At 36.6% G+C, this 136,026-nt stretch overlaps 22 protein-coding genes and 1 long non-coding RNA gene across 42 annotated transcripts in view; 13 read left to right on the top strand and 10 right to left on the bottom strand.

Moving 5' to 3' along the window:
- LOC109718960 (protein arginine N-methyltransferase PRMT10) lies at window positions 680-4,371 on the bottom strand. Of its 2 annotated transcripts, none has more exons than XM_020245466.1 (8): window positions 4,039-4,371; window positions 3,798-3,990; window positions 3,584-3,689; window positions 2,967-3,156; window positions 2,516-2,701; window positions 2,124-2,207; window positions 1,517-1,723; window positions 680-1,113 (listed from the first exon to the last, which is right to left on the bottom strand). In XM_020245466.1, exons 1-7 carry the CDS (start codon window positions 4,264-4,266, stop codon window positions 1,547-1,549), a joined length of 1,164 nt encoding a protein of 387 aa, XP_020101055.1. In that variant the 5' UTR covers window positions 4,267-4,371; the 3' UTR covers window positions 680-1,113; window positions 1,517-1,546. The 2 variants fall into 2 exon arrangements, with proteins under 2 accessions (XP_020101055.1, XP_020101057.1); XM_020245468.1 differs by having other exon boundaries at window positions 2,516-2,668.
- LOC109718076 (acyl-protein thioesterase 2-like) lies at window positions 6,563-10,936 on the top strand. Of its 2 annotated transcripts, none has more exons than XM_020244090.1 (10): window positions 6,563-6,677; window positions 7,472-7,551; window positions 7,691-7,805; window positions 8,876-8,912; window positions 9,122-9,191; window positions 9,372-9,476; window positions 9,859-10,009; window positions 10,102-10,184; window positions 10,299-10,392; window positions 10,486-10,936. In XM_020244090.1, the coding sequence occupies exons 2-10, from the start codon at window positions 7,521-7,523 to the stop codon at window positions 10,571-10,573; spliced, it is 774 nt and encodes a 257-aa protein (XP_020099679.1). In that variant the 5' UTR covers window positions 6,563-6,677; window positions 7,472-7,520; the 3' UTR covers window positions 10,574-10,936. The 2 variants fall into 2 exon arrangements, with proteins under 2 accessions (XP_020099679.1, XP_020099680.1); XM_020244091.1 differs by lacking the exon at window positions 6,563-6,677 and adding an exon at window positions 6,760-6,859.
- On the top strand, window positions 14,552-18,088 carry LOC109718435 (protein kinase PINOID 2-like). Its single transcript, XM_020244679.1, is given in 4 exon segments — window positions 14,552-14,675; window positions 16,016-16,485; window positions 16,488-17,082; window positions 17,289-18,088. Coding segments are annotated over 4 exon segments (1,566 nt in total). The 3' UTR covers window positions 17,666-18,088.
- LOC109718694 (zinc finger Ran-binding domain-containing protein 2-like) lies at window positions 25,711-29,797 on the top strand. Its single transcript, XM_020245061.1, has 4 exons — window positions 25,711-25,804; window positions 25,930-26,150; window positions 29,456-29,526; window positions 29,641-29,797. The coding sequence occupies exons 2-4, from the start codon at window positions 25,945-25,947 to the stop codon at window positions 29,658-29,660; spliced, it is 297 nt and encodes a 98-aa protein (XP_020100650.1). The 5' UTR covers window positions 25,711-25,804; window positions 25,930-25,944; the 3' UTR covers window positions 29,661-29,797.
- Window positions 30,574-35,733, top strand: LOC109718583 (nudix hydrolase 19, chloroplastic). Its single transcript, XM_020244877.1, has 7 exons — window positions 30,574-31,277; window positions 31,501-31,641; window positions 31,804-31,908; window positions 32,361-32,460; window positions 32,769-32,861; window positions 33,121-33,386; window positions 34,968-35,733. Exons 1-7 carry the CDS (start codon window positions 30,783-30,785, stop codon window positions 35,385-35,387), a joined length of 1,620 nt encoding a protein of 539 aa, XP_020100466.1. The 5' UTR covers window positions 30,574-30,782; the 3' UTR covers window positions 35,388-35,733.
- On the top strand, window positions 39,105-41,461 carry LOC109717934 (uncharacterized protein At2g34160-like). Its single transcript, XM_020243898.1, has 5 exons — window positions 39,105-39,309; window positions 39,711-39,759; window positions 40,711-40,773; window positions 40,907-40,971; window positions 41,102-41,461. The coding sequence occupies exons 1-5, from the start codon at window positions 39,193-39,195 to the stop codon at window positions 41,195-41,197; spliced, it is 390 nt and encodes a 129-aa protein (XP_020099487.1). The 5' UTR covers window positions 39,105-39,192; the 3' UTR covers window positions 41,198-41,461.
- LOC109718434 (polygalacturonase-like) lies at window positions 41,562-45,606 on the bottom strand. Its single transcript, XM_020244678.1, has 9 exons — window positions 45,595-45,606; window positions 45,234-45,353; window positions 43,974-44,105; window positions 43,598-43,691; window positions 42,960-43,127; window positions 42,630-42,711; window positions 42,272-42,380; window positions 42,056-42,169; window positions 41,562-41,931 (listed from the first exon to the last, which is right to left on the bottom strand). The coding sequence occupies exons 1-9, from the start codon at window positions 45,604-45,606 to the stop codon at window positions 41,704-41,706; spliced, it is 1,059 nt and encodes a 352-aa protein (XP_020100267.1). The 3' UTR covers window positions 41,562-41,703.
- Window positions 46,885-47,747, bottom strand: LOC109718825. Its single transcript, XM_020245245.1, has one exon. The coding sequence runs from the start codon at window positions 47,742-47,744 to the stop codon at window positions 47,148-47,150; it is 597 nt and encodes a 198-aa protein (XP_020100834.1). The 5' UTR covers window positions 47,745-47,747; the 3' UTR covers window positions 46,885-47,147.
- On the top strand, window positions 52,637-55,932 carry LOC109718396 (EIN3-binding F-box protein 1-like). Its single transcript, XM_020244626.1, has 3 exons — window positions 52,637-52,876; window positions 53,479-53,931; window positions 54,173-55,932. The coding sequence occupies exons 1-3, from the start codon at window positions 52,855-52,857 to the stop codon at window positions 55,600-55,602; spliced, it is 1,905 nt and encodes a 634-aa protein (XP_020100215.1). The 5' UTR covers window positions 52,637-52,854; the 3' UTR covers window positions 55,603-55,932.
- On the top strand, window positions 59,239-60,011 carry LOC109718929. Its single transcript, XR_002218560.1, has 2 exons — window positions 59,239-59,292; window positions 59,619-60,011. It is a non-coding gene; the product is annotated as an uncharacterized LOC109718929 (long non-coding RNA).
- On the top strand, window positions 60,346-63,057 carry LOC109718928. Its single transcript, XM_020245422.1, has 2 exons — window positions 60,346-60,626; window positions 61,414-63,057. Exons 1-2 carry the CDS (start codon window positions 60,395-60,397, stop codon window positions 61,557-61,559), a joined length of 378 nt encoding a protein of 125 aa, XP_020101011.1. The 5' UTR covers window positions 60,346-60,394; the 3' UTR covers window positions 61,560-63,057.
- LOC109718927 lies at window positions 67,354-68,917 on the top strand. The gene is made up of 3 exons (XM_020245421.1): window positions 67,354-68,160; window positions 68,269-68,441; window positions 68,605-68,917. Exons 1-3 carry the CDS (start codon window positions 67,690-67,692, stop codon window positions 68,735-68,737), a joined length of 777 nt encoding a protein of 258 aa, XP_020101010.1. The 5' UTR covers window positions 67,354-67,689; the 3' UTR covers window positions 68,738-68,917.
- On the bottom strand, window positions 69,187-73,608 carry LOC109718925 (putative L-ascorbate peroxidase 6). 8 transcript variants are annotated; one of them, XM_020245415.1, is made up of 12 exons: window positions 73,190-73,608; window positions 72,214-72,319; window positions 71,864-71,991; window positions 71,674-71,744; window positions 71,498-71,540; window positions 71,297-71,416; window positions 71,053-71,128; window positions 70,532-70,645; window positions 70,122-70,188; window positions 69,902-70,004; window positions 69,604-69,655; window positions 69,187-69,388 (listed from the first exon to the last, which is right to left on the bottom strand). In XM_020245415.1, exons 1-9 carry the CDS (start codon window positions 73,416-73,418, stop codon window positions 70,140-70,142), a joined length of 936 nt encoding a protein of 311 aa, XP_020101004.1. In that variant the 5' UTR covers window positions 73,419-73,608; the 3' UTR covers window positions 69,187-69,388; window positions 69,604-69,655; window positions 69,902-70,004; window positions 70,122-70,139. The 8 variants fall into 8 exon arrangements, with proteins under 8 accessions (XP_020101004.1, XP_020101006.1, XP_020101001.1 ...); XM_020245417.1 differs by having other exon boundaries at window positions 71,053-71,136; window positions 71,320-71,416; window positions 73,190-73,605; XM_020245412.1 differs by having other exon boundaries at window positions 70,532-70,653; window positions 72,214-72,307; window positions 73,190-73,605.
- Window positions 74,288-75,883, bottom strand: LOC109718926 (probable pyridoxal 5'-phosphate synthase subunit PDX1). Its single transcript, XM_020245419.1, has 2 exons — window positions 75,092-75,883; window positions 74,288-74,992 (listed from the first exon to the last, which is right to left on the bottom strand). The coding sequence occupies exons 1-2, from the start codon at window positions 75,485-75,487 to the stop codon at window positions 74,426-74,428; spliced, it is 963 nt and encodes a 320-aa protein (XP_020101008.1). The 5' UTR covers window positions 75,488-75,883; the 3' UTR covers window positions 74,288-74,425.
- LOC109718854 (GDSL esterase/lipase CPRD49) lies at window positions 77,522-81,712 on the bottom strand. The gene is made up of 6 exons (XM_020245300.1): window positions 81,377-81,712; window positions 80,116-80,193; window positions 79,234-79,374; window positions 79,074-79,150; window positions 78,827-78,976; window positions 77,522-78,164 (listed from the first exon to the last, which is right to left on the bottom strand). The coding sequence occupies exons 1-6, from the start codon at window positions 81,671-81,673 to the stop codon at window positions 77,951-77,953; spliced, it is 957 nt and encodes a 318-aa protein (XP_020100889.1). The 5' UTR covers window positions 81,674-81,712; the 3' UTR covers window positions 77,522-77,950.
- LOC109718360 (protein N-methyltransferase NNT1) lies at window positions 89,291-93,349 on the top strand. The gene is made up of 7 exons (XM_020244556.1): window positions 89,291-89,421; window positions 89,522-89,577; window positions 90,526-90,659; window positions 91,364-91,506; window positions 92,207-92,278; window positions 92,363-92,482; window positions 92,738-93,349. The coding sequence occupies exons 1-7, from the start codon at window positions 89,358-89,360 to the stop codon at window positions 92,899-92,901; spliced, it is 753 nt and encodes a 250-aa protein (XP_020100145.1). The 5' UTR covers window positions 89,291-89,357; the 3' UTR covers window positions 92,902-93,349.
- LOC109718361 (high mobility group B protein 1) lies at window positions 93,854-97,396 on the bottom strand. The gene is made up of 8 exons (XM_020244557.1): window positions 97,242-97,396; window positions 96,271-96,357; window positions 95,497-95,625; window positions 95,325-95,382; window positions 95,185-95,229; window positions 95,027-95,107; window positions 94,827-94,910; window positions 93,854-94,103 (listed from the first exon to the last, which is right to left on the bottom strand). Exons 2-8 carry the CDS (start codon window positions 96,339-96,341, stop codon window positions 94,077-94,079), a joined length of 495 nt encoding a protein of 164 aa, XP_020100146.1. The 5' UTR covers window positions 96,342-96,357; window positions 97,242-97,396; the 3' UTR covers window positions 93,854-94,076.
- Window positions 100,006-114,420, top strand: LOC109718408 (RNA polymerase II C-terminal domain phosphatase-like 2). Of its 8 annotated transcripts, XR_002218459.1 has the most exons (17): window positions 100,006-100,477; window positions 100,559-101,032; window positions 101,869-102,079; window positions 102,877-103,034; window positions 103,130-103,200; window positions 103,275-103,380; window positions 103,481-103,570; window positions 104,059-104,116; window positions 105,745-105,878; window positions 105,959-106,012; window positions 106,715-106,811; window positions 107,278-107,495; window positions 107,593-107,673; window positions 107,785-107,850; window positions 108,340-108,412; window positions 110,784-110,924; window positions 114,299-114,420. XR_002218459.1 is itself a non-coding variant. In XM_020244642.1 (16 exons), exons 1-15 carry the CDS (start codon window positions 100,211-100,213, stop codon window positions 108,391-108,393), a joined length of 2,139 nt encoding a protein of 712 aa, XP_020100231.1. In that variant the 5' UTR covers window positions 100,006-100,210; the 3' UTR covers window positions 108,394-108,412; window positions 110,784-111,262. The 8 variants fall into 8 exon arrangements, 2 of the variants coding, with proteins under 2 accessions (XP_020100231.1, XP_020100232.1); XR_002218461.1 differs by lacking the exon at window positions 114,299-114,420 and having other exon boundaries at window positions 107,593-107,656; window positions 110,784-111,262; XR_002218462.1 differs by lacking the exon at window positions 114,299-114,420 and having other exon boundaries at window positions 107,593-107,656; window positions 108,327-108,412; window positions 110,784-111,262.
- LOC109718409 lies at window positions 111,423-114,795 on the bottom strand. Its single transcript, XM_020244645.1, has 5 exons — window positions 114,368-114,795; window positions 113,285-113,324; window positions 113,030-113,190; window positions 112,527-112,943; window positions 111,423-112,032 (listed from the first exon to the last, which is right to left on the bottom strand). The coding sequence occupies exons 1-5, from the start codon at window positions 114,668-114,670 to the stop codon at window positions 111,727-111,729; spliced, it is 1,227 nt and encodes a 408-aa protein (XP_020100234.1). The 5' UTR covers window positions 114,671-114,795; the 3' UTR covers window positions 111,423-111,726.
- LOC109718410 (pleckstrin homology domain-containing protein 1-like) lies at window positions 118,214-119,304 on the bottom strand. The gene has a single exon (XM_020244646.1). It carries the CDS (start codon window positions 119,269-119,271, stop codon window positions 118,564-118,566), a length of 708 nt encoding a protein of 235 aa, XP_020100235.1. The 5' UTR covers window positions 119,272-119,304; the 3' UTR covers window positions 118,214-118,563.
- LOC109718736 (GDP-mannose transporter GONST1-like) lies at window positions 120,449-124,572 on the top strand. The gene is made up of 10 exons (XM_020245125.1): window positions 120,449-120,583; window positions 120,917-121,123; window positions 121,346-121,547; window positions 122,301-122,440; window positions 122,634-122,763; window positions 122,984-123,082; window positions 123,162-123,316; window positions 123,651-123,767; window positions 124,024-124,121; window positions 124,232-124,572. Exons 2-10 carry the CDS (start codon window positions 120,927-120,929, stop codon window positions 124,273-124,275), a joined length of 1,182 nt encoding a protein of 393 aa, XP_020100714.1. The 5' UTR covers window positions 120,449-120,583; window positions 120,917-120,926; the 3' UTR covers window positions 124,276-124,572.
- LOC109718064 (phosphomethylpyrimidine synthase, chloroplastic) lies at window positions 124,907-130,525 on the bottom strand. 3 transcript variants are annotated; one of them, XR_002218359.1, is made up of 9 exons: window positions 130,440-130,525; window positions 129,243-129,561; window positions 129,019-129,146; window positions 128,446-128,802; window positions 127,862-128,331; window positions 126,660-127,336; window positions 126,368-126,462; window positions 125,211-126,070; window positions 124,907-125,108 (listed from the first exon to the last, which is right to left on the bottom strand). XR_002218359.1 is itself a non-coding variant. In XM_020244066.1 (7 exons), exons 2-6 carry the CDS (start codon window positions 129,548-129,550, stop codon window positions 126,662-126,664), a joined length of 1,938 nt encoding a protein of 645 aa, XP_020099655.1. In that variant the 5' UTR covers window positions 129,551-129,561; window positions 130,440-130,525; the 3' UTR covers window positions 126,234-126,462; window positions 126,660-126,661. The 3 variants fall into 3 exon arrangements, 1 of the variants encoding a protein (XP_020099655.1); XR_002218360.1 differs by having other exon boundaries at window positions 124,912-126,070; window positions 126,372-126,462; XM_020244066.1 differs by lacking the exons at window positions 124,907-125,108; window positions 125,211-126,070 and having other exon boundaries at window positions 126,234-126,462.
- LOC109718537 (beta-glucosidase BoGH3B-like) overlaps window positions 132,848-136,026 on the top strand; it is a 5,497-nt gene continuing 2,318 nt past the window's right edge. The window contains exons 1-6 of one of the 2 annotated variants that reach the window (XM_020244802.1): window positions 132,848-133,550; window positions 134,051-134,141; window positions 134,228-134,373; window positions 134,978-135,221; window positions 135,733-135,837; window positions 135,914-136,026. The exon at window positions 135,914-136,026 is cut by the window's right edge and continues 70 nt beyond it. In XM_020244802.1, the coding sequence (XP_020100391.1) occupies window positions 133,165-133,550; window positions 134,051-134,141; window positions 134,228-134,373; window positions 134,978-135,221; window positions 135,733-135,837; window positions 135,914-136,026 (1,085 nt within the window). In that variant the 5' untranslated portion in view covers window positions 132,848-133,164. Of the gene's footprint in view, window positions 133,551-134,050; window positions 134,142-134,227; window positions 134,374-134,977; window positions 135,222-135,732; window positions 135,838-135,913 lie in introns of those variants that run through there. The other variant, XM_020244803.1, reaches the window with a different exon arrangement.

Genomic DNA, 136,026 nt, shown 5'->3' with positions numbered 1-136,026 from the left:
TAGAAAATAAATTTTATGATTTTACGATATCATTTGCCTAGTGAACGAAGGGGCTCAAAATCAACGGCTGAAAATAAAAATCTTACAAAATATAATAATATGATATTAAAATTTTAAATCAAAAATATTGATCTTATTTTATATAGTATAAAGAATTTTCTATCAAAATTTCACGCGATTTGGATATTTCTACACCGTTAAACTTGCAAACGACGGCCATTGAAATTTGCTGATTTTGAGCCTATTCGATCACTAGGCAAATGGTATCGAAAAATAATAAAATTTATTTTCTATGTACTCCAAATACTCTAGATCAAGTTTAACAGAGCCGATCGACGATTCGAAAGTCGCAACATCGAAAACGAGCTGGAAGTACGGAAGACTCCGTGCTTCCGATAGCATAGTAGCCTCACTCTCTATATATATATATATATATATATATATAGTAAAATCAGACTACTATACTATTCTGAATAGTACCAAGCGCTCGATACTATCAAATTTTTATTAGATCATATTATTCAACCAATTACCCACTAAACTCTAAAAGACCACTATCATTCTAAACGTATATTCTTTCTTCTAGGAGCCAAAAACCTAATAACACAAAAACACTATTAATAATATAGTACCTAATTCTATACAGTAAATTAAGCAAAAAATTTGTATTCGCAAAAGCTGCAGCAGGAAGCTTAAATAAGATTAGATGAATGTGAAATTATTTCTACAGAAATATAACTGTCGAATGGATTCTAACTGAAAAAAGTAGCAGGCTTCTGTCAAAAACAGTTTTATAAGACTTACCTGAAAGTCTTTTACTTTTTCAACCATGAATTGCTTTGAATAAAACACTCGACAAAAGAAACAAGTGAATACACAGGTCATAGAAACTCCGACCACTACAAAAGCTTTTAAGCCTCAAAAGCTCCATAAAAACACGTCCTGTGACGTAGATCGGAATCGCGTCCAATGAAGAAAACTCATACCACTTCACCATTGTCTGCACGGGATCGACGTTGCCGACATTCCGAGAACAAATTGTTTTCTAATAGAAGAGAATAGTACACAAACCGACCAAATCACTTGGGAGTTGAGACTTGAGAGTTCCTGAGCCTGCCGCCAAGCAACAAATGTAATTAAGCAGCAGTTAAAAAAACAATTGGAAGTTCAGAATTGAAAAAACTATCAGCATTATTAGCAACTCAGTAAATGATCAAAAGCATGTGATAACAATATCGACATTTGAGGAACCTATATTTCTCGTGCGTGCATGTTCCCGTGCACGTGTGAGTGCGGGCATGCGTGCGCGTGCGTGTGCGTGTGCGTGTGCGTGTGCGTGAGAGAGAGAGAGAGAGAGAGAGAGAGAGAGAGCAAACAGATAACACTAGAAGGTAGGCATCAATCAGAGATCAAAAATTAGCAATTGAATTTTAAATCTGCAGCTTTGTGGCCATGTTTACACATAATATTAGTGAATTGTGATCGCGAAATAGTATGAAAGATTGCTTAAGCATACCATTCTTGCTCTGATGAATTTAGCTTCTTTCTACTCAATGAAAACCTTGGAAGTGACAGGCGAGAGCCGCTTGCCAGATGACTGCTCCAATTCACAGGTGAATTCGACATTCATCAACCGATGATTTTCCTTGGATCGGCTCATTGTGAAGGACATGATAATTTTATCCCCTTCATTAGCTCTAATAGGAGGATGCAGCAAAAATACCTGCTCAAAATTTAACCAAAAAAAAGGGTAAAATGTCAACTCTTCTAGAATATGCAGGCAAACACAGGTATTTCTTGTACAATTATTGGTAATCTAAAGCAAGAACGTTCTTATTCTTTTATTTAGGAGCTTCAATTTGATATAAAAAGAATAGGCAGTTACTGACCAAATATAAAAACCCAAAGGAGAAAAAAAAAAAGCCCAGCTTCCACTTCTGCTGCAGTTAGAAGCTGTTTGTAGGGATTACAGCCGAAGAAAAGCTAGTAACATTTTTTTCGAACAAGTCTACTGAAACAGTACTTCCAAGAAATCTTTTGCGAAGCCAAACAGGCCCGAAACTCCAACAAAATCCCATGTAATGGAAAAATGATGTTATAGTTTATATGCCTGGAAATCTCACCTGCTGACCCCAATGAGTCCCGAAATCCTCACTCGGAGCAGTAGTCAACTCAATTTCATGCATCGCTGGGTTCTGCGTGCTACCCTACAAGAAAGATGTCAATACATAAGAACGATACATATCTCTGCAAAAGCTGAAGTTTCATATACACCCAGAGAAAAAGAATTGACATCTCCCAAACAACAAAAACACACCACCCCAACCCCCTCTTTAAAATAAAAAACAATCCAAACCAACTTCCCTTGCATAAATGTGATGTCTTTCCAACTTAAGATAGGGGTAGATCCAAGGGCATATACGAGAAGTCACATGTTACAGGAGCATATGTTTGAATAGATGTTTTTCCATGCATGTCAGAAGAAATTTCTGTAAATATAACTGGTAAAACTTACTCGGAAATGAACATCAAACCACCCAGCGAATGCGGACACTCTTGCCCTGTCCATAATAATAGGCATGGTGACCTGTGCCATAACACTGCGGATTTCATCTACTGTAGCTGTTAAACAATCGATTTCTTTAATAACAGCAGCAGTTCCTACAATCTGATTTGGATGAACGTTACTCCACATTGATGTCTAGGAAGTACAGAACAATTACAGAGGATTAGTAACAAGCGAAAACAAAATCGGACTATATTGATGATTACAGCTTCTGGCAGTCAAAATCAACAGAACATAAATGTATAGAAGTATTTTTTTTATATAAAAGCACATGCTCATACGCATGTTTTCCACATGAATTCCCAATTGGCTGTTATTGTTCAGTGTAAAGCATAAAGCAATATAAAGCAACAGGGAAATATACGTTTTTACATATTGTAGAAAGAGGTCTAATATTTACCTTCAAATAGTATTTTTCATGTTCTGCACGGTAGGCCTTTGTCAGAGCATTCATATTGACACCATAATGAGCTTCGGTCTCGTCAACAAAGTTATGCCACTCATTCATCTCACGTTCAAAATCATCGATTTTCTGATCGCCCAGACCAGATCTTATAGGTGCGACCCACATCCGAGCATGACTAGGATACCTGCATTAACAAAACTAGGTCAGATGATGAGTTGCACCTCCACTAGAAGTAATTTCCAATAAAGGTAAAACAGGAAAAAGTATGGCGTGAACTAAAATTTTTAGAACTAAATTAAGAACATACTGTCATAGATTAACTCCCAGCGCCACAGAATGTAAAACTAGAATGTTCATTGCAATATATTTCTGTCCAATATCGATAGTACCCTGAATAATGACAGTTACTACGCATTTGTATTTTGTAATAACATTTTCCTGTAAAGATGACCTTATTTACCTGTAGATGATGCTATTATCATCTTCTGCTTTTTTTTCTTGTAATTTACCTTTGAAGAGTGTTCCAACAATGTCTCACAGTGAACAAGCAAAGAATCAAACTTAAAAGCAGTAAATCGAAAGAAAAGGAAAGAAAATTATCACACACATACATTGCTCCATCCGGTCTCAGCCATCGGTCGCGAGCACATATCACCGAATCAAACATCGACTCCCTCAAGAGAAAATAACCCATCCACTCCGATATTATAACATCAACTGCAATGCAATCAATCCCCACGGCCACAAATCAAAATACCATACTTCGAGTAAATAAAGCAAAAAGGGAGATGAATTTGACACATATTTACATATCACTGCACTAGCCTTTCTCCGGCAAAGTGACCTCCTCCATCGACCCCTCGATCACCTCGACGACATCGTCCACGCCGTTCGCCTTCGCGAGCTCCCGCGCGTGCTCGGCCATCTTCGTGGCCTCCACCGCGTACACCTTCCTCGCCCCGGCTTGCGCGCTCCAAATTGCGAGAATGCCACTCCCCGTGCCCACATCCAGCACGACCTTTCGCACCAATCCCACCAAATTAAACCGTCGGATTGCCCTAGGTACCTTGTTGCGGAAGTGGTGCTTGTTGCGGAACACGGCGTTGTAGTAGGCGTCCATGCGGACGCGGTCGCAGAGCATCTCCTTCTGGTGGTAGAGGTAGGCGTAGGTGCAGAAGTAGTTGGCGAAGTCGACGCCCTTGTCGACGCCGGCGGCGGCGGCGGCGGCGGCGGAGGAGGAGGAAGACCTGCTCGGAGGAGCATCGGCGCCGCTCCCGTTCTCCTGAGTCGCCATTAATGGTGGTGTCCGAGGGAGGAGGAAGGAGAAAGGGGGCGGGAACGGGGTTGAAGGAGAGACGTTGGGTTTTGGGGGTTTCCAATCTAGGGCATGAGTTGTAGATCTGCGGCGGGAATAGCATTGTCTTTGAGATTCGTGATGCCTTGTATATAAATTTGGTCCATGTTTAGATTTAATTATTATATTGGTCCCGACCTAATTGGTTTATTTTGGACCGAGTTGGGCTTTAATTGTATTCTTTATTGTAGATTTGGGCTGGGTCCAAGATGGGAAAAGAAAACAATATGTCCCGGGCCTAAAGTTAGGCTCGCTTTTAAGTTTGAACCCACACTCAGCTCGGGTTTTGCTCAGATCGACAGTGGGTGAGCCGGTGAGGTAGGGATCATTTCCCCTTTTTTTTTTAACTTTTCTGGATTGTAAATCATTTTGAATCGACGAGTTAATCTTTCAAACTTTTAATTTTTACTATCTAATATTTTAGTTTGTTTGATATGAGTTAGTTAACAACACTTTAATTTTAAAATTTAAACTAATTTTTTATTTAAATAAATTTATAATTATGAAAATTATTTGAACTATATTAATAAAGCTTATGAAAATAAGCGACACATTTAAATTTCGAAATTAAAGTATTAAAGGGCTAAATAGTATAATTAAAATTTTGAAAGATTGAGTTGCCAACTCAAAATAATTTATATTTCATGTAAGTTCGGTACGTTTTTCTACACGGTTGCTCAGTAAATTACTTTAAACAGCTGGTACAACATGGTTTTGCAGCGCACAATTGAATTCACCGTAACTTGACGTGCATTTTCATGGTGGTTCGACATGCAACCGGAGTTTAGCATGGCCTCGCATCTGACTCGAACTAGAGCTTTTAGACACAAAACATATGGTGGCACCGATTTCAGGGTAATACTGCGAACTTGGGTCTCGGATACCAACTATCAGGTTCTTTGCCACTTGTTATAGAAACAGTCGGTATCATAGCTATTATGTTATGCGTCGGATATATGGATACAGATAGGAATTCAACAAGTATAAATAGTTTACAGATATACGAACGCACCAGATGATACCGCAAATTACTCTTCGAAAGTGAAAAGATCGGAATCCAAGCTCAACTTAAAATTTTGAGAACGAAAGTAAAATTTGAAACTACTACGTAAGTTTAATTCGCAATTTGCGTTACGAGGTGTGTTGTCACATATGACCCGGCAAGTTACGAGGTGTGTTGTCACATATGACCCAGGGAATAATATTGGCTCCTGTAAGAGAGCAGTGTGGGCCTTAATTTGCTCCACTAGGATCTGCTACCCTGCCTAGGATCCACGTGGGTCTCACGTGATCATCTTCCACCTTTCCATGTCTCCACCTCCCAAGTTTCCACACCCTCATGATGATGATCATAGAGGCTCCTCTCCTTCTCCATTTTCATTATTGATATATTTTTGTGGAAATGTATTGAAATGTCCCCCTCAACTTTATTTCTCTTTGTCCAAGTTCGAATCCTAGTTGATTCACATTTACAGCTAAGTTTATTTCTAAATGAAATAATCGAGGCGGGTAGCGTGCTACTTATCTCTCAAAAAAAAATTATTTCTCTTTGGTACATTATACATAACTTGTTTTTACTATAAATTATTATGAATCGTTTATTCAATCTTTCAAAATTTTGATCTTATTATTCAATTTTTTCAGTTGTTCGATCTGTGAGTCAGTCGATAGTACTTTAACTTCAAACTGTGGAGATAAATGATTTATTAAAAATTGAAAGTCAAAATATCAAATGATTCATAGGTCAGATAAATTCTGTATTTCTTTACATTTTTCTAAACTAAATAAACAAAAAGTTTTATCAAACTTATTAATTTTACACAGAGACAAAATTGAAATAATTGATGCCTAATGGTTAGAATAACAACTCAAATTTTCAAAAGTTAGAAGTTGAGAAAAGTCTCAATCAGCATAACATGTAGTTGAGAAGCCTCCATATGTATTGAAAATATTATAGTCAATTGATATAAAATTCGGGACAATTTTAAATATAACTCTTTAAAACTTGAAAATATTACAGATGCTCCTTCAAAATCAAAATTATCATTCGCACCTTTCCATACATACAAATCTATCACTTACATCCCTCCAAACATATGTATATATTGCTTTGATAAAAGTAATTTAAATCAAAGTACCTAAAAATTGAGGATTTCAAAGAAAAAAGGAAAAAGTTCAGGGGCGTATTTAAAAATTAGAGTTTGGTTGAGGGGTCTACAAATTAACATCTTTCACCCTCGTGTTGTGCTTAAAAGAAAAAAAAAGGGAAACAATTCGCACTTCTCAAGCACCGACCAATACACTTATTCAGGGGGAGAGAAAAGAGCATTTACTTTTTCTGTCAATCGTAGGTTCGTACCCTCAAAACCCACTTCAAATCCCCCTCCTTTTTAATTATTTATTGCACAAAGTTTGCACCTTGATGTTAATTATTCCTTCTTTTTACCTATTTATGTTTTGTGCTGCTATACTGTTACTGCTTCAAAGTTCAAACCTTGTTCTGGGTTCTAAAAAGCCATCCAAATAAGTTGATGTAGAAGCATTTTACTCCTGTTTAATGATTAATTGCATAAAGCTTGCAACTTGTTGTTGATTATACCTTCTTTTTACCAGTTTATTGTATATGTTGCTATTATTTCTGCTGCAAAGTTTAATCCTTGTTTTGGGTTATAAGAAGCCATTCAAATAAGTTGATGTGGAAGCATTTTATTCCTGTTTAATGATTACTTGCATAAAGTTCGCAACTTGTTGTTGATTATACCTTCCTTTTACCATTTCTGCTTCAAAGTTCAAACCTTGTTTTGGGTTCTTAAAAACCAAGCAAAAAAACAAAAAAAAAGTTAATGTTGAAGCATTGATTCCTGTAACAAGCAAACCCAATCCCTTTATTTTCCTTTTCATTTCTTTTCCTTTCCTTATTTGTGTTTGTATAGGCTCATTTGGTGATGCATGTTGGTCTATGACCTTCTCATAGATTCTGTTACCTCAAATACAAAAGCTTCATTTTTTTTCTCTGTCTCTATCTCTTTTCCTTTCTGGGTTTTGTTAGTCTTGCTATGTTTAATGGGTTCTTATTCTTATTCTTATTCTATACTCTGTATATCGGTATAAGTAGAGAGGTCAAATGGGCGCTTCTTTATTGCAGCGAAACCTGGTCCTAGTCATTGCAAGGGTTGCTTTTTGGTGAAGTTGAGATGAACTATGGGAGCAGCTCAGTTGCTTCTGGTTTGATTATTGTTTCTTTGTTCCGTTTATTTTTGCCATTTTATTTGTTTATTTTTGCCATTTTATTTGTAGTAGTCCTCTTTGATATGTTTTTTTTTTTTTAGTGATCTAGTGTTTTTGCTTACATGAATAATTATAGGTGGTAGGGGTTCTACAAGGTCTTTTGAATATGGGAGGACCCATGTAGTGAGGCCAAAAGGGAGGCATCTAGCCACAATAGTGTGGCTTCATGGACTAGGTGATAATGGAGCAAGGTATCTCTCTTTCTCTCTCTCCTGATTGGATGATGACAGTGACTTTTATGCCTTTTTGAGGGCTTGATAGATGCTGAATCATTTATTTTGCTTCTTGTTAGAGCCACATACTTTTGTAATGAAGTTGTCCTGTGGATCGATATGAATCCTATGCTCTGTACTTTGATGAGACATAAATTTTCATGTTTCGGGTAACTTAGTTGTGTAAGTCCCTTTTTTTCCTGAAAAAATTCACAATTTGAATGCTGATTTTTTTTTCACGTTAGCTATTTTTCAGTGGATATGGGTTGTTTGAGTGAACGCCCAATACAACTTTCTAGCTTTCTTTTTGATTGGATCGGTCTTTTTTACCTTTGTATTGTTATTCTTGTATTTGTGAGCAATGATTTCTATTCTATTATTCTCGCCAAAAGTACAGTTGAATGTTGTAACAACTGAAACGTGATTATGCCACGTAAAATCTGGAAAAAAAAAGGAGTTGCATCTACAATCCAGTTTTCTGAACTACTTAAACATCTCAAACACCAAGCGCTTTCTGAAAGGCCGGTATAGAACTATTTGAACATCTCAACTTTCAGAAGGTTCAGCAGGCCTAAACAAGTCCTAAGATTTGTTATAGCGGTATGGATATTTGAACTACCAGCATGCTGTACATCAAGTCTTTGCCAGTTAATTTGGCTTCGATTCTTCATCTTGCTCTAGCCATAGTGATTTCTAAAGTTCCATGTTGTATATGCGTCGGACAATTTTCCTTTGTAACACAATCAATGTAATACTGCTTTTATAAACTATAATTCCTTCACTTTCAGGAATTCTAAGCTTTACCATTTCCTTTGTCAGGCTAAGATTTCATGACGATGACTATTTCCTGTTATGTTATACAAATACCTATAGAAAATTCATTGGACTCTCCAATGAGATACAGAGTCTTATTTATTATTTAGCTATACATTTCTTTCTGTAGATTGTTCGGTGCTGTCTTTTTCTTCATCTTTAATCTTGAATGTTGTTAATAGCAAAATACTACCTGATATGTTTTTCGCCTGGTCGACACTGCTTTATATCTGCAGCTGGTCTCAACTGTTGGAAACTCTTCCTCTTCCCAATGTAAGATTGAAACTCTTGCAACTTAATAGTGAGATTTGTTCATTTGCTTACTCTACTGATCATTATTTGCTAGTTTTTTTTTTTTCTTTTTTCTTTTTTTTTGGTCCTCTGAGAAACGTATGTTACTATAACTTCAGCTAGTTTTCCTTCTTTTTTTTTTTTCCTTTGTTTTCTTGTGTGACCTTTGTAGCTTAATTTTGCTTATGCAGATTAAATGGATATGCCCAACTTCCCCTACACAGCCTGTATCAGTGTTCGGCGGATTCCCCACCAATGCATGTAAGTTCGCTGCACTACCATTACATGAACCTCTTTCATTTAGATCATAGTTTGCTGGATGATCCACTTCCAAAGTTGAATGCTTTATGTGAAGCTGTAGATAGTATCCTGCAACGCCGGTGCTTTGTTTCAATGATATTTAAAATTCCCTTTCTCTACTTCTTTCCCCTTGTGTTCTAGGGTTTGATGTTGGAGATCTTTCAGAGGATGGCATTAATGATGTTGAGGGAATGGATGCTTCAGCTGCGCATGTTGCTAACCTCTTATCAACTGAGCCTGCTGATAGTATGTTTCCACAAAGATAAAAAGAACTACTTGCTCGTGTACTTTTACTTATGGCTTATGAGTTACATAATCTGTTCATACTACTACTTTTGGTCCCAAATTCGATCTCTCTAGGAGGTTTGCATCTCTTCTCGAAGACCCACAAAATATCACGAGTTTTAAATAGAGTTTTTTTCACTTTCTTATCTGATGATTGTATATGTTGCTAAGCACTTCTCTTGGCCCATGATCAACTTAGTTTCTCTATATTGATCATTCCGTTTTGTTAAAAGAAATCCAATATATTAGGTATTTTCTGCATGAATTTGTGGAATTTGAATGCCCTAAATTCTCTGCAGGTATCGTGTTAACAAATTATAGTTTCTTTTGATTAAAATTTCAGTCAAACTCGGTGTTGGCGGCTTCAGTATGGGCGGTGCTATTGCACTTTACTCTGCAACGTGTTTCGCACTCGGAAAATATGGAAATGGCAATCTATACCCTGTTAACCTAAGTGCGGTTGTCGCTCTAAGCGGTTGGCTTCCATGCGCCAGGTACCATCCTACCATGGCTAAGCACAAATTCTTCTCTTCGATGCAACATCTCTATTTTTGGTGCGTCGTAATGAAAAATTCGTTGGTTTTAGGATGCTGAAGAGTAAGCTGGAAAGCTCTCAAGAGGCTATGAGACGGGCTTCCTCCGTGCCGCTTTTGCTTTGCCATGGAAGAGGTATATCTCCTATTATTAGACGTGCAACCGGAGTAGGATTTTATACCGACATCTCTACTTTTCTGAAAAGCATCTTAAGTTCAAATAGCATAATATTTGATTATCTAAATACAGCTGATGATGTTGTGCTCTACAAGCATGGGGAGAGATCTGCTGAAATTTTGAGATCAGTTGGGTTTTCAAATCTGACATTCAAATCGTATAATTGGTAACAGTAACTCCTCGCTAAACTACGTTTTCTCTTCGTTTCTTTTCCGGTCGTGGAAGTAATTATCAACCCCTATGTAATAAACCCGTGCAGGATCGGACACCACACAATCCCTCAGGAGTTGGAGCAACTCTGCAAATGGCTTACTGCAATGCTGGGAACTGACGGATCCAACTCGTGATCAGCAATCGACTAAAAATTTTGGGCTTCACCATGAAATGGCGATCGAATAATCACCCTAGCTAGGTGCAATGAATTGCTTAATATGTGGTTAAATAGTAGATGTTGGTGTGGGTATACAATAGTTGGATCGGTTCTTCTGGTGCTGTCGCCTTTTCGATCGATACTCTCATTTCTGAAAATTTAGCAGCTCAGTGTCTCGGGTTTGTTGTATTCATATATAATCCGTGTTTCCTTTGAAGAATTATGCGTCGGAGCTTTGCGGTAAGTGGTTTTGTATCTTAATAAATGAGTTGTGGCTTAATAATTTATCTCGTGAAGTGACAAATGTACTATATTAAGCCCACATATATGTGTTTTATAACTGCTCTCTTTGCACACTGAATCTGTCAGTAATTTTACTACATTTCCATTCATCTAAGAGAGTTATTCATGCTCCATAACCATAGGATTTTAAAATGAGATATTTTTATTTTACTTTATTTTTATTCAATAAAACATTGGTACAAATAAGCCATTCTCCTTTATTATCTTGTTTTATCTGAATGTTGACATGATTGTATGAATTGAACTTTTTCAGCCAACCACAAGAACTTTTTGTACTGGATTCTTTTAAAAAATATTTATTGGATTGAGTGTGTGTGTGTGTGTGTGTGTGTGTGGTGTGTGTGTGTATCTATATACAAAATTATGTTGCAGTGAACATTCTTCTATTATTCTTGGCCTATTTCGTGGTCCTTCCAAAGATTGTAGAACTGTCGACATGTGGGGCTACTGTTATGACATTAAAATTGACAATTATTTTAATCCATGCTTGTTTTATTTGTCGGATTTTCGGATTAGCTTTTCTACTCGAGAAGCAACGGTAACAGATGTTTAGCAAATAAAAAGACGCAAGTTAAACTAGAATATCCGTGTATTATTTATGAAAAACAGAAGTTCTAATTTGAAAGTTTTATATGTAGTTACAGCTAAACGCCGTAAAGGCAAGGATAGTGAGAAAGTTAGGATTTTTGAGTTGCTTTTACTTAAACATCCACACTCATTTCATCTTTCCACTCATCTTTGAAAGAGCCAAATGGTTTCAAAAGTTTAAGTTATTAGAGAATTACAGTATAATTTTCTATACTTAGTACTTTCTATGCACGTAGCCACCGTAGGATCTGAAATCATATAAAACAGCTATTTTTCTACAAAAACTTAAGTACGCGTATCACTTCTTCAGTGCAAATTTTCACAGAAACTAAAATTGCATATTAATTGTGGTAAAACTGAAAGGGTGATTTTGCATGCCTACCCAGTAACAACACAAATAATTCATATCACAGACAAATTAAAACCAACTATATTCTTATTGTGGTCACAGGAAAATTTTCATTTTACATTTTCCTTTTTTTTTTTTTTTTTTTTTTTTTCCTTAAAAAACCCACAAAACTCACAAAAAAAAGAGCTAAATTACAAAAAACTTTTTTTGTCTTTTTATGGTTGTTGTTGTGGGAGCAGAGCCTGCATGAAGGCATGGGTGTTTGGGTTTCCCAACATGCTTTGCTTCTCTCACCCACTGCAGCCCTGCAGCCCTGCAGCCCTGCTTGTTTTGTAACCCAAAAGGCTGATGATAAGATCCCTCAGATGCTAGAGAGAGAGAGAGAGAGAGAGAGAGCAGGGACTAAAAAATAATACCTGAAGAAGAAGAGGGGGTCCAGAGGAAATTAATTAAGAGCCATGTATCATGTACGATCCCTTATTACAGATTCTGAGTTTCACAGCATCCACCAACATAAAAGTATGAGAAAAGGAAGATGCAGAGATCATTACATTGTTTACCAATGGTTTCTGTAGTTGAAAGGGAGTATGACTAGCTTTATTTCATGGCCCATCTCTGGAACCGTGACCGTCTGTTTGAGTCGGCTGGAGCTTCTACAAAAGTGTTGCCGTAAGCAAAATGAACTATTTGACAAAGCGCTGGTAGTATATGTTGATGCTAAAGTTTTTTTTTCTTTTTGAGAGAGAGAAAGATAGCACGCTACTAGTTTTATTCATTTTAGCGGATGAATTCAGTTATAGAGGTTGAGGCAATGCAGTCTCGGAAAATATTGAAGGCATCCAAAACAAAAAAAACAAATAAAAACTAAAATAAAAAATTACAGAAAATTGATACTTGTACTTCTTACTCAAAACCAAGGCATTAAAAGCTGCAAAACTAAGTTCATTCTCTACTCATGTTCCGTATTCGTCTAATAGTTAAAAAAAGGTCAAATGATTGGCTCCTAAAATAATAATATTTTTTTCCGCCATATCATCCACTAACAGATTACGACTCTGGTTAGATCCCATATTGACGCTAAAGTTCTCTCAATAATTTGTTGCTTTTGCTTTATTGCTTTATTGCTTAGCAACTTAATTGACCTTTTTATCAGAAGTAGAAGCGTAATATTTGCTTGTGTACAAATGTTTGACCGTTAATTTAAAACTATACATATTAAGTGCTACATGGGTCAGTGATGCTTTTGTAATACAATTACATCCAAACCCTCAATTTTCTCCTGAGTTCACGAAATGTCTTATTAGAAAAACATGCTAACAATTTTTATGTTAAAATTTCACACTTTTCTTTATTATGTAAGCTTTAGTTTTATATTAGAGAACCTATGTTTTGTAAGTTAATTTGAACGTTTTTTTTTCAGAAAAAAATTTATGATTGTAGCTAAAAGTAAGAACAAATTTAAGACATATTTGGTTCATCAATTTTAGACCATAAAATTAGAATAGAATTTTATTGATTCCAATAATTATTATTCGTTTTACAAAATCGAATTTTCATTCTCATTTCATTTTGAAATGGGAATGATCTAATACATTTATGGCTCAATCCGATTTTGACTCCCGGATTAGCCTGTTTCTAGTTAAACCCCTCAAAACCCTCTGTTACAAATACTTTTTCCTCATCTTCCTTCATCACTCTCCTTTTTTTTTAACTAAAACTCTTTATTACCAACCATTCTCAGAGCAAGTGGCCGGCAAATGATTCGATGGTTGGTATTCGAGACCCTAATTGATTCATATTTTCCAGCTAATATAAGTTTATTTCTAAATGAAATAAACGAAGAAGGTAGCGTGTTATCTATCTCTCTCAAAAAAAAAACTAAAACTAAAACTCCCTATTAAAATTCTAAATATTCATTTCGATTTTCATTTTATTTCATAATAATAAATTCAAGTATTTGTGAATAACTCGTCGTTCCATTTTTTATTCTAACGTAATTCAAAATCTTTTTCGAGCACCAGTAAGAGAGGTGATGCCACGTGGCAGATAGGTGGGTTCACATGTCCCCCACTGTGACCCAGTAAAAAGCACCTCAAAGAAAATGAGAGGGGAGGAGAGAGGGAAAAGAGAAAAAGAGAAGCATCTCATTTGGTGTGTGGGGGTGAGGTGGGGATTTTGCTTTTAATTAATGTGGCACGGGTAGTGCATGCTCATGCATCTCTCTCCTCCCCCACCCCCTCCTTATAAGGCCTTTAACACTGTCACACACCAACATGTTGTCTTTTGTTAACTCATGTGACCAACTAATTAAGTTTAGCACCTCTATATATATCTAGTTAGTTTAGTTTACCTACCTACAATATTGTTATCCACACTTGCAATTAGGGGTGGCGATTTGGGTTGGTGGGTCGTATTCGTATGCGTGTTCGATAATCAAATTACCCCCGTCTTCGTATGATTTAACTTGGGTTAAACAGATTTGTGTTTTCCAATCGCGTTTGTGACGGATAATTTATGCGTCATAGAAATTTTCAGCATGCTGTGAATGTTTCATAAGTTAGATGTATATCGAACACAATGTTCAATGCCAAAATTTAGATGTTGTTCATGAGTGGATGCTAATTTTGACTTAGCTTTGTTAATTATTTCTTTTAGATAATTAAACATTCGAAAAATGTTGAATCAAAAAAAAAAAAAGAAGAAAACTCTTTGAACATGAGAGAGGGGGCTTTAGTTGGGGGTTATGTGATTTTGTTCATTCTCTCTTTATTGGATGTTCAAAAGCCCTCACGTAATAATGATGATCTCACAATGGAAAAAGTAGATTGTGAAGCTAAAGGTGAAAAACATGACCTTCTACCTGTCATTTTTTTTAATAAAAAAAAGGAAAAAAAAAACAAAAAGTTAATAAGCAACGTACGCATGCATTATCATTTCGTAGTTAAAATTCCTTTACCATAACAAACCTATTTGGAGAACAAAAATACCAACAAAAATACCTATATTAACAATTGACACCCATTTGGAGAACAAAAATACCACTAAAAGTTAAAATTTTCGGCTGGCTCGTGGTGAGACGGAAGGTACTAACGAAGGACAATCTTTTGAAAAGGGGCTGGTCGGGTGTGGACACTTGTGTTCTCTGCCTGGATGAATAAGAGACTGTGGACCATTTTTTCTCAAACTGTTATATTTCACAAGCGCTACTAACCTGCCTACTGCCAAACAAACGGGGCCTAGGGGCTTGTCGGTCAGTTGACGATTTATGGAGGGAATGCAGCTTTAAGCAGGAGCTATATGGAGAAAGGAGTCAGCAATCTTGGTCGCTACTTGGTGAGCTCTTTGGCTAGAATGGAATAGGCGAATCTTCGACAACAGAAAGCGGTCGACGAAGCAGGTGCTGGCGGAAGTACGCGCTCAATACAGCATGTGGGAATCCTTCTGTAATTAATTTTTTCTTTTGTTTTTTTTCCGGTTCAGTTCAGTGGAAGTCTAGTTGCTTCCCACAATTGCTAAATTCACCTTTTTTATGAATGAAGCGGTAGCATGCTACTTTCTCGCAAAAAAAACAATTGAGCCCACAACAACCGGTATATTAACAGAGCGATTTTCAGGACGGCACAAACCGACCCAACAGCCGGTATTTATAAGATTAAGCATTTGACGGACCTATAGAGGAACTTAGTCTAGCGGAGTGATTGATCAATGATCGAACCTTTTTTTTTTTTTCACCCCTCGTCGAGGCCTTATTGCCTCACCCATGTAGCTTAATTTACTTATTTTCTGAATGAAGCAGGTAGCGCTCTACCTTTCTCTCAAAAAAAATAAATAATTGAGCACACAAGCTCATATATAGTTTTAAAGGCCTATATTTTTTTTATATTTTTTTTACGTCAAGTAAAATATTTGGCAGCTTCAAAAATAAAAACTCTCACATGCTGAATAAAATTTTTATAAAGATCATGCCGGTAGTGCTGAGATAGTCAAATATACCGTCCATCATATGATTTGATGATCGCGGCAGGAATATAGTTCTGATAAAATTCTATTCGAGTTCGACACTTCTAAAATCATTTACTAATACAATTACTTAAAATTTAGTTTATCAAACAGTATAAGTATATAGTATTGTTATACTGTACAGTAACACTACTCTGAACTGGGCTATTCTTATTTAAGAGCACCCACCAAGCACACTAAAGCCCCCACCTCCACTCCCTCACTCCTGCTGCTACTGCTACTACTACTACTGCTCTTTCTACTATATTTATTTATGGCGGGCCGCCGGAGGCCGCGACGCCGACTCCGACTGCTTGAGCAGCAGCAGCCGCCGCTCCTCCGCCTTCACTGCAGTGGGCTCGAGCTCCCGGCGCAGCTACGTCGACAGCACAACCACGACGACGACGACGACCGACCTCTCCCTCTCCTCCTCCGCCTCCTCCGTCTCCTCCTACGCCACGCCGCACAAGCCGCACAAGGCGAGCCAGGCCGAGTGGGAGTCCATCCGCCGCGCGCGCGCTGCCGCGGGCGCCCTCAGCCTCGACCACTTCCGCCTCCTCCGCCGCCTCGGCACCGGCGACCTCGGCAGCGTCTACCTGTGCCAGCTCCGCCCCTGCGCCGCCGCCGCGTGTCTCTACGCCATGAAGGTGATAAATTAACCGAGCGCAGATTCTACGTGGCGGAGACGCTGTTGGCGTTGGAGTACCTGCACATGATGGGCGTGGTCTACCGAGATCTAAAGCCGGAGAACGTCCTGATCCGATCCGACGGTCACATCATGCTCTCCGACTTCGACCTCTCCCTCAAGTGCCACGTCACCCCAAAGCTCCTCAAGCAAAGGAACGTCGACCCCAGAAGCGCTTCTACTACTACTACTACTACTGCTACTACTGCTACAACAACTACTGCAGCAGCGCCATCCTGCGTTAGCTCCCCCATGCAGCCCGTGCTCTCCTGCTTCTACAGCGGCGTTTCCAAGTGCAGCGCCCAAAAAGCGCTTCGGACGCCGCCGCCGAGGGCGGGGGACGCATACGGCAGTGGCGGTGACGACGACGACGACGACGACGACGATGGGGTGGTGGAGACGGAGCTCGTGGCGGAGCCCGTGGCGGCGCGGTCCAAGTCGTTCGTCGGCACCCACGAATACCTGGCGCCGGAGGTGATCTCCGGCCACGGCAGCGCCGTCGACTGGTGGACGCTCGGCGTCTTCCTCTACGAGATGATATACGGGAGGACACCCTTCAAAGGTAGTAACCGTTTTTCTCTAAAAACTTAAAACACGTACAAATAATGTTCTGATATTTCTATCATGGAGTTTAATTAATTAAAGATTTTAACATTTATCAATGTTTTGTTAGCTCAAAAACAAAAACAAACACGATCACATAATGAAGGTTAAAAAAGAAAAGAAAAGAAAAGAGACAACAGTGTTTTAATATTTTATATTCGACAGGTGAGAACAACGAGAAGACGCTGATCAACATAATGAAGCAACCACTCCGCTTTCCGAAGATAAACACGACGAACGCGAAGGATTTGGAAGATGAATCAAGGGCCCAGGATCTGATAAGCAGGCTCTTGGTGAAGAACCCAAAGAGGAGGATTGGGAGCCTGAAGGGGTCAGTGGAGATCAAGAGGCATGGTTTCTTTAAGGGTGTGAACTGGGCTCTCATCAGGTCAGTGAAGCCCCCTGAGGTGCCCAGATCAGATAATATGATCATCAGGAGATCAGGGAGAAGCAACTGCAAAGCCCCAGTTCCAGTTCAAAAGCTCACCAAGAAAGAGAGGGATGAGCCCTACCACATCCCTCAATACATTGATTACTTCTAAAACAAGTGCTTAATTAATTAACTAACTAGCTAGCTTGTTTTGTACATATCTGAGAAGCTTAATTAATCAATTGTTGGGCATTTTTGACAAGAAAGAACAAATTCGCTTGTTTTTTTCTCTTTTTTTTCCTATTTTGTAGCTTCGATCCACTTAAATTTTTTCTTCTGCTTCTTCGTCGATAAAAAAAGATTTATGCTCGAAGTAGCAATGGCGACTACGAAAAAGTGGATCGGAATTACAAAATTTATGAAATGGTGGATTTTTATTTTTATTTTTATTTTTATTTTTATTTTTATTTTTTTGCAAAAGCGCAAAACTTGATTGCGAGTGGTTCATCAAAGAGTCATGTAATGTAATCTGCATGTATAGGATTGGTTGATTGCTGTTCACTAATCCACTAATGGGAAGGAAAAGGAATTAAGGACCAAAATTAACTTTGTTACATTATCTTTGCGCATTTTTGTATCTATATTTACTACGTACAAATCATATACTATAAATTTGGTCATTCTTAATCAATTCATCGTGATTTGATTCAATACATGCTATATATCTGTATATTTATGATGTAGGTACTTTTTGTGATCTATATTTACTGACTCATCTCATTATATTATTATTATTATTATTTTTAACTAAAAGTTTAATAGAATTTTATCATTTTTTGGATTCAAAATGTGTGAGATATACTGCTCTACATGGGCAGTATAAGTTGCATTTTCAAATATATATGTGTCTGTCGCTTCACTATTAACTTTATGTTAGTTTGATAACATGTTTTTTAACTCTTCTTCTTCTTTTCTTTTTTTTTTTTCGTACAGTCTAAGGTTTTTTCCTTTATCAGATTTTGACTGCAAAAAAGGTCGTATCTCAAATCTGTAAGTCTAAATCACAACATTGTGTTGATAGTCTAAAGAAATATCCTTGAAAGAAGACAAATTTTAATTTATTCATGCATGAGGTAGGTCTAAAGCATGTTGTCGGATAAAAAGGACCCACAGATTTTTTTTTTAAAAAAAAGAGATTTTTTTTTTACTAGATACATATCAAGTAGTGTAAAAAATATAAAGTTCAAAGTGTAAATGGATGCAAATAAATTAGATCAAATAGCTTGAAGGGAAACTATATACAGAGAAGAGAAGTTATATTTTGTAGAAAAAATTTTATATTCTATGCATATATAAGATTAAATGAAAAAAAGATATATAAGGCTCATTTACCTGATGGGAAAGGATAACAATATATGAACAAATTAAAGCTCCAAAATGCATCTTTTACTTCACCTATATATGCATCACATGCGAACTAGCTACTACAATCCATCCCCTGTGGACAACAATTCTCTTTTGCTATTAATTAAGTTCTCAACATATTTATATTTATATATTGTGTAGTTGTTGGTCAAAAACAATAGCAACAAATTTGTTGGTAGTAATAGCAATAATGTGTTCACAGAGATGGCATCATAATTAGTTTGTTGATTCAAAAGGATATGATGTGGTCGAGAAAGAGCAAACCCAACCAATGACAAATAATTTCTCACTGTTTTTTTTTAAAAAAAAACCAAAAAACTTTTAATATGAAATGATCTTTTCATCTTGCAAATTAACAGACACCGTTAAGTAATCGTCTACTCTAAAAATTTAAACTGGTAAAAAACAATATTTTTAGTATTTAATATTGAACATATACTTAAAATTTAATGGGTAAAATAAAGAGACAAAAGTACTAAGTTATAACTTATAACGACGTTGTTCCTAATGAAAATAATAAAAAAATTGATGGTTGATACTCGAAGTCATAAGTTTGAAATCTAATTATTTTATATTTTCGATAAATTTATTTTTTAAAATAATAAACGAGACGAAACTCTCTCTACTTTGTTGTTACTGTAGCTAGTGGGAGCTCTCAATGGCATTGCAGAGGCACGCGCAGTCGGTCCCATCATCTCTCCTCACCAACTTTACTGCCACCCCAAATGTCGAGTTAAGCGAATTACCTGCAGCTAATGGACTTGGATCAATATTGTTGATGTAGGATGCAGTGTGGTTCCATGAAGTGCCGTCAAAGTAATATTAATTATTGCGAGAAACTATATTAGAATAATTTCGGTCGTTTTCTTCTACAGTAGTGGTTTTAAACTTTCTGAAAAGTTGTTCTTACTTTACTGTAGAAGTTTTAGATCTTTTTTCAAATTGTTAATTTCTCTACTAAAATATATAAATATTTTACTTAAATCGACGTGACAAATTGCATGTTATTAGTTCTCTAAGTTACGATAATTATTATTTTATTCCTTTAAAATAAATATTAATTATATATATGGCATTGATTGAAAGAAATATTATAGCAAGATGTAACGGCCCTAGCTAGTCACACCACCTACAACTTATAATTAGCCAAAAGTTAGGTTATATAGAAACAGAACAAAAAGGAGCTTGACACATCTTACGCATACGTAATTTAATGTGGAATTAATAGGGCATTTATTATCGACCATTGGATTTGCCGGATGAATAGTGTCCCCCTGATAAGGGCAATGGTGCATGGTTCCATTATTTATTCCAGGTCCTTTTTTCAGCTACTGTTGAACATTGCTACATGTCATCTCATTCCTATCTCAATTATGTTCATGTCTAAGTGCGCGGGCCATGTATTTGGGTTTAGATATATAGGACCCGTTCGTATCCTTGAAGTTTTGGAACCATACACGCGCTAAAACAATGCTTGTTTGCTAGGTCATTGTAATCAAAAACCTCTTAAAATCAGTGTTCACGCCCGTCTTTAACAATAGGATATCAGAGGAGGCTTAGGACGATTGTCTGTAATACCATATTACTTAAAAGGCTTGATGTGATGGAAAATAATTCAAAAATAGTCTTGAGAAAGAGAGAGAGAGAGAGTCAAAATTCAGCGGCTTAGGAGTTACGACCGTCTGTAATATCATGTTGCTCAAAAAGATTGATCTGATAAGAATTAATTCTGAAATGATCTTGAGATAGAAAGATATTCTAATTGAAGACAAGATGATTTGTCCATGTGATGTACCAAACTTGATTTGGGGCTCAAATGCTAATGACCTATCATGGGCTGCGGCAAACTATTTGGATGTAACATTTGTGAATCATGTGAAGAATCCATAAGATATGAGTGCAAATCAGTTGAAATGATGAAACTCTATTGCACCTCATTTTACTTTCTATTTTTTTAATTATTTTTTTTATTTAATTTTTTGAAAGTTGCATTCACTTGTTCTTGATCATGGGCTTCACTTGGTTGCTCGAATTTCATGAATAATTCATTAATAAGTGCCCATGAATGATGATGAAAGAAGCCCAAGTTGCTAAACATTGTGGCATCATGAGACTACATGAATCCATCAACCAAGATGATCATTACATGAGCTGGAAATTTCAGAGGGGCACACAAACATGTCTCCTTCTTGGTATTGGCATGGGTTTAATTAATTTTAATTTCCCCTTCAACATATCCTATTGGTTCACATATTCAAGCATTTGTTTTACAGTATATTTTAGGTTAAAATATATATATGTCATGCAAATATAGGTGGAATCAAAGCAGGAGATGCATTAGGATTACAAGTCCAATGATAGATATATTAACTTAACCTTTTTCTTTATTGATTACTTTCTTTTGCTAACAAAGAGTATCATGGCCAAAGACATATACACACTATTATGGACCATGAAAAGAATAAAATCATCCAAGCTTTTGGTGGCCTTGTATGATCAGGTCTAAATCATACTGTTTACAAAAAGAATAAAATCATTCAAGCTTTAGAGTACAACTATTGTTTTACAAAAATGACTTCAATTTATCTAAAAACTGCTTCTTAGAATTTCTTCTTTTCATTTTTTGCGTTTTGGTTATATTGCTTGAAGTCGGCAATGAAACACCGCATTTGCTTGTTAAGATCCTCTTACAGTCAAAGTCGGCGTTGGAACAATATATTATGCCGTATTGGATCAGTAAGCTGTATTCTGCGCAAAACACCATCTTTTGGCCTATTTTTTTTCGTATTCTCGTCAATGAAGTTAAAGCCGGTGCCGACTCTACTATTTGGTAAAAATCATGCCGCGCCAAGTGCAGCCACTACCCACCACCGCACATTCATTCGCCAACCTTTTATTCCATCTTATAATTTCTTACATATCATCCAATGCAGGATATTCATGCGCGCCAACAAATCAACAATATATAAGAATAATATTTAAAAATCTAGTTGTTGGACTCATGAATTATATATTGATTACCAAATGCTCACACGATCCTCTCACTCACTCAATACATATCACACTTCGTATAATTTCTATCATCTATTTAGTATAGCTTGTTTCTACCTCAAGATCGAAGTTACAAGTTTGCAATTAATGGCTTAATTCATGATGTCGATCAAAGCATACACGACATATGATCCACAGATAAGAAGATGTGATGTATAATTTGTACGGATGCTCGCACGTTGATACACATATACCCAATTGGGCAATCAACCATGGCCCGCTAGTAGTAGAAACTGCACCTGATGCATCATCACGGTTCATCTGCTCTCCATCCCATTACATGTATCGATCCTTATCATATATTCAATATTTGCACTATATTATCTGTTAAAAAGTTGCACGGTTGGATCGCAAGTACCTATCTGATGGGAAGGACGGCTGATAGAGTAGTGTGGTGCACAAGATGTTCCGATGCACGCAAGTGTTGGCAATAATTAGGGTTTTTTTTTCAAGTTAATGTGAAAATGATCTTTTGGAATTATTATAGATAAGATTTTAGAATGTCATCATCTCACCAAACCCATTTTATTGGATAATTAGATTTCCAAATAAAATCATTATCAATTTTGTATCCCTCTGCATTCTCCAAAATGAAACGATACACCTGCAGGTTTTATTCTCGATCTTCTCTTCTTTATTATTCATTCATTTATCAATTTGTTTATATTCCTTTATTATCTCTTTTAGTTTCTTCTCCATCAACACAATATTCGTGTGATTTATGTTAACATATATATAATTAAAGCATCCACATCTTTTTCGAGATGCACCTGATCTCGTTCTAAATTAGATCGCTAGCTAATTTAGGTCGAAACCTGGAGCTTCATAGTGCATGACTTAATAATTATGTTGTTGAAAAGATCGATCTTATACAAAACTATATATGAAAAAAAAAAAAAAATCTTAAGTAGCGTGACGAATATTTACTTGGTCTGTGATATTCTACTTGTTAATTCCTTCTTATCTAAGAAATCCTAGGTCAAAATTAAAGAACCATTCCCGTGTCACGTACACGCGGACTCCATTATGCTCCAAAAACTTATTCTGTGCCTGCCACAAAAGATAAGTCAGAGGTTCGAATTCTCTATAATAGGAATGCATGTAGAAATTAAGTGTGATCGAAAATATATATGTATAAAGTAAGTTGTTTGTTAATTCATACTTGAATTAGAAGTTGAATAACACAATGAAAATGTCCACTAATTTATATAAATATATATGACCAAAAAAGGAAATAATATTGTACACTCAACATATATATTTTATAACACTTTATTAACATACTTACATACATCGAAGAATTTTAATTATGAAACGGTGTATTTGTGGTATGATAATGCTGCAGGTAATTTAACGGTCGTATAAATATTAATTAAGCTGGCAAATTAAATATTTTTACAACTTTAATTAATTAGCAAGAATTTTAGTGAAAATTGAAAAAGCCGTGAGACTTTGTGGGAGATGCTAAGGGAACGTACGAATTAATTAATTGTAGCTGTGAATCTATGACCTTTATGAATTATTGCTAAAGAGAAGGACAAGTTAGATAACGAATAAGAGATCAGAATAGGCTTTTTATGCCCCCCCCCCTCCCCCTATATAATTGGGAATTGATTCTTTTTAATTGCGCGATTGCATTGTTTACACCAATAATACACCATTAATGTCCAAGCATTAACCAGCATCTTTTTAACTTAGATCATGTCACATTTTTACTTGCCGATTGGAGGTAGATATATTCGCAAACGCATATAATTTATAATCCATATTATTATTACGTAAAGATTTGAGCAGTGCATGTGATGGACGACCGATTAAACTGTCTCACTGTTGAGAGGCTTTCCACGTAAGTACGACAAATTTCATGTACAGGTACAGTACTCATTTAGGTATATAAGGCGCATAGTGTAAATGAGATGATCAATTGAGGTAAAAAGAGGTGGTGGTCCTAATTGGTGATATCCATTTAGGCTAGGATATATATAATATTAGTCATAACTCATGAGAGTACTTAATTGTCACACACATACATGTTTAGCTACTTAAAGAACTCAACACTAGGGATGCAAACGGGGCGGATCTGGGGGCGGGAGAGTTTCCCCACCTCTGCTCCATTTCTTATCGCGGCGGGACGGATTTGAGGCGGGTTACTTTTCATTTTATTTTTGGCTCCCACTTACCGCTCCATTCGGGGCGGATCGGGGCGGGAGCCGGATTTTTGACGGATCGGGGCGGATTGAAGGAAGAAAAGAGTCTCCCACCTCCCGCTCCATTTACTTGGCGGATTGGGGCGGATTCGGGGCGGGTTATATTTTTTTTATATTTTTTGCTCCCACTTACCACGCCATTCGGGACAGAGCTCCACCAACCCGGATCCATTTGCATCCCTACTCAACACCAACTAAGCACACAAATATATGAATCCCGAGATAATTAACAATTGTTGACAATATTCTGTAGCCCTCTCAAACTCAGATTTTACGTAGAACTATATTATATATTGAAAAGATTGATCTCCTAGAAAATAACTCAGAATAAATCTTAATTAACAATCCACCTAGTGGCGTTGCTTTTGATATGTACCATGTTATTTAAAAAATTAATTTTATGAAAATAATTTAGAATTAGCTAGGCTTAGCAATAATATGACATAATGAGATTTTAATGTCTTCAACAAAGATAAAGATATATATATATATATATAGAGAGAGAGAGAGAGAGAGAGAATCCGACTACTATATATTCTAATAAGTACGATCGCTTTCGTACTCGTAAGTCATTTTTTATGATAGAGCTTCTGAATCGACAATCTATACCGTTAAATATTATCTAGAGCATTTAAAATTTCTAGAAATCAAATTTTATAATTTTTCGACATTATTTACGTTTTCGACATCATTTACGTTATAATCAAAATGTCACAAAATTTACAATTTTTAACGGCCGGTATGAAATACTTGCTAGTTTAACGGTGTAAAAGAATCGGAATAAATTAAATTTTTGATAAAAAAAAATGTATTCACTATCTAGATATAAAAGATCAATAACTCCGATCTTAAATTGAAGGATCCAATCATCTATTTTTAGAATGTCGTTCGATTTTGACCGTTTATTTTATACCTGCTTGATAGATTTTATTATGATTTAAAAAAATAACAAAATTTATTTTTAAGAAGTTTTAAATATTTTAAATTATATTTAACGGTATAGATCGTCGATTCGGAAACTCTGTCATCAAAAACGACTTACGAGTACTATGAAGGGTTCTATAGTTATAAGAGTATAGTAGTCCTCTCTCTCTCTCTCTCTCTCTCTCTCTCTCTCTCTATATATATATATATATATATATATATAGGTTGAAAATCATACATATCTATAAGTGAGGATGCGGAGCTTCCAATTTAAGTTCGAACTTAGATGCGATCGAGAACTGAAAATAGAAACAAATATATTTTCTCTCCCATCCATCTCTAGAAAAAGATGTACTATGGAAGCCAAATATATTCAAATTCCCCATAATTATTTAGCCATCTTTAGCATCCCCCCTCAATGCCCTTTCTCTTTTTTTTTTTCCTTTTTTTTTAAAGAAAAGTTTTTTATGAGATTCCACTAATGCTCAAGGTGTGACAGTTACAAAAGGGGGACTAAAAAAAGAAAAAAAAAGAAAAAGAAAAAGGGAGAACAGCCCCGGCCCTCCACATCCCATTCTTGATTCTCTATTATTGAGGCACCACTATAAAAGCCCCCCCTCCTCAACCTTCTCAATCATACAAACCCACAACTTAATTAGCTCCCCCAAACAATCTCTCCCCTCACTCCTCTTCCTCATCTTAAAGTATACACTTCTCTCTCTCTCTCTCTTTCTCCGTATATTAAAAAGTGCAGTTGATAAGTCAGTTTTTCAGATATGCGACTATCTGGTGGCTTAGCTTGGTTATATGCGACTATATGTACATGCAGGGCTCGGCCGAGAAGATGAATAGGAAGCCAGGAGACTGGAACTGCATGTCGTGCAATCACCTCAACTTCAGCCGCCGCGACTCCTGCCAGCGCTGCCACGAGCAGCGGCCCCCGGCAGCCAGCGGTGCCAACTCCTCCTTCGGATTCGGCAGCGGCGGCGGCTACGCACCGCGCACTCGTGCGCGCGCCGGGTGGAAGTTCGGCGACTGGATTTGCACTAGGTATAGTATATATATATATGCACCGTATAGTTCTTTTCAAGATCCTTATTATACTAGTGTAGTGTCCCGCGCGATGCAGCAAAAAAAAAAATTTTAATAAAAATTTACAAATTAAATAAATAAATATGAATGTAAAGAAGAAAAAAAATATAACTATATTTGATTAGACTTAATAATATAAAAAACACATTAAAAAATATTTAAAATGGAATCACAACTCAACAAAAAATAATAAAAGAAACCGAAAAAAAAGTAAGAATTATATGAGAAGAAAAATTATTACATAGATATTATAAAAAAAAATGTTTGAAATATTGCAAGTGAAAGATAATAAATATTAAAGAGCACACTGAAAAGATTTTAATTGACATTTAACAAATCAAATAAGCAGATTCATCCGTCTGATTCTTTTTTTGACGCAAATCAAATTTTTTTAAAAAATCAATAATGAAGTAACCCGAGCATTATATATATATATATATATATATCATGCGCGACATCGATGCGATTTTTTAATTATTGTATAATACACTGTGATAATAATCTAATATTATCAGTGTCACATTAGTGTCGGTTTGTATTTAAGAGGAAAAATATAGAAATCAACAATAAAACCAACAATAAAAAGCCCCTTGAGGAGAAAAAATTCCCATAATAATATTGAAAAAATATTCTAAACATTCAAGACAAAAAATAATCATCTCTCTGAAACAAAAGGAAACTTTTCAAGAAGTTAGAACGAATTAAAAAAAACATAATATATGCCAAAAATACAAAAAAAACACCCAAAAATGCTTTCCTAACCTCCAAGCGAACAACAAATTAAATGTGAAAAACGAAAAAAGAAACTATTGCTAGAAGTAGAGCTATAAGAAATCGAACCTTTTATTCTATTGCGCTCTCAATTCAACAGGTGGAAGGTCAATAATTCTACAAAATTTTGTTGAAGTACATGCATTCAATTGTGATTTTATTGGGAGATAAGGAGGTAACGGTTTTGGAAGATGAGGGATTTTGGAGGTTGGGAGATGAGAGGGAATAGTTTTGGTGCAATTATATGCATCCAATTGTGATTTTATTGGGAGATAAGGAGGGAACGGTTTTGAAGATGAAGGGTTTTGGAGGTTGGGAGATGAAAGAGAGCAGTTTTGAAAGAAGGAGCTAACACCATGTCAGCAAGATATTGGGGATTCATATATTAGTATAGAAGTATAGATATTATGTGCACCGTGATTATTATTATTATTATTATTATTATTATTTTCCTTTCACGAAGTTTCAACCTTTTTTTTTCTTTCTTTCAATGAGATGTATAGATGGTTAGTTGAAAGTAAGCGATCAATGGAACGATCAGTTCATAAATGTTGATAATATCTTATTGTACTATTTATAACTCTATAAATGATGGGAAATAAAGTATAAGATAATTTTGATGAACGAAAAGGTGCAGTGCACCAGATCAAAACGCAACATCAAAGTTTGCACCCCTTTTATCCTTCTTTCCTCGCAAAAAAACAAAGTTAAGGAGAGTGGACGATGGGGGAATATTGGAGGAGGAACAAACAAACAAAGAAGCAAACTTGCTTATCCAAAGATACAGCTAATTAATTAGGTTTTTTTTTTTTTTTTTAAAAAAGAGGAAGGTGGCAAATTATCTTCATTGTTTTTATTAGAAATAAACTTAATTACAAATGTGAAATAATTAAATTTTAAACTTAAGAACTCGAACATTAATTATTGAATTTTTAGTACACTGCAACAGTTCCAATCAGTCTAATTGGATTATATACATGCTTTGGTTTTTAAAATCTGATACGTACAAAGCCTCCGTTACCAAACACTTGGAATGAACTTCTCACATATATATATATATATACATACATATATATATATATATATATATATATATATATATATATATATATATATATATATATAGAGTGAGGCTACTATGCTATCGGAAGCACGGAGCCTTCCGTGCTTCCAGCTCGTTTTCGATGTTGCGACTTTCGAATCGTCGATCGGCTCCGTTAAACTTGATCTAGAGTATTTGGAGTACCTAGAAAATAAATTTTATTATTTTTCGATATCATTTGCCTAGTGATCGAATGGGCTCAAAATCAACAAATTTCAATGGCCGTAGTGAGCCGTTTGCAAGTTTAACGGTGTAGAAATATCCAAATCACGTGAAATTTTGATAGAAAATTCTTTATACTATATAAAACAAGATCAATATCTTTGATTTAAAATTTTAATGTCATATTATTACATTTTGTAAGATTTTTATTTTCAGCCGTTGATTTTGAGCCCCTTCGTTCACTAGGCAAATGATATCGTAAAATCATAAAATTTATTTTCTAGGTACTTCAAATACTCTAGATCAAGTTTAACGGAGCCGATCGACGATTCGAAAGTCGCAACATCGAAAACGAGTTGGAAGCACGGAAGGCTCCGTGCTTCCGATAGCATAGTAACCTCACTCTATATATATATATATATATATATATATATATATATATATATAATCGAACCTCTATACTTTTAAAAAATCAAGTCATTGGTATTTGTAAGTTTTCGACCCTTAAATTAAGAGATGTGCGGTTAGGATGATGTGGGCCCCCTAGGATTGAGTGGGTGGTTGGTTGAATAGTATAATCTAACGGGTAAAAATGATGAAAGACGTATATCTGACGGTAAAAAATTTATAAGCACTAAGTGCTTTGTGCTTTTACAAGTACTATAGCCGGACTCTCTCTCTCTCTCTCTCTGTCTCTATAGAGAGAGAGAGAGAGAGAGAGTTGGGTTAGAATATTATTGATAGTAAAAAAATTTTTTTGCTATCAAGTTTTTAGTTTTTAAATTAATTTCTTTCATCGTTTCTAATTATTAGATTAAATATTATAACCCAGTGAAAATTACTCAACCCTAAGGGACTAATATTATCCTAATCCTACAATTTCTCATCCAAGAATTAAAAAGTTGCTAGCAAAAAGTGTCTTTTCCTATCAATAGTATTCCAGCCTCTCTCTCTCTCTCTCTCTCTCTCTCTCTCTCTCTCTCTCTCTATATATATATATATATATATATATATTTTCCTCGTTGTTTTATTTTTATTTTGTTTTTTGAGGTGTAGTAGTCTCACAGTGCATATGTTAAGGTAACTAATTACAAGCAATTTTTTAGGTTGTTAACACTATGAGCTAACTAAAATTTTCTAAAAGAATGTGCCACTAAACAATTCTGTAGTGATCGACGCGATATGATCCACTTATTAGTGTCACTAATCCGTCTCTGTGTTTTCGCAGGCCGGGTTGCAACAAACACAACTTCGCTAGCAGGACGGAGTGCTTCGGATGCAATGCACCTCGCGAACCTGGTAAATGTTGTTTTCTTATTGGAATTTGATTTGAAAGAAACTTAAAATTTTTTCAAATTTCTCTTATTATTATTATTTTTTTTTGTCTTAATTAGTTGAGAAATTTTTTTTCAGTGGCAGGTAAAGAAACCTGAAAGTGATTTGGGCCACAAGAGATGAGAATGGCCACGAGGGAGATGTGATGACATAATATTCTCGTATATGGTACACGTGATATGATAAATATGTAATAGCAGTCATATACGAAGCAATAAATGACTAATTTTGCCTATTCCCTAGTTCTTTTTTATAAATTTTTTCCCTTTATTATGTTTTCTAGACCTTTCACTAATACCATGCACATATTAGTTGCTTGATTTTTGATCAGACACGTAAATTTTGCTTAAAAAAGAGCAAAAACAGTGGTCACAAAAAATATTTTATGTGTATCTCTTGATTTAATAAAAGATTTAGTAGATGTTTAGCTGCTGTATTGTCCAAGACTTTTTTGGCGCATAATTGTAGTGGCTCTTTTGAAATGTATAATTGTGCATGTGGTTTCACACGCAATCATATAATTTTACATTTTAAGACAAGTGCTGCTGCTAGGCCAAACAAGTTTTTAGTACATTAATTATTTTGGTTTTTACAAAGTACTACCGAATAGATCTAAGCAAAAATTATTTGACTCGATTTTGATTTGTAATGAATCGGGTTGGATTTGATCAGAACAAATTTTATTTTGCGATCCGTGAATCATACTCAGGATTATTCTAAAATTTATTTGTTAAATGGTGTTTCTCTTTGGGGCGTTTCGGGTTATATCTTTTCTTTTATTAATTATATTAAAATTTATAATTTGATTAATTAAGCTAATTAAAATCAAAATAACTAGACATTTATAAAAATGTCAAGAAAAGATAATATTTAAAGGATCTTCTTGCATTTCTATCGAAACACAATTGAAATGCTGATGTAGTTACGTGACAATTTAGATACTAATTAATTATAATACCATGAATTAAGGACTACGTTGCAATTTCCCCCAAACAGACCAACGTGGCACACTCTGAGCGCCTTCACTTCACCCACTCTTCGTATCCTCTCTCTCTCTCTCTCTCTCTCTCTCTCTCTTCTTCGTCTCCCTCCCAAATCCCACACGCTACGGCGTCGACAATGGCGGCTAAACCCTAACCCTAACCCTAACCCTAACCCCAACACTAACTCTAACACAGGTTTGAAGAAGAGGAGGAAACCCTATCTCCGTTCTCACCACCATGTCCATCCATCTCCACGCCCATGCCTTTGCCGGAAACCCTCTAAAGACTCTCCACGCCAAACCCGACGGCGGCGGCGGCGACGGCGGCGCCGCCCTGGACGCCCTCAGATCCCTCCTCGTCGCCGGAGAGGAGTGTGAGGCCCCTTCCCCTGGTCTCAATCTCAAGGTGCTACCCTTCAGAAAGGGCCGGCCTTTGGCGCGATCGGTGGATTCGGCTCCGGATTCGGCGCCGAAGTGGCACCTCGGGTGGGTTTCGCCGTCCGAATTCAAGGGTTTCTCTGCCGATTCGTTCGTGTATTTGGGGTCCGGTTCAGGTTCGGGGTCGGGAGAGGAGGAGGACGCGGTTTATTGGGCTATTGATGTTTCTGAATCGCGGGGTGTCGAATTGGGTGGGGAGAGGGATGGATTGTGCTTCGTCGAGCTGAGAACTCTGATGGTCGCCACTGATTGGGCCGACATCGGCACCATGGGGGAGTTAGCCATTGCTGGCCATGTATGTGCTCTTCTTCTTCTTCTTCTTCTTCTTCTTCATTATATTATTGATCACATGTGCATGTTTTATTTTGTGGCTGTATATTTGAGTCCATTAATTTCTTATTTTTGTTATTCCAAGTACCATCTATGAAACAGCAAGTTTGGACTAAACTGTTCTTTGTCTATGCTTTATTCAGTAATGCAAAATAGAGATTTTATCTGATTGATTTGCCTTTGAACAGGCCAGGGCATTACTAGAATGGCACCGTATTTCGCGGTTCTGTGGAAACTGCGGATCCAGGACAGTTCCTATTGGTGCAGGGAGACGGAAGCAATGCACAGATGAGACCTGCAAGAAGAGAGTATACCCTCGAGTTGATCCTGTATGTTTTATCCCTGCTTAAATTATGAGTTGCAATATGTAGACTTGAATCTCGGTGGAACTAGGAACTAAAATTGAAATGTTTGCTCTATATTGTTGTGCTTCATGGAACTGAGGGATTTGGTCACTTTAATAACTAAATGTGTCTTTTGATGTTTAACAGGTTGTGATTATGTTGGTTATTGATAAAGCAAATGATCGTGCACTTTTGAGCCGCCAATCAAGATTTGTACCACGTATGTGGAGTTGCCTTGCTGGTTTCATCGAGGTACTGGAATTCTCCTGCTGAACTTCACTAAATATTCTTATTTTACTAAATTACACCTCTTTTATTGCACAAGATTCTGACCCCGTTATGCTAGTCTAAATGTTGTTTCAATCTTTTAGTTCTCGTGGAGGCAAACATTTAGAAGCAAATTCCAATATTTCTTTGTGAAAAGTTTTGCATTAAGATTTACGTACGATCTAAGGAATACGTGACCTGTGGTTTAATACATGAAAGAACATGTCTGTTCTTAAAAGCTATACTAAATTGCGCTTTGTGACTGTTATTAAACAATATAATGCTGTTGGACGGTACATTTTGCAAGTTGAAAATTGCTTGATCTGGCCCAAAGAAGTTTTTTCTGACAAAAGGACTAGTTGATGTCTGAAAAATCGTTATTTCGATTTGTACAGCATTTCATGAAGATTTTATTGACTGAAAATCTCTGTTCTTAGCCAGGGGAAAGCTTAGAAGAGGCAGTGAGAAGAGAAACGTGGGAAGAGACTGGTATCGAAGTTGGCGAAGTTGTATATCATAGTTCGCAGCCATGGCCTGGTATCAACTTAGGCTTAATGATTTCATTTTATTTATGTTGGAAATGTGATGTATGTTTTCTATAGTTGCACCATTTCTTTGGATTCAGTTTGTTCTTGTGAGTTGCTAACAGTGATCAATTATATGTGGGATCATTTACAAATTATTTTGCAGCCCAAGTTAACCTGATACCAACTAAATGCTGAATGGGCTAAATATATGCCTTACTGGCTACCTACTGGCTATTTATGTGTTCATCTAATTATCGATTTAGAAAACAATAAGAATTGCATCATGGTGATTGATGTTTGATATATGATTATTTTCAGTGGGGCCAAACAGTATGCCATGCCAGTTGATGGTGGGCTTCTTTGCATATGCTACATCATTTGAAATTCGTGTGGACAAGGAGGAGCTGGAAGGTACTTTTTAACTAATAATCATAAGTAATGCATTATTGATTTGTCTGATTTATTTGTTTAATAAAATAAAATATGGTTGTTTGAAATTTTTAACTTTTCTTAATATGGTATTATAAAATGATACTAGCATATGTTCCATGTCTTCTTATTCATGTTTCTAATTTTACATTGGTCCATATTGATAAACACCCTTCAAATATATTGGAGTAAGTTCTGCATCAGCTCATCCTCTTAAACAATTCATTCCTCTAATTTTCAGATGCCGAATGGCACAGTAGAGAGGATGTGAAGAAAGCACTGACATTCGCAGAATATGAGAAAGCGCAGAGAACTGCCGCCTTTAAGGTCAATCAGATGTGCAAAGGTGTTGAGAAAGGTCAAAACTTTCCTTCCTCGGACTTCAATGTGGAGAGCGGTGAGCTCGCCCAGATGTTTATTCCTGGGCCTTTTGCCATCGCCCACCATCTTATCTCTACATGGGTTCATGAGGGCGATCCAGGTTACCACGAGATTCTGCCAAAAAAGGTGAATTCGGTCTCCAATTTATGAATATGTTCGCACGTCAACAGATCGATATGGTTCTTGTCGGAATGAATTGATCTAAGTGATTTCATGTTGCATCTATAGCCGCTGTTTCTTTTCCCTTTTCTTTCTTTTTTTTTTTCTTTTTTTTTTTTCTATTTTTTGTTACTGGGGAGGTATAGATTCTCAAACTGGTAAATAATTGATGTGCCTAACTCTATGAATTTGAGATCTTTGTATTTTTCACGTTTGTATCATTAGTTTATATCAAGAAATTTTTGCTTGAAGAATAAAATGGTTTGTATTGGGGAATTTCCATGCTTTCCTTAATTTTGTAATGTACCCTTAATTTGATGTATAGTTGTCTAGTCAAGGATCTTTTTACCAAGTTATCTGAGCTTGGCATTGGCTATTAATGCAAATTACAGGGTAAAAATTTTGTTTGTGATAATTTGCTGGTGTTAAATTTAGCCATCGCTGTCGAAGTGTTCAACCAAAATCGTCTATCTCAACGTTTAGAACTGGACTTGATTTTAATTATGTAGTCACAGAGATGATTCTATATAAATTTTGACAATTCTGTTTAAATTTCAGTCGATTGCATAGTATTGGAAACTAAACCATATCTATCTCAACGTTTAGAGCTGGACTTGATTTTAATTATGTAGTCACAGAGATGATTCTATATAAATTTTGACAATTCTGTTTAAATTTCAGTCGATTGCATAGTATTGGAAACTAAACCATAGAACAGGATTTGAATTTCTGCTGTTTGAATATGCTTCTTGTTGCATGGTTTTTCTTTTTGTGATTGCAACTTCATATGGTCGAAGTCAAAGTGGTTGCGTAAACTTATTACTATTAATTGATGTCTTATTAGTTACTCAACTTTAGTCTCCGTGGACCATCTTTTTATTGTTTATTAATGATTTTTTAATTTAAATGCGGCTGCATAATATTGCACCATGGTGAAATGATAGAAGTTATGAACACATGTAGAAAATAGTTTCCCGCTGCTTAAAGGCCTGTCACCTTTTGCTATAGGTTCTAAGTGCTTTTTGATGAAGTACTTTTAAATACTCTTTTAAATTAAGAATTGTATGCTAATAATATTCCTAGCAGGTTTTTCCTACAAACAATGAGTACTGCAAAATTGAATCTCATACTTTTGAGGCTTAAAATTTCAACTTAGCATTTCGCTGATTATTTCTGATTTATACTATCTTGATTGGTCAAATGTTTGAGCTAATATTTAGTCAATTATTTAGTCTTAACAACATTGTTATTTACGTTTAAAAGCAATCTAATAAGTATAACCTGCATAAAGGGACAAAACAAACTTAGTCACACTATAAATTTAATTACAAATTGATGTATTAATTATCCTAATTATATATTGTATTATGAGCCACCCATCTCTTTCTCTCTCCTCTTTCATAACTCCCATATAACCCATCTCTTGACTGTTCTCTCCTCTCCTCTATATATTTCCCATCCCTTTCCTATCCTTTTTATATGTCACAAGACTAATCCAAGTGCTATACTCTTCTTATATTCTCTCTTTTGTCTCATAAAACTCTAGAGAGAGAGAGAGAGAGAGAGAGAGACATGGCTGGGCTACAGAGATCTGCACAAACCTTCAGAAGATCAGGCTCATCAGGGCTAGTTTGGGATGAGAAGTTCCTCTCTGGGGACCCAAATCAAAGTAATGAAAAGGAGGATGGGGAGAAAGAAAAACCAGAATTCAGGGAGCTGAGGCACTCCAGAAGTGTTGGGTCCATTGCCATGCTGGACCGCAGCCGTGAAGATGGAGCGAAGACTGCTTGTCCTGCTGCCAGGGAGAGGGGCGGCGGCAAGAAAGACGGGAAACAACCGGCAGCTTTTCGCACTGCAGATATTCCGCCTGCTGTCGACCCGCCGTCTCCAAAGGTATCTGGGTGCATTCTCTGTAGCATATTCAGAAAACCCAGCAATGAAAAGCCTTCTAAGCCTAGAAAGCATTAGCCTTGTTTGTATTTTAATTCACCAATTTCTCCTGTTTTTCCTGATCATCATGCGTGCATGGCTTGAGATGAGTCATAAAAGAGGGGCAAAAAGAGAAGAAGATAAAAGATGGTTTGAGATTGAGGTTATATTTGCAAAACTATGTGTATGTGTGGATCTTTGATGCCTATAAATTATGATTAAGTATCAAAGATTAATTAGTTAGTACTTCTATTAATCTTATCAAAGATGTCAAATCCTCTCTCTTGGGTTCTTTTCTTTTTAATTATATTTGGCTCTTGCCTTTTTTTTTTTTTAATATTTTTCTTCTACTCTACATGATTTAGAGCCATGTTCAGATGCTTCATTGAATCTTGTCTCCTTTGGAATGTGGTCTATGTTTTGAATGTTTGACTGAGGGTAAGGTGATCCACATGATTTTTGGTGAGTTATTATTGTTTTAATATAAGCATATTCATACAATTCCTAGGTAATATAATAACTGTGATCTCTCAGAAATGCACATGATGCTTTGATTACAGGTCTATGTTTTAACTGTCACACTAAAATAAATAAATATATATATATATAAAATGTGAACATCTCCCAGCATTGCACATGATGCACTAACAAGGCAGGTTAGTTAGATGTACTGTTCTAGGGTTTGCTATTCAATAATTGATAGGAGTTATATTCTATCATTGATTTCAATGGAGTGATGCTATGTAATGATGATGGGATGCTAATATCATGGGAAATTGTTTGGTCTGTGGTTTTTATTAAAATTAATAACAAATAATTGTGTTTATATATGTTTTCAAATTAGTTATATATATTGGGAATCCCTATCTATGTAATGACCTTCTCTCAATCTAGAGAATTCTATATTGTTTGTCTACTATGAGTGTTGGATAGTGATCTCAGCAATAGCATCTAGTGGTTTATTATGCATTGTGTGAAAATAACTTATTACTTTAAAAACTCAAATAAAAGCTCAAATTAGTTAAAGAATGATGTCTTTTTTGCTTGTATTCAGCATCTTGCCTCTTGTTTGGAGCTTATGTAAGAATCCCACAAGTTGCTAGATTTATAATTTGTTAATATGTTTTACAATTTTTTTGAACAATTTATACGCGTGGTTTAAAATAGAATAAATGTATGCTAACACATCTGCAATATATAAGAAAACTAGTTTAGTGATGTGACTTGTAACAGTTGTTGGATAAGCACTAATATTGTAATGTATGGAGAGTAACCTTCCATTGACTTTCTGGTAGTTTCAGATTTGTGGTAATCTATCATCATAAAGAAGATGCTGGAAGAAGCAGCAATTTTAGTTACAGCATATTTTGTGGGCCAACCTTTCAAGATGTTTGGTGGTTCCCACTTAAATCTATCACACACCAAGTGGTTGTTTCATGTCCATTTTGTGGGGCTCCTAATTGGGCAAAAGTTTTTTTTTTTTTTTTTTAAGAGGAAGATAGCATACTACCCGCTTCTTTTATTTTATTTAAAAATAAATTTAGCTGAAAACATGAATCAACTAGGATTCGAACTTGGGATCTCGAGTACCAACCACCATGTCCTTTGCCACTTGCTCTAAGAACGGTCGGTCAAAAGTTGAAACCACATTCCTGCTCTAAGTTAAGACTTTTATGAATCCAAAATATTATGCTATTTTTTGAGGTGGATTTGGGTTGATTGTTACCCTCCTTTGTTAAAAGCTCTCAATTATTTATCACCAAGAGTTTCTTTGGTTGGGACATTTTTGAACATGAGGACTAAATTCTTTTAGAATCATTTCACCAAATTAGTGGGGGGTACCAAATTGTAGGATTAAACCTATAATCATATAATGAGAGGTCATTAATACCATCAAGAAAGCTTAAGTTGATAGATTGAAAATAAAAAAAAAAATCATTCACATTAATATGGATTGGAATTTTAAGTTTTATCAAATAGGAGACTGATATTCTTACCAAATTGTATCTTTCTCGCCGTTCATTTTCTTATTGAAAATCATAATGCCACACCGTAAAATTATAAAATTCGAACCATTATTATCAAAAGCATAATATGAATATAACCATTAAATGGGCAAAATTTGGAATCAAATTGGCGAAAGAATTTGACAAGCAACTAAATTAAGTGGGCATCACTGCATTTATGAATGGTGCTTATCCACACAACACAACCCGACACAAAGAAGGGGGAATTCAATAAGCCTGTCGGCAACTGCATGGCCCCGTGTTTAGACCTGGCAATCTCCATCCAAACCCGCGAATGCTGACGAGTTATTTACAAATTTATGAATATGAGTATCAACTTTTTTAACTCAAAAAATTACGGATAAAACGGGTGGATACCCGTTACTCTGTAAACATTTTGGGTAATCCGCGGGTACCCACAAGTACCCACACATATACTTTTTAATTACAAAATATATTTTCTTAATTAATATATATATTTTTTTATTTATCCATCCTAAAAATTTTAATCCTAATTTTTTATTACGTATCTTCTAATTATGAAATATTTTTGCTTTAAGACTTTAAATATTTTTATTGTATGATATGACATTTTAAATAATAAGTTATTTTAAACAATAAAATTAATTTTGATTAATTTTATTGTGTCATGTAAGATGATAAAAATATAATCAGTGACAATATGATAATTTCATTTGCAGTAGCTTTAAAGATGAATTTTGTTCTTACCCTCCTACACAAAATAAAAAGGTAAACTTCAAATACCACTCCTGCAGTTTTACACTTTCACACTTTTTCACTTCAAATATCTCATATCCTGTGGTTTAAAGTGTATCAAGTTAGTGTCTTGTTGTTTCATTTTTATCTTTTCATCAATTTTTTTTATTAATATTTTATTAAATTATATGTAAAAAACTTCATATAGTTCATCTAGATTTATCGAATATTCACTTTAATACCCTTTAGTTTTAATTTTGTAACTGATTTAACCAAAAAAATTTTTGGAATCGATAATAAAAAGATAAAAATGAAATCACATGACACTAAATTGATACACTTTAAATCATAGGATATTAAAATGAAAAAGGATGAAACAACCGATGTGGTATTTGAAGTTTTTCAAATAAAAATGTTTAATTAAATGAGCCATACGCGGAAGCTCTTCGATCATATTGTGATGGGAATGGCAATAAAGGGCCCAGCTAGGCCCATTACGTGCAAAGCTTATTTCACGTTATAGAACTTGTTCAATGGGCTTTGGGCCTATACCGGCCCATTACCATTCCAAAATAGATAGTGAGTATATATATACATACCTATTCGAATACAAATTTGAATACGTACATGATAAAGATATATACAATATCCAAATAAACATATAGATTATTCAAATCAGAGGCACCACATGGGCATAATTTAAGTAACTACAGTGTACATTAATTTTTGTATACGTATGTATAAAACCGTAGAATTAGACCAGATAAATGAGTGAGTTTTACAAAAATCCTGTAGATAAATTAAGATGAAGTATTTTTTAATTAAAAAAAATCGTATTTTCATGTATTGTGTATATACTAAACTAAAATCGGATTCCACCGAAATCTAACTCGAATTCGGATCGGACGGCTATTATTAGCTGACCACTTTTACACCCTAACCCTCGATATTTATGACAATTCCTTCCCCAGAGAAAAGAAGCCAAAAAAAAAAAAAAAAGAAAAAATCCCAATTTTAATTCAACGCCTTAAAAAGGTCTTTTTAGGCTTTAGCTGCTTCTCCTGGGGCGAAACTAGGGTTAGGGTTAAGAGTTTTTGGTTCTCGTGGTGCGATCGTTTGCCATGGAGGAGATCACCGAGGGAGTGAACAACCTCAGCGTCGCCGAGCCCCACAAGAAGAACCGGATCCAGGTCTCCAACACTAAGAAGCCGCTCTTCTTCTACGTCAACCTCGCCAAGGTAAAACAAAAGGCTCCTTTCTCAGTATCATCCCCGTGTAGTTTTTTCCTTTTTTTTTTTTGGCAAGGTTGGGGGGAAGGAAGCTCTTTTTGGTGTTTTTCCCGTAGCTTTTGGTAGTAGTTTTGATCTACTTTTGTTGTTGCGGTGTTTCCTTTTCGGGATGCTTGATTTGTTTATATTCTGTTGTGATGTTTGTAGTATTTGTATTTTGAAGTTTAAAGTATGGATCTTAATGGTTTTATTCTTTCCTTTATTGTTTCTGACATGTAAAGTTCATATTTTTACTATGATCTTATGTGTTTTAGTTAGATGAGAATAGGTTTGTAATTTCTTGTGTTTTTCTTCTTTTTTTTAAATCTATTGTAACCTTTTTTGGCTGATGAATTTAATTGTGGATGCAGAGGTATATGCAGCAGCATAATGAAGTGGAGCTTTCGGCTCTCGGAATGGGTATTGTTTCTTACACTTCTCCATGTCTTTTTATTTTGATCTTGTGGCCTCTGTAATTAGTTATAAATGAATGTTTATTGGGATATAACATTGATGGGGATTTTATAAAGCCTAATTAGTTTTTCAACATTCTCATGTATAACCATCAATAATGCAAGTACTTTCTAATTTAATATATTCTATCTTTTTCATACTTATGCGGCCCTGCTATCAATTATTCATTGGCTAACTCCTCTCCTTCCTATTTCACCGACTACTTGCAACATCATGCTAGAATAGTTGTGAAAATCATAACTTTGTTGAGCACTTAAGAGAATAGTTTGGTACTTTAAGTAACATGATCGACCTAGTGAGGAACATCTGCAAAAGCCTCTTATTCTTTAACTGTATGTGGACAGTGAAAAAATAATAATAATTTGTGCAATCTGTGTGCCGTGTGTGCGTGCGTGCGTGCGTGCGTGCTAAATCGTCATGCAGAGCTGTGTGATAAACTAAGTTTGTGTAAATACGAAGTCCAACCTATTTCGGTCCTCATTTTGTTATGAATATTTTGAGATTAGTTATCAAAACTGTGGATCTAATGTTACTTATCTATTTGATTCCACGAAGCGTATAAAAGTATCATAGTATCTTATTATGCTGAGGCCGGTTTTCAAGGTATTTTATTCCACGAAGTTAGTATGGATAGATATGCTTTGGATCTCTTTAGCAGCGCTCTTCAAGTTTTCATATAGTTTGATTATGACTATTCTGAGGCTAGTTATTGATGTATTGTACAATTCGAATGTACTTTAATTCAGATTTCAACTGCTATTGGTACAGTTGTGCTCAAGATTGGTTCTTTAAATTGAACTGTATATGCTGTTGATTAGAATTGTTCGAATGCCTGTTACTTCTTCTATTGCCTTGTTTGTTTGCACTTAACTAAGTTTCTCGTATTCAATTTTTCAGCAATTGCTACTGTCGTAACCGTTGCCGAGATTCTCAAAAACAATGGCCTTGCGGTCGAGAAGAGTACACTTCTTGCTTCTCCAGTCTCTTCTGTTAATTTATTGCACTATCTTTTGTGCAAAATATATGCAACTCCTTTTTCTTAATCAAAGGTCAAAATTCTTCTCTAACTATACCCTTCTTGAATTTTGGGTAGAGATCATGACATCTACCGTTGATATGAAAGACGAATCAAGAGGTCGTCCGATCCAGAAAGCAAAGGTTAGATCTGATTGCATAACTATTTTACACCATTTACCCTTATATTTTCCTCGTCTTTCTTCTTATATTTGGTAAGAAAGATAGATGGTGGTCAAATTTCGCATGTACTAAACTTGGGACTAATTCGTAGATCGAGATATTGCTGGGAAAGACGGAGAAGTTTGACGAATTGATGGCTGCTGCTGCAGAAGAAAGGGACGCTGCCGACAGTGAGGAGCAAAGCTAAAATTCAGCTCTTTTCCTTTTTCCGCATCTCTTTTGGCTTTATTTATATGGTTAATTTTGTGCCGCAACACTCGAGATGATACATGGTATATCAGTGTGCTTCTAGGTTAGCTGTTGCCTCTGTAGTGAGCATCATGTTTGCCAAGTTTGAGATTTTCCAAAACCTTTCTATGAATCTACTTGAAGTGTTGCATTTTTATTTTTTTGCATAAGATTACATATGAATTCTCATGAAAAATTGTTAAGTTTAATGGCTGGATTAACATCTGTGATCTGTGGCATCAATGCGAAATATCTGCTGGAATGTAAATTCACAACCATCAACAGTACATTTTCATGCCACTCCAAATTAATTATTTGCAGGCTATGTTTCCACTAAAACTACTCTTCCCCTCTTTCATTTGTTTTTTTTCACCTAGAGAGTGACAAATTTTCTAAGTTATCAAAACTAAATCAATTTCAACCATAAAAAGGGAGAACATAAAAAGAATCATTCCCACAACTTTGCTATTTGAGGGAAATTGGGGGTGTAACCATCCCAACAGTTTTGCCATAGGCATTGACGGCGGTGGCTTTCGCCGGCGCCGACTTCCCCTCCCAGGTGAGCAAAATGCCGCCGAAAAGGAGTTCCCTGCACGGAACGCTGTCGCTGCAATCGAGTTTTACGGCGACCTCGTCTGCTGACGTCCCGTGTATGTCCATGAATTCCACATTGCTTATCGCCACCGCTCCCGGCTATTTATGTATGTTTTCAGTTTTATGCCTTATCAATCATAGTCTTCTCATTCGTTCATCGCATACAACGCATGAATCTTAAAGTAGTGATGAATGTGTACACCGATATGCATCGGGGGCTTACCTTTTGGGGGCAATTTCCTGAAGGGCAGTAGTTCTGGTCAATATCGATGGGAGTCTGAACAGAGGACATGTTGATGTTCTTAAAAGTGATCTCCTTTGCATATCCTGCTCCTCCCTTCACACACAAAATAAAAGGCACTTACATACATTAGTTATTGCTATGATAAGCACATACAGAGTACAAAATTGATAGTGAAAGAGAGGCTCATAAATTTACCTGCCATGTTTTGATTCTTGCACCAGTCAAAGCCTGAAAAATGTTGCAGTAGGAGACATGGATTCGCTCTACCTTGGCTGTCTCACCACGCCCCCCCAGACTCCCTACGCTGTTCATTATATTAATCGCGCACAAATTTATCATTAATCAACAATTTCCTTGAATAATTTCACAAAGTTTATGACTCGGGGTTTATTTTTTTATCAATCAATCTGCTATGAAACACTAGTTAAAGGCTTAGCTTGAGCCTTCTTAACTGAAAAACTGGGGGATCTGCACTGCACATGTTGCGAATATATCTAAAGGTTGAGGATCATTAGATCCTGATCCACTAGGATGGTAGAACATTTAGACACACCTGATGCCGTGCCCAGGCCCACATGTTATCCCAGTGATGTTCACGTCCGACGAACCGGATAAAATCGCAATGCAATCATCTCCTGCAAACACCCATGACCATCATCATCATCATCATCATCATCATCATCATCATCATCATCATTGTCGTCGTCGTAGCCGTTACCGTGGAATATGCAAAAGGACACAACGATTTCAAAACCTAAGACAATGATGATTTCCTATGGACTTTGGTGAATCATGTACAAGAGTAGGAATACATCGGAGTACATATATAAGTATACGGTATGTACGCATATTATAAGGATTACGATGATTCGTGCGTACGTACCGGTACCGATGGTGGTCCACTGGATTTGGACGTGATGGGAATCGGCGACGAGGATGCCGTCGGTGTTGGGGCTGTCGCCGGGCGCCGTAATGAAGACCCAGTCAACGAAAACGCCGTTACAAGCGTAAAATGTCATATGCTTGCTTGGACTGTTCTTCAGGTTTATTCCTTTTATCCAGAGATTATTGCACACCAAGAATCCAACTATCTATATATATAATCACATAATTTTTTAACAGTATATATATATATATATTATATACATTGTAATAAAATAGAAGTTATGTAAATGTAACTTGAAAAGTATGAGTATGGGAAGGAGAGACTTACATAAGGCCTGTTGCTACAAGTCTGTGCAAAATAGAGGTGGAAAATCAATTAAATTAGGATTCAAATATGTAGATACTGTTATTAAGAGAGCCACTTTATCTGTATGATTGACAATTTCTGTGAACAGAGCAATGATTCACTCTGATTGAATTTTGTTTCAGATTTAATAAATTTAAAATAGTTTACGCTCTGTTAATAACACTATCCTTCAAAATTGATCAAGTTGATGAGAGAGTGAGAGGGGGTACTCACATGTTTGGAATAGCAATCCCACCAGATAGATCCCTGGCCGTCGATTTGGCCCCCACCATCCAATGTGAGGTTGTTGATGTTGATGAATGTCACCAAGTTGGTCTCTTCCCTTGTCCATAAAGTATTTGGTGCTGTAATATTTCCACTAAGCTGCACATATTTATATACATCATCTTATATAAATTATTTGCTTCGACACAAATAACTCTATATTAAATAATATTTCTGGTCTATTTTCTATCTGATCGATTTTACAATACATGTAGAGTAACTTTCTTAGCAATTCAAATGGCGTATTTTCTTATCATGTGTCATCTCGCATCCATTACATCTCTTAATTTGTCTATAGCTTATATATTTTGCATGTACCTATTATTTAATTATAAATTTGAATATTGTAATTAAAAGTGCATGGATAATGTATATATGTACCTGAACGTGAATGTTATTTTTGCATGGACCAGAAAAAGTGATTCCACTCAAGAGAAAAGTTTTTCCTGAGGGGATGAGGAGAGTTGAGTAGCTCCAATCTCCACATGCTGCTTCCCATGTTTTTAAAAATGCCTTCATTATAAAAAAGAAATAAAAAATAAAAAAACATGCGTAAATTTTAAATAAACTTTAATTGGAGTGGAGTAGTTCATGCTAATTTCGAAGCACTATATGATTTTAGCATAAATTAACATAATTTTGAGTTGGAACCCAAAAAAGAGAAAACCAAATGATAGAGAAATTAAGTTAATAGTATTTGCATATCTAGAAGCAAATTAATTATATTAGCTACTTTAGCAATTCTGGGGGGATTTGATTCAATAGCATAGATTTATAGTTCGGATTTGAAATGCTAGATTTTTATTATTATTATTACTAACTTAGATTTCTTGAATAGAAGAGTGAGGCTACTATACTTCTGGAACCACGGAAGGCTCTGTTAAACTTGACCTAAAGTATTTGAAGTACCTAGAAAATAAATTATGCGATTTTTCGATATTATTTGCCTAGTGAACGAAGGGGCTCAAAATCAACGGCTGAAAATAAAAATTTTACAAAACGTGATAATATGACATTAAAATTTTAAATGAAAGATATTAATTTTGTTTTATATAGTATAAAAAATTTTCTATCAAAATTTCACGTGATTTGGATATTTCTACACCGTTAAACTTGCAAGCGACTCACTTCGGCCTTTAAAATTATTGATTTTGAGCCCCTTCGATCACTAGGCAAATAATATCGAAAAATCATAAAATTTATTTTCTAGATACTTCAAATACTCTAGATCAAGTTTAACTGAGCCGATCGACGATTCGAAAGTCGCAACATCGAAAACGATGTGAAAGTACGGAAGGCTTCGTGCTTCTAAAAGTATAGTAGCCTCACACTGAATAGTATGTTTATTCATATGAGAGCTATATTTTTTGCTTTTTGTAAGGTTGTATTAAACCATGAAGAGTAAGAAAAATAAATAATGCGTAAAGATCCATTTTGCTCCAAACATAACCATTTGAAACAAACAGAAACAAAAGCACGACCATTTAAGTGATTAAATAAGGTCGTATAAATAAATATAGCTATAGATATTTTTAACATATTTAATAATATATCTATGTAATTAAAAAATATGGAGAGAGAGAGAGAGAGAGAGAGAGAGAGAGAGAGAGAGAGAGAGAGAGAGAGAGAGAGTTTTGTTACATCTGTATCATTAGTTTTGCCATCTCCTTTAGCAGCATAGTCAATCACATTGTAAATAGGCTCCCCAAATGTTAATTGAACACCAAATAGAAACACCAACCCAATAACTGTTGTGATTGCCTAAATACATATAAATACCATAATAAAATAAGAAAGGAAAAAAACACAGTGAATTATAGGTTAGAACCAAAAAAAAAAGAAAAGAAAAAAAGGGCACCATATCCTACAATCAAGCTATTAGTGAACAAACCCCCAAATTTTTTATTTTAAAAAAAGAGCTATACCATGCTTTGCCTTGATATAAAAATAAATGGGAGGAGCCTGAGTACTTTTGATTTTATTTATGGTGATGGGGTCTCACCTTAGAGAACATTTCTAAAGGTGTCTTCAAATTTATAGAACAAAGGTATCATCCATCTCCTTAGGGAACATTTCTAAAGGTGTCTTCAAATTAATGCTTAGAAACAATTCATGCACATATGGCGAAAAGATTCTACAATATATGCTCTCTCAATAACTCCTTAACATATTTTTTTGCACCTCTATAAGAAAGCACTCAAGGCTCAACTATCAAATTTTAACTGTTTTGGGGGGGCCAAAAGAAGCAGATTATTTTGTGCCTAAGCTAGGGAATTAAATAGATTTATAACATATTTATTGTCACAAACTAAATTAGGATAAAATATTTCTTATAGAAGGTTCTATTTAATTAGTAGTTCCTCCCATGCCATATTTCATTACCAATAGTCTAACAATGCTTTCCTTTTTGTGGCTTGTTCCAACTGTAATTGTTGATAATTAATTAATTATTGCTCATTTGATAATAATGCATTTAAGCCTATGAGTCCTCGATTTAAATCTGTTCTAAAAAGAGTGTGCATATATCCTCAATAAAATGATATGCAATGAATGCGCATAAAAAAAAAAAGCTGTGTCGAAGTATGTCCACAAGTACGAAATTTGATTCCTTGATACTCCTAACAGTGTCACTTCTGATAGTATCGATCGTTAATTCAAATGTCCCACCTTTATAAAAGTGAAAGTACCGTGGGCTAAGCCGCAAGTATGTAGGCATAATATTTTACCAAAAAAGAGAGATGATTAGTCACAAATATGTAATAATCCAACCTAAGCCAAAATTAAATCAAATAGGCACTATTAATTCTTTTTAAAAAAAAAAAAAAAAAAGAAAGATGATCAATGGCTCCATTCCCTTTTTTTTTGTGGGGATCGAGTATAATTCATTACAACTAATGTATGGAGATCATTTTTTAGGCAATTGCTTCTTCCAGTGTAGTACAATAAGTATAGAGATAAGCACTTACAAGTGAATTTTCTACATGAATCTAGTCAAATTCCACCAGTGAATAGTTATTAATTAGATTTAACATTGAATTTATCTATTTATACTAAAAAGTGACATAACACGCGCAGTTCCTTTCCTCGGTCTATCACTTCTTTGTCGCTTTAACTCCATTTCTAATGCATATATGTGCCTAATAATATATGTTTTACTCATATGGATTAACTAAATATGGTTGATAATCTTCATAAAAAGATATTAATTAGAGTGCTTCACAAATTAAATTTGCGAATGGTTTAGGCTCATCTGAGATGCACCATATCCCTTAATTCATCGATGTCATTCTCATGCAGAAACAAGTATGAAAACATTGTCATTTTCAACAGCACATACATATTTGAATATAATACAAACAAACAAACCCTCACACCATTACCAATGAGAACCTAATTAATAACAAACTCCTCATTATTTACAAAAATCACAAAAAAAAAAAAAACCAAAACAAGGTTCAATATTGAGCATAGGATTTGATTTTGAGATAAACCATGCATGTAGTACTTGCAAATCACCGTTTTCGTCACCGACTACACGCGTCGAGAGATCGAATTCTATTCTTGGCTGAATATATCAAGGTAGTTTTGCGAACCGCGCAAACTCGAAGGCGGAGTCAAGAGATCATCCCCTTGCAGCAACCAGTTCAGAGAGCTACCGCCGCTGATCGAAGGCGAGCACAAATCACGTAAAAATAGAGTCGGAGATATCGGTTGAACCGGTACTCGACTTTGATGATGATCATGAGCCAAGGCTTCAATACTTCTAGAAGGGTTCAGTGTTCGCGCCTTGACGCGGACCGGAAACTGTCGGCCCTGAGTACTCCGGTGGCGGCTGTGGCGGTGCGCGGTGAAGGATTTAGGAGTTTCTGAGCTGCTGTTGTTGTTGCAGGTGGGGGAGTCGGGTCCGGTCAGGCGCTGAACCAACGACATGAACTCGCTCGCCTCCGCGTGGATCACCTTCGGCGAGACCATGTATATGATCACCGGCTTCCTCCGCTTGTCGATCGTGCGCGACCCCTCGCGGAGCATCAGCGACGCAGGCCGCGGGGCTTGTAGCTCAATTCGACGAGGACGAGAGTTCGAGTTCGAGTTCGAGTTCGAGATCGAGATCGAGATCGGGGTCTCGACGGCATCAAACCTTGAGGAAGCCATGGAACAAAGTGTTGCAATGTAAACCAACAACAGCAACAACAAGTTATATATATGCAATTAAAATTATATAATTAGAGTAGATAATGCGACCAAATTGATCAATGTTTATTATTGTAGGAGGAAAAGTCAACTCCGGTGTAAACACCAGTGAGGCATGGGTTTTCATTGGAGAAGACTACGCGCCCGCCGTTTACTTTGTTGGGGGTCCACATGCCACGTCAGATGAGGGGGGGGGGGAGGGAGGGGAGGGGGGATGGGGGTAGGGGGCCGGCTTTACACAAAAAGTTGGAGGGACTTTAATAAATAAAAATATAGGTCAAAATTTATGAACACCCCCTCAATTATCGGACGTCTTGAAAGGAGTCCCTTTAAAAAAAAAAAATTAACTTATTCTAGTGATAAAAATTTGTTATTTACTATATGTCAATTATTTTACTTTTATTTGCAAAAGAAATGGTTGAACTCATTATATAATATAAAATCATTATTATTTTTTTTTAACATTTAGTAATTTCAGTCAAATAAATTAGACATTATACTAAATTCATCTATAATTTCTCTCAAATTTATTAGCTTTAGTCCTTTTTTAGCGAATGAGATTGGAACGGTTAATTAATGACTACCGAATAATTAACATAGCCATTATATTTGGTAAAAATTTTAACTTAACTAACGGGAACAACTTAAATAAAAAATAAATAGAAGTTAAGACGGTCGAATCGTTCAGTAAAAGTATAATTGAGGGGGCCATTTCAAAATAACCTATAGAGTTGAGGGGCGCGAACTCCATACAATATTTTTCACCTTAACACACCAAAAAAATAGAATAAACGAATAATTAATTGCATTGTTTTGTTTACAATATGTGTCCCTTTTGCTGAGACAAACAAAGTTTAGACAATCTAAGAGGATTGGTTGCCTAAATTAAAAGTCAACAATAGCCACATGGGGTCGACTAAGTGGGACATCAATTTTATTTTGTGAACGGTTAGTTGGTGGCAGGTACGAGCCAAAAAGATTTATTGAGTCAACGCACAAGAGATTGTTACCAATAAGCAAGAAAATATGGTTTGATTAACATTAATGTAGCAGCCCCAATAGTTAATATATATATATATATATACTATATATATATAGTATTATTATATATATATAGTAGTCTCAAATGAATCTATTGTTGCAATTGACGAGTCATAAATGGATACCCATTAGAAATATACTGGTCAATCTGATCAATGCAGTCAGGTTTTCGTAGGGCCAAAGTGTTAGCTAAGCAATGGAAAGAATTTTAATAATGGACATCATAAATTATCTTAGCTTGTAATTATATCATTCTAGGTTTTTTTTTTTTTTTTCAGTCTGCTCTTGCTTAGGATGTTTATGATTCTTGAAGCCAATTGTCCCACTTCTAATAACTCAGTTTATATTTCGTTATAAATAAATGAAGTAAATAGGCAAACCTATCTTCCTCGGATGGGCAAAAAAAAAAAAAAAAAAAAAAAAAAGTCTTAAGATGTGACTAAGATGTGCGTGTCTACATAAAACTTTGTGCAGGTTAATTATTAGAATTCAATTTTTGGTAAACTTGCTAACTTTATGTCAGGTCATGTCAAATTACATGAATCATGAATGGATTGTGCGTAGCGGAGCATAAGGAGTTGAAGATGTCCAAGTCAAGTGACCAAAATTGGAGTGGATGGTAACTGGTGATGACTCTGAAGAAGTAAAACCTTGAGATATCAAAAACTTGAAGAAATGAGGTATTTTAAATTCCAGAATTGGAGAAAAATCAAGCATTATTTCAGTAATTGAAAATTGATTTCACAACTAAGGAGATCAATTTAGTAGCAGGAGGAAAAAAGAATGCATGTCGTTTCAGATAAGCAGAAAGTTACGGAAGAAAACGAGGTGCTAGAACTAAGTGATAGATTACTATTATCTAACTTGCCAAAGCAACGGTGAACAAATAATGTTAATGTATGATACATGACCAATTTTAGATTTTTTTTTTTTAAGAGAAAGGTAGCATGCTACCCACTTTATTCAGTTAGAAAGTGAATTAAGCTACATGGGTGAGGCAGCATAAGCCTCAAAGGATGGCGGAAAAAAAAAAAAAAAAACAACGTTTACAGTTGGGTCACCTTCTAACATTAACAGTTGGGTCACTTTTCCGGCCTAATTTTCTTCCACAGGTCAGTCAACTGCTTAATTTTGTGTATACCGACTATTGGATCAGTCTGGATCATCCTGAAAATCGCTTTATTCCTTAAATCCCAAATGACCCACCAGCAGGCTATAAGTCCTAAAAGCCCAGTTGAGGTCGGTTGGGTTCTCTTTCTTCCAGTCCATCTATTCCAGATCATATGCACTTCATATCCCAAATCTCCCATATGGATAATCTCCTGGGTCGACACCATAAGAAATCTAGTGACCACACACTAAGTGAATAGGTGGTCCACTATTTTCTCTTCCAGTTCACACAACATGCATTTTGTGTTACCAGTCCATCCCCTCTTTACAAAATTGTCAACTGTCAGTGGTCTCTTCTTTAGTACAAACCAACTGAACACTTTCACTTTAAGAGGTAGACGTAAAGACCAGATTCTGCACGTATGGGCGTCCCACGTGCCTACATCCTTTAGAATTGAATAAGTTGACTTCACAGTAAATCATTCATCGGTGCTCCAACGCCAATGTACACTGTTCTGTCCCCGACTAATTTGGCATTGGAAATCCTATCCTTAAGAGCTGGACCAATTTTAGAATTACAGAGCAGATTTGTGAGAAAGATTCAAATAATTGCACTAATTGATCAAATCATGAGCAAAGACTGAGTACAACTGAGACTTCTCATAGAGGTCAGACCAAAATATTTTATCTGAAAAATATTACGGTTTCTTTGAAATCGACCAATTAAAGGTCCAACTTATGAGTGCATGAAATACACCAAATATATATATCATGAAAAGAGCGAGGTCAACAGGTAAAATATTACAACCAAAATATGGGAGAGAATTGATCAAATCATGATAAAATATTCTTTTGTTAAATAATTTATTTTTCTAATAAGTTTAGTAATTTTTTTCTTAGTTTTGGATGGAGGCAATTTTTTTTTTTTTTGAGAGATAGGTAGCATGCTACCTGCTTCGTTTATTTTATTTAGAAATAAATTTAGCTAAAAATATGAATCAACTAGGACTCGAACTCGAGATCTCGGATACCAACCACCAACCACCAACCTTTTTGCCACTTGCGTTAGGAACGGTCGGTGATGGAGGCAATTTTATGATTTTCTTTTTCTTATTCTTGTCTATTTCGATTCCCCCTTTGGTGAACCAAACAAATGGTTTGACTTGATTAACAGTTCGTGATCTTGGTTAATTTCACAAATAGTCTGTTTGTCTTCGAGCAAAAATAGTTTTACTGAAGAACTAAATTTCAAATTTGACAGAAAACTAAAGTTTTTATTTTTGTGAAAAAGATGAAAAATTAGTTTTTCAAGGTAACATGTACTAAATTCTCAATCGAAATTATAACTTTTAGATAGCATTTGGTTCGGAAACAAGGAGAAAATAAGCCCTTGTTTTCCCCCTTCGTTTCTAAACGTGATGTTTGGTACCTGAGAATAGTAGTTTCAGAGTTTAAAGAATAAGCTGGTATAAGACTGAAACTGCTATTCCACATTTTTTCTGGAATAAATTTGTTCCTTGATGAGAACAAGGTTAGTTAGAATTTAAATTTAATTTTAATTGCATTAAGCAAAATGTGTACTAAGAATTTGTAACTCGATCACGTCACAAAATTAAATTTTGTTTTAAGGGCCATTTTTTTTTAAAAAAAAAAAAACCTTTATAAAGGGCGCACTTGCAATAATTCCTAACCAGTAACCCCACATAAAAAAAAAAAAAATTAAAAAATTAAAAAATTAAAAATTTTGACTGCATTTGGAAGATGCTCATCACTACCGCTAAGTGCCAACTACTGCTTTTTCCCTTTCATATTTTTGTTTTCCTCTTTTCATGCACCCGGTGCACCATAACCTAAAACTCTAGCTATCATAAAAATTTTAAAATTAAAATTTAATTAGTTACTTATATTTTATAATATTCGGAAGATTTACATACGAAGTCACAAATTATGAACATCTAAGCTGTGTTTGTTACAATAAAAATAATTAGCTCGTGAACCTACGATATTTTTTGAACTAAAAATCACAATGAAAACTTGCTGTCTCGTGAGAGAGCACATACTTTGGTCCTATACAATCTGTGGTGAGCTCACCAGTTTCAATGTGTATCCCAAACATTCACGATCACGACTTACATGTGCTCTGTAGTGTAGCGAGGTATTTTACCAATACATCTTTATATCATAGGATCAAATAGTCTCTCGTTCTATACTATTAATTTTTTAGACCGTACCGACCATCCCTAGAGTAAGTGGCAAAGGGCTTGGTGGTTGGTACCCGAGACCCAAGTTCGAATCCTAGTTGATTCACATTTCTAGCTAAGTTTATTTCTAAATGAAATAAACGAAGTAGGTAGCGTGCTATCTATCTCTTAAAAAAAAAAATTTAGACCGTTCAATACATAGTTAATAAGTTCTCAAAACTATAGTATAATTTTTTATGCATAGAGTTTTTTTTTTCTTAGATCATAGCTATGCAAATAAAATGTTAATTTGAACACATTAAACATTAAATAATTCTGGCGGTCTACGGTGCACCTGGTCCACGTAATAATTTCTTTTCAGGAGAGGCTTCGAACATTCAATCCGAAACCCGAAACCCGCTAAGTTTATGGACAGGTGGACAAAGTGCACGTGCCAATCACGTGACGCGTGTTAAGTTGCTTCGGCCTGTCTCTCGCTCAAAGACTCAACGTCGAGTCTCTCTCTCTCTCTCTCTCTCTCTCCCCTCTCTCTTTCTTTCTCTCGCTCGTTTTAAGCCCTAAACGCGATTAGGGTTTTGAGAACGATCCCCTGATCGGGGGCGCTCTCCTACCCGTGCGAAACCCGATTCCCCCGTAGATGAACTCGAATTCGTCTTCTTCGTCTTCGATTTCCTGTTATTCAGTAATCGCGATCGGAATCGTCTCCTTCGTCACCACTGATGGCCATCGCCAACTACGAAGGTAGTCGCTTCAATTTCATGTCTCTTCGGAATTTATTGATCGAGCGATGTCCTAATTGCTGTTATTCCTCTCTGTTTTTGGCTTAATTGGGAGTCTTAGGGTTTCAAATTTGGAAAATTTCGTTTTTTCCCCTCTTTTGTAGATATTCAGTGACATATATTAGGTTTTCTAGGCTATATACATGTACGTATTAAGCTTTTAGGAGATCATATCATATTGGCGTAGATTACACGGTTCCGTGTTTCAATTTTGCATTTTTGAATCAACCATCTAGAATTTCCTGCCTTGTTTGCTCTTTTTATAATGTTTTAAATGCAAATTTTAAATGATTAGATGCACCGGCAAATGGACTTCTTTGTTCGTGTTATTACTGAGTAGCTTGCCAATGCACCCAGCTTGATGCTGAACAGCATCTTCTTTGTAATAATAAAAATGCGAAAAAAAAAAGTTACTACCAAGTTCAAAATTTTTGTTGCCAAGTAAAACCAGTAGACATCTGCCCGCAGGCTCTGTTGGGTGGAATTTGTGTTTTTCGAGAAACAAAAAAATGACAACAATACCAAACTCGGTTTTATCAATTAGTTCCCCTGCAATTTTCTCAGGAGACGATGATATCAACCTCGAGAAACCCTGCTTTGGATTCCACTTTGTCTCTTCTATGCCTTCCGATCTTGATGCCCACAGCCGACCTCGCAAGATGCCCAGGATTTCCTCCTCCCCAGTAATCTCGGAAAGGAGAGAAAGAAAGGCTAATGAAGAAGAGCATCAGTCCGACACTGTCAACTATCTTCCCGACGAGTGCCTCTTTGAGATCTTCCGGCGACTTCCAGGGAGTAAGGAGAGGACCAAATCTGCTTGTGTTTGCAAAAAATGGCTTTTCCTTCTGAGCGGCATCCGCCCGTCCGATGCTGTTCAGCGGAAGATTTTACCAAATCTTAACGCTGATGGGGTCGGTGATGAGGAAGAGGATGATGAGGGAGAGGTAGACCAGTCTCATAGTAGGATCTTGGAAGGCAAGCAGGCTACCGATATTCAACTTGCCGCTATAGCTGTAGGTAATGTGGAAGACTGTTATTTTCCCCTCAAAAAACTTGGGCTGCTAGAGAACGCTGTTTTAATTTTTTATTAAGCAGTTTCCCTCTCTGTCTCGGCTCTATTTTTTCTTTTTTGGTCCCTATTTTTCAACTACATCATGGAAGGCGGTTCTTTTAATTAAACAGTGGATGGACCTAGTGGGATTTGAACTCAATTCTCTTGCTCTCGTATTATATGTTGTTAATATTTTATATCAAACAGGTAATAGTAGTCGTGGAGGGCTTGGTGACCTTTTGATCCGAGGGAGCAATAGCTATGGCAATCCAACTTGTGGTATCACTGACCGTGGGCTTTCTGCCGTAGCTCATGCTTGCCCTTCCCTTCGCATTCTGTCAATGTGGAATGTTCCTTTAGTCACTGACATTAGCCTATCTGAAATTGCTGGTGGATGTCCCATCCTGGAAAAGCTTGACCTCACACAGTGCCCGCTAATCTCAGAGAAGGGTTTGATTGCCGTTGCGAGGAAGTGTCGGAACTTGACTTCTCTAAAAGTACAGTCATGTGCAAATATCCACAATGAAGGCCTGCATGCTATTGGCCTTTGCTGTCAAAAGTTGAACTGCCTTATTATCAAGGACTGCCCACGAGTTGGTGATCTAGGAGTCTCGAGCCTCATGGCTTCTGCCTCTTCTTCCCTCCAGAAGGTCAAGCTTGAGGGTTTAAACATCAGTGACATTTCTTGTGCTTTTGTTGGGCGGCATGGGAAGGGTGTTAGTGACCTTACCCTAAGTGGTCTCCAGAATGTGAGCAAGAGCGAAATCCGCATCACAGCTAAGTCTCTAAGCCTGCAAAATCTCAATAGCATAACAGTCACCTCATGCTCCGGCGTCACTGATCTGGCCCTTGAATCCATCGGAAAGTGTTGTCCAAGTTTGAAACATTTGCCCTTCCACAGATCTTTCCACCTGTCAGATTCTGGACTGAGAGCTGTAACTGAAACTTCTAGAACACTTGAAAGCCTGCAACTAGAAGGGTGCAGCAGGATCACTCTCAACAGTGTTTCTCTTTCTTCTCTTGATACCAATACAAACTACCAATCACTAGCCTCGGCTAAATGTTCGGAGATTAAGGACTTTGATCCTTCGCTACACCCCTCCTGCACCCATCTTACATCCTTGACTATTCACGCATGTCCTGATCTCACTAGTGATAGCTTAGCTCTTGTGGCAAACATCTGCCCAAAGTTGGAGCATATCGACCTGAGTGGGCTTGTTGGTTTGACTGACAATGGGCTTCTTCCTTTCATCGAAGGTTCCGGAGACCGGTTGGTGAAGGTCAATCTTTCTTATTGTGTTGACCTGACCGATGCAGCCATTGAGGCCCTGGTCAAGGCGCATGGAAGAACTCTCAAACTACTAAATCTTGATGGCTGTAAGAAGCTTACCGACAAGAGCCTCGTGGCGATCTCAGTGAGTTGCTCTCGTCTCAAAGAGCTTGATATGTCAAGGTGCCAGATCAGCGATATTGGCATTGCGGTTCTGGCATCTGCCAGGCACCTCCACCTAAAAGTCCTTACGCTGAGAAGTTGTTCGCAGGTGACTGAGAAGAGTTTTCCGCTCCTGTGCAAAATGGCACACCCCTTGGGTGTGCTGAATCTGGTCTTGCAAGCTGATTGTTACCCGAGAGATTGAATCGCTTGCTGAATCTGGCCTTGCTAGCTGATTACTACCCTAGAGATTGGCCATGGCTTTTGTGATTACACATGAAGCCTGGCCCTGGTTCTTAGTCCTTCTCATTCACAACTCACAAGTCTAGTGCGATATATATGGATAAAATATGGGACATTCCTATAAATGTAAATTTTGCAACTTACTAATAATTTATAAGATTCGATTATAAGTTACATCCAATTGTTATGTCGGTTTTATTTTTGTACTTAATTTTTCGTGTTGTAAATGGTACTTGGAAACTAGTAATCTTGCAATCTATTGTGTATGGGGCTATTGACATTTGATGTTCTACGACCTGCTGTGAGGACTCTTGGTTTTCAATATTTCTTTCAAATGTGGCGTAAGGAGAAAATTTCTATAGATCATGCTCAGTACTAGTCATTTGAAAATGAATTTTATGCTGTCAATTTCATTCAGAGAGTTCGATTTTTGTTTCATTTTCATCCTTACAAGTCTTAATTTCGACTACATAAATTCATAATGATGCTGATGCGACACTTATTTATACGATATAATAAATTGTTGTGAACCATTTTACTATTTAGATCGTTTTTGTTGATACTTATGTCATAGATTATACATATTTCTTGTTTCTTTTAATTTTTTATTTTTTATGAGTAATAGTCTTTTCTCAGTGTAGGTTTAATTTTTAGGACATGCTTAGCTGAACCAATTTAAGGCCTCATGTGTTAGGTGGAGCGTCTGCAGCAGCGAGCAACTTTTATCTCCAGGTAATTGTCCTTCTATTGTTTACTACGGTTGTTATATGAATACCAAATAATGATGAAAATAATTTTCACGACTTAGATGCGGGGGAATAATTTCTTTCCAGAGTAACAAAATTTAATTTCGTGCCCAAGTACTTATGGCTTTGGCATTTGGCTAGTTTGTGATTCTAATTTTCTAAACATCATGTTTTAATGAGAGTTGTTTCATGCTGATACAATAATTGTGAGTGTTATCTGAATTAGAGTTTTTACATATTTAAATTTAAATTTAAGATGTCATATGCCATGGTTTTACATACTTATGCACATTTATATGAAGTATGAAATGTACTAATACACCGCATCACCCAATAATTTTTCTAATGTATGTTGTGTCCCTTCTGTAGCTTCATCAAACATCTGAAACTTTCTACAAAGTGGCTGCAGCCACTAAGAACAACTTTTTTTTGTTTCTTTATCCTCTTAGTTGTACTATAATAAAAAGTAGAGAAATAGAGATCCCCAGCCCTTTCCTTGTGATGCACATCTTTTGAATACAACCTTGATGTCTTGTGTTGTCATAGTCCATTCACTTGATTGGATGTATCATAGAAGATTAATATTAAAATATGGAAATGAAAAGAAAGGCTAGCTAGAATAATATACGAGGGAAAGCTGTCACTTACTTACATCAGCTTTTAGTGTTTTTTTTTTTTATATATATATAGAGGAAACATCAGCTTTTAGTTAGAGAGGTGTCGATTACTACTAACATCAGCATTTTTACTGAGCCCTTTTTTTATATTTCTTTATGCACGTTTTTGAAATGAGCCTTTATTGATGTGAAAGGTTTCCAACTACCAATTATGTCGCTCTCAGTTTGGTTTCATTTTCGATGGATCCTCTAGTGAGAGTAATGCATTGAGTTAGGGCTTGTTTGGTAAATCTGATTTCAGGTCCAGCAATTTTTTGAGTTTGTGAGTGAAACTCGACATCACTCCGGAGAAGTGCAATGTCGAGTTCCTCGTAGAAATAGACAACTTTGAAAAAATCAATCATCCAACCAAACAATCGAAAGTACTCACCTTTTCAAACTAAGTATCTTATGTGTTTTATGTGACAGTTGAATTAGATCATTTATTCTGAAATGTTGAGCAGCTATCTATTGAATGCCTAGGGTGTCATAAGTATTTTGGTTTATCTATGTATCTACTTCAAAACACTAGTGAGATTTATCAGCACATTTAATACTGTACAAGGAGGTTTTTTTGTGGGGAGATCCAAAGCATTTACCATGGAAAAGGAGAACAATAAATACAGGGGATGGTTCACTGATTGAATCCGGTGAGACAGTGAAATATCTTACCAAATCCAGGGGCCTCTTTAGTCAATTTTGTCCCTTTGATCTGAACTAGGACTGATCAAACAGGTGTCTTCTCTTTCCCCCACCTTTTTTTAAGTGGTGCAAAGTGCAAACTGGGTGTGTCAGTGGGTATAGTTACAACAAACGGGCTAAATATAAAACGAGTAAATGCTACAGCTATTTATAGCTGAATTGTTTTTTTTTTTTTTTTTTTTGAGAGAGAGAGAAAGGTAGTATGCTACTCGTTTCGTTTATTTTATTTAGAAATAATCTTAGCTGGAAATGTGAATCAACTAGGATTCGAACTTGGGTCTCGGATATCAACCACCAAGTCCTTTTGCCACTTACGCTAGAAACGGTCGTAAATATAGCTGAAATGTTGGGCATTAAACACAACAGTTTGGTTTTGTAAATTATTTACGTATTTGATTTATATTCCATTTATAAATTTGAAAGTTAAACAACTTACTACTATATCTAAATTTGTTGCATGTTCCATACTAATTAATAATTTAAAACAGTAGAGTTTAAAGGAATTATTTTTAATGATATATTTGGAGAGATAGGTAGCATGTTATCTGTTTTATTTATTTCATTTAAAAATAAATTTAACTGAAAATTTGAATCAACTAGGATTCAAACTTGAGACCTCGAATATTAATCATCAAGTTCTTTACCCCTTATTCTAGAGACGGTCGGTTACTCTCATTTGCTTGTTATCATCTAAGGTAGATCTCTTTGAGGTACCATATAAGGTAGATGAAGCGTTACTATCTCTCTGTGTCATCAGCAGATAGAGTTGGTTTTCTCCACTTCCCAAAACCCCTCTCTCTCTCTCTCTCTCTCTCTCTCTCTCTCTCTCTCTCTCTCTCATTGCTTGTGTCCTGTGCCTCTGTTCCTGTAGTCAGAGTGGGGACATGGGACTTGGGCTCAGTGATCTTATTTTCACTGACACAGTTACATATCACGGCCATGGAAGTCCTAAAATCGGGCCCCACTAAACGTGGGCCCGCATGTCAGTCTCACATCATCCCGTTACACGGAACGAGCGTGTGTTGTACGGACCGGCACCGAACACCACCCCGCCACGTCGCTTCCTCTGCGGACGCCCTCACCCACCTGTCACTTTTCCTCCGCCGTTTCCGGAGTGATCCGTTATGCGACCCGCCTCGCATGCGGACCCCGCGTCGGATCCCGTTCATCTGGCCATTGGACGGTGGATTTCCTCGCCCTCCGCATGCGACCCACTTTTACCAAAAAAACAAAAAACAAAACAAAATCGTTCACTTGCCACCAAAACCAGTACTACATGCACAGTTGATTTCATTTAAATTGTCGCTCTCCAAATTTAGCTACAACTTGTTCCGATTCTCCCTCAACCCCCTCTCCCTCTCCCCACTCCTCTCCCAAAAAAAAGCCCAAACAATCTCAGCAAACCTGGAATGAGGATTGCAATCAAGAAACTCTCTCTCTCCATCATCCTCCCCCTAACCCTAATCTCTTTCTCCATTTTTTCTATTTCCCTCTCCACTTCCCTCCTCCTCCTCCTCCTCTTGCCCACACTTTTACCCTCCGCACCAGGTGATTAAGCTCTCTCTCTCTCTCTCTCTCTCTCTCTCTCTCTTCTTGTTTGTAATGTGGGGGTGATGACAGTGACGAAGCAAAGAAAGTGTTAATAGTAGAGCAGGTTCATTAAATTAAACCCAGTATGATTTTATTTGTGAACACTGACCAAGTTCAATGAACCTATTCTTTTTATTCAATAAGTAGTTCTTCTGCTATGTGAAGTGACGTTAGTGAAAATTCTCAGCAGTTTCTTTCTATCGTAAAAATCGAAAGTGGAGTCTTCACTCTCAATTGCCGCAAAATTTTTCGACGTCTAATATGCACTCATCACGATGATGCAGCAACAGTAGGACTCGTTTGGGCCAAGCGGAGCGTCCGCGTCGGCGGCGGAGTCGACGGTTCGACGGAGGGAGGCGGGCGCCGGAGGGAGGCGTTGGGATCGCGGCCGCCGCGGTGCGTCAACAAGTGCTCCAGCTGCAGCCCCTGCACGGCCACCTTAGTCGTCTCCCCGCACGGGCGCGGGCCCACGGCCGTTAGTCCCGCACGTGCGGCCGAGGACGGGTCCAATTATTACTTACTAGCTTGGAAGTGTGCCTGTGGCAACAAGCTGTTTCAACCTTAATAAAAGGCTACCTCATGTTATATTATATTATTAATTAATTAATTAATCACTACATGGTAGTTCAACTTGTCGAGGTTTAATTAGTGATACATATATACCATCTCTCTATGTATGTATATGTGTGTTTTTGTGTGTCGCTCGCAGAAACTTCAAATTTGTTAGTTACTATTATCTCTGTTGTGGGCACGATAAAAATAAAAATTTCAATCTGACTTGAGTATGGAACAAAAAATCATTTGGAGAGGGGACCCATGACTATGAAAAACTCCGAAATTAAAAAAAAAATTTAAAATTTAAAAAACATTTTTTTTTTTTTTGTTCGAATAGTCAAAATTTTAAGAAGACTCAAATTGGTCTATCAAATCCGAACCCAAAGCGCCCCTACATGGGCCCAATAAAGCCCGGCCCATTAACAACCCAATTCCACGTGTAAAAGGAGGCCTACAAAGAAAGGGAAGGGCCGTGGAAGCTTTGCGAACCCCGACCACCGCCTCAATGCCTTCTCCTCCCTTCTCCGCCTCCTCTCTCGTCGCCTCGCCCTTCCGAATCTACTTTTCCCCCGCGTGTCCCTTCGTCCCCGACCTCCCCCTTCGCCCCCTCTCTCTCCCCTCTCCTCGCCTCCTCCTCCGCCGCGCTCCGCCGCTACCCCGTGGCTCCTCGCGGCGGCGCGCGGCCGCAAACTCCGGCGCTCCGCCACCTCCCGGCGGTGACTCCGATGACCTCTCCGGTTCGTACCTCTTCCGCTTCCGTAAACCCTAATAAAAAGTTGATCCAATTGGTCCTTTTTGTGTATTTAATTGGTCTTCCCCCCTATTTTGAGATAATAATCGCAAATTTTGATCTTAGTAATCTCATTTCGTACTGATGCAAGTTAGCTTTTGATCCAGTTGGTTCTAATTTAGGTGAATTTTGTTTAGATTATTGATCTACGCTACATGTTAGGGCCATCAAAATGTTAAATGTTAGATTCTCTGAACATGCTAAATGTTAAGATCGTTAAATTGTACTATTCATACAACTATAGTTAGTACTCTAGTATGACCAGGTTATGGTTTGTATTGCAACCTAATTTTGGTTTGCACTTAGACGAGTATTTTGTGAACTTCTCTCATCGATAATGCGGTGTAGCTTCAATGTTGGAACAAGTTATTTGGTGATAACCAGCATGAAGTGGATATTTTCTTTTTATGCGTAGAGCTTATGAGTTCAATTTTAGTTCGTGGAAAGGTCCCTGTAATCCTTAGTTTAAGGATAATTGTTTCAACCTATCAGGTGATTTTTCATACTCTAGAAAATTATTTAGAGTATGTAATGCCCTTAATGTACAAAATGTATAGGGGAACTTCTTTCGCTTATTTAGCTAACATATTGTTGGTGCGTTGTTTTCGTTATTATGGGAGTTAATTTACAAATTTGAAAATGTTGGATCTTAATGTGCTATCCTGTCATATTCTAATGCAATGCATAATGAAGGTGTTTGTTCCTTTTTATGGATGCAATTTGCCTTTTGACAGGTTTGCAAGAAAGAATCTCAAGGGTCCAGGATAGAGTGAGGATTTTCTTTGCTGTTCTTTTCTGGATGTCATTGTTCTTTTGGGCAAGTGCATGTGATGGGAGAGATAAACCCAGGAACAAGAAAAAGTTCCGATTTAGAAAGTAACTGGCAAATTTAGCGAAAGAAATCAAAGACGACTTTATGTATGTATAAGAATAGCAGATATTCTGGAAAAAAGGAACATTGTTACGCACATAATTTAATTGAAATAATCGTTGTCCATCTGCTTGATAGTTTCCAGGTGGTGGAGATTGGATGGCTTAATCGTCGAAATGTGGTTTGCCATGCACCCACGATTGCATACTAGATTTATAAATTTTTATTAATTACTTAGTATGTCATTATACCACTTGTGGCAATGTTAATGTGTTTTACAGCTTGTGCATTGATCATATGAGGCATCAATATTTTATCCTGTATTGATGATTTGTGGTTACGATGCAATCCTCAAGATAGGTCTTTGAAGCCTGTAATGCATCTACTTTGGCGCCCATGAAAGAAGATAGAGATGGTCAGGTTATCCTTTTGAGTTTTAGTATGTACTTCAGATTGGGATGCTGTTATGCACAATGGTTTTGTTTGTGTTATTTTATCTGATCATTTCTTATGGGGCTGGGCTCTTATAACATGTTAGCTTTCATTATCGGGCAGTGTGCATTTTATGTTGCAAAACAGTATGAGATCATAATGAGATCATAATGACACAGAATAGCAGCAGGTAGTCAGTAAACATGTGAAGTGGCAGCAAAGCATTCAATGGAGAATGGATTGCTCGAGATCTCTCTAAATGGCAACTTAGCCGCATTAGTTCTTTTTCTTGTTTACTTTTCATCTTGATATGTCTGCTTCAATTCTAGTAACTGATTGGGTAAACTTGAAATGGAGTACTGTATATATTCTCGGTCTTGGACCCCACTATATTCTGTCTCTGTGGTGTTTATTATGGAAAGGAAGATGCTTAGATATGATAAGTCTTGCTATGGGCTATCACTGGCCTTCTATGTTGAAATCATGTTACCAATTAGTACCTCTTTATAGCCCACTCAATTCGCGAGTGCGATCCAAATGAACTGGTGAGGTCTGGCTCGATCTTTCGTTCTACAAAGACTTGGATTTCATGGATGCAAAGTAACATTACTGGCACTTGTGATTATGCAAGATCCTCTTTCAGGGAACACAGAAGCAGCTTCATCGAGGACACCTGAATGGGGGCCCCTCTGGAAATTTGGCCGTACCTTGTCGATCAGTGATATTAAAGGAGCATGTTTTGTTGATCATTGGGAAGAGCTGGTACATTGAACCACATTGCTTTGGTGTGGAGGTTCACTTCTTTTAACTGTTTGCTGCATTTGAATTTTCCTCAATTTTTTTTTCTAGGCTGGCGTTTCGTTGGATCACGCCTCCCGCCTACTGGATTCCTCCGTCACAAGTTTTGTTCGGATGGTTGTGAAAGATTAAGCGGAGCAGATGTCAGGGAATATTAGCTGATGGAACCATGCATGCATCTCTCTTTTCATCTCTTTTAAAGGAATTGATATTAATACTAGTTGGACATGGACATACTTGTCTCTTTCTTCATATTAATGCTTCTTAACTTTTAATACATGCTCCTTCGTTTGTTTTGTGTTACTAGTATGGAGTATGTGTTTCTCCTATATTTCTCTATGTTCTGATACTGGAACAATTGCAACCCAATAAGAAGTAGAAATGTTTTCACTCTCTAAAAAGAAGAAATGGTTTCAAGAAAATTGTTTGCAAAAAGAAAATTATTTTTTGTGACATATGAAATGTAATATTCTTGCATTTGATTTTTACAGGATGAAAACCTCTCTCTTTTCTCTCCCTTCAGATGGGTGCTTAAATCTTAGCGCCAAAAGTTGAAGGGATTGAAAGGTAATATATTTTGCCTAAATATTTATGTTTTATTTAAATTTTTATATCCACCTTTTCTGGTCATTGCTAGTGGTCCTTGTCTAGAACAAGAAAACTTTGTCCAATAACACTTTCAACCGGTAATAAACAGTGCGTAGTGTTTACGCCTTGTGAGGTTTGATTTTGATTCATCATAGCAGAGATCTTAAATATTCTGTTTTGGACTTAGTTTGGCATAGTTGTAAGGACTTTGCTGCTATTCACATTGATAGTCTTATATCGAATGCGACTTCTTCATCATCATTTTAGACAACTCGTCATCAAGACAGAGATGATCCCTTGGAAATTATGAAAAGCAGAAATTAAAGAAAGGGACAATAACTTGAAGAAATATGTTATTTAGAATGTTAGGCAAATTTAAGATGCATGAAGTGGAAATTGTTATCCTTAGAATTACAAATCCAAATCCCTTCTTGATTTGGGGGGATAAGACCTTTCTTATCTTTACTCCAATATTGTGATTGGTGCCTTATATTTGCTAGCGTTGTGAGGCTTATTTTGCTGTATATATTTTGTCTGAACTACTACTTCTAAGTAAATAACTGCTTCTTTAGCAAAAAAAGAAACCCTTCATTTCATTATCCTATATCCATTTGCCTCTGAGAAGTTCTCTGTACTCGATTAATTAGCTGAACATTAGTTCGTTAATTTCCCTATATCAGTTCATTTAGGTATCCAAAGCGGAGGAGGATTCCACTCTTAACAAGAGAAGAAACGTTTGGTGGTTTGCTTTGTGGTTTCCTTCGAGGAGGCGGCTCAGCTGCTGGCTTGGTGAGCTCAAGTGAAGTAACATTAACAACTTAAAATTACAAGCCCACTTTCATACCTTCAGTCATTGGTCAATTACTTCATCTGTATTACTCTTACAAAATTTCTTCCACCATTTATATAGTCAGCAGTAAAGGATTAAAATGGAACTTTCTTATTTTGTTTTGTTATTATACTCTCTTTCTAAGCCAAACTTGTTTTGCTTAAACAATTCCACACACAGAAATCAACAGTGAGAGACCCTGCCCCATCTGTGGACGAGGAAAGAGAAAGCCCTCATCATTGAGATTTTTAGCCTATGAAAAAGCAACATGTGAAAGGCCTTCACCAAAGGAACCGTGTTCTATTGCCTTAATAAGGTGAGTACTCCATGGCTTCTTGTAGTTTCTCATTGTTCTTTCTACACGTTTTAGGTTTTTTTTTTTTTTTTAAAAAAAAATCTCCTGGTAAAGCTATGGTCACACGTGTTTTGTGCTTGCCTGATTGGTGCACGCCAAATACAATTTTTGGTATTTATAATCCTAAATTTTAAAAATTATGTATTTATTATTAAAGATATTTATATTATTTTTTATCAGATTAATTTTCTGGGTAATTGGAGTTGGTTTTAAGTCTCTCAGTTCTAAGGCATCATGTGTTTAATTTGTACATGTCTAAGGTTAAGGTATATTTGATCAAGCAAATGCTACATGTTTACTCCAAAAGGAGGTATGATGGAATATTGCATCATCTAAGGGTTATTATTAGTTCTTTGTATTGTCAATTTTCTTAAAGTAATATTAAAATTTTAAAATATTTTTTATGGTAAAGAATGTATGATGTACACCCTATTTTTCAGATGTACTGCTAGTATTTTTCTATTTGACAGTGATTGGAAAACGGAACTATCCTGATATTCCAATATGATGTTACAACTGCAATGTCCTTGTACATTTTTAACTTGGTAGTACAAGTGAAAGCTACAGCTGTCTTTGAAATTTCATAAGAAGAATCTTGAAATTTCATAAGAAGAATCTATCTTAGCTTCAGCAATAATCTCTATTGAAATAAAAGTTATATTTTAATATCGTAATTAACATTGAACTTTAATATTTTAAATTAAATGCGCTGCTCTTTCTTCAAAGTTTTTTGGGTTATGGATAGGACAAAGGAGATTAAGTGATTAAGATAAAGTTTGCACCTCTAGATCCCGAGGAAACCTGTTATGTAGTAGATCCCGACTCGTCAATCACTGTTTTTTTTGTCAATCACTGTTTTTTTTTTTTTTTTAAGAGAGAAAGGTATAACAAAAATATTTTTCTAAAAATTATGATGCCATGGGTGAATTCAAAATAAGTAACTTGATTGGCCGGAGATACTATATCACTAACGTAAGTGCTATATTTTAGTTTTTTTTGCCTTTATTTAGATGCTGCAACTGTTGAAAACCTTCGCGAGATTGAGAATTGCTGTAGAACCTCTCGTTTTGAGTATTTTCTTTCAAAAGCAAGGTTGAGCGCAGATTGTTCGCTTTTGATTTGTTGTTTTGCGAGCAGTTGAATGATTGTCGATTATTTTTCTTGTGTATTTTGTGGCATATAAGTTTTATTTTTAACATAGTTTGTGTCCCATAGTTTGTGTCCCATAGTTTGTGTCTCGTACCAGACTTCCTTTAGTTGGCGGTTTATGTACTTGTCCGAACTATTTTAATTTTATTGGTTAATTTGAATAATTAATTCACTATTGACTTTTCTGTATAGTTGTTATAGGCATAAAAAATTACCCTATAGCATGTGGTGAAAAAGTTAATCTTTCAATAAAAATTCTATTGTAAATTTATTGGTTTGTTTATTAGTATAAATTTGTTTATATATAGAGCCGAGTCGGGATGCTTCCACAATGCCCAGAAAAGATTTTTATTATTATTTTTTTATAATATGAAAATAGTTGTTACAATATGAGAAACATAATTATTGTGAGTTTTGTTGTTTTTTATAGTATAAAAGAAGAGAGATTGTAAAGTGTCTTACGCGGTTACGCCCCATAGCTAGCTAGCTGGGCCTTTTCTATTTTTTTGTTTTTTTTTTTAAGTATAGCATGCTATTATTTTTATTTATATTTTTAGAAATAACTTTAGTTGCAAATATAAAGTAGTTAGATTTTGAATTTGAAATTTTTAGTTTTTTTTTTTTTTTTTTATAGAGATGGAGTTTTCTNGGTGTATTTGTATACTTTATGTTTTGCGGCTTTTTAAGTTTTTTTATTTTTTTTTTACATCTTATTTCATCTTTATCACCCAGTAAGTTATAAATTTTTTGTATAAAAACTGCACACTACCCGCTTTATTTATTTCATTTAGAAATAAACTTAACTGAAAATATGAATCAACTAGAATTCAAATTTGGATCTCGAGTATTAACCATCAAGCTCTTATGACAAATTTTTAGTATTTGTCATGAGGTTTTTGAGTTTTTTTTGGTCATGAGTAGTAGAAACTGTCACTAATTAGGCCCAACTAATGGTAGCCAAATCAGCTTTGCATGCCATGTTAGATTTTTCCTTGACTTCTCTTTTCTTTTTTTTTTCTTTTTTTTTAAGGAAGAAAAAGAAAAGAGAAAAAAAAGAAAAAACAAGGGTAAAGCTGTGGGCTATGTTGAGTTGGTTTTTTTTTTTATTAAAGACGGGCGAATATGGTCCGTCCATAGAGTATGGACGAGTTGGTTGTGCGCAGCAGAGTGGGCGCCACCTACGCGCACTGACACCGGAGAGTGCGGGCCCCACCGACCCATACAGCTTTCTGGTCAACGTCCTCATCTTCACGTGGCCCAAAGCGAAATCTGTTTCGTCTACTTACCACGGACGGTCCAGATTGGCCCGCCCATATCATTTGGTAGTACCATAAAAAATTGCATGGGGACCCCCCCGACTATAGTTTATTGTGGAGGCGCGCTTTCCGACTGCTCAAACTTTATTTATCTCAATTTAAATTGTTTTAGAACCCCACATTTTTGGTAAACTGAAAACTCAGTGTCAATACTAAAATATAATAGAATCACTTCTGATCAATTCAATAAAATTTGAATTTAACCAATTTATAAAGTGGCCTATAGTTTTTTTTAAAAAAAAAAAAATAGACAGCATACTATCTGCTTCGTTTATTTTAAATTTTTTTATCACTTATGTTAGGAACGGTACGTGCTTCGTTTATTTTAAATTTTTTTTGCCACTTATGTCAGAAATGGTACGTTAAAGTGGCCTGTAGTTAATAGGGAATTGTGTGTTCCGAAACCCTCACCGGTAATAATTGGCGAGAGGCTCTTGATATTTCTCTCTCATCAGGGGAATCTACTTTGCGGCTGTGCCGAGCGCTGTACTGTTTAACCCCCCTTTTTTTTTTTCCCCTTCTTTTGTTCTCCTTCTCCCTTCTTAAATACCAGGCATCACTGGGACTCTCGGAGAAAATAGAAAGAAAAAAAAAAAAAAAAAAACTCGTTTGATCCTTTTCCTCTTCGTTAGTCGAATCATCATCGTAATTAAGCAAAAGTAAATATTCGAGATGCTTCTCCGGAGCTCGTCCTCGCCGCCGCTAAATTCGTGGATCGCGCACCAATCTCCCGACCACCACCACTACCACCACAACCTGCAGCAGCTGCAGCACCCCGCAGTAGATCACCACCTCCACCAGCAGGCGAAGGTGGTCTCTCTCCCACACGCTCTGCTGCCGCGGACGACGACGACGAGGAGGACGAGGATGACAACGACAATGTTGCCGAGGGCGCTCTCCGAGAACAACCTCTCCCACCCCTCCCCACCAATTCTCAAACAAAACTCTCTCCCTCCTCCTCATGATCATCATCAGAAGGAGGACACCAATGTAGCCGATCACGAGGAGGAGGACGGAATAAAGCGCGGGTGGGACCGAAAAACCGAAAGTATCAACGCGACCAACAGTTATTACCGGAAAATGCTCGAAGCTGATCCCAGAAACTCTCTTCTGCTTGGCAATTATGCCAAGTTCTTAAAAGAGGTCAGACCACCTCTAATTCAAAATTTTGAATTTATAACCTGCGCGCGGTTTGTTAGTTGTTCTCAATTGCGGTGTGAATTGTTCGATCAATGAATTCTGATGGATCAGGTTCGAGGGGATGCGATCGGAGCGCGGGACTACATGGAGCGCGCAATCGTAGAGAATCCGTCCGACGGCCTTCTGCTGTCTCTGTACGCCGACCTTGTGTGGCAGACGAGTAAGGACGCCCGACGAGCCGAACGTTACTTCGAACGCGCAATCCAGGCCGCTCCTCATGACTCGTAAGAGATGATGATTCTCTCTCAATTCTCGCAACCAACTGATAGTTCTGTCGTTTGGCTAAACAAACACTATTGTGACTAAATTCTCTGCTTTGCATTTGCTTTTGCCGACTATCCTGATGAGCTAACGAGTCGCGAAATGTTGTTCGATTTGCTCTCGCAGCCATGTGTTGGCTTCTTACGCGCACTTCCTCTGGGAGGCCGAGGAGGCCGAGGACCACGGAGACGAGGATGCAGCGCCGAGCAACCACTTCCCAATTCCACCAATCCAAAGAGCTGCTGCTGCTGTTTCATAATCTCCCTCTCGTTCTCTGTGCTTTTGTGTAATCTGATGTAGTGGTCTCCTGAAGCAATAACTCACTGTAAATTTTGGCTAGTCCCTTCCTCCCTGTGTTTCTGTGGTATCCTAAAGCAATAACCGGCTGTAAATTTTGGCAAGCTAATAATAATAATAACATTTGCTTTTTATCATCGTACCATCATTTCATGATTTCATAATTATGGCGAGAACACTTGGCGATTCGCAATAAGATAGATTTTACTTAGTGTCTGATTGGCTCGACTTCTGCATTATTAGGGACTGCATCCGTAAACGCAACACCCGGTCAGGTGCTTTTGCAACACTACACTGAGTTGCGGCGAGGGATCGGACCGTGCCACCACGCCGAACTAGACCTCGCCCACAACACCAACAGGCACGGAAACTGAAACATCCGGTGATTTCGAGAAAATCTAGGTGCGTCTCTTAAGGGAAAAAAAAAAATGAATACTATTTCACTGGTGATAACTAATGTATCCAGTTCTCAGATTTAACACTTAATAAAACCTTACAAGAAGGAAAAGTTGAACTCAACTTTATACAGATAAATCTAGTGATATACAGCGAAAAAGCAGATGATTCCCCAAACTTGACGATCAAGTATTCGTCGTGCCTGATCGCGAGCCACCTAGTGAGCAATAAACATGTAAAACATTTGTGTTAAAGATAGCAAAAAAACTTAAACAACAGATATCGAAAATAAGAGATTAGTATAAAGGTGCAAATTCTATTAAGATTCTCCATCCATCGCTATGTTAAGCACTGCTCGGTTGCGTGTAGTCAATGAACTTGCTCTTGAAGCCATGCTGATCAAGATCTGAACATATTGACTTGGAATCTTACATGAGTAAACCAGAGAAGAGAACATAACATCAAAGTGCTCATGGCATGCTTCCTGCATCAAAGATCCAAGAATCAAAATTTTACCCAAAAACAGAAAGAAAGAAAAAAAACCAGCACATAAGAGCTTTTTTGATATTCCCATTCAACAGTGTTGAAGTGGAGTTAAGAGCAAAGTTGACAATTTAACTAAAAATACATAGTGAAAACTAAAATAGCAGTTGATAATGATAAAAGTACATGTACTGAATATAACATGTCCTTCTACATATGTCATTAAGATTGTGCACAAACAATCTACCTAGGTGGTTTTCCATGAAGCGCCACAGTTTACAAGTTTGATGTAGGTATTCTTGAAGTCATCGAAGAATTTGTCTTGATCAGCTGCATAAATTCTGATCCACCTGCGAGCAACATGTAACTCTGACATCAATTCTACTATACGAAGAACAGTTCTCATTCTCAGAACATTACCATACATGGAGAAAGAGCAAATATAATCGATAAAGATGAAGGAAAACCTTAGACATTCATCATCCTCAACAAGCGCACGATCCGATGGTAACCCTATCATGCTCGACATTCCAGCTTTACGAGATGGAACGGACAAAAACAAAAGGCGGAAAATCAAAACAGAAAAGACAATGAGTAAACACAGATTATGCTTTAGCACAAATACGAGAATCGTCTGAATGCCTAACTGTCCAAAAATGATGTTTACCCAGTTTGATTATACGAGAGGTCCAACCTGCTTCATTCATTTAGGGAATGAATTAGGCGATCGTAACAGGTGAATTAAGATCCCCAATCCTACTGTTACTATGTTAACTCAGTTTGATTATAATCATCTTTCTTGATACCACATTTACTAATGTCTAAGCTTTACGAGCAGAAGAAGAAAGCAACACAAAATATAAACACTGTCACTCACTATTTGAGTTCCAAGGTTTCTCGAGAAGTATTTTGAAGTAGGCGTTGTCGAAAACAACAGGGTTTCCAAAGCCCTTGCCTCCAAGCGTGTGCGCTCCTGATAGTACAACCAACTCTTGTGCCCTCCAAAGGTAAATGTCATATAAACGGTTAGTCAAAATACCTTAATTTTGAACAATACTATGATATTTTTGAACACTGAAACGGACAGATACGCGCTATCAATCGAATACCCTGGAATTTGATGGTTTCATGCTATAACTTCACTACCTGAAAGATTAGCTAGTTTTTTTTTCTGCTTTAAATGAAAAATGAAAAAAGAAAAATGCATTTTCTTCCTACTGAACTTGAAAAGAAGTCCAATTCAGTTGATAGATTTCCTCTTTCATTATAATTTGCTTTTCAGAAGAAACAGAACAACACCATGAGTTTCTTTCCTGTCGGAAGAGTCGGCAGTAAGTGCGCACCAAATTGGAATATAAACTAAACTAGTCAAGGGAAAAAAACAAAATCAGGACTCACGAGAATCCTTTCTTCTGAAAGCAACTCTTTAAGCCGGAGGCATCTAGTGATTCCTGGGGAAGCTTCCCCTGAGGATCTGCAATCCTACAAGGTCAAAATTGTCACTATGCAAAGAATGTAGGTAACACGCAACCTGCTACATTCAAAGATCACCGACAAAGTCTAAGTATGAGACATACGATCGAGAAATATCAAAAGCTTACTTAAAGAGTAAATGCATGCTTAGATATGGCATCTATGGTACCGGCAAGAGGAGTAGTTTTGAACCTTGCATCAATTCGGCCTAGTCTAATTGGAATTGCGGGCCCTCCACACAGCGAAACAGCCTCAGCACCAGCCACGGCAATTAAATCCGCCCACGACACTGATAATTGAAGTGCATAACACTTAGAATGGATTGAAATTTAATCCGAAGAACAAACCTTGCATGGCGTACACCGTATACCGTGTCGAATGTTCTCAATCTCTCTCCTTGTTTTCTCTAATATCTGTCAAATGCGGAGCTGATTAAACAAATTTGAACAATATAAGACGTAACTATCAATTCAAAAGTCATCGAAGCATGAGGAAAGCAAAATCACGACAACTCGCACGGCGGTTTACGTCGGGCAGAGGAAATACCTTGACAGATTTATTAAGGCCAGCATTTTCAGGTCTCTCGAGCTCGTAAATGATAGAGCCGTTCATACCGCCTGCGAAAAAATAGCAAGAAAAGGCGTTGAAGAGAATGTTCGATTGTATCCTTTTGAATTGCGACTTTTGTGTCATAGAAACAACTTGTTAAGCACTACAAGTGCTGTGAGAAAAGAACCCGAATTGCCGTCAATGTCGAACGTCCCTGCATCGTGAAAGGCCAAACGAAGCATGCCGGCAGCCTTGCCCTTGGATAAAACACTCCTCAATCCGTTTCGAATAGCAGATGCTTCGTCGTGCTCGACCCTAAACATTGAGGACAACTTTTTTTTTCAAGAATAAGTTTCCCTTGTACATATACATATCAATCAAATTCACATCAGGAAAAAAGTTGCAAGAGGAGATTGAGATTGTTTCCAATACGACGCAAATGTAAGAGAATAGATCACCAATATATACAAATGAAAAGTGAGGTTACAGAATACGAAAAATTTGAATTCGACTACTGAAATTTGAAACTTAACATACCCTAGTGCCACCTGAAGGTGAGGAAGTAGGATAGCAAGAGTTCCCAAAGAAATAAAGCTTCTCCTTGCAGAAGATTCAGAACATCTGCCACTACCTACGATTTGATCTTATTTATTCAAGGATAGAATAGTTAGTTTATAGATAACGGTCATGTCACTAAAACTATATTTATATATATATGGACAAATATACCATATCAATACTTTGGAAACAATGATTTTTTTTTTTGCTTGGGTAAGCTTGCTTTTAATTCTCACTTTTGAGTTGACTACTTGCTCAATTGGACGGTAGTTCTATGGAGATACGAGATACTATTTTATATATATATACTGAGCTAGGCTGGTATACTATCGATAGCACGGAAGCCTCCGTGCTACCAAGTTGTTTTCAATGATGCGGCTTTGAAATCGACGATCGGTTCCGTTAGGCTTAATCTACACGATTAAAAGTATTTGGAAACTAAATTTTATAATTTTTCAACATTATTGGCTAGTGATCAAAAAGTCTCAAAATTAACAATTTTAATAATCGATGTGATGCGTTTGTGAATTTAATGGTGTAAAACAATCCAAATATGATAAATTTTTATAAAAAAAATTTTTCACTATTTAGAATAAGATGAGTACCTCTAAACTTAAATTCAAGTCTTTTTTTCATCATTTTTTATTAGATTTTTTTTTTCAGCTGTTCATTTTTAGAATACTCTTTTGATAGATAAATGATGTCGAAAAATTATGAAATTTAGTTTTCAGATACTTTTAATAGTGTAGATCAAATCTAACGAAGCTGATCGTCGATTTGGAAGCCGTATTATTGAAAATAACTTGGTAGCACAGAGGTCTCCGTGCTACTGATAGTATACAAGCCTAGGTCTCTCTCTCTCTCTCTCTATATATATATATATATATACACGCTAGAAAAGAGAAAACTTTGAAGAAAAAGAAAGAAACAAAAATCGAGAGGGAGAGGGGCTAACATGAGATGCCATTAGAACTGTCGTCGCTGAGCGGAAGGCGGGAATTGGCGGCTGGCCGGAAGGATGAGCCGCCCGGTGGGGAGGAAGAAGAGCGACCGAGACGGCGGCGGCGACTGCGGCGAGAATTGGAAGGTAAAGGAAGGTGTGGAAGTGCACGGAGGGAGAAGCAGCGGATGGAAACACACGAGGGGAGAAGAGAGGAGCAGAAGGAGAAGGAAGGAGGAGCCATCAATTGACGAGTGTGTGAGCTGTGTGTGCTGTCTGCACAGACCCAACTAGTCCATCCCTACGCCTGCCAAACCAGGTGAGAGCTGGAAACTTCAAACCTGGGAACTGAAAAAAGCCTTTCCAGGATAAGATAGTTCGCGTGTTCATGGGCCAGACTCTTGTATATATTGAGCTCTATCATTTTTTTTTTCTTCTTGGGCTTTGGGCCCTGTTCAGATGCCTAATTCTCTCTCCTTGAAATTGCCGGAGAAAAAATATATATAAATATAATTTGGTATAGTAAAAGAATATTATATTTATTTTTTTTAAAAAAAAAAGAAAATGATAGCATATTGTACGTATTGATTAGATTACATATAATCTCTGCTGTACCATCCAAAAGTAAAGCAGCATGTATGTATTGCCGTGTGCTTTCGCTCTAACTTTTCTTTTAGCTCAACCGCTTTTTGTAGCTCCCCATACCAAACATATTCTAATAATGTTGCCTAGTTGGATAATAATATGTATCTTATGATAGGTAAACGTTTATAAATGTTAAGTTAGATTAGTGGTTCACCAACTGTCGACAACATGGTACTGAAGCAAAATTAGTACTCAAAACAATGTGAATTTAACTCTCGAGAGCACTAATTAAAATTTAATTAATGCATGTTGGCCGGTTCGGTGAGAGCCGAGATGTCAAAACAGCTAGGCACCTCCAACAAGTAGAAATGATTAGTTAGTTAATTAAGAAATAATTAATATAGTACGTGGTAGTTATAATTAATTCTTCAGAATCTATATATGCATATGTTTTCATCTACAAAATCAAGCAATTAACAAAACCATGAACATTAATTTTTACCACATTAAACCCAGTATATAATTGTTACATCCGCATTCAACTGCGGTATATATATAATAATAATAATAATCTTCAGCAAACAATTCAAATTCGCTATTGATAATCTGTATAGGCTAGCTGTATTGGATCGGCAAAATGCGCGATCGAATTGTTTATCGTTATTGTTATTCGGAGCGGGCGGCGAAGCGCTCGACCTTGGTGTCGGCGAGGTTGATGCCGACCATGGCCTCGCCGAGGCCGGAGCTGACCTCGGCGAGCACGTCGGGGTCGTTGTAGTGCGTGACGGCCCGGACGATGGCGCGGGCCCGCCGCGCGGGGTCGCCGCTCTTGAATATCCCGGAGCCGACGAACACGCCGTCGCAGCCGAGCTGCATCATGAGCGCGGCGTCGGCAGGCGTCGCCACGCCCCCCGCCGCGAACTGCACCACGGGCAGCCTGCCCAGCTGCTTCGTCTGCATGACCAGCTCGTAGGGCGCGGCGATGCGCTTCGCGTACGCGAACACCTCGTCCTCCTCCATGCCGCGCAGCGCCCGCACCTCGCCCATCACGGCGCGCACGTGGCGCACCGCCTCCACGACGTTGCCCGTCCCGGCCTCGCCCTTCGTCCTGATCATGGCCGCGCCCTCGCGCACGCGGCGGAGCGCCTCGCCGAGGTTGCGGCAGCCGCAGACGAAGGGGACGCGGAACGCGTGCTTGTTGATGTGGTGGGCCTCATCCGCAGGAGTCAGCACCTTACAGAAAATATATATAATATTAAAACACCGTTCTCTAACAGCATGCATAGCATGCATACATGTGTTATGCAGCTTTGTTTGAATATATGTGCGCACCTCGCTCTCATCCACGTAGTCGACGCCGAGGGACTCGAGGATCTGGGCCTCGACGAAGTGGCCGATGCGGGCCTTGGCCATGACGGGGATGGTGACAGCGCGCTTGATGTCCTTGATGAGAGCGGGGTCGCTCATGCGGGCGACGCCGCCGCGGGCGCGGATGTCGGCGGGGACGCGCTCCAGGGCCATGACGGCGCAGGCGCCCGCCTCCTCGGCGATGCGCGCCTGCTCGGCGTCCACCACGTCCATGATCACGCCCCCGCGCAGCATCTGCGCCAGCCCGGCCTTCACCGAGAACGCCGTAGACGGTGCCTTCTTGTTCCCCGCCGTCGACGACTGCTCCAGCAGCTCCGAGCTGCAGTTGTCGTACACCGCCACCACGCCGCGGTCCGACATCGCAATCCTAGTGGCTTTTTAGGTTGGTTGCGGTATGCTGAGTTCGAATTTGCCACACAAAAGAAGTAGGGAGGCTTGTGGATGGAGTGTGTAATGTACATATGGTTGGTGTTTATATACAAAAGGAGAGAGAAATTAGAGAGAGATAGAGAGGAATGGTAGGTCTGAAAGTCACCACTTGGTCTTCCCTCCGCTGCGGGCTGACTAAAATAGCTGACAAAGATTGAAACTAGTTTGTGGTAAAGTGATTAGTACTTTGAGCAAAGTGTATAAGTACCGTAATTTGTATAAATCTTTTGATGATGAGTAATGAATATTACGATCATTGTTAAGGAATGGAGTGAGTAATGGATCATGTGATTGAATCTGAGCCCATCGTTTTGCGATTAATGAGAAATCTCTTAATGAGATGATGATTTCAGTATCAAATCCTATGGTCATCTACTTTTGTAGATGGGTATAATGTTACTTTTGATAATATAACTTGTAGTGTTCAGTTTTTGCTCGTACGCATTACCTTTCAAACTATATAAATATAAATATATTAAGAAAAAAAAATGGAAAAAGAGGGAAAAAAAGGGAGAGGAGCAAAAGATGTGTTGAGTGATTCCGTGCCTCTTGTACTCCAGCGATCAGCGCATCCATTCGTTCAGGATAGCTATTGGGTCGCGTGTACCACCAACATGTGAAACATGTGAGATTAATTTATACACACGTACGTACAATAAAGGAGGGGACGGGAAAAAATTAAAAAAAATAAAAACTCCCTCTCTCTCATGGGTCACATAAATTGCAGCTGGCCCATATCTATCACTTAAATGCCTACTCATTTTGACTGGACACAGTTTAAATTGCTTTATTGCCTGTTTGGCTAAGAGCAGTCAGCTTGTGCTGGAACTGGGAGATGGAGATTTCAAGAGAGTTGCTAGCACATGTGTTTGTTCCAGTACGGAACTCATTAAGATCCCTCCATCTCGCACTCACAAATTAGTTGATGCGTGGGTTTACAACTTAGGCCCCATAGGTAGGGACGCCATTCCAGTTTGTTGTTCGCCGGTCAGCTCGTGTTAGATTCGAAATGAGCTCGAAATTAAATTGCTCGTTTAACAAACGAGTCGAACACTGGCTAAATTTTTCAGCTCATTTAATAAGCGAACTAAACATGAGCCAGTATCAGCTTTATTCGTGTTCGGCTTGGTAACAACTCGAATACATATATTTTATATTTATATAATTTATTTAATTTATATTTATATATATTTATGTATATAACTAAATAATTATATATATTTTTATTATTTAATTTTTAGCAAAAAAATATAAAGCCAAGATCAATTATAAAAAAATTTATTTACTTATATATAAAGTTTCAACTATTAAATCAAAGTTTAATGAGTAAAATTTTATAAACTTATTTTTTATATATATCCAATATAATTCATTTAACTTATTGTTCGTTGGTCAACTCATGAGCCAACTTATATTCGGCTCATTTATTAAAAAGTTAAATACGAGCTAAATTTTTCGACTCGATATTATAATGAGCCGACTCTTGTTCTAAACAAGCCGAACACGGCCCAAGCTTGCTTGTGTTCAGCTCGTCGACAAACCTACCCATAGAGGTACAGCGTACAGAGCGGAGTTCACGTAACTCACCAACTCGGCAACAGCACTTTAAAATAGCTTTCTTTTTTTTTTAGAAAAAAAAAAAAAAGCTTTCTTTTTGATGCAAAGAAATAGTAAAACTATTAACTTTTGACAGCTTGATGATCCAAATATGGAGGCACTAATATTTTCTGATAGAAAAAAAGCAAAAAGATGTATCACCCAAATTAAACAAACTTGACAGATATCTTTGAATAGGCTCAACTAACAGAGCACCGCATGGCGTACAATATAGTAACCCTCAAATTGTCATCAAATAATAAAAAAAAAAAGTGGCCATTTAACTTCGTGATCGAACAAAAGGTCACGATTAATTTAAATGTATGGTTACTACACGTGCTATCCCGATGTTGCGTCGTGATCCCGAGCTTCTCAGTAAATACTTTACCCTGAACTTTCATATAATATGAGTTGCATTCTCAATTGTCATCAAAAGAATAAGCTAAAATGACCTTTTAAATCGTGTTTCGAGAAGCTAGAAAAGGCCATCTGTTACAGCAAATGGGGTAAGATATACTCTGTACGAAAAAATAGGGGACCTTTTTTTAAAGCTTTTACAATCAGGAATGAAGTTGCAATAATAAGAGAAAGTTCAAAGACTAAAGCATTTAATTGAACGGTACAAGGACCATGTCACAATACCCGAATAGGCAGGGATTATGCATCCATTTGAGCCTGAGACTACTGAGTGCATGAGATGTGTAGGACCCTCTTCCAGCTAAATTCAGTTAATAAGATCTACCATACTTTAAAGTCCACTTCCACGGAGCCATAATTATTGGGTGTTCATAGAACATTCTAGTCCCATTGGATTTTCCTGTAGTAAGTCCATCCGGAAGGGTTAACGGTGGATTTCCCATCAGAAGCTACGAGATCGTAAGGCGAATCCTCCCCAAACTCGGTTGGCATGGACTTCCAGTATAGAGAGGGCTCCCACTCTGCTTCTTTGATGACTTTCAGAATCTCTCCCACGACAATTTCGCTCCCTTCTGATGAGAAATGAATGCCATCGCTGAAAATAGAACTGTTGTTAGTGCAATGCGGTGTCGTGCAAGGGGCACAATTTCATGCAAAGACAGCTGACAAACAACACTAGAAGAAACCTAGAGCGTACTTCTAAAAGATCAAAATTATATTAGCAATTTCAAGTGAGGGTTTCACCAAATATATTCTTGCAAAATCATTTGCTTAAAGATATACACTTGAAAATGCAAATTTCCGTACGTGTTTCTTGAAAGTCTAATTTCTTGCCAAAAAAAAAAAAAACCTTCATCTAAAGTTGAAGAGACATCAGTGCAGGAAAGGAAGTCGTTTGTTCGAAAAAGTGTTTGAAAGAGGGGCAATCTTGTTGGTAAAAATGAAGTACATACGCAAGAAATAAGGCTCTGAATAGATATTACCATAGTTCAGATTTTGTAGGAATAAGCATACATAAAGATATACTTTATATATCTAAATCCACCTTTAAAAAAGTGTTAAAGCAGATGCACTCAAAACTAATGCTACATTCATGAATATAAAATTGGATTATCAACTGATAAGAGATAAATGTATAAATTCCCAAGAAGAAATTGTCGTAAAGGGAAAATATAGAATGAAAAAAAGCGGACCAACTGAAGCATCCAAAGTTCAAAACAGCTTGCTCAATGAATGGTATAAGGAGGAAAATCTTACATAAAGCAGGCAGTATCCCAGTTGTCGCGCTTCTGTATAGCAGTCCAAAGATCAATAACCTTGATTCCCATCTCCTTGCACAGTTCTATGCAAGCGTCAGAATATCTTCTACAGGTTTCATTTGTGCGTACTATCTCACTGAGAGCAGCACTGGATTCCAGTAAAATAAATTAAGTTTTTCAAAATTTTAATTTGAATCTAGAAGACAAGAAAAGAAGAAAATTTGAAGGAAAGCATCGACTTGTACCTGCTGGTCTTGCGAAGCATTTCCTCATTGAGGGGCGGGCAAGTAAGGAATATGATGCGTATGTTATCAGATAGACTCTGAATGCACAAGCTCTCATGTCAGCAGATCAATACAGAAGCATGTTAAGAAATAGTCAAGAGGATTAATTTAATGCAAATACCTTCAGGTGATTAGCAATTGCTCTCATGTTCTCTACATATTCTGGAAGTGGCACATGAGGGCCAAGGCCTGAGGGATGAGGTCCCATTGAATCATTGCCACCAAAATAAACTATTACCAGTGAAGGTTGCACAGGTGCATCCTACGATAAATGAAAGGGCATAACATAAAATTTTGTACGATCACAAAACGATTTCTTGAAAATCAAAAGAAAAGGTTTGATAGCATAAGAAAATCTACGGCTAACTGTAAAAAGACAAATCAACAGGGGGCAAATAATAGTAGCAATAGATGGATATCAGCGAAATCATGATAACAATCTACCACCTACGATGTCCGACACTGGTGATTGAATTCTAACAACATGCACATAGGAAATTTTACAATAAGATCAATAAGGAGGAATAAATGGTCTCTTATTTGCCAACTTAGCAAGGTATGCGCCAGCAATAAAGTTTTTTCACTGATTATTATCCATGATACTCTTTAACTAGGCAACTTAATCTTGTGAGTTTCAGGCATTCAGAATTACATTGAATCAGCACAAGAAAAATACACGCACTTTGAAACCATTGGAAGGTGTCACATGGTTGAAAAGGATAAGAACTATATAATAAAGTTTCAGTTTGAATAGAAAAAGAATGAATTTTCAGTTAAATGAGATGGACAGGACACTGCAAATAGTTTGTTATCATGAACATATTATAAACGAATCACAAAGGCAGAGGATGACACAAGAATAAGAAAAGCTGGCTGGAAAGGTAAAGTTCTCTTATTTCAAGCTCCAGTGCAAACCTTACCGACATGAAATCAGATGGTTGGAAGAAAAGAAAGGAGATTAGTATTCTTGTCAATCACATGTTGAAGAAAATATGAGTCATACCTTGGGAAAAATTTTGTCAATGACCTGAAGAGCACGTCTTGAGTTCCAACCAGTATAACCTCGCACCAGTATATCAGCCTGTACCAAATTGCAGCAAAATCGCAGCACAATGTAACCACTCTAAACGTAGCAGAACGATTATGCGAGTTAATTCAGAAATCCAATCGAAAATATACAATCTGTTTGATCAATTTTTTAGTATGTACCATTCCACATGGCTTAATGGCAGTTCGGTTTCAAATTAGGTAAAAATGTACATAACTTACTTGAACTATGGACCATTGCGAACCGGCCACGCAACCTTTCAAAATTTTTATTTTACTATCCAACGTTTTAATTTATTTGATTTAAGTTAGTCAATGGCTCTTTAACTTCAAAATTTACATGCGTCGTTTATCTTTACAAATTTAGTTAGTATACTTCATGCAATTCTCGCAACTACAAATTTTTTAAAATAAGTAATTAGCTTAAATTTTGAATTCAAAGTACCGTTGACCTATACAAATCAAATAAATTGAAAGGTTGTATAGTAAAATTAAAATTTTGAAAGGTTAGATAAAGTAAGTTGTGTCCTCATTTACCTTCAAATTATGGCAGTTGTGGTGCTTGCTTCCTCCGTAGCTGGTCATTTAACCCAAAAAAAAAACTACTACTCGCAGGTGATCACATGACTAACAGACATCTGGCAAAATGGGCAAAGACAGGGCTGTGTACTGGACTGCTGCAAAATTAATGGTGTGTTTTCTTTTCAGTTTCTTGCCGCAAGCACCCTAAACACCCCCACCCCCACCCCCCCATAAACCCCACCATGATGTGCAGATTCCTGGGTTCGAACCCGGGTCTTCAGAGCATTCCATAGAGTACCACCACTATTGCAAGCCACTGTGACGAGCAGTGGTGGGTACGACAAAATTGATGTTTGAGTGGTAAATTTCAAGATTCAAAAGTTCAAACAGTGAACTGCAATCAAAGCAAGGTTCAGGTGATTCTGAAACTCTTTTTTCCCCCAAACAAATGCTCACAAAAAAAATATGCAGTAAGATCAGAGAATAGGAAACCCAACTAAACTCGAAAACGAAATTTCTCAGATCCAATCCAATGCATCCTCATCCTAATCCTCATCATCATCATCATCATCATCATCATCGCCATCACCATCAACAAGAACAACATAATAACCATGCGACAGCAACAACAAAAACAACAACAACAACAACAACAACAACAACAATTGAAACATCAAAATGGAAGCGAATTATACCTTGCGAGAGTAAAGGTCGGCGAGCGTGGCGCCCCATCCGCCATTGCTGAAGCTGTATTGCACGATGGAGGAGCCGAAGAGCACGAACTGCGGCCGACCCGGGCCCACCATCGCTCCCAAACGCTCCTCCTCCTCCTCCGAGGACGACGACGGCGACCTCCGAAACCCTAGAAATGGGAGCCGCGGTGTCGGAGCCCGATCCGATACGTTGCGACCCGAAATTGTGGAGCAGAGGACGGAGAGGCGCGAGAGAGGAGACGGGTTCGAGTTAGCGGAGGGTAGGCGAGAGGAGTCCATTTCCTTTTGAGACCGAGAGTGAAGTGAGAGCGATGAACGGTCTATTTGCATTTATGTCCCTTTAAATACGGGAAATTGCGTTTATACTCCTCTAACGCAAAGTTTGTTGTACGGGGGTTTATTGCATTATTAATCCTCAACTTGTACCTGATATTTTTATTTGGTGCGGAGATTCTTTGAGATTTAACATCTTTTGTAACTGCGTGCCTGTACTTAATATCGATAATAATTAAAATTTAAAATTTTATCAAATAATTTAATTAAAAATATTTTTCAAATAAATTTATTAATTTTATAATATACATTTCATCTATTCTTCAATATGTTTAGTAAATTTATCCCACTCTATATAAATGAAGTGTATATTATATATCTATTTTTGAGTGTGCAAGTATTTTTTTTATTTTAATTTTGATAAGGAAACATGTCGATGGAAATATAGATTATGATTGCTTTTAATAGGGCAAATTAACTCCTTGCACTTGTACCAACGCCCAATATAAATCTTGTCTATATTTACCCGTGTCATTAATTATGTACGGGCCTATTTTATTATAGAAATAATTGCTTATATATCTCTCGTATGTTTGAAAATATTTAATTTATTTTTATTTTTTTTTCTCTCTAAAATGATCCTCATATGTTCCACCATTATTATAAAATACCTCCATTGTTATCTCCTGTTAAGTTAATTTGAGTTAAACGTGAATTAAATATCTATCACAGTTAAACAAAATTAAAATACCAATTTTGTCCTCAACTTAAGCGCAAATGAAAAATATTGGTGACAATAGAGAGGTATATTGAAAAAGACCAAAAGTCAAACTAGTTTTTGTATCCCTGATTTTAAGGGCAAATAAGAAAGTAAGTGATGGTGAAAGGGTATATTTGAAAGGGTAAAATAGTAATTTTACAGAGATGATAGAGTTCATTAACAGATTTTAACTTTAGGAGTATATTAAAAATAGGTTGAAACGTAGGAAGGGTATTTTAAATATTAGCCTTCTAAGAGGGATAAATCGGAAAGTCGGAAACTTTTCAGGAGTATATAAGCAATTGCCCTTTTATTATAATATCACTTTTTCAATAAAAAAGATAGTATATTATTTATTTGTTAAATTTTTAAGAATAAATATAGTTAAAAATGTGAAGTAACTTGATTTCGTATTCAAGATCTTAAATATTAATTATCAATTTTTTTATTATTTATGACAATTAAAGATGGTTGGTACTATAATATTAATAGGGAAAAGTATAAAATATTTATGAGTGCACATTTAATATAATTTTCACTAAACTCTTCCGTAAGTAAAATTATTATTACTAGCAACTAACCCGTGCAATGCACGGATTTTAAATTTATCTTTTAATTACATTTTTTATATAATATATATTAATTTTTACATATTAAATTTTTCTAATATATTTTTATTACAATTTTTATATAATATATATTAATTTTTACATATTAAGCTTTTATTAGAAAAATTATTGAATCAAATTAAAATAAATACTATCATGATATACTAATAGATTGTAAGTAAATAATTTAAAATGAAAAGATTTTAAAATGAAAAAGTAAAAAAGTTCAAATCCATTAAAAATTTAACATAATTATTATTTATATATTTTTTAATACACAATATTGAAATGGCGAAGAAAATTAATTTTATTTCAAATTCTTAATGACTAATTCTGTAAAGTTATTTTTTGAAGGATTTAAAGTGACTAAATTTGAAAAGTAATTTTTTAGAACTTGGGAAGCATGATACATATTATGATTCTTTTAAACTAAAAAATAATTATTATTGTGAATAATTAGTCATGTATGTATATCGATTATTTTCAACAAATCAATCAAAAATTTAAATATAAATATCAAACATACCTCCCAAAAGTAATTATTGAGCATTTCTTGCGATAGGGGCAAATATTTATGCGCTCCGAAATTTTCAATACTATGACGAAGTCCAAAGCGACTGGTATATATCCTGAAAAAAAAAGAAGATAATATATACATTACAAACAGACCAAATCATTAAACGTAATTATTTTCGAATTTTGAAATAAACTTACATTTTGTAGAAAGATTGTGCATAAAGATGGAAAATAAACTTACATTTTGTAGAAAGATTGTGCATAAAGATGAAAAATAAGTCTGCCTCCACCTATCATACATATGAATAATAACATTGAGAAAATAATGGCATTTTCTTGTAATAAATCAATAAATTATAATTTTAAGATAAAAAATTTGTAACTTAACTATAAAAGTTGAATAGCCCTCAATCAAAGAAAGAAGGGAACAAAAATAAGAAAAAAAATAACTATTGTGCAGTTAAGGAAAAAAAAAAAATTATTACTTTTATTATTTTAATATTTAAAAATAAGTAAAGCTATTATATATAAAAAAAAAATATAAAAAAGAAGACCAAATTTTACAATATCAAAATAATTTGGTATGTATGGTTATGATTTCTTCTAATTATTTAAATATTTGTATAATAATTTAATTAAAATAGTTGTATATATATATATATATATATATATATATATATATATATATAATCCAAAAAATTAAATAAAATTAAAACAAACACCTGCAATTTTCACGCCGCCTCCGCCTCTTTCCTATGACGCGCCCCGCTCGCATCATCCTGCAATGGGTAAAAGTAAAACGCGCGAGAGATCGTTAGAAACCTAAACCCCAAAGAGAAATAGAGAGATAATTATAAAAGTTGAATAGGCCTCAATCAAAGAAAGAAGGGAAAAAAAAAAATAACTGTTGTTCAGTTAAGGAAAAAAAATAACTGTTGTGTAGTTAAGAAAAAAAATAACTATTGTGCAGTTAAGGAAAAAAAAATTATTACTTATATTATTTTAATATTTAAAAATAAGTAAAGCTATTATATATAAAAAAAATATATAAAAAAGAAGACCAAATTTTACAATATTTAAATAATTTGGTATGTATGGTTATGATTTCTTCTAATTATTTAAATATTTGTATAATAATTTAATTAAAATAGTTATATATTAATTTGGTATGTATGGTTATGATTTTCTCTAATTACTTAAATATTTGCATAATAATTTAATTAAAATAGTTGGTTATGATTCCCTCTAATTACTTAAATATTTTTATAACAATTTAAATAAAATAGTTGGTTATGATTTCCTCTAATTACTTAAATATTTGTATAATAATTTAATTAAAATAGTTGGTTATGATTTCCTCTAATTACTTAAATATTAGTATAATAATTTAATTAAAATAGTTGGTTATGATATATATAACTATTATGATATATATATATATATATCTATAGAATTATGCTACTATACTATCAATAGTAGCAAGCTCTTGGTACTATTGAGTTTTTGACCGTTGGATGAAAAGATGTGCGGTTAGAATGATAGTGGGCCCCTAGGGTTGAGTGGGTGGTTGGTTTAATAGTATAATCTAACGGGTGGAAATAATCAGAGGGTGGATCTAATGGTAGAAAACTCAATAGTACAAAGAGTTTGATACTATCAATAGTATAGTAGCCAGACTCTATATATATATATATATATATGTCACGTGGCACATTGAAACTTTTTTTGTAAATGCGCCACGTGGCATCATTTGGTTCAATTGGAACAATGCTTCCAAAATTATATATATATGATTTAGAGAGAACGTTTTGAAGTTACATAGTTTGTTTATTTTTAAAAAATATAAACTTATAGAAAACTATAAAATAATTAAATTAAAATTTAAAATATTTATATATTAATTATTAAATTTTTAGACAACAACACCACTCAGGTTCGGTAATTTGTTAGTTTAAAAAATGACACAGAGTCAAGAGTCAGTAATTTGTAAGTTTAAAAATTGACACAGAGTCAAGAGGAACCATCACATCTTCTGACGGATCCGCAGCTGCGCCAAAAAACGGGAGTTAATAAATAATAAATTCAACGATAGAATACATAACGAGGCCACGAGTAGTTCTGCGAGAAATAAATAGAAAAATTATTTTTTATATAAAAAAAAAATTAACTCAGGACTTGTATGGTTTGGAATAAAATTAGAAAAAAATTTTGGTTAAAAAAATATTTTTGAAAAAACTTAAATCTTACGTTCTCTATTATTTAATTTATAGAAAAAAAATTTCCGATACTTTTGTTTGGTCGAAAAATATATGTATAAATAAAAAATTATTATATATACTTTCTGTTATTCTATATATTATATATTATTAATATAGAATAATTATTATATTATATATATTAATATTATAATTTATATTTATAAATAAAATATATATTATATAATAATTTAGTATGTAATATAATATATAATAGTATATATTTAATATTACAAAATAAATTACTATATATTTATAAATAATATATATAAGTAAATATTAATATTTAAATATATAGAGAGAGAGGCCCATCATGGACCTTCCTGATTTTTTTTATGAAAAAATATTGTTTGTAATTTTATGTTGAAACAAATAAATTTTAAGATATATATATATATATATATATATAGAGAGAGAGAGAGAGAGAAAGTTCGATTATTATATTTTTATGAGTATAAAATCTTTTGTATTCATAAATTTTTTACTATTAAATCTACCCTTTAATTATTTTTATCCGTTAGATTATACTATTCCACTAACCTTCCCCACTCAATCCTAGGTTGTATTATCAACTTAACTGTAACTACTCTTATCCTAGCCACACATTTGTTCATCCGAACGGTCTAAAATTTATATATCTACAGTCCAAATTGGATGAAAAGATATTTAAAATTATTATTTTATATTTTATAAAAATTATAAATGGATTAAAATGTATGAACGCTTGCTAGAATTCTAATCCTTTCTGAAATTACCCTGTAATTTTTTTTATTTAAAAAATTAAGTCTACAACACAAAAAAAATCATAATATTATAATTTTAAATTCGTAAACCAACAAAACGGGTGAAACAAAAGGAAAAAAAAATTGCTCGATGTACAAAAATTATAAAATTATAATAAAGGAATTTGTGCCAATGAAATTGAGTCCTGCAACTACTTATTTTCAAGATATCTCTACTTTCGATATTTTTCTTTTTATATGTCAAATAACTTATCTATCATGTTATCTGAGTATGATATAACAAGGATTTGAAAGAAATATTGCAGTAAGATTGATAACGAATAAGTTAACTCATCTAACTTTCAGCTACATAGCGGATAATATGGCTTGAAAGAAATAGTGTTATGTTTTGGGGACGAGACTCAAACACAACCCAAATTCTTCACCGTATACATTCATTCGCACATAATTGATTAGAACAATACTATTAATTATATACTTATAGCTTAACCCTTCTTCCCCTTCTTTCCTTCCCCCCCTCTCTCTCTCTCTCTCTCTCTCTCTCTATATTTTTTTTTGGGTGTTTTGTTTTTGTTTTTTTTTTTTTTTCTTGAGGCTTTAACTGACTTCGTCTATTTTGTTAACTCCATATCATTTTATAAATAAAATGGGCATCTTATTATTAGTTTTTTTGAAAAAAAAAAAGAAAATAGGACTATCCGTAGATTTGAGCATAGATAATTTAATGTAGAGTGGGTTAACCAAACTGTCCCATCTCGTTGTCCACTACGCTTTTAATGGGAGTGGGAAAGGCCGGTCTGACTTCACCTGTCTTGTCCAGTAAATGCCTCCTCATAATTGCCTGCATATTTCGCTTGCCGCCCATTTTCAATGATTCATTCAATTTAATAGGATATTGTTGGGCCAGAAAGTCTACTATGCATAGTAGTTATACCTAGTTATTAATATCTCAAAATTTTATTAAATAAAAATATAATAAATATATGTTTTAAAAAATTAGGATAGAAACAGTGAAATTTGAGATAAAATTTTAGTTTAACTAAAAATGTTTTTAAAAATTATGATGAAACCAGTAAATCTTCGAAAAATAAGTCCACTGTGTAGCAGTTTCACCATATTATTTATATCTAGCAATCACATTTTTTTGTTTTGAGAGAAATATACAATACAAATATTTTTCTAAAAATTATAATAAAATTGATAAATTTTTGAAAAGCAATTTAATTAATCGGAGACACTATACCACTTATACGACTAATGTGGTTTAGATTTTTTTGAATTCTAAAAAATAAACGTAATTGATTGAAATCATTGCATCAGTAACGTGACTATCACATCTTAAATTTTTTATTTTTTATCTGATGACTCTCTTTCTCTTTTATTTTCCCTTGTTTTTTTTTTTCTCTCTGGAATATGGGAATAAATAATGGCTTCTCTGATGTCGTACGCTTCATCTTCTTTTGTTTTGTTTTTTTTCTATATTTGAAATGACTCTCCATACCGGATTGCCCACTTGAGTTTGCTTTGATTTGAATGAAGCTCGTGAGGCTGTAACTGATTCTGAAGCTTTTGTTTTTCGGTTTTTAATTGATGTTTCAAACAAAATTATTTGTCAAACTCTATCTAATTTTATTTAACAACTATCACAAGCTCAATTACTATATATACCATCTTAAAAATTTCGTAAATCAACGGGTTGGCCATTTCTAGAATTAAGATAACTTTTATCTTCTATAGAAACTTGACCGTATGATTTTAATGACTGATGCAATTAAAACAAAGATCAAAATTTAATGCAAACAGAAAATTTAAGATCTTTTTTTTTTTTTTTTTTTTTTTTTTTTTTTTGCCTACTTTGATTGAAAAGCTAAATAACATAGGTCAAAAGGCAAACTTTTTCTCAACAAACCACCTGTATACTTGCAAGGCTTATAATAAATTTTGTCCAACCCCACATCGGTGCCCGAAGGACACTTAAAAGTATTTGCGACTTTTATTACATTCTCTGTAGAAACGTTTGAAAATTTAACATTGGTGGTGCCGTTAAGTTTTAGTGATTAATGTTGTGATATTTCCGCACTGTAAAGCATTAAGCCCATTGGTGCTCCCCCAGTGAGTTATATACACAAGTGTTAGGCTTAGTTCTGTATTGAGATTTATCAAATACTATTAAATATAATAAAATAAAATTGAGAAAAAATATATAGAGATATACTTTAGCGTTCTTCGATGAGATCGTAGAAAATATATCGTAACTGACTAACCGCAATATGCGGAGCGCGTACGGAAATAAATAAGATATTTTTTTATCATTATTTCTCACCGCACGTAACGCAATTTCCTTACAATCCCAGACTTCGTTTGGGATTGCGAAAAAATTGTGTTACATACAGTGATAAAATACTTGAAAAAATATCCCTATATATTTTTTTCTCAACTCTATTTTATCTAATAGCATTAGATAGATCTCAATACCAAACTAAGCCTTAATTTTTTTTTTTTTTTTTTTTCATGCATATGTGAAATGTAAGTTATGAGTTTGACTCCCAGACGTGAAAAAAAAATGTGCACGCATAACCGACTAGTGACCAGCATCTACACGAAATACAAACGGAAAAAAATAAAAGAAAAGAAAATAGTAAGACCCAACCTGACCGGGTCGGATATTGGTGCGACCCGAACCGCGGCCCGACTCCGAAAACACGCCCTGGCCTCGTGTCGGGGTTCGATTCAGACGTTCTCTCTCTCTCTCTCTCTCTCTCAAACGGCGCCGTTTAAACGGCGTCAACGATCGGATCGAGACCAAAAATGGACGCCGCTCTGTTCTCCCCCTCCTCCCTCTTCCACGGCGACGGCGACAGCGACGGCGACGGTAACAAATTATCCTCTTCCCAAAATGCCCTTCTCTTCCTTTTTTTATCATTGTTAATAATCGGTGAATATAAATATATATGTATGTGTGTTGAGTAAAGGAGAGGATGAGCAACAACAACTCCATGTGGAGAGAACCCATGCGTTTCCTGGAATGGTATGTACTCTCTTGTAGTTCTCTGTAGATCTTATCATTTATCTTTGAAATTAAGATTCATGTTTTAGTTACAGTTTTAAGAGTGTTTATTTTATTTTATTTACATTTATTATTAATTTATGGCTAAATAAGCCATTAAGATTTAGCAATTATAGTAACTCCTACACTTAATTAATTAAAGGTTAATTTTTTTTTAGTGAAAACTTAGTATTTTGTCTAATTACTATGAGACTTGATTTGGCGAATTTATGGAGAAATCGAGAGAATAAACAAAGCGAGGGATTCATAGAGACTTCATAATTTAGATGTTTCGTTGTGAATATTACTCTCTCGATCGGAATCCGAAAGATTAGTAGCTCGAATTATGGATTTTTAGACTGAAATTCACAGTTCCATTAAATGTATTTGACTTCATCAATGACTTGTTAGTATGAGTGTAGGGTCTACTATAAAATTTAAGATCCAATGTACGGTTCGACAAAAAATATACTGTAGAAAGTGAAAATATCCCTAAAGTTTAGTGTTGCAAACTGTAAGGGAACCGAGTTTCGAAGTACACTGCTAATTAGACAAACCTGATGCTGCTTTAATGCTTGTGTATTTTGATTTGTTTGCTTTTTCTGTCTCTCAGTTCTCAGGTTGGATTAAGATAGATGTTATGGTTTGATCAGACATGCTTACACTTAGTTTTATTGCATTCCTTTTGAGTGGCAAGTATTTTTCTGCTAAATGACAGCAATCCTTTGCAACTAATAGTATTTTCAGATTGCAATGTATCTAAATTGCCATTTTATTAGGATGTTTTGTTTCTTTTTATGACATTGATGTGGGAGGCAAGTGACTTCACTTCATCGATTGCAATGTATCTAAATTGCCATTTTATTAGGATGTTTTGTTTCTTTTTATGACATTGATGTGGGAGGCAAGTGACTTCACTTCATCATGCAGGATCTGAAAATAAGGGAATTTTCATTTCATCAGCTAAATGCCAATTTACTGTGGCCTGGGACATTTGCGTTTACCGAATGGTTAGTTCAGAACCAATCCCTTTTGCATGGACAACGCGTCTTGGAATTGGGGAGGTATGCCGGCAAGTGCTTTATTAGAAAGTATATTACCTCATTTCTGGCTGGTAGGAACAGTATCAAAAGTTTTGGTCATCTTCTGCCATATAAGTTGACGTCATGCTTTTGTCGTAGATATTTATTTAGATTGAGAGCTCTAACCAAGCCTTTTTTTTGTGAATGTCACCAAGAATTGAATCAAACATTCTTGATGGTTACTCCTTTAGTTCGGCTTCGCCCATATGACCATGCAATAAGGCTTCTATAACCAATTTTAGATGGCATTTCCAACAGAAATAACATTGTGCACCGCTAAGAAAGAGTAGGTATGTAGATATAACATTGTGCACCGCTAAGAAAGAGTAGGTATGTAGATATAACATTGTGCACCGTTAAGAAAGAGTAGGTATGTAGATAAGAAGGGGAGAATGAGAAGTTGCATGACAGCACTTGATTTGAGAAAGAATCTTGCCCAAATAATTGGAGGCGTGTAAAGCCGTGTTCTTGTGTTTTACGACTTTATAATGAGAGATCTGGTGTTAACAATCTGTCTTACGCTGGTATACGTTTTATGCAGTATTGTGAATGAATATAATGAACACTATTTTTGTAGTTAATGATGTATTTATATTTGATTGCCATTCTGAAAAAGTATTTTACTTGCACATTTTGTGTTCCGATTATTTTACATGATGTTAAATGGCTTATCTTACTATTTAAAGCGGAACTGGAGCTTTGGCCATTTTCTTGCGAAGGTCTTTTGGGGTCGACATCACAACCTCTGATTATGATGACAAGGAAATAGAAGAAAATATAGCTTATAACTGCAGCGCTAATGGGTTGGATGTGTTACCTCACGTCAGGCGTAAGTTTCCTTCTAAGTGGACCATCTATTGTTGCGCGAAATTAACATGTAATTCCATTTTGTTCCATTGTTGTTTAGTCCACTGGTTGATGCTCTCCAGGTCTTAAATCAATACTATAATCACCCTAAACTTTTAAGAATCACATCGGAAGGACTATTAAGTCACCAATCTTATGGATTGAAAAATTTAAATTTTCTTAAGCATGTCTTGATGGCTCAAGAATTATGGCCTTATATTATGATCAATGGCTCTCTTAGTTAAGATAGAAACATTACGAAAAAGAAACATGACAGGTTATTAACTACTAAGTTCTCTTCACATCTCTTCTTGTGATTAAGGCCTGTGAGCACTAATTAGATAACCACGAGGTGAATTTGTTCAAAATCATCACTATTTATGATGCAAGAAGGATCATGCAGTTACAAAAGATTCCTCAAATTTCTTCTTGTAAAGAGAAGGATTGCTGAATTGTTGAAAATTTTCCAGAATGTTCTTGTTAAACAGTGCTTTGAAATGTAAAAGTAGAAATAGTTAGCAACACTATGGTTTGTAGATATATTTTTTAGTTTAAACTTTCAGGTTCAAAGGATTGGAGTGCACTGTTATATATTGGAAGTTTTTGATGTAATTACTTGCAGAAGAGATATTGATTTGCAACATTTTTCTGTAATTATTTTCCTAACATTGTGAACATTTCAGACACATGGGGAGACACTTTTCCAACTTTGGAACCAGATTGGGACTTGGTTATTGCCAGCGACATCCTATTATGTGAATTTCCCTTCACCATTTACATTACAGTTATGCTTATGCGGCTTGCTTGATGTGGTGATAAGATCTTCCTTTCTCCTGCAGATGTAAAACAGTACGCAAACTTGATCAAAACCCTTTGCTTTCTTCTGAAAGCATACAGACCAAGAGATAGTAATACAGGTTCTGGAAATTCACATGATAAGAGAGCTATTACCATATCAGGTACTATTATAATCCTCAGTAACTGTAGCTGATATTGTGACTCGTTGAATATTTCTTTTTTCCCCCTGGGAAGATTCAATGCAGCATCAATTTTATGCAAAATTTGCTGCTAAAAAATAGCTTAGATCTGACCCGGCAGAAATTATATTTATCCAGCTCAATCTGTGTATTAATCCATCGCGTATTCTAAATATCTTTCGTAAGCTAGGGGTCGGTGCGTGTTAATTTTTATGAGTTAATAAATATGTTTGGCAGGAAATCAAGTGCAATTACAGGCACCAACTTTTTTAATGAGTTGGCGACGAAGGATAGGCAAAGAAGATGAAGCAATTTTCTTCACCGGATGTGAAGAAGCTGGTCTTGCGGTACAACATCTTGGATCCCGTGTGTACTGCATCAGCTCAAGAAAAAATGTTTAATATTCGACAAAATTTGCTGATTCCAAGGGTTTCCATGCTGCAAGTTCAGATTTGTATAACAGAGGCCCTCTATATGAAGTTACTAATCTTTAATGCTACCAAGATATTGGGGAATTTTGGAATGGTCGTCGGCCACGGCTAATGGCCGTCGACACTGACGGCGATGTTTGTGGGTACAGCATTCCACTTGTTCCTGCAAACTCCGATCTCCCGCAAAAGCATATTTTAAATCTAGTTGGTGTGAGCAACCCCAAGTAGACGGGGAGAATTTTCAGTAACTTTTCTTTATTTCGTGCTGGGCACTTTTGAGCCTTCTATATCGGCCTTGTAATGTCGCAGCTCTAATTAAAGAGCAAACGTAACAAATTTTGATGAATTTTATTCCTATTTATTAGCATAATAATATAGCTGTGTTGAAGAGATTTGCTTCGCACCCATCTTGCCCTTAGCCCCTTGAAATTAAACCCCATATCGCATTTGGTAGTAGCTCTAAGCAGCTCTTTTCCTTCTTCTTTTTTTTTTTTTTTTTTTTTTTTCTTTTCTTTTTTCCTTTTTTTTTTTTTCCCTTTGGGGTTGATTGCATTATCCCTTTTAATTTACAATCAAAATTTACTTTCGTCCTCAAACTTTTAAATTTGACATTTGACATTTCAGATTCTTTATTAGTATTTTATCTTAATCCAAAAATAGATGCTTTAAAATTTCATTTTTATAACTCCATGATCGAGTTTTACAGAAGGTCATTTCTACTGCGCTTCTCTGTTGTTAAAACTTGAAAAAGTCCACATACGGGACACTCGATTGCAGAAACAGCTAGGCTCCATCAAACATTTATACAACGCGTTAAAGCCATAAACATAAAAGCAAATGAGAACAAAAATAAAAGCAAATGGAGATAATTTCGTCCATTTCTAAACATAACTACTACTGTAATCGAGATAAATGCAATAGCTTTTGCTGTAATTGAGATAATTGCATTAGAAAGCAAACAAATTCACCCAAACCATTAATATTTAATGAGCATCTACATCTATTAATAGATATACAGAAACCGTGGAAGCACGCAAATGGCAATACAGTTACACGTTTAATAGCACAAGATAAAATAAGTAGCACTGATACAACAAGCCTTTAGACTAAATTGTAATCACGAAAGCTCGCGAGCCTCGCCGGTTTCAGTCGTCGTCTTCATCTTCCTCTTCCTGCAGACACAAAGAAGCGAGCACATCATTCATCTTTGATTGAAAAGATGTTCTCCACATGTATAAACGATACAACATTATTTGCTAAAAAAAGGTTGGGAAAAAAGAAACATTACAGCTCGAGGAACAAATATCATATTCATGATACCTAATGAGAACCCCAGGCCACAACTATATGTAGAAACAGATTATAGCAACCAAAAATTAATTATCTGCTTCTCACTATTGAAAGAACTGGGAGGAGTACAGCTTAAAAGTTACGAAAGTAAAATAAAGCAAATGCAGCAATAAGCCTTAAAAGCAAACGATCCAATTCGAAGATCCTAGTACAAAATATAATCTGTCTCAAGGAATTACAAGAATCACCATAGGCACGATTCTATTCTATCTAACATTATACAAATAACAGATGAAACATGACTAGATGACAAACAACTTTCTTAGCAAATATCTAGTGCTATTTGCAGATAAGATATACAAAAGAAGAAAAATTACCTCAAACCGTCCGTGAATATGAAAGATATTCCATTAATATATATATATATATATATATATATATATATATATATATATATATATATATATATATATATCAAAATGATGGAAGAATTGAAATCTTAGATGAAAACACTACGAATGGATGATAAAAACCACCTAAACAAGAATAATTAAACAACGGATAACCAGAGTACTCAAAAAATCAAAGAGTTTCAAGGTTCTTACTTCTCCACTTTCCTCTTCATCCTCGTCATTGACCTCAGACTTGGACCTGTCCGATTCCTCATCATCATCGTCAGCCGTGCTTTCCTAAATGGATGGACATAAAAAAAAATGAATAATAAGATACGCAGGCATATATCTTAACAGAAAGCGAGCATGAAACTGTACATGTCAACATGCAAGAAGTTTGTACTAATATTTACTTGTTTCTTGTTGTAAGCCACCATCTGCTTCTCATAATCAGTCTTCCGTTTTGCAGCTTTGGCTTCATAAGGCGCTTTCTCCTGAAACAAGAATTATTTTTCTGTCATGACACAATTTGCTTAGAGCTGTTCTCGATCACTAAATTAACATTACATACAGCATCAGACATTGACTTCCACTTCTCTCCCCCAGCTTTTCCAACCTTCAGTAATAAAATCCATTGTCAAATCAATACGAGAATATCGAAGTAGAATATTACAATCCGAGTAATTTGCTAAAATAAATATCAGTCCTTACAGCTGAGACAGCTTTCACATTAGGATGTTCTTGCTTGTATATCTTCCTAAATTCCTCACTGCAACACCAAGAAGCACATAATATTTGAGTTTTTCATGCTACGGAAAGCATCAATAATTGGAGTTCTCTCGGAAAGTAGTAATTGGATAATAACATCAAAGCGACAACTTACAGGAAAACAAAGAAGGCGCTAGCAGGCCTCTTTGGCTTGTTAGGATCCTTCTTAGCCTTTTGGTCCTTCTTGGTCCCTTTTTTGCTACTCTTATCCGCTTTCAAAGCAGCCTTGCGTTTGCCAACTTTTCTGTAACAAAGGAACAAAAAACACCAACTAAAATTAATGCCTATATTACCAATCTGATAACTACCAACATAACCAACAATATACATAATAATTCATATCTTGCAGCAGGAGGAATGCATTGACAATGAAAAAATACAACAACCTAGCCAATATTTAAGATGCGTTAATCAAAATCATCACGACAAGATACCATTAGAAATATCCACTATTTCCATTCATAAGCTTATACAGGAACAAAGAATGTGAAAAAGTAACTCTTGATATCAAATGAACCTTCCTAAAGTAAGCACATCCTGAAGATAATCCACAGCAAACAAAAATATGCTGCTGACAGATAACTAATTCTTAACAAATATCACATGACAAGTATCGAACCTGGCGGTGCCTGCAATTGCATGGATTGGCGCTTAAAAGAGAAAAAAAATCATACTAACAACGTAAGCTTTGGAGAAAGAGAGTATATACGAATAAGTGCCAATGACTCATTTTAGATGCTTTCATCCCTTTCTTCTAAAAGGAAATAAGATCTTAGTCATCAAAGGCAAAAAGAAATTGTGATACAACACTGACATGAGACTATTTTAGTAGATCGGAAAACAAATAACAACAGAAGGCAAAAATTAGCAATCATCAAACTTGAATAACCTATCATCAACTGGTTTCAATGCTTCCCTGGTCTCTCTCCTTACTACACCTTTCCCCTTCTCCCCCTTCATTTTCAGGATGGAGTTCCTGCCATTGAAATTAAGAGAGAGAAAAAAACAAAAAAAAAAAGAAAAAAAGAGAACCTCTCAGGCAATAACACACAGTAATTCAAAACTGTAGATATATGACAAAAGTATATATATTTGGCTTCATTGAAAAGCAGGATTGCTCCTCTTAGATCACATATAAAACCTACCACTAAATCGATGGGAAAATAAATTCGAAAATATTCCATATCACCAAAGGAATTCTAAATGATTACAGTTATTACATAGATCCTTGAGGCCAACCTTTTTAAAAGTCCCTAAACATCTGGGGTAAATAAACATAGCATGGAAAAAAGATTAAAAGTTTAAATAACCTAGAAAAAGTAAAATTTTTGGATTTTAATACCAGATGCATAAGTATGAAAATTTCTCAGTAATAGTAGCCTATATGTAAATATATTTTAAGGAAAATTGCTCTCTCACAAAAATTTGTTAAAACCTAACACCATGATTTTTAAAAAAAAAAGTTTTAAAAGTAAAATATATCAGTAAAAGCATCTGATTTTCTAAGAATTATCAGATACTACCTTTAAAGCTACGAAATTTAACCATAATACTAGGGAAAAAAGAGTAAATTTCTCACAGAAGAATCAAATCTAGAATTGATCGAACAAAACAGAGAGCTTCCCCCTTAAGCTAAAGAGTTAAAAAAAAAAATACAACAATAACAGTACAAAAAACCTAAAAAAAGAAAACACATGATAAATCCCGAGCTAAAACAAGCGTGTGTACGAATTAAATGATAAATGATTGGAAAAAAATAACAATAATAATTCAACAATCGATCTCACAAACATGAAACTAAAAGAGATGGATTAGTCAATAATAAATTATAAAAAAAAACGATTAGAGGAGAGAAAATACCTAAGCGAAGCTTTGGATTTGAGAGAATAAGAGAGAGAGAGGAATCAAAGACAACACAGGGAGAAGAGAGAGAGAGGGAGAGGGAAAGGGGCTACGACCGAGTGGGCTTTGCAAAGGGCGAAACGGATAATTTTCCGTAGACCTGTTTCAGTGAACCAGTAAAGAAAAAAGTCTTTCCATTGGTTAACACAAGCTGCTTTCTGTTTTAGTGGAGTTGAGGGGTGAGGTTCGCGGATGACGTGGTGCATTTGGTCCATGCAGTATGTTGCCGGTGGAGCGGGATGGGAAAGTGAGGCAACCGGGAGAGCCGGTTGGCGGCGCTCTCGTGTATGCCGTCGAGTGCTCTCCGAAGGGGCGAAGATAACGTTGCGACCGGCTACTGCCCGTTCCCAAGACGTTGCCCGAAGATATTTGTTGTCGGGCCTCAGCGGCCTCGGAGGACACGTGTCTTTAAATGGGAGGGGCCGTCGTACGAGGCTATTTTTATAATATTTTTATTTTTATTAGGAGTAGGTTTTTGTAAGATGTAAATAGTGCTCCACGCGCAATTTGCTATCAATCAAATTCAAAATTACATTAAAACCTATAATAATAATATAATTTACGAGAGTATAAATTAGTGCAGTTTCTTTGATATAATAATATGAAATGCTTGAAAATATTAATAATTACTGTTTAAAATAGTTGGGTGTTTATTAGAAGTGTTATTCTAAAAATCGAAGGTCGGAACTGAGAGTGATAATCTAGTTTGCTGTTCATGAGCCGACTAATATTCGACTCGAAATGAGCTCGGAACCGAATCGTTTGTTTAGTAAATAAGTCAAATACGAACTGAATTTTCAATTCGTTTAATAAACGAGCAGAACACGATATGAGGTTAACTCGTTCGTATCTGGCTGGATAACAGTTCGAATATATATATTTTATATTTATACATATAGATAATAATTATATATATATATATAAAAGAATTTGGCTGAAATACTATCAATAGCACAAAATAATAGGTGCTATTGATTTTTTAGCTCTTAGATTTAAAATGGATGGTTAGGATGATATGGGGCTCCTAGGGTTAAGTGAGTAGTTGGTCGATAGTATAATATAACGGGTAAAAATAATCAGAGGGTTAAATCTAATGGTAAAAAACTTGATAGCACCAAATCCTTTGTGCTAACGAGAGTACCCCAGCCGGACTCTATATAAAATATTGATTTTTGTTATTTGATTTTTAGTCTAATCTAAATATAAAGTCCAACTCAATTATAAAAAATAAATATTTATATATAAAGTTTCAACTTTTAGATCAAAATTTAATAAATAAAATCTTATAGATTTATTTTTTATATAATTATATATATTTTTAATTTTTTAACTTATTATTCGTAAGACAACTTATGTTTGACTCGTTAATAAATAAACCGAATACGAGCTAACTCGTTAATATTTTAATAAGCCAGCTCGTGTTCAACTCATTTCATAAAGGAGTTGAACACAAGCCTTCCCAGCTGGCTGGTGTTCGGCTCATTCACCGCCAGTCAGAGATCGTACACTCATATTTGCATATTTTTTTGAAAAACGATTTTAACCTTCTAATTTCTTACAATAGTTCAATATAATTGCATGATTGTATCCGGTCTAAAAAATATTAGGTGGTATCTATATGAAAATACTTTAAACCAAACATAGATAGTGAAATTTGGATACTTGTGTTATAATATTATAAATTCGCCAATCTTTGTTTAAGAAAATATAAATTTGTGATAGAAAACATGATAATTAATATGATATAATGATCATCAATAGATAGTCAGTCCGGTTAATAGATAATCCTCGCTCCTGAGAGTTGGATAAGCTGTAGTGGTCATGAGATTGCCATTACTACTGCGTCAAGAGCAGAAAATACAATTTATCTATCACTAGCGGTATTTTGGTTAACATCTAATAGATTTAGAATTTTTATCTATCTATTAACAAAAATAGTATATTACTTGTTTTATTCATTTTTTTTAGAAATAGACTCAGCGGGAAATGTAAAGCAATTAAATTTTGAATTTAGAATCTCGGATACCAACAATTAAACCTTTTGTCATTTGTGCTATGAACGATCGGTAAATCAGGAATATATCATTCGCCCGAAAATATTAAAAAATTAGTAAATATATCTATCAACAACCACATCCAAACCATAATCCATTCCAATTCTGAAACTATTACAACATTGAATAATCAATTTTATCTCTACCAGTTCAGGATAAAATTACAACAATCTCCCTCGCGGGGTTACGGGGAGGGGACAATCCAAATCCAGTGTAATTGTACAAAACGCGGCAGCTACCAGCAAGACGAAATTCCAACTAACACGCCACTTACAAAAGCAATACAATTTGTACAGTTCACAGTTCCACTGCGGTTTGTTTCACCTAAAAAGTTGATCAACTGCTTTGAAGTGCGAGCGAAGGTCTCTCATTGTTAGCAATGACGGTGCAATCACTCCGGCGCTCAATGCGTTCCCTTCCGGCCTCCCAAGAATCTAAGGTTTTAATGGGCCGGTGTTAGGCCAGGTATCCGGCCCATTAAGTAATCATTGAGGCAGGGCCCATTTCTCTGTGCAACAAAACGAGCAACGAAAGGCCTTTGCGCGCGCGCCACGGAAACGAGGGTAGTCTCGTAATTATAGACAGCTCGGAGCCCCATTTCTAATCCGACATACATTCACCGGGTGTCTATATATACCTAACCCCTGCCCCCCTGTTTACCCTGTTTAGTAGTTACTTGTTAGAAGCGTCGGAGTCGCTACCCCTTCGACCGAGTCGGCGACACTGGGCGCGCGCGAAGAGAGAGGGAGTGAAACAAAAGACGACGAAGACGACGACGACACAGTGAGAGCTTCCACCATCCCAATCCCCCTTCACAAACCCTAACCCTAGTTTTCCTGAACCCTTCCTCTTCGTCCATTGTCCTTTTCTTCGATGAGCCGATCGGGGATCAGCTCAAAGGTCTTCCATGGCGGAAACTTCCTCGGAGAGGCTGAGGTTTACCCCGCCAAGGACCAGGGATTCACCTTCCCCAGCAACGAGATCCGCATCAACTACCTCTCCCCTCCCAGCGAGCGGTGCCCGCCCCTCTCCGTGCTTCAAACCATCTCCCCCTTCTCCGTCCGGTGCAAGGTCCTCGCCAAGTCCCCCATCGACCAATCCCTCCACCGCCTCTACCTATCCTGCTTCCAAGAGTTCAAGGTCACCACCGCACTCCAATCTCCCGATTCTCACCTTTCGATTGATATCCTTTTTAATGCAATTCGTTCCTAGTTGATACAGAGCGCCATCGTGGTGATCGGGAGCGAAGAGCTCCACTTGGTAGCGATGCCGAGCAAGATTGAGAAGGTGCCGTGCTTCTGGTGCTGCTCGGTCCAGGCCGGACTTTATGCCTCTTGCTTGGGGTTGCTTAACCTTCGATGCCTCGCCATTGTGTTCGATCTTGATGAGACACTCATCGTAGCCAACACGATGAAGTCCTTTGAGGACAGGATTGAGGCTTTATCCAGAAGGATAGATGGGGAGGAGGATCCTGTTAGGGTTTCGGGCATGTCTGCTGAGCTCAAACGGTATGTGGAGGATAAGGATTTGCTGAAGCAGTACATAGAGACCAATACTGTCGTTGACAATGGGAGGGTGGTGAATGTTCAGAATGAGCAAGTTCTGCCGGTTCACGGAAGCCAGGAGGGGGGCATTGTTCGACCTGTTATAAGGTTACCGGAAAGGAATGTTGTTCTGACTCGGATCAATCCAGAGGTCAAATCTAATGCTTCTGTGATCTGCATGCATTCATTTGAGTTTAGGTTTGATGGGTTGATTGTATATGGCATCTTTTTGTTTGAAACTGTTTCTAAATAAAAAATCAGGAGAAGCGTGAGAAAACTATGGGAGGCAACTGCTTATCAAACAAGTTGTTATAATATTTTTGAAATACCTGTTATGTGGTCTTGCATCCAACGATTAAACAATACTTTAGACTGGGAAACGTGTGCTTTATCCTTGATGCATTCCTGGCACCACTTATGGTACATTATGTTATTGAATTTTGAACATTCAGTTTACATGAGGACAAAATATTTTGTGCTTGCACTACCAGGTCTACAACTGCTGATGTTTCACCTGTAACTTTTGGTAAAATTTTCAAGTAATATATAGATAATATTGCTTATTTAGTTCCATGCTTTAGAAATCATAATTTATCATATTTTTTCTGAATTATTTTGTCATGCATGTAGTTAGCACCCAGGAACTACCAGAGATCATAAGATGCCATGTTTTCTTTTTTCCTTTATATGTGCGTAAACAAGGTTTTACAATTTTTTTTTTCTCTTCTTTTTAATAAATGGCTATATGCCCTTGGTGATCTTGGAGAATATGCATTTATGGGAAGCTGTTGTTATTTATTATTAATTTGCACTAGCTACTTTTCTTTCTACAATGTTGAATATGAACAGACAGTTACTTTCTTAAAGAATATATATATATATATATATATATATATATATATATATATATATATATATATATATATATATATATATATATATATATATATATACTGCTGTGTATTGATCAGATTGTTAATTCCCCAGGTCCGTGATACTAGTGTTTTTGTACGACTACGACCGGCTTGGGAGGACCTGAGAAGCTATTTAACTGCAAAAGGACGCAAAAGGTTTGAGGTCTATGTATGCACAATGGCTGAAAGAGACTATGCCCTCGAGATTTGGAGGCTTCTGGACCCAGAATCCCATCTAATAAGCACAAAACAACTTTTGGATCGTATAGTATGTGTAAAGTCAGGCAAGAAAATTAATCACTGGTTTAGTTTCTCGAATACAGTAATTTGCTACTACATTAGATTATTGCCTTGTTTTTCACGTTGTCCTTGGAGTATCATAGTGAATTCTTTTTAAGTCGATCATTATGCAATCCTATCATGATTTTATTGCTGGTGGAAAATGTTGGCCTGATATGACCTAGGCCTACATTTCTGTCCCATTTGGATTGGTTTAATTAGATTATATACTTTGTTGAGAGTGAACTGAATTTCTTTTAGAATTCTTCAGCCAGTTTAAGATTTTTATGGGATAGAACCTTGAGAAGAATGGTTCCTGTATTCTCTGTTACCTTTAAGGCTCTGCGATTAATCTTTTACAGGAATTTGTGCATGCTATTAAATGACTGCAAGAGACACAGGGCCTTGACTTTTGTGGTTGCATACATTGATAGTTTTGTAGATTAATCTGATTTAGATGACTTACTCTAAATCTTATATTGGAGGATCTGTTAGATTGATTTCTTAGATTGATTCTTTTCTCTATTTTATCTACTTTTTGTTGTTGATTTGTAGCACGATTATTAAAGAATATCATGAGAAAAGTATGTTATTGATCTTTTTTATTTGTAAAACAAGCTTACATCAGAGCATGAGCTGTGTAACCAGTAGGGTGGTTGGCAAATCACTGTATAGTTTTGGGGTCATGGAATTCTTCCTAACATGAATACTTGTGTCGAAGTGTACCATGTAACATGGATTTCTGATCTTGTTTTTAGTCCGTTCACTCTGAAATACCCATTTTCATTTCTTTTCTGTGCAGGTTCCAAGAAGTCACTGCAACATGTTTTTCAAGACGGAGCTTGCCATCCAAAGATGGCAATGGTTATTGACGACCGTCTTCAGGTTTGGGATGATAAAGATCAGCCTCGTGTTCATGTTGTGCCTGCATATACTCCATATTATGCTCCGCAAGCTGAGGTTTTCATAATTTTGATGTTATTTCTTATAGTTTCCATAACTAATGCTGTATAGGCCTTGAGTTACACCTATGTTTGTATTGCCTCTCTATCTAGATGGCAAGTCCTGTTCCTGTTCTCTGTGTCGCAAGAAATGTCGCATGCAATGTTCGAGGTGGATTTTTCAAGTGAGTTGAAATTTGATGTATATTGTTTTTCACTTATATTGTAATCCTATTATCATATGTAATTTGCTTGACAGAGAATTTGATGAGAATCTGTTGCGAAAAATATTTGAAATATCTTACGAAGATGAGATAGTCAATTTAACGTATGCTCCTGATGTGGGCGATTATTTAATCTCTGAGGTACGTTTCTTCTTTGGCAATGTAAAACCTTAAGAGTGATCTTTTTTCTTTTTCTTTTTTTTTAAAAAAAAAAGTAAACCAACCGCTTATTTTTTGTCAGGATACAAATATTGCATCTAACAACAATAAAGATGCTCCAATGTCAGAGGGTATGAGTGGATCTGAAGTGGAGAGAAGATTGAATAGGCCGGTCGGTTCCTTTTTCTCAAAATCCCTTTTATTTCAGTGTCCATTAATAATATGTTGGCCAAGTTTTAAAAGTAGCTTGAAAAATTACTTCCCCTTTGTAAGTAGCCTGAAGTCTGCAAATGATGACTTGCAACTAGACGGTCAGGGCTCTAAATTATATTTATGAAGGGAGAAGAAAGTTTGCCATGGTCATCAGAAATTTGTTTTTTTTTTTTTTTAATTCTCTTATTTTTAATTTTGTTTTTTAATGGTGTTGACCAGCTTGCTACCCTTTTGGTGTTTAAATCTTCATTCATATTAGTGCTTAAATGCAAACATAAGTTTGTAATTTCCATCATTATGGAGCATGGTCGATTTTGAGCTTCTATTTCTTGTATCTTCAAACGATTGCATAAGATCAGCTTTCTATCATGGAATCTCTCAATGCTCTGCAAATTTCAATATGTTTCTGTTCTAGTTCAATCTGCTGAAGTATTTCTCTCACTTCAGGTGCATCTTGGAGATGAACGACAGATACAGTTTCAAGCACCATCAACCCGTCCGGCAGGTATTGTGATCTAGTTTGCTTGTAAATTTGCTTGCTTAAGACTTTCCGTGTATCCCCTCATATCTTTCCTTTCTTTTATGTATTCTCCTCTTGTTGAAACTTCATAATAGAAGATGCAATGATCTTTTATTAGTTGAACGTAGAATGCGTGTATTGCTAGCTGCTGGCTAACGAACATCACATAGACACGTATCAAGCGCCGGTTAGTTCGCCTTCCCGATTCTTCTTGATGTAGGCGATCTGACTGTATCTTGGGCGCAGATCGGTGAGGGAACTGTCCGGTTGGTTTCTTTTCGCAACTCAAAGCTCCAGTCTTTGATTAAGGGCTTGAACGCTCTCGGGCTTCGAGATGGCCTTTGAAGCGTTAAGTTACCGTTAAGTTACGGCTGCACCGTGGACGGCTGGCCTCTCAGATCTCAGCCATTGATCCGGACTGAGATCGAGCCTTTCTAGCCCCTTCAATGAAGCGGCCTGCGAGAAAAAGTGCTGCGGGGGGCGGAGTTGTGCAGTATAGAGATGCTGTCATTGGTGAACGATGAGGTGGCTCCGGCGATGGTTGGAGTGTTTGTGGTCGTCTGATATGGGATGGACTGTTCTGTGGACAAAGAAAATTATAAGTTACAGCTAATTTTATGCTTTAGTTACTTCTACTCCTATCGCAGATAAAAGAGAGGTAGAATTTGGGTGTTCGTGGTTGAGGTCTTGTGTCCGTTGCATTCTCCTTTTTTTCGTCTTTGGCCTCCAATTGGATTAGCTGTAATTAGAATGATATCTGCGAGACAGTTACGTACTAGTCCCTTAAAATCACTCTCAGATATCATGCCCGCTTCTGGATCCTTTGGCATCTGCTCTTTGAATTTCAGCCTTGGCGTGCTCCCAAATTTTGAATCTCTGGGTATCACTACAGCACCTGTCTGAAATGGTCTTCGGTATAATTCATGTCCTCTTTAGCAAAGCTTGCATCTTGCGCCGAAGCCCCCTTCTGCCCCCTTCGGCCCACTTGTCTCCCTCGGGTTTGTTCACGCGTCGGTGTGAGGATTAGGAATCAGCACTAATTAACTTCTATCTTACACTCCTAAATTAGAAAGTTCTGTACTTTGCAAGTTGCCCATTTTGTCATTTTCTACTTCTGTGCCTTGTTACTGAAACTTTTTTATCACACTTCCATGAGAAGCTCTTGGCTGTCATCATTTGATATCTCTGCGTCGCTTTTATCTATTTAAGAAACAACCCTTTGCAACTTCAGAAGGCCCAAACGTTGAAAGAATTTTCAGCATAATCATAATCTTATTGACTGTTGATCTTGCTCTGATTTTTTTCTCTTTACAGAAGCTGCATGATTCTGTGACACTAGGTTCAACCAGGAAAACTAGCTTGATGTAATAAATTGAAATAGGAGCTTAATAGATTATCACGGGTATTCGAAGCTAATATTCACATTTGTCATTTACTGCTTATTCTCTTTTATATGTTAACGGCAAATTTGCATATGCATGTATGTATGTTGATAAGGTGCATGATTTTTAGATGAAAAGAAGCAAAATATCCATGCTGCAACAAATTTGATCTAATGAATCCTACGGAAACTTATGGTGCTTGATTGCTAATCGGTCACTCTTTTGTTGTAGATGGTGAGATATCATTGCCCCGAGCACCTGCTGGAAATAAAAATCTGCAATCTGAAGTCGGACCCCCCACTGTAACCCAATCTTCCTTATTTGTCGGTGTACTGCAAGAAATAGGACGCCGTTGTGGTTCTAAGGTAGTCTGAATGGTCTCCATACTTCATGGATATTTTGCTTGGTAACGTTTTACTCACTGAACCTCTAATTTTCTTTGTAGGTTGAGTTCAGGTCTACTGTAGCAAACAATAAGAACTTACACTTCTCTGTTGAGGTTAGTAATGCCATTTAGTGCTTCAGCTGACAGTTGGTGGTGCTTCTCAATTTTAGTCATTCTATAGGATATGTTATTAGTTTTCCAAAGCCTTCTATTACAGAAGCTAGTGTATTCTAGTATTTTAGTTGTAACCATGTTGATCAATTTGCTCAAATTTTTGTATCCCAAAGTTCATTGAAAACATGGATTACCATGTTATTTAGCTTTCTGGGTCCATGCCTACTCGTGCCATGTCAATGTATTACATGTCTAATTATGCTGATGCATGAAATGGGCTGTGTTGTGGAAAGGAAGTTTCTGCTGTTCCATTTCTGTGGACAGTGACATGTAGCAGCTGACGCTGTGCACAGTGCATGCACCCTCCTTTGACACCCTTTGTCCTTGAGCAAAATCTTACCAATAATAAGTGTAACTTTTAATAATTTCTTTGTAGGGCCATTGGAACTTGCGCAAAATAGATGTTACCTTTCGTTCTTACTGGTATTTTTGAAATATTACAAATTATGTAAACTATGGACAGACCTTGAGGCTGCCTGCTTTGTGTATCCGTAGTTCAAGAGCTTACATAGTGTATTCTCCTGGTCCTAGGATTCCTTTTTGCACTTCAATCTGTTACATACAGTAAGTTAACCATATACACTGGTTACTCTGCTAATTGCAATTGATTAATAAGTTCATTTTGCTGCTCCATTTATCCAGGTATTATTTAGCACTGAAAAGATAGGAATTGGAATGGGAAGAACAAGGGAGGAAGCTCAAATACAAGCTGCTGAGAATGCTCTTCGCAACTTGGCAAGTAAGAACCGCTTATGCAATTTTTTACATGTTACTATTTGATAGTCATGTTTAAATGATCATGCATTTTGTTGACTCTTTGATTGCCCATCTACATTTAGTAGAGTCAGAGGTGAAAATTCTACTAAAACCACTGTTCTGTTCTGTAGTTTTCTCACTAGTCTTGGGAAAGAAAATTGTAAAAGAAAAGTGGAATTAATTTACGCGTGCTATCTCCTTTTGAATAAGTGTTGATTGCTAAGCCTATTTGCTGCTTTTTTAATTAGAAACAGGAGTGAATTTCAAGTGCTCTCAATGTACATAATGGTGTAAATATGCGTTCTGAACAAACTAAGATTCTCTTATCACTTCTTTCTTTGGATGTGTTGAAGAAGCTATTTGTTTCATGTCCCTGTTAACATTAAAATTTGGAAGTACCAAACTACTTGCTTTTACAATGTCATATTTTCTTGTCTATGGTATTATAGGTAGCTATTTGTCGTTTATTGCACCAACCACCGGTAGTCTTCAAAAAGACTTGGACAAATGTTTGCTTGGAAATGAAAATGGATTTCTACGGGATGCTCCTAATCCTGTTAAGGATGAGTTATCTGGGCGAGAAGCGCAACCAAGTACATCGGGACAATTGAGCCAATCAAATAATTCAGATAGGTTGTCCCTCACCTTGCGTGGTATTAAAGAACTTGTAAGAGATGATGCCTGTCCTCAAATGTTATATTAACCAGCTACGTTCTTCTTCTTTTCCTTTGCTTGTTCTGATCAATATAATGTCTTGCTTATAGTGCTTCGAGGGTCAAGATATAGTCTTCCGCGATCAAGCCCCAATTTCAGACTCACTCAGTAAAGGCGAGTACCATCTTCAGGTTATTAACCTCCACTTGGTGGTTCTCAATGCTTTTATAACTCTCGTAAGTATATTTCCTTTCCTAGTCACTTTGACTAATTATATATTGCTTTCTCTATAAATTTTCTAGGCCGAATTAGGAGGACAGGTTTTAGGAAGGGGAGTTGGTTTGAGCAAAGAGGAAGCTAAACTTCAGGTTCGTCTAACTTAGTCTGTAGAATTTCATTTCACCTACATTTATTTTACCAATGTCAATGAAGAAACTTCTCTGCTAATTCATTCTACAAGATATTTGGCCCGATTAGCTATTGAAAACTAGCTGACCTTTCTATTTCTAAATTATAGATTTTATGAACCTTTGACTTTTCACTGATGTTTTAATTGATGTCTTCATACATGAAATGCATAGATGCTTCAAATGATTATATTTAAAGAAAAGCTTCTTCTACTTGTGTCGCGATTGTTTTTACACCTAATTCTAATCTCCAGGATATATATTTTATTTTCTGTCCTGTATTATGCTGCTTTCATTGAACTCATTGTGTTGTCTTGATCTTTTTCATTATCTGTGTCTATTAATGTAAATCCAAGTTGTTGTAGCATGACACTTCCGTTGGACTTTCAGTGCTTAAAGATATTATATATTGTACTTCTCCTTATGCTTTGCCGTAGTTGCTTATTTCAGGCTGCTGAAATGGCACTGAAGACTCTGAAAGAGACTGTTAATCCACAAGTATAGAAATTGTGAAGCCTCCAAGGTAATATTATTTTTTGTCGTTTCTTTTACTCTTTCAGTATTAAAAGTTAATATAAGTTTAGTTTGGTTGTCCGATGGATTGACTTGTGTGATATGGAAAATTCCCTTGTGAAATAACTGACCCCTAATTATGGACTATGTGCAAATAGATATATCTACTTACACTACTTGTGCGCTGACAATCTAGATGTATATTAAAGTGTACTTATCTGATGATAAATCTCATGTAAATTTTAGAGTTAATTGTATACAGCTCTCTGTGGACATAGTAAATAACAAATATATTCCTACAAGGCTAAATTATAGAAAATTCCCCTGTCAAAACACGATTTTTCACTTTCCCCCCTGTCATTTAAAAACCTACACTTTGCCCCATTGTAAAATAAAAAATGTGCACTTCGCCCCCTACCGTTAGTGATCCGTTAGGGTTCCGTTATAAAATATTTTTTTATGCCCAAAATACCCATCCGCCCTCTTCCCTGTTGCTTTGCCTTCCTTCGCCTCACTGCCTCACCCTCCTCCATTGCCTCGCTCTCGCCCACATCCCCGTCAGCGCCCACAAACACTCCTTCGCCCTCCTCCGCCGCCTCGCCTTCGCCATTGTTGTCGTTACCACCTCTCCATCCACCCGCACCTCGATTTCCACCCTATTGTCGCCGAAATCGAAGGGCGGCGAGGGTGCAGGAGGAAGATGAGGCGTGAACTGCAGAGAAACCGCGGCTGATCGAGGCGTGAACCTCGGCTGATCGAGGCTGCTGTTGAGGAAGATGAGGAAGATGACGAAAATGGTGAGGGGCAAAATGATCATTTTATCATCACAGCACACCGTACCCCCCTGTAAATATTTTTCATTTTATAAGAGGGCAAAGTGTAGGTTTTTAAATGAAAGAGGAGGGGGGGGGAGTGAAAAATCGGATTTTGACAGAGGGGTTTTATGTAATTTAGCCTTCCTACAAAGTTCAACTTTTAACTCTTATCCCTGCAAAAGTCCAGTGATATTCATCTTTGTCCCTCTGATTTGTTAACGTTAGAGAACTGTTTATTTTTTAACAGCAGATAAGTGAAATGTCAATTTTGCTATCACAAATGTGTCCCTCCAATAGCCCCAACTGTTATAATCGTGCAAAAATGTCTTTCTAAAAAATTTTCAATAGTCATCTTTTTCCTCATCTTCTTTCTCTTTACAACCCAACCCAGTCCACTATTATTGCAGCCTCTTTTCTCACTGTTTTTCTTCTTCTAAACCTTTACTTTTGAGTAAAATAAGAAAAAATAATAGAGAAAATTGAATAAGGAAACATACGTTCAACATAGGCGAAACAACACGCATCGTGGATGAATGAGGACGGAGAAATTCTAGTTACGGGTTTGAAACTAGCATAAAGGAAAGAGAGGAAGAGGAAGAAGAAGAAGTCCCCATTGCTAGGGTTTTGATTGAGAGAAGAAGGTATAATATGAGAGGGGTAAAAATGTCAATTTACCTATTGATTAACCGGGGTTAAGTATTTTATCTATGACTAATTAAAATTTTCTAACGGATCCAAGGGGCAGAAGCATATTTGAAAATATTAGGATTTTTGCTGGGGTAACGTTGAATTTTGTAGGGTTGCAATTTGCTATGTTTACAGGAAGCTATATGCAATTAACCCTAAATTTTATAATGATTTTATCCATCTGCATCTTCTTTCTTTAAGCTTTCTAGCTCCTAATCCGATCCATATAATAACACAAAAATTGATGGTGTGATATAGTCGTGCCAGTCTCTCTCTCTCTCTCTCTCAGAGAATTGGTGAACAAAATATAAAGCTCAGCAAACAAATTAATGAGGTGCAAGCTATTAATTAAGTTGTTGTTTTGTGATCTCTTGGTTCGAAAGAGTTACAATTTGATTTTTACTATGGCCATTCACAATCAGTTTATGCAAGTAATCCATTCTTGTCTATTGTCTCATATATGCATGCCAGATTCATTGCAGTCAGGTTATTTTGTGCTGATCCTATTCGAGGCTAAAATATCATGCTTCTTTAAGCCGAACTGAAGAAAGTAATTACAGGTTGATCTGATTGTGCAAGTTGCCTGTGTTGTTTTAAGCATAAAGCTTGTAATCTTCCAAAGGTGATCAAGTTTGCGGCATAGCATACCTCGACCAATATTGTTTTTCTTACTGCAGCTGTACCCTTTCTTTCATCTCTTGATCTTAGTGTTATTTTCTAAGATATTGGTCTTCATGATATGATCTTAGTTATTTAGGATGGTGGTGCTTTAACAAACTAAGAGGCTCTCACAATAGATTTTTCTTTGCAACTTTTTGTTTAAAATTTTTTATTTCTATTTCTATCGGCAATTGATAGCCATTTGAATTCTGATTGCAGTGGTTAATCTCATTTTGCCCGGTCTTTACAAGCTTTTTCAACTGGTCTTTACAAGCTCTTTCAACTAAAGTCCCAAGGCGCAACTCATGGAAGGGTCACCGAGTTCATAATCCTCTTTGGTACCATGAATTGTTATCCGTGGTAACTTTATTAGTCTCCTTTTTCTGCTAGTATTTTTTCTTTGTTTTTTTTTTTCTGAAATCCCTCACAAATTTCAACTACATAACTAGCAGTAGTTAGAATTTTAACTAACCAATAGATGAAGATCAGATGACGCCTTTGAATTAACCAAAAATCCCACATTTTTTTGGAAATATCTTGTTTGTTTTGAACTCGGTTAAGGGTATGCTTGAATTTTATCTTAATTGTAAAGGTTTTGGAGTTCAATTTTGTGTTTTACCATTATCTTATTTGTAAACTTTGTCATGATGATAAGAATATTCCCTAATTCCGTATGTCAAACTTGATGTCTTGTTTGAGATCCTATATTATCAGAATCTTGTTGGATCAGAATAAAATTCTTGGGCATGTATGCTATGTCCAAACAATAAAGCACGGGCATTACTCTTCCAAGTTTATCTGCTATAATACTAGCCGGCTACTCTACTTAGATTTCCATGGACAACCAGACATAGAAAGTACTAAAAAAATGTAAACTATGAAATTCGTCTTGTATAGCTAATATACACGATAGCTAATATACACGAGACAGCCAAACTTCATATCAGGTAGTTTACTGCTGTAAATTAATTTTACAATGCAGCAGCTGTTGCAGCTTCTGTATCATAGGTGTTACACAACTGCCAAATTTATGACAAACTATCAAACGAAGAGCGGCCAAGAGAATAAATGGTAGAAGTAAAAAGCCAGATCCTCCCGTCTCATGCCAGTGACCATATTGCAAGAGTAGCAGATCATGTTCATCAGCGTCAGCACGGGCTGTTTATGCAGTTCCAAGTCCAATGCTTGATAGAAACTGGTGCAGGATTTTATGACCCCATTGCATGTCACTTTGCAAGACATCAACTGTCAGGCAGGCATCTGATTTTTCAGAATGAACGCATTCTTCAGAATGAACGCTTTCCGCTGAAAATATGTCATCACTAGTCTTTGTTTCCTTAACATCGTTACAATCAACGGCACTAGTCTTTGTTTCCTCAACATCATTACAATCAGCAGTTTCTGCTAATGTTAACGATTCTTCTTTTAGTGTCGTATTTGATGCCTCAGGTTCTTCCTCCATGTGCGACTGATTTAATAATATATGGAAAGAATCAACAAGAAGCTTATGTCAATCATATAAAGATAGATGTTTCTTGTATCTTTTGTTTCTCAATTCAGAAACATTTTCTCAAAGCAAAAAAACGAAGTTCAGAAACATTATGTTCACAGGCAGAACAAAAAGCTTGTTTATTATAAACCAACCATAACATGATCTACATGTGGGAAACCACTCAAAAAGGGATTGCATCGAATAGCACTGATTTGTACAGTTCGTTATCTAAACTCAAAATTGTTTCATTCTGAAACAAAATAATTGGTACTGCAAACGAGAATGGATTTATTTGCAGGATCAAGAAGATCCATGACATCAGAGGCTAGCTGAATATTAAGACTGACTACTGGAAAGGAAGACAGCTTCTGCAGCTTGGATGTTAGAAAATGACCAAAGAGACCACACAGAAATTATTGCCTGCTAGACTTAGAAGAAGGAGGTTATTTGACATTTCATCAAATGCTTACCTGTGAAGGCTCTAGATCCTCTGCCTCATCCACCAAAGTATTCTCTGAAGCGGCTAAAGGGGCCAAGCCAGGGATCAGTACCAGATCCCCTTCATTCTCACTCTGCTTCTTCTCACGATCACTGTTCATGCCAAATAAAAGGTCTTCTACAGTTGATTCTCCCTGAGTTTCAATGATCTCTCCAATCTCTTTGCTGTCGAATGCAACAATGCCAGTGTCGTGAATCTCGCCATCTAGGGGAATCACTTCCTCTAATATCTTCTGATGCTCAGCGTAATCCCAGTCTTCAGAAACAACAATAGTCTTTGCAGTTTCCCAGGTCTCTAAGACTCTGTCGGGCCCAGGTTGCCAATTGATCTCCCCCGACAAACCTCGGAGTACAAACTTGAACTGAATCAGTTTACCGATTGGTAAGTCCTGAACGAAAGTACCAGATCAGAAACTTAAAAAGTAATTGAACTAATAATGTTAAGCAGTAGAGAGTATGGATCTCTTAAACTTACCAGCTCAGTTGTCCACACATGACCATCAGACCATTCCAAAGGAATGGCTTTTGATGGATCCCAGGAACCGATATTCGGGTCATCACCGACGAGTAGAAACCGTTGACCAAACAGGCATTCCTTGTGAAGAACAAATTTCACGTGCGACGTCTTTAGAGGAACTGCGATATGGCAGGGTTAGGCTAAACATTGTTATTGAACTAGAATGATGGTATTTCAAGCACAGAAAAGAAAAGAGTCCTTCATATAGCTTACTTCCTATCAGAGTCGAAGCGTCTGCAGCGTCCTCATCAGCCTGCGTTCATTAAATAATTCAGACAATATGTAGTTCCACAAATATCCCCCATGTCAATAAAGAACTTTTGAGGAACGAAGAAAGAAATGGGTAAGAACAGAGAGTAGCAATTCTCACGTTTCTCGCACCATAAGCTAAAGTTGTAACAGAGCACGGAGAAGCAAAGATGAAACTAGTTACTAATATAACCTCTGCAGCAGCTCCAGAACAAAGATAAAGACCCAACAAATAAAACCACTTAATTACCAGTTTAATGACCAGAAAATACGTTCCTAATTAGTTAGATAGGACGAACAATAACTCATTACGGATGTTAAGAAAATGCAATCAAACAGTGATGTCCAACGTAATAATAAGGTAATTAAAATTACACTACCAATCACCGAACTTGACAGCTGAACCATACTAGATTTAAGATGAAGCCGAACATTACTAGATTTAAGATGAGGCGGCAACTGAACCAGCCGATACACCATTCCACAATCCGCACTAGAGATATTAACACATTAACCCGAGTGTGTTTGGAGCGACCTAATTAAAATGAAAATTGGAGTCCAATGACTTGATTGCAACAGATCAAAGTCTAATAATGTAAACAAAATTTCACCACCAGTTCAGTAGCCAGATGGTGCAATTTCCCCCAACACAGTTATATGATGTCAAGTGATAAGACAAATTTATAGATTACTATGACAAGATACATTTACACTAGTTCCACAGGTGAAATCATGTTTCAGGTGAGAGTAAAAGGTGTACTCCTCATCCTCTATAAATCGCCAGAGTATAATAGGTGGCTCAGCTTTATAGAGTGTTCAATTTCAATAACAATATATTGGCTATGACCAAAATCATAATCTAATATTTCTACTTATCATTTGTGATTTGCTTTCTCAAATAACACTAAATCGAAATAAATCTCCCACGTTCCTTAAAGAACTACAATTAAAATGTTTCTGATTCTACGATCAACGCAGATTCGGCCAAATATGTTGGAAAAAATAAGAAAACCTAGCAGTAAGATGGATTAAAATCGAATCAACTACCTCCTGAGGAGGCGGCGATGCGAGCGAGGACAAAGACGACGAGGGTAGCGTAGCCAAAGACAGAAGCCTCCTCTTCTTCCCCTTCTCCTTCTCCTTCTCCTTCTCCTTGAGGATGGTCCCGAAAGAGGCGACGGCGATCTTCACAGTAACAGTGGTAGTGCGGGGAGAGGAAGAGCGGAGGAATGGGATGGAGAGAGCTTTGGAGGAGGTGAAGGAGCTCCCGATCTTCTTCCTGCTCCCGATGCTCTCGCGGGGGGCGAAGCTCCCCCTCGAACCCCACACGCTCTTCGCCACGGCCTCCATTAATGGCGCTCGACGATCTCTTCTGAGTAGTTAAAGAGAGAGAGGGGAGAGGAGCGAGGAGACGAAGGAAACTGAGCCACAAGAAAGAGAGAAAGAGAAAAAGAGGTGATGTTTACCACTCACAACTACTACTTCTATAGTAGTGTTCCAGATGTTTCCTAATTTCTTTTGCCCTTTTTTTTTTTTTCTGTTTTTATGCGCGCGTAGCTTTCTCCGATTGGGTGGTACGATGCCCTTCCACCTCACCATTATAGTCGCAGCAAGCTGGACTCCGTAGCAAATGGACGGCCGCGATGTTTTCTGCTAGCACGGACGTCCAGATATTCTCCGAAGCGTAACCGTACTAACACGTGTGCGCTTTACACGTGGCCGATACGTGCGGTTAGGGTTTTGAACGAGCGAGCTCGCGAGTCGCCCCCGCGTTTGAGCGGTTCTTCTTTCGAGATTTCGAGTGCGAGAAAAATGAGGGGGTTTTTAATTACCAATTCCTCTATGTTTGTTACGTTATACAGGACTAGACTACTATGTTATTAATAGCACTAAATTATTAGTGCTATTAAATTTTTGGTCATTAGATTAAAAAATATATATTTAGAATAATATGGGCCTTTTAGAATTGAGTGGATGGTTGGTTAAATAATATAATCTAGCTGATAAAAATGATTAAAAGAATAAAACTAACGAAGAAAAACTTGATAGCACCAAATATTTTGTGCTATCGATAGTATCCTAGTTATATATATATATATATATATATATATATATATATATATATATATATATATATATATATATATATATATATATATATATATATATATATCACAAACAATTCACCAAATTTCTAATTTTATCTGTGAAATGCCGTTATTCACGCAAGTACATAATTAATTTAATTTTCTAAATATATCTGATTCCTGACATGAACCAACCAAAATTTTCAGCACTACTTATGCCGTCACATGAACAGCACCGAAGATAACATTATTGAGGACTCATAGCAGAACTCTTCCAACAATGGTATCTAGGGAAAATACCAACTTCGAAAAGGTATATTAGTCACTAGTTATCATGCAAGACTCTCTGTACCATTCAAGGTTAAATTCTGAGATACATTAAGCATTGCTTTTTAACTGGACTATAAAATATGCTTAAGTTTAGCTCAACTCTTTCTCTCAATAAATTTTCCTGAATTGGTGGTCAGATATCACAGTTTTGTTTTTTTTCCAATGCTTCAGCACCAGAAAAGTTAAACTTGTAACCAAGCCAGCTAACAATATACACACATTTCACCATAGTGATATTTGATTACATCAAGAATGGTCTGTAACATTGAGTTTAAATAATGATCGTTTAAACCTCCCATGTAGAGGATTTTTTTTTTTTGAGAGAAAGGTAGTATACTATCCGCTTCGTTTTAGAAATAAATTTAGATAGAAATGTGAAGTAACTTGGCTTCGAACCTGAAACCTCGGAAACCAACCATCAAACCCTTTTCCACTTACATTAGGGACGGTCGGTCTCCCAGGAAGAGGAGTAACTTTCAGGGAATCGGATATACAAATGTTTTATACAGAAGAGAGCATTCACGCAGAACAAACAAATAGAGCTTAAAAGAACACTACTCAGCACACACTGCCTAACAAGCGTAGACAAAAAAAAATTACTGTAATTTTGTTGCTAGTGTAGAATGGAATTAATGATGAAATAAAAGTTCAGGATGCAAATAGCTGTAAAAATTTAAAACACCAATATAGTTTCAAGGACCATCATATTTTTCGTCATTACAGTCCAGCATAGTGCACAATCCTCTTATACTGTTTCAGATGTCCCAGTCAGAAAAGCAGAAGGCTAAAACAGGCCATAATATATCACACAAATTGCAGTTTCTCAAAATGCTTTACAACTAAACACTATCTCATATACCGGTTTCAAATACTCGAACCAGAAAAGAATAGTAGCCATTTATGATGAAAAAGTTGAATGCTATGTAATGCAACTTCCTATCGTCCAGCTGATATAATAATTTTCTGTTTTTCCAGGATTCTTCTGATTGCTCAATTCATGAAAATAAACTCTGTAATTTTGATAGAAAGCATTTTAAGAAGTGTCAAGAAAATCAATATCGGTTGAAATGTTTTTGAAAAGCTTCTATAGCATTGAGTGATGCAGTTAACTTTTTGGTAGATTGGCACTGACAAAGCATGGACAGCAGTTGCTAGAACATGAGGCTATGGTGCCTTTTGATCTGTGGGTGCAACCATCTCTGTGTTCAAAATCTGCCTAAACATGTGGAGAGGACGTAAGGACTCAAAATAAACTTCATTAGGTGGTTAAATACTAGACCTACCATTCAAACAGCTCCTTTCGAGTTTTGGACCAATGAACTCCTGTAAATACATTGTCAGTCCAATAAATTTTATTATAACGTAAAGTATCTTTGCAAGATTCTAATAATCAAATCAAAAAATCAACATCCATGGTATCACTAGGTTCCTTTTTTTTTTTCTTTCTAAATCTACCCAAGATAAGAATATATTCTAAGCAGTCCTCTCTAGCTTTTGCCAAACAAGTTCACACTCCATAGTATGATATGCGTTTAAATATACTATTTCCCTCACTAATATAAAGGCCAATAAATCTTCCAAAATCAATTGCGCCACATTCCTCATGTCCATTAATGTTTCCCTCCAGAGCCATCGAAATTTGAGCTACGGCTGTCTATCAAACTTCTGATTCTCTGAATAAAAGAGAACAATCTAAAACAAAAGGAAGGTCAGATAAACTAATGCTAAAGGAGACTCATACAAGCAGGGCATTATGGGTCAATCTCTGCTAAAAGATCTCAGACATATGAGTCTGTTTCTTAAGTTAGTTTCTCCTTTCCATATATAGAATAATCAGAAAACAAGCCAAAGGCCTCCTTCGCAACTTCATCACCCATCAAAAACAAGCTACTTAAACATTACTTACCTCCAATTTTGCAATATTTTGAGAACACTTGATCCCAAATTCTCCTTTGTCGCTGATTCTGGGGTTAAAGATTTGCAACATGGACCCAAAGCAAGTAAGTAGCACACGACTTTCAACTTATACCTCCAATGGCTCACAGTTCCTCGATAGTGACTAATAGTGTGCACCAAGGAATGCATTGGCGGTATGTAAATATAAGACACACTGCAACTAACTATAGAACCATGGGTGTAATAAACAACTCTATTACAGCAACTGCCCAAATTGCTTAGAAAAGATTAAAAAAAATAGAATATAAAACTCATGTAGAGTATTAAAACATCCATTAGGTTTAAATGGAGGCCCTAATTGAACAAAATCTTCTATTAGACCCCAGAAAGTGCCTTAAACATTTAAAAACAAAAACTGATTTGAGGAAGCCTAACGATAGCCGACTGCCGAGTTTAACTAACTAGAGAATTGCTGCATAAGATTCCAGTACAATAATGCATATTAGCATCTGTACACCTACCAACTTTAAGCAACTCAGTTTCTAAGAAAAATCAAGAGGAAAATAAAAAAGTACGAGGGTTTCGTCAGTAAGAAGAGCAGATAATTACACATAAAATTAACCAAATCCTCGACAGAAATAGATAGTTGCGCTAGACATCAATACTCTGTGAAAATAGAGAGATGTAATCATCAGAAACAGACTCTGTACACCAGATCCCAAATTAAAAAAAGAGACTAGCACAATCGTCGTCACTCGGAAGGAAGAGATCATCCACATATACATAGCTCGATCACAACGAAAGCAGTATCCGTACACAATTTAGACAAACAAAGGGAGGCACGAGTAGATCATAGGACGAACCCTAGATTCATAATTGATGATAATTCGGGGGGACGAGATCGAATCGTGAAAGGAGAAGCGCACCTAATCAGGAGGAGGATGCCTCTAGGGTTCGATCGGCCTCGTCGGGGGTGGGGGTTTGGCGTCGGCTGTCGTAGTCGACAACCTCGGCGTCGGTGACGGATCGGGAGTGCTGCACGATGGATCGGCCGATGGAGTTGATCCACTCCTCCTTCTCCTTCTCGGAGTCGGCGATGAAGTACATGGTCTCGCGCGGGGTGGAGAGCTCGAAGGCGAAGGGGCGGTTGAGGACGTCCTCGGCGCCCTTCACTGTGAGGCACGAGGCCACGGGGATCACGCCGCGCGGCACCGACGCGCGGGTCACGAAGGGGTCCTTGAACCAGAACAGCTTCCCCTGCTTCAGCACGAACCACCGGCGCCGCCACGTCTTGATGTACTCCCCCTGCTTCGTCAGCCACCCCGCGCGCTCCGGATTGTTCCAGAACTCCACGCCGGCGCCGGCGCCCTCCGCCGCCGTCGCCGCCGCCCCGCCGCCGCCAACGCAGGTCTCCGCAGCGCGATTCCCCGATCGATCGATCGATCTGTCTATCGATCGACGGAGGGTTTCGGAGAAGGGGAGAATAAGAGGGGGGAATTTGTCTTGTTGTTGGGCATGTAATAATGTATTTTTACAATCGACTTTTTCGTAGCGGAAAAAGAATAAGAATCTTTCTAGAAAAAATGGAAAGAGGAATAGAGGATGGACAAGGAGATAGAGATGGGCCCGGGGATTCATCGCTGGGGAGAGCACGTGAGCTGCACGATTCTACTGGCCATTATTGAAGTCGGCGATTTGGGTATCTCGGCAACGACATCGAATATATTCAGTTGGTAGCGTAAGCTGAAAGCCATCGCTCATGAAGGCCCGGCCAACACCTATTAATAGGCTGGGTTTACACGGCCCAAATAAAAAAACATGGGCCCCTTTATGAACCGGACCGGTTTTCCGGGCCTAATGGTTACGAACGCGGAATGGGTATGGACCCGGAAAGGCTATATTTATAGAAAATGAAAATCATTCCGCCAAACAGATTAGCGTGCCCAAACCAGCCCACTAATCCTGACTCGGACCCAGCCTTATAGTCAAGCCCAAGCCCGTTAATTGAGGCTGGATTTGGAGGATTGGGCGTGCCTTACCAATGATTTGGCATTTGGGCCCAAGTCAATATTCCTCGTTAAACCCTGTGTATCGTATATCTCATGCACTGGAGTCCATTTGTGATGATGATCAATAATTTAAACTTTTTTAAAAAACCGACCACTCTTTGTCACGTGACAAAGGATTTGATGATTGGTATTTAAACCCAAAATTCCAAATTGGAAGCCTATTGTCTTGCATTTTCAACTAAGTTCGTTCTTAAAAAAATGGGACGATATAAATTTTATATTTTATTCATTCAAAGGCTATTATTTTTTACTAGTTTTATTGATTTTCTTTTTGATATTACACACTCATAGCAGATAGATATAAGATTTACACCATATAAGTATGGCGTCTGAATAGCATTTTTCTTTCTTAAATTCTATTTCAAAATCTCTTTAATACGAATGCGGTTTTAGCTTATGTGGTTCACCGTGCACCAGGTGCACGCAGCGATTTCCGCTGCCGACACCCTCTCCCACATTTCCCGCGCTTCTCGCCCGTCGATATGGTATAAAGCGAAGAGCGCAACGTTTTAAAAACGTATAAATTAATCCACACTCCCCTCTCCGCTTCACTTTATACCTCCATGGGTGGAGGGAGACGTGGAGTTGCGTAGTAATGGAGTTGAAGCCTTTGACTTTCGCGAAGAATCTCCGCCTCGGGAACGTCTCCGACGACTTTTTTCCCCCGCACGATCCTCCTCCACCGCCTCGGCGCACATGCGCGGCGTGTGATCTCGCACGTGCCACGCCTCCGGCCTCGATCCCCGCGCTCCCCCCTCCTCCTTTTTCTTCGTCGCCATTGAAGTGAAACCCTAATCTCCTCCTCCTCCTCCTCCTCATCGATTGCTCTCGTTTTCCATTTACCGACACTCTGATCGCTGGAGGGTTCGCCAGGAACCAAGGTAAGGAGCTCTATTTCGGTATTGGAATCATGCTTTGTTCACGATTGGAATTAGTAACGAAAATGGATTTGAAATGATGAGGAATAGTAATTGGGAACTAGTTCCCAATTTGCAACCAAATTGGAGACTTGAGGGACTCGGAGTCGTAATCGGCAATGCATTCGAACCATTTCGGATTGTTTGTTTGGCTCCTGCATGAATGATTTCCTAGTTTCCGATTAGTTCTTTACTAACTAGAGTATAGTTTTTGTTTAAATGCGCTGATGAATCGTGTATATAGTTGGGGATATGTTTCTCACAGTTGTTGTTCCATCTCTTTTTCCCTTCTTACAGGTGAAGTTCCATGTCTTCAGATTTTAAATCAAATTCGGTTATCGATTATGACATAGAAGAGCCTGATAGCGAATATAGCTATGCGGATAAAAGTTCTACCAAGAGGGACAGATCAGTTTTCAGAATGATTAATAGCCTTATAAAGCAAGGGAACTACTCGGCTATTAAAGTTGCTACAAATGTTGCAAGGAGAGCAATCACAAACAGGTGAATTCAATTATTTGCACCTAAAAATGTATCTACTCCCACTATCTCATTTCTGAAGGATTTGGAGTTAGCAGCCTTTAGCTTTTCATTTCAATCTAAGAACTTAATAGTAGTTTAATAACTAGGTTGAGTTAGCTTTGTTAAAATGACTTATTTAGATTTTATCTTAATGACTTGTTTTTGTTGGAAAATATGAATGTACAACTTTTTGAACAAATCCAGATCATCTAACAAGACTCAAGCATCATCCGGTAACATCTTTGAAGAAGATGACGAGAAGCAGCGAAGTGAATTCGAGAAAAGCCCTGGACCAGTATTTTCTGGGTTAGCTTATTGCATAGCTTCTTGTAGCATGATATTGCTGAACAAAGTTGTCCTCTCTGGCTATGATTTTAATGGTGGCATATCACTTATGTTATACCAGGTAATGCTCGTAAAATTGATATGATATCATCATTCACCTTACTTTCTTGCTTATATATTACATGATTATACCTTAGCACTCTGTGTTTTATGTGCAAAATGAATTGTATAGTTTACAGGGATAAATTCATTTTTGTAATTTTGCATATATACAGCTGTAAATAGGTGATATTGTGCAAATACCATTGCAAAGTTGGTATTGCATTCATCATTTTGATTATCATACTTATTTTGCATTCATTCCCCTGCCAGGTGCAAATATCCAAAGCCGTTTGTGCATAGATATACCAACAGCGGCACACGCACTAACCACAAACATTAGCACTCCAATGGCTATGGAATAACTTTGATTTGTATGCAAAATTTATTTTCACTCATTTTGACAAATCAGGCTGAGGTTTATTGCCATCATTTAAAACAGTTTATGATTTTTTTAAAAAAAGCACCCTTATCAGTAGGTTGAGAATAGTGACAGCAGATTTCACAGGAGAGATCCATAGAAAGGCACATATTTTCAAATAGGAGGAACACCTACTTTTCCAGAATCAGTTTTCTCTGAAGTTTACCCTTTATCTCATGTCATTCTTCTTCCATTTGCATTTATTAATTAGAAAGATTGCATGTGGTTCTGTTATTCTTCTCCAATTCTACATAAGAAAATGTCTCATGATATCTTAATTTATGTCCTTTCGAATTATTTTAATGGATCAACAACATATTAACACTATGAAGGTAATGCTGTTATATGATGCAGAACGTTATATGTGTCATCATTATCGTAGTACTGCAGTTCTTGGGAATAGTCTCAACAGAAAAACTCACATGGAAGTTGATTCGAGTTTGGATTCCAGTCAATCTTATTTTTATTGGAATGCTGGCGACAGGCATGTACAGGTATTCTTTTGCTTTTCCACCATCAGATCTGATCTCCTTTTTAGAGGGTTAGAGGAAGAATTGAAAATCACAGTACTCATAGGTTAAGATGTTTTAAAAATATCATGCATTGTTGAAGACGAAAAATCTTAATCCTGTATAAAATCCAAGGCTCGGCCCCTAATAATTTCAATGTTTTTCCCTTTGTTTTCAGTTTGAAGTACATAAATGTTGCAATGGTGACGATCTTAAAGAACATGACAAACATTTTAACAGCTATTGGAGAGACCTATCTCTTCAGGAAGAGTCAGAATAAGAAAGTTTGGGCTGCCCTTTTTCTAATGGTATGCAGTGTCTGCTTATTGATGTCCCCTTATTGATTTATTTAGATCTCTTTTGCCAGCTTCACCTCCTATATATTTTTAAAATTTGCATTTCAAATTATATGAGAGAAGGCAAGTCCTGGCATGAAACCTGGGAACTTATTTTTGAGGCCTCTGATACTAATGTTTGAAGATTTTTCTTTATAAGTATTTACAATTTTACATGTTCTGTACTTTACAGATTGTATCAGCCGCGTGTGGAGGAATTACAGATTTGTCTTTTGATGCAGTTGGGTACATGTGGCAAATTCTGAATTGCATTTTGACCGCAAGCTACTCGGTTGGTATTTTGGATATCCTTCATTTTATGTGATCTTAGAGTGTCAGTAGTCAATATCTGTTCATTTGATTTGGTGCAGTTGACCCTTCGGCGGGTGATGGATGCAGCAAAGCAATCAACGAAATCTGGTTCACTAAATGAAATTTCCATGGTGTTACTTAATAATTCGCTTTCCATACCATTTGCAATTTTGCTGATTATTGTCTTCAATGAATGGCAATATGTCTACAACACGTAAGCACTCCATCTTGATTTCCTAAGCTTTGTTTTTTTACATTTCTTAATTAACTTTACTTTATTAGTGCTTGGTTCAAGAGTTGTAACAATTAGAATTACTAGCTATTCTAAACTTAACGCCCATACCTATCATTTTCATCTGAGATTTTTTTTTTTTTTTTTTATGAGAGGAAGGTAGCATGCTACCACTTCATTCATTAAGAACGTGAATTTAGCAAACTATGGGAAGCAACAGGGCTTCCACAGAAAAAAAAAAAAAAATTGTTACACTTTGCTTTTTGATGAATTTAATTTGTACCGATGCACGTTCTCTCATTTCCATGTATAACAGGGACGTTATTCGGATACCTATGTTTTGGTTGGTGGCAACAGCGAGCGGGTTACTGGGTCTTGCCATTAGCTTCACATCCATATGGTTTTTACACCAAACAGGCCCTACAACTTATAGGTAATGTACCCGACTGATCCAGAAACTACGAGGATCTAGCAATTAGCAGGGGTGGCGATGCCAGTGGCTAATCATGTTTGGCTCAGATTATCACAATATGACCTCAATTATTTAAAAATATTAACTTATTGATAATAGTGTCATTTCTTAATGTCAGTTTTGGTTTTAAGATGCTGCATCTCTCTCTCTCTCTCTCTCTTAAGGATATAACTTTCAAATGATTTCTCAAATGTATTTCTTGTTCTTGTTGTTGCAGCCTAGTGGGCTCTCTTAACAAGATCCCTATCTCCATTGCTGGTATCTTACTCTTCAAGGTCCCTGTTAGCGTGCCCAACTTATTCAGCATACTTTTTGGTGAGCATTTTTGTCTCCGCCTTATTTCTATCTTTGCTACTTCTGCTATCTAATATTTGTAGCATTCTCGGCAATCTAATATTTGTATCGTTTTATTTAAATTTTGACAGGTCTTTTTGCTGGGATATTCTTTGCAAAGGCAAAAATGTCCTGATTTACTTCGAAATACAGTCAATTCAATTTACAGCAAGTTCGTTTAGAAACCTTATCATTTGTACATGTGTATTAATTGAATTCATTCATCAAATACCGAGTACTAGCCTAAGTCTCCTGAATGGTGCTCTCCGAAGCCCAAAGGAATTTGTTATGGCGTGTCAAAGAAAGAGTTTATATCTTTCGACTATGTCTTCATACTGTGGTGTCTTCCTAAGGTACTCACCAAGTGAATTTTTTTTTATAGTAGCGAATAAAATGAATAAAGCAAAATGGCATCAGTAAATGTTACTTGAAATTTATTGCAGGTTACTTTATAGCCATCTCTAATTTTGATTAAACTATGCTGTACTACAGAGTAGATTAGTTTGATTGTTTTGTTTCTTATTTGTTTATAAGCTTGAAATGCACCAGTGGCACCCTAGTTACACTACAATTATTGAGAGATGTTAATTCGAACCTTTCACTGTATGGTTCTCAGTTGATCTAATTAAAGAAGGCTGTAATTTTCGTCTTCTCATGGAAAACTCTCCCACCAGAGCAGCATATTCCGTGAGAAATGTTTAGCTTTTTAGTTGGAATCGTTGCACATCAGTAAGAAAAATAGAATAAAGAGATATTTTAGAAAATCATTAGCTTATTTCCATGGGGCTTTGCAAGCCGTATCATATTTTATTTGATACCTAAACACATACTTAAACCTGCAATAAGTTACTCAAAATACATGAAATTCAGAGAGACACAAGAAATTCCAAAAAAGAAAAAAAAAAAAAACTGCTTCATTACTAAGGGCCTAAGGCCAAACCAACAATACTTCGCCTTCAATCCTATTGCCTAAAACAAACAAGCATATTTAATAATTACTTCCAGTTTCTAACAAGTAAAGACCTGGGACTAAGAATTACACCACAGTTGTTAATCATTCTTCATTCTTACCGACTTTATAGCCCAAGAACAACTTAATTCGCATGATCAACATCAATATCTTCTTCCAGTTCCTCAAAACCTTAGTGAGTGCAAATGCACAGGAAAGTCGCAGTTTGATCAGAGAGCGAGATTGCATTCCGAGCACACATCTGTTTCCAAGAACAACAACAAAAAGAAAAAAAAGCACACTCCCTACGCAGGTATTACCCTGGTCAGGTTCTAAGGGACTCTCTCAGCCCTCACCAGTCATTTTATCACTTGTAGGATCGACTGGCGGAGCACCCCTGGTGCTTACTAAAATTAGTTTCCAAACAAGAACAACTTTCAAAAGTTTGTCGCTATAGTCTAATAATCTCTCCCAAAAGTTCATTAAAAAAATACTCTCTCGCAAGAAAAACCAAGATAAGTTTTAGCTAAAAGCAAATAATGGTAGATGAAGAGCAAAAACCATTTGAAGAAATTACAAAAGAATCATACAGAGTATCTGCTTGACCCAAGTTTCGGGACAGCTTCTCTGCTCCTAACAGCAGACAAGTTGAGCTATTGCTGCTTCTGCTACAGCATACAGCGAGAAGCTACAAAGAAACTCTAAATGAGAAAGCTGTTAGAACTTCTTTGAACAGCTCAACTTAAGCGAACACCTTTGCAAAAGCTTTAGCTGGGCCAAACAGTCCCGAATATCTACCATTGTTTGGATGAAACCACAACACTAAATAGCCTCCCTCTTTGATAACCACAGATAAAACACTAATCAGCAGAGAATAATCAAAATGTTACTTCCCAGCGACAGTCACAGATTTTAGCCAGCTGCAACAACTGGTGCATCCAAGCAATCGGCCTAGTTTAGTATCTTCAGTTAGGTGCTTTCCCTGAGCAAGCACAAAAAGAAAAGAAAAACATGATTGCACGCTCCTTACGCAGGTATTATGCTGTTCAGGTTCAAAGGGACTTTCTCAGCCTGTCCTGCCGTGTTATTTTTAGCAGATACAGGCACCCCTGGTGCAATTCCTCATTACTAACGAGTCCATCAAAGAAACAAAAAAAATGGAGACAATAAAATAGCAACTAATGTAGCACACAAAGTATTCTTTCATACAACTGTGAATTAAAGATAATGCAGAGAAACAAGCTAAAGAGAAGTACTTATATATGTCATAACTTCTTACCAACCTCCCATTACTAGGGAGTGTTATTCACAATATCTAGCAATCCTCAACACGTCTGTCCTTTCTTCTCCCATGGATAAGTGGTATTGCTATTCCTGTAAGAGATATGATTGTCAGTGAATTTTAGAGGGGATGCTATCCAAAAAAAAAAAAAAAGTCACCTCCATTTTATGAATGATACTATAACGAAAGGAATCATGATCTACTGACTTTAGAGTGCAATCTTGTGACCCATAATCGCATCCTATTATGTCTTTTCATTGACTACATAATTTGAAGATCAATAACTGACCTTCATGAACGAGCTGCGTAACTCTCAGGCACATAAATCTCTCCTCCAATTTCACCATGCTGTTCCCCACTGACAGTTTTCTCAGCAGCCATAAACTTTGCACTCATTGCATCCATCCCACGCTTCACAGCTTCTTCCACATTTCCATACCCATTCTCCTCAGCGTACTTCCTTATGTCTTCTGTTATCTTCATCGAACAAAACTTGGGCCCGCACATCGAGCAGAAATGCGCGACCTTGGCCCCCTCAGAGGGCAAAGTCTCATCATGAAAAGCCATTGCAGTCATAGGGTCCAAAGAAAGTGCAAATTGGTCCATCCATCTAAACTCGAACCTCGCTTTACTCAATTCGTCATCCCATTGTTGTGCATATGGGTGGCCTTTTGCGAGGTCTGCAGCATGGGCTGCGATCTTGTAGGAGATAACTCCTGTCTTTACATCATCACGATTAGGTAAACCCAGATGTTCTTTAGGTGTTACATAGCACAAGAGTGCAGTTCCAAGAGCTCCAATGTTAGCAGCACCAATGGCGGAAGTGATGTGATCATAGCCAGGAGCAATATCGGTAGTTAGTGGACCAAGTGTGTAAAATGGTGCCTCATTACACCATTCTAACTGTTTTTCCATATTCTCGGGGATTTTGTGCATTGGAATGTGGCCAGGTCCTTCATTCATTACCTGCATGAACATAAAAGCTAGCAGTAAGATGGACTGTTTAAGCATTTTCGGCTTGCACATCTTCCGACATTTTATACTGTAGTAATCATTACAACAGGAGGGTATACATGGAAAATAATTAGACGCAAGAGAAAAGAACATTAAAGATAAAAAAGAGGATTATTTTTAGCTACAAGGACTGCACAGACATATTGAGGCTTCAAAAGTGAAGTACAGGGTAGGGAATCTCAATTAGAGAAATGGGAGAACAAACTTGGACACTAATTTTTGAGATACAGGTGAAAATTATGATGCTCCAGAAACTTTAATAGGCTGAAAAGATTTGGGTGGATCTTTAAGAATTCTCCAAACGGGAATGTGCACATTGCACTGTAGTGTAATATCTCAGCTAAGCTTGCCAAATTTACTGATTATTCTCCATAATTAGGAAGTAAATTATGCAATATTAGTGGAGTTGATGACATTTTCTATAAGAAAGGAACAATAAATACTAAATCGGAATTCCTACTTGTACTATATATTCACCTGCACATCCTTTTCCCAAGCTCGGCGTGTAAGTTCCCCTTGAGTAAGAAGCTCTGCAAACTGAGCACTATCATTGGCATCATAAATCGAACCGGGCCTCAGCCCATCGCCGATCGATAGCGACACATCATATTGATTGCATATATCAAGTATTTCATCCCAATGCTCATAAGCAAAGTTCTCCTTGTGGTGGGCCAAACACCATTTCGCATGAATTGAACCCCCACGTGAAACAATCCCAGTCATTCTTTTGGCAGTTAGAGGAATGTATCTGAGTAGCACACCAGCATGGATGGTAAAGTAATCCACGCCCTGCTCAGCTTGTTCTATTAGAGTATCTCTGAAAATTTCCCAACTCAGGTTTTCGGCAATGCCATTTACTTTCTCTAGGGCTTGGTATATAGGTACGGTCCCAATCGGCACTGAAGAGTTGCGAATGATCCATTCTCGAGTTTCATGTATATGACGACCTGTAGAGAGGTTAATACTTTATAGGGACATTTCGAACTGTTTGTACTCAAATGAACAGATAGGGATCAAAGATGATGTATCTCAAGAAAAGGAGCAAACATTTAAAAACCGACCTGTGGAGAGGTCCATGACGGTGTCGGCACCCCACATTGTTGCCCACTGAAGCTTGTGTACCTCGTCTTCAATAGAGCTTAAGACTGCTGAATTACCGATATTTGCGTTCACTTTAACTAAGAATTTTCTTCCTACGATCATTGGTTCCAACTCCAAGTGTCTTTTGTTGGAAGGGATGATAGCACGCCCACGCGCAACTTCTGAGCGCACGAATTCAGGGTCGAGCTTTTCCCGTGCGGCACAAAACAACATCTCTTCTGTTATGATTCCTTTTTTTGCATAGAACATTTGTGTGTATCTTGGGCCGCCTAACTGCTCTCGTCTTTCGATCCATTCTTTCCTTATTTTAGGAAGGCCTGTCAATTAGGTAACTATGATCAATTGAAACCACAATTTGAACTAAAACTAAATTTTGTCACTGAACAAATTGAAGTAGTATCAAGAGGCCACGAAATCAACTGTCGAAATAGAGAACATGGTGAGTTTAAAGCACAAGTATGTTTGAATCAGACATCAGAATAATTAGATGCAGTTTCTGAAAACGGCGAATTCCATGAGGTTAATGCACTTACCCAAAGTCGGACTTATGTTTTGCGGCCCACTGGTATCATACGTATCAAAGCACTTGTTTTCTATAGACAAGTGAACTCTTCGAAATGGAACCTTAAGGACGTGACCAGATTCCTCATGAATAATTTCTCTGTAAAACAAAATGGAGATAACCGTAAATTATGCTCATAGCCTCAAATGAAATAAAACAAGATAAGCAACATATGCGACTGCAATCTGCACGTGCCTATATTCCTTAGTACTCCTCGGGAAGCATTCTTCAAATGAAGGGAGCGGGAGAAAATCAGGAGCAGAAGGATCGATGGTGTGCTTCTTCTGCTTAGATTTTGGTGACTCCGCAACCGAATGCTCAACAGCTAAAGTGGCCTTCGGAGTCGAAGTAACATATTTAGGGCTTATCTCCTTATCCTGGATATCTGAAACACGTGCCACAGCTTCTAATCCAGGTAAAAAAGAAGTTTTGGGCAACTTAAGGGGAGTGCGACAACTTGTCTTAGCAAGCATGGATGTATATGAAGGTTGCACACTCGCCATCTCTTGATGAACTAGAAAATAACAATGACTACTAGTATTAACATGTTATGAACATGAAAAAAAAATTAAAATAATCAGCATTAAAAAGTAACAAAGCATATTAAGAATTTGAGGGGAAAAACAATTGTCCAACAATCTTTGCATTCGAGTACCAAAAAGAAATTAAGTACACCCACTTAATCTTCTTAATAAAAGGAGAGACATAGACAAGTTACAGAATTTGCTCCACACAATTGCTTATATAAAACACACCTTTCAGTACTAATTATAGTGTAAATTTGCTGGCTATCTATCATACCTATTTACTATTTATTTCCGCAGAAATCAACTCTGTGGAGATTATGAAGATAGTGCCAAAATAATTCTTTCATATTACTATGCAATTTTAATCATCTTTCAATGCTTGTGATTGGCAACATATCCTTCAATTAACTAGATCTAACCATAAGAAACCTACTCTTGCATTCATTTGTTTTCCTAGTTCTCTAGAATATCATAATTCTTAAATTTGTTACCAGATTCTTCCAATCCTTTTTTTTTTCCCTATATAAAATAATTATGTAAAATAATGCGAAACAACCGTTTATCATCGTATATTTCCAAAAGCTTAAGCTGTTAATTTAAATATTATACATTCAACATTCTCCCTTGCATCAGTCATTTTGATAGGCTCAAAATATCAAGATATTCAAATCTTATATCATGTAAAATAATACAAATAATCGTTTATATTCTACTATTGATGACAAATCCAAAGCTAATTACAAAATTATTAAAAAAAACGATGAATCCGAAGTAATAATTAGCTCGATCACTTAGAAATTGAAGTAAATCGAATAAAGAAAAGGAAAAAAAAAAAACGTATGGAGAAGATTAATGCAAAGCGTACCTAATTATCAAACTCTCCTCTCTTATCCCAATGGGACAGCTTAAAGAGCGAACGAACGGTGGGAAAAGATAACGCAGAGCAGTGCGGAACTTATATAGGGCTTTCCCTCAAGACTACGTCCGGAAAATACAATCCTGAACCGAGTGTACCACGTCATCCGTGAGCCGAAGCTGTCAATTTGCACTTACCGTTAATCTGAAGTCGTAGTGGCCGTTCGATTAGGTAGATATTTTTGCGGTTGTTATTTCAACGCTTCGGCATCATCATACTACGTGAAATGGCTGAAAAATAAGATAAATTTTTTTTTAATAAATTTTAATTAAGATAGTTTGGTAAATTATACCATTTATTTTATTCATAAATTTTAAAAATCTTTTTTAATTTTAAAATTTGTTATTAAAATCTCAATATTATATTGGATGAGCATGAGGGGGTTTTTTTTTTTTTTGAAATTGAAGAGATAAAAGTGTTCACGTTGAGCAGAAGTATTGGAAATGGGAGGGTGGACTTATCATACCTGATATTTTGCTAAAAGTTTTGAGAAAAATATCTATTCACGTGGTGTGGTGCATGACAAGTGGCCCGAAGACATTTATAGCACGTAAACCGCAAGATGAGATCATTTTCCTCATTTAAATAATCTTAAAATTTTAAAATTATAAGCCTAGCGAATTATAAATCTATTCTTACAAAATTTTATTTTTTAATATTATTTCTGTAAAAATACAGTAATATTCATATTTATTTTTTCAGTTTGTTACTAGTAAAGAACTGTTTATTTTTAATAGCAGATAAGTGAAATGTCAATTTTGCCATTACAAATATGTTTCTCTAAAATTTCGCATGCTATAAATAATACAAAAATGTTCCCCAAAAAAATTTTTAATGCTTATCTTTTTTCGCTTTAAAACTCAACCCAATTAACTATTGTTGCAACCTCCTCTCTCACTTTTTTTTTTTTTCTAAATCTTTTTTTTGAACAAAATAAAAAAAAAAATTATAAATAAAATTGATTGAAAAACAACATGCATTCGACATGGGCGAAGTAACACGTGTCGTGGATGAATAGGGATATACAAATTTAAGTTACGGATTTGAAACTAGTATGAAATAGAGAGAGGGAAAGGAAGCGAAAGAATAAGAAGAGTTTCTATTGCTAAAGTTTTGATTAAGAAAAGAAGATATAATATAAAAGGGTAAAAACATCAATTACTTTATTGACTAATTAGGATTAAGTATTTTACCGATGGTTAATTAATTTTTTTTTAAAGGATCCTAACGGTAGGGGAATATTTTAAAATTTAAAATTTTTATAGGGATAACATAAAAAAATTAAACTTTTTAAAAATATATTTATAATTTGCTATATTTCCAGGGAGCTGTATGCAATTAACTCTTAAAATTATATATGATGAACAGTAAATTATAGTATTTTTTTTTAAAAAAAGTTTTGGAACAATTTTTCTTTTTGATTTTTCACAATATGTATTTTTCTTCTCCAATCGTTTGGAATATAAATAATTCCAAGAGGAGGTGTTTATTGGCGAGTATTTGTTTGTCTCCTGTTGGAGGTGGAGAAAGATTTTGAGAGGGATGAAAAGAAACTGACAACTTAGTAGGCAAAGCATTTCAGAGCTAAATAAAAACACCATTGCTAACTTCCGAGTTATTGATCACCCTGATGTCATCCATTAGAGATGGAACTTTGAATACAATTTTACTGTCAAATCAGTGTACTCGCTCATCAGGATGGGGGGTGTAAAAGACGTCGTGACGCCTGTCATCTAGAATTTGAAAATTCCGACAAAAGTCGGATTTTTTTTATTTGGTTAGTTTTAAAAAAGAGACTATCTACTGTGGACAATCTGAAAAATAACCAGTGTGTCTTGTGTGCCGATAATCTGGAGACAGTAGACCACTTGTTCGTGGGATGTGTTGTTAGCAGATTCCTTTTTATTTCACTCCTCGATGACTCTCTCGTTTTCACCTTCATGGAGGATGTCAATACTGTTTGGGAGACACTGGCGGGGAAGGGGTTGCAGGGTGACATTGCGAAGGCCCAAATTCTTGTGGCAGTTATATGGTGGACGATTTGGAGTGAAAGAAATAATATTATCTTTTGAAACCTACCAATGGACGCTACCTCTTTTGCTCATCGTATTGGAGTATTGACGAAGGAGTGGGTCCATTTTTGTAGAGCAGGATGAAGTTGGTGTTTGGCACACCCTTTATTTTGTTGTTTGTTCTTGTTTTGTATCATGTCCTTCTTACTTGCCTTTTCTTCTCTTGACTTTTTATTTTTCTGAGGCCTGGCTGTCTTACTCTTTATAGTTTAATTTATGTAATGAATGAAGCTCCGTGCTCTCTCTCTCTCTCTCTCTCTCTAAAAAAAAAAAAAGAAAAAAAAAAAGAAAAAAACGTAAAATTTGTATCTATACATTCTAGAGAAAAAGTTGAGAATCACAAAGCACAAGTCCCGACAAGATCCAGAATTATTTATTATTTTGGGTTTGATAATGAGTGTATGTACCATTGTCCCTCAACTTCCTTTCAAACTGAAGAGCGCATGTTTACTGCAGCAACCTAGCGGGCGCATCTCCTACCTCCCGAACCCATCCCTTTCCAAATCATCATCTACTCTCCTCCCTGATCTAGAGAGAGAAAGGGAGAGATCTAGATCTAGATCTAGATCTAAAGAGAGAGAGAGAACGATCCCCCCTCTCCCATGGCGACGAGCGAGTCGTTGTCCTTGATCTACAAGGACCCGTCCCAGCCGGTGGAGGCGCGCGTCGGCGACCTCCTCGCGCGCATGACGCTGCGGGAGAAGGCGGCGCAGATGGCGCAGGTCGAGCGCTGCGTCGCCTCCCGCGCCGCCCTCGCCGGCCTCGCCGTCGGCTCCGTCCTCAGCGCCGGCGGCAGCGGCCCTCCCCTCCCGGCCGGCGCCGCCGCCTCCGCCGCGGACTGGGCCGACATGGTGGACGAGATGCAGCGGTGGGCGCTCGCCTCGCGCCTCTCGATCCCGATCATCTACGGCGCCGACGCCGTCCACGGCCACAACAACCTCTTCGGCGCCACCATTTTCCCCCACAACGTCGGCCTCGGCGCCACAAGGTCGACCTCAACCCCCCAATCTGACCCTTCCTTTAATTGCTATTTTTTGCTAAGAATGTTAATCCTGCATTATTGGATGGAAAATTTTAGAAGTCTGATACCATCAGCATTCTGCTATCAAACTTGCATTCTATAGTTTTAGTTTGAAAATCTCCGCACCAAAAGCCAAGCTTTGTGAGCCAAAATTGGAGTGGAATAAAAATTGGTGGAACTTTTTGGCAGCAAACGGAAGGAAGGGTTTGTTTGGCCCCCTTATATTGTATCTGCTTTTAGCACCGATTCTGCTACAGGATGAAGTGCTTCACTTTGTAGCGCTACTCTAACAGCACTTTATCGAAGAATATTGCACCATTTGGCAATTACTACACCATACAGGAGGGAACAGGCCCTAAATGAATTCTTGTGGTGTTAAGCCTTAATTTTTTTATTTATAAGCCTTAATTTTTTTATTTATTATTTTCATTGTAAATGTGATCCTTTGTGGTGTGATTTGGCCCTAGGGATGCGGAATTGGTGCGCAAGATTGGGGAAGCAACAGCTCTAGAAGTGAGAGCAACTGGCATACACTGGACGTTTGCCCCCTGTGTTGCGGTAAGTTGGTTTCTTATTTCATGCACATTTTCTTGAACGCTTGGTGTGCTTGATCTCTGTTGGTTATATGTGGACCTGTGTGTTAGGTCTGCAGAGATCCGAGATGGGGGAGATGCTATGAATGCTATAGCGAGGACACAGAGATCGTTCGGACAATGACCTCTATAGTTTCAGGGTTGCAAGGATCACCTCCTCCAGGGCATCCTCCTTGCTACCCTTTCCTTGCTGGAAGGTACACAATTTTGCCCTACAAATTTAGACTTTATACTACCCTTTGTAATAGCTCTCTCAAGAATTGCGTTGTTATAAGCAGCGTAACAACTGATTTACAGTGATGCAAAAAGGGTTCCAAAACTCACTCTGACTATTTGGCATTTTTCTACATTTATACTTGGCCGTTCATTACATATTTGGTTCCTGAAGTTTGACCTGGATTTCAGTTTGTCCTTACGGTTTGATATGTAATGATTAAGTTATGTAATGATTAAGTTTTTGACATTTGTTTTCCGTAGTAGTTAAGTCCTCTCTGGAGTCTATTATCTAATGTGCCGTGTCAACGTCATCATTAGTCTTTCTTTCTTCAAACGGAAATGCTGAGGATAAATTGAAACTGTGCTCAAACTTGAGGAACAAAAAAGAAGTTGAGGTCAAACTTCAGATATAAACTTGAAAGATGAAAAAGTTGGGGTCAGACTTCAGAGACTCAACTGTTGCAATTTGCAAATGATACCCACTACCCAGGTCAAAACTTGAGGGACAAAATTTGTGATTAACCCTTTTGTTATCTTAAGAGCGATCAGAAATAATATGGAAGTGAGCTTCTAAAATAATTGCAGGAGGAATGCGATTGCATGTGCCAAGCATTTTGTGGGAGATGGCGGCACACACAAAGGAAAAAATGAAGGCAACACCATTTGCAGCTATGAAGAGTTGGAGAGGATTCATATGAGTCCTTATTTTGATTGCTTAGCCCAGGGGGTTTGTACTGTTATGGCATCATACACTAGCTGGAATGGGAAACCATTACATGCTAATCGTTTCCTCATAACTGATATTCTGAAGGACAAGCTGGGCTTCAAGGTACTAAAGCTAACTAAAACTTAATTCTTTTCTTATTTGTTCTTCAAGGTGAAAATGTACGTAGATCTTAACTTTGGGCCATTCTACATTAGGGTACCTCTCATTTCTGCTCTATTGACAAACTTAACTTTTCCTTCTTTTTATTTGAGTTACTTTTGTCAGTTGAATTAGAGATTTTGCTATGTTTAATGGAATTTAATTGAATTAATGGCTATGCCTGCTTTTCAGTGGATGGAACTGCAGATTCCGTAAATAGTTAACAGCTGACAACTAACAGGGTTATTGAGTTTTACAGAATCTCCTTAAATTATAAGAAACGAAAGTTTAGTGGTGTGTGTCTGAAACAATAAATAAATAAATAAAGTTCCAGGTCATGTAGTTGAGGAGGTATCTATGCATTTTTACTGTTCTTTTATGATCAGAAACTAGCAATTCTAAATATGATCTGGGTGCATTGTAGATATCAATGGTTAGATGGCGTGATTCACTTACTTTCTTGCATGTATTACAGGGTTTTGTCGTATCAGATTGGGAAGGCATTGATAGGCTCTGCCACCCTCAAGGATCGAACTATCGTTATTGCATTTCTGCATCAATTAATGCTGGAATCGACATGGTAGTGACTGATCATATATGTAAAGTACACCTCCTCAACTATTGGTAACTAAAAATAGTACCTGAGAAATGTACAGATAATGGTGCCTCACAGATACGGCAAGTTTCTAGAAGATTTGGTTTTTCTGGTGGAGTCGGGGGAGATACCCATGTCGAGGATCGATGATGCTGTGGAGCGGATCCTGAGGGT

Source organism: Ananas comosus, linkage group 12, assembly GCF_001540865.1.
Source record: "Ananas comosus cultivar F153 linkage group 12, ASM154086v1, whole genome shotgun sequence".
Taxonomy (NCBI): Eukaryota; Viridiplantae; Streptophyta; class Magnoliopsida; order Poales; family Bromeliaceae; genus Ananas; species Ananas comosus.
This window is presented reverse-complemented; position numbering and strand designations above follow the sequence as displayed.

Bases quoted from the DNA above. Each gene is read 5' to 3' on its own strand.
- LOC109718960 (XM_020245466.1), bottom strand. From the start codon at position 4,266: ATGGCGACTCAGGAGAACGGGAGCGGCGCCGATGCTCCTCCGAGCAGG. The intron at 3,157-3,583 runs GTATGTGTGTGA...TTGTTAATGCAG, and splicing joins CTGAGACCGGATGGAGCAAT to GTATCCTAGTCATGCTCGGA. The intron at 2,208-2,515 runs GTAAGTTTTACC...TCTTTCTTGTAG, and splicing joins GGTTTGATGTTCATTTCCGA to GGTAGCACGCAGAACCCAGC.
- LOC109718076 (XM_020244090.1), top strand. From the start codon at position 7,521: ATGAACTATGGGAGCAGCTCAGTTGCTTCTG. The intron at 7,552-7,690 runs GTTTGATTATTG...GAATAATTATAG, and splicing joins GAGCAGCTCAGTTGCTTCTG to GTGGTAGGGGTTCTACAAGG. The intron at 10,010-10,101 runs GTACCATCCTAC...CGTTGGTTTTAG, and splicing joins GGTTGGCTTCCATGCGCCAG to GATGCTGAAGAGTAAGCTGG.
- LOC109718694 (XM_020245061.1), top strand. From the start codon at position 25,945: ATGAATAGGAAGCCAGGAGACTGGAACTGCATGTCGTGCAATCACCTC. The intron at 26,151-29,455 runs GTATAGTATATA...GTGTTTTCGCAG, and splicing joins GGCGACTGGATTTGCACTAG to GCCGGGTTGCAACAAACACA. The intron at 29,527-29,640 runs GTAAATGTTGTT...ATTTTTTTTCAG, and splicing joins CAATGCACCTCGCGAACCTG to TGGCAGGTAAAGAAACCTGA.
- LOC109718583 (XM_020244877.1), top strand. From the start codon at position 30,783: ATGTCCATCCATCTCCACGCCCATGCCTTTGCCGGAAACCCTCTAAAG. The intron at 31,278-31,500 runs GTATGTGCTCTT...GCCTTTGAACAG, and splicing joins AGTTAGCCATTGCTGGCCAT to GCCAGGGCATTACTAGAATG. The intron at 31,909-32,360 runs GTACTGGAATTC...CTCTGTTCTTAG, and splicing joins GCCTTGCTGGTTTCATCGAG to CCAGGGGAAAGCTTAGAAGA.
- LOC109717934 (XM_020243898.1), top strand. From the start codon at position 39,193: ATGGAGGAGATCACCGAGGGAGTGAACAACCTCAGCGTCGCCGAGCCC. The intron at 39,760-40,710 runs GTATTGTTTCTT...TCAATTTTTCAG, and splicing joins GCTTTCGGCTCTCGGAATGG to CAATTGCTACTGTCGTAACC. The intron at 40,972-41,101 runs GTTAGATCTGAT...ACTAATTCGTAG, and splicing joins GTCCGATCCAGAAAGCAAAG to ATCGAGATATTGCTGGGAAA.
- LOC109718434 (XM_020244678.1), bottom strand. The intron at 43,692-43,973 runs GTACATATATAC...AAATATGTGCAG, and splicing joins AAAATAACATTCACGTTCAG to CTTAGTGGAAATATTACAGC. The intron at 42,712-42,959 runs GTACGTACGCAC...GGGTGTTTGCAG, and splicing joins GTGGACCACCATCGGTACCG to GAGATGATTGCATTGCGATT.
- LOC109718825 (XM_020245245.1), bottom strand. From the start codon at position 47,744: ATGGCTTCCTCAAGGTTTGATGCCGTCGAGACCCCGATCTCGATCTCG.
- LOC109718396 (XM_020244626.1), top strand. From the start codon at position 52,855: ATGGCCATCGCCAACTACGAAG. The intron at 52,877-53,478 runs GTAGTCGCTTCA...CAATTTTCTCAG, and splicing joins GGCCATCGCCAACTACGAAG to GAGACGATGATATCAACCTC. The intron at 53,932-54,172 runs GTAATGTGGAAG...TATATCAAACAG, and splicing joins ACTTGCCGCTATAGCTGTAG to GTAATAGTAGTCGTGGAGGG.
- LOC109718928 (XM_020245422.1), top strand. From the start codon at position 60,395: ATGCCTTCTCCTCCCTTCTCCGCCTCCTCTCTCGTCGCCTCGCCCTTC. The intron at 60,627-61,413 runs GTTCGTACCTCT...GCCTTTTGACAG, and splicing joins TGACTCCGATGACCTCTCCG to GTTTGCAAGAAAGAATCTCA.
- LOC109718927 (XM_020245421.1), top strand. From the start codon at position 67,690: ATGCTTCTCCGGAGCTCGTCCTCGCCGCCGCTAAATTCGTGGATCGCG. The intron at 68,161-68,268 runs GTCAGACCACCT...CTGATGGATCAG, and splicing joins ATGCCAAGTTCTTAAAAGAG to GTTCGAGGGGATGCGATCGG. The intron at 68,442-68,604 runs GTAAGAGATGAT...TTGCTCTCGCAG, and splicing joins CAGGCCGCTCCTCATGACTC to CCATGTGTTGGCTTCTTACG.
- LOC109718925 (XM_020245411.1), bottom strand. From the start codon at position 73,418: ATGGCTCCTCCTTCCTTCTCCTTCTGCTCCTCTCTTCTCCCCTCGTGT. The intron at 71,992-72,213 runs GTATGTTAAGTT...CTCAATGTTTAG, and splicing joins CACCTTCAGGTGGCACTAGG to GGTCGAGCACGACGAAGCAT. The intron at 71,129-71,296 runs GTACCATAGATG...GTAGGATTGCAG, and splicing joins CAAAACTACTCCTCTTGCCG to ATCCTCAGGGGAAGCTTCCC.
- LOC109718926 (XM_020245419.1), bottom strand. From the start codon at position 75,487: ATGTCGGACCGCGGCGTGGTGGCGGTGTACGACAACTGCAGCTCGGAG. The intron at 74,993-75,091 runs GTGCGCACATAT...ATTTTCTGTAAG, and splicing joins ACTACGTGGATGAGAGCGAG to GTGCTGACTCCTGCGGATGA.
- LOC109718854 (XM_020245300.1), bottom strand. From the start codon at position 81,673: ATGGACTCCTCTCGCCTACCCTCCGCTAACTCGAACCCGTCTCCTCTC. The intron at 79,375-80,115 runs GTATGACTCATA...CATTTATCGTAG, and splicing joins TTGACAAAATTTTTCCCAAG to GATGCACCTGTGCAACCTTC. The intron at 78,165-78,826 runs GTAAGATTTTCC...TTCTATTTTCAG, and splicing joins TGGGATACTGCCTGCTTTAT to CGATGGCATTCATTTCTCAT.
- LOC109718360 (XM_020244556.1), top strand. From the start codon at position 89,358: ATGGACGCCGCTCTGTTCTCCCCCTCCTCCCTCTTCCACGGCGACGGC. The intron at 92,279-92,362 runs GTGAATTTCCCT...TTTCTCCTGCAG, and splicing joins TGCCAGCGACATCCTATTAT to ATGTAAAACAGTACGCAAAC. The intron at 92,483-92,737 runs GTACTATTATAA...TATGTTTGGCAG, and splicing joins GAGAGCTATTACCATATCAG to GAAATCAAGTGCAATTACAG.
- LOC109718361 (XM_020244557.1), bottom strand. From the start codon at position 96,341: ATGAAGGGGGAGAAGGGGAAAGGTGTAGTAAGGAGAGAGACCAGGGAA. The intron at 95,626-96,270 runs GTTATTCAAGTT...CCTTTGTTACAG, and splicing joins TTGAAACCAGTTGATGATAG to AAAAGTTGGCAAACGCAAGG. The intron at 94,104-94,826 runs GTAAGAACCTTG...TTGTGTCTGCAG, and splicing joins ATGAAGAGGAAAGTGGAGAA to GAAGAGGAAGATGAAGACGA.
- LOC109718408 (XM_020244642.1), top strand. From the start codon at position 100,211: ATGAGCCGATCGGGGATCAGCTCAAAGGTCTTCCATGGCGGAAACTTC. The intron at 103,201-103,274 runs GTGAGTTGAAAT...TTTGCTTGACAG, and splicing joins GTTCGAGGTGGATTTTTCAA to AGAATTTGATGAGAATCTGT. The intron at 107,851-108,339 runs GTTCGTCTAACT...TGCTTATTTCAG, and splicing joins AAGAGGAAGCTAAACTTCAG to GCTGCTGAAATGGCACTGAA.
- LOC109718409 (XM_020244645.1), bottom strand. From the start codon at position 114,670: ATGGAGGCCGTGGCGAAGAGCGTGTGGGGTTCGAGGGGGAGCTTCGCC. The intron at 113,191-113,284 runs GTAAGCTATATG...GCCATATCGCAG, and splicing joins CGCTTCGACTCTGATAGGAA to TTCCTCTAAAGACGTCGCAC. The intron at 112,033-112,526 runs GTAAGCATTTGA...TTATTAAATCAG, and splicing joins AGGATCTAGAGCCTTCACAG to TCGCACATGGAGGAAGAACC.
- LOC109718410 (XM_020244646.1), bottom strand. From the start codon at position 119,271: ATGAATCCCCGGGCCCATCTCTATCTCCTTGTCCATCCTCTATTCCTC.
- LOC109718736 (XM_020245125.1), top strand. From the start codon at position 120,927: ATGTCTTCAGATTTTAAATCAAATTCGGTTATCGATTATGACATAGAA. The intron at 122,441-122,633 runs GTATTCTTTTGC...CTTTGTTTTCAG, and splicing joins CTGGCGACAGGCATGTACAG to TTTGAAGTACATAAATGTTG. The intron at 122,764-122,983 runs GTATGCAGTGTC...TGTACTTTACAG, and splicing joins GGGCTGCCCTTTTTCTAATG to ATTGTATCAGCCGCGTGTGG.
- LOC109718064 (XM_020244066.1), bottom strand. From the start codon at position 129,550: ATGGCGAGTGTGCAACCTTCATATACATCCATGCTTGCTAAGACAAGT. The intron at 129,147-129,242 runs GCACGTGCAGAT...TTTGTTTTACAG, and splicing joins AGGAGTACTAAGGAATATAG to AGAAATTATTCATGAGGAAT. The intron at 128,332-128,445 runs GTCGGTTTTTAA...ACCTCTCTACAG, and splicing joins CGTCATGGACCTCTCCACAG to GTCGTCATATACATGAAACT.